The sequence below is a fragment of the Rhineura floridana genome, chromosome 18, assembly GCF_030035675.1.
Source record: "Rhineura floridana isolate rRhiFlo1 chromosome 18, rRhiFlo1.hap2, whole genome shotgun sequence".
Lineage (NCBI taxonomy): Eukaryota > Metazoa > Chordata > Lepidosauria > Squamata > Rhineuridae > Rhineura > Rhineura floridana.
Window position 1 is genome coordinate 13,346,241 of NC_084497.1, and position 139,962 is coordinate 13,486,202.

The 139,962-nt window shown below is 48.2% G+C and overlaps 7 protein-coding genes across 11 annotated transcripts in view; 4 read left to right on the plus strand and 3 right to left on the minus strand.

The window, feature by feature from the left end:
* Positions 1-2,466: 2,466 nt before the first annotated feature.
* DNAJC11 (DnaJ heat shock protein family (Hsp40) member C11) lies at positions 2,467-71,976 on the plus strand. The gene is made up of 16 exons (XM_061601491.1): positions 2,467-2,725; positions 18,460-18,589; positions 20,980-21,053; positions 32,145-32,246; positions 56,762-56,890; positions 57,743-57,865; positions 58,336-58,409; positions 61,379-61,568; positions 64,234-64,319; positions 64,576-64,692; positions 66,061-66,216; positions 66,834-66,903; positions 68,350-68,407; positions 69,277-69,419; positions 69,704-69,833; positions 71,356-71,976. The coding sequence occupies exons 1-16, from the start codon at positions 2,651-2,653 to the stop codon at positions 71,379-71,381; spliced, it is 1,683 nt and encodes a 560-aa protein (XP_061457475.1). The 5' UTR covers positions 2,467-2,650; the 3' UTR covers positions 71,382-71,976.
* A 3,560-nt stretch (positions 71,977-75,536) lies between these two features.
* On the minus strand, positions 75,537-83,475 carry PHF13 (PHD finger protein 13). The gene is made up of 4 exons (XM_061601500.1): positions 83,236-83,475; positions 82,444-82,548; positions 81,204-81,729; positions 75,537-80,284 (listed from the first exon to the last, which is right to left on the minus strand). Exons 1-4 carry the CDS (start codon positions 83,404-83,406, stop codon positions 80,058-80,060), a joined length of 1,029 nt encoding a protein of 342 aa, XP_061457484.1. The 5' UTR covers positions 83,407-83,475; the 3' UTR covers positions 75,537-80,057.
* A 4,790-nt stretch (positions 83,476-88,265) lies between these two features.
* KLHL21 (kelch like family member 21) lies at positions 88,266-100,695 on the plus strand. Its single transcript, XM_061600967.1, has 4 exons — positions 88,266-89,370; positions 91,153-91,558; positions 96,587-96,659; positions 97,996-100,695. Exons 1-4 carry the CDS (start codon positions 88,341-88,343, stop codon positions 98,287-98,289), a joined length of 1,803 nt encoding a protein of 600 aa, XP_061456951.1. The 5' UTR covers positions 88,266-88,340; the 3' UTR covers positions 98,290-100,695.
* Positions 100,696-102,927: 2,232 nt separating this feature from the next.
* ZBTB48 (zinc finger and BTB domain containing 48) lies at positions 102,928-115,327 on the minus strand. The gene is made up of 11 exons (XM_061602114.1): positions 115,194-115,327; positions 112,114-112,791; positions 110,176-110,459; positions 109,493-109,604; positions 108,464-108,556; positions 107,158-107,244; positions 106,794-106,948; positions 106,538-106,674; positions 105,352-105,516; positions 104,181-104,269; positions 102,928-103,266 (listed from the first exon to the last, which is right to left on the minus strand). Exons 2-11 carry the CDS (start codon positions 112,786-112,788, stop codon positions 102,976-102,978), a joined length of 2,088 nt encoding a protein of 695 aa, XP_061458098.1. The 5' UTR covers positions 112,789-112,791; positions 115,194-115,327; the 3' UTR covers positions 102,928-102,975.
* Positions 115,328-115,351: 24 nt separating this feature from the next.
* LOC133372923 (uncharacterized) lies at positions 115,352-119,456 on the plus strand. 3 transcript variants are annotated; one of them, XM_061602115.1, is made up of 2 exons: positions 115,352-115,558; positions 117,170-119,456. In XM_061602115.1, the coding sequence occupies exon 2, from the start codon at positions 118,211-118,213 to the stop codon at positions 119,285-119,287; it is 1,077 nt and encodes a 358-aa protein (XP_061458099.1). In that variant the 5' UTR covers positions 115,352-115,558; positions 117,170-118,210; the 3' UTR covers positions 119,288-119,456. The 3 variants fall into 3 exon arrangements, with proteins under 3 accessions (XP_061458099.1, XP_061458100.1, XP_061458101.1); XM_061602116.1 differs by having other exon boundaries at positions 115,352-115,513; XM_061602117.1 differs by having other exon boundaries at positions 115,468-115,491.
* Positions 119,457-122,202: 2,746 nt separating this feature from the next.
* Positions 122,203-134,734, minus strand: TAS1R1 (taste 1 receptor member 1). The gene is made up of 6 exons (XM_061602109.1): positions 134,656-134,734; positions 133,162-133,483; positions 130,799-131,575; positions 127,792-128,004; positions 127,461-127,581; positions 122,203-123,304 (listed from the first exon to the last, which is right to left on the minus strand). Exons 2-6 carry the CDS (start codon positions 133,480-133,482, stop codon positions 122,379-122,381), a joined length of 2,358 nt encoding a protein of 785 aa, XP_061458093.1. The 5' UTR covers position 133,483; positions 134,656-134,734; the 3' UTR covers positions 122,203-122,378.
* A 3,915-nt stretch (positions 134,735-138,649) lies between these two features.
* The window catches only part of NOL9 (nucleolar protein 9), an 11,887-nt gene continuing 10,574 nt past the window's right edge, over positions 138,650-139,962 (plus strand). Inside the window, exon 1 of one of the 3 annotated variants that reach the window (XM_061602111.1) lies at positions 138,650-139,093. In XM_061602111.1, the coding sequence (XP_061458095.1) occupies positions 138,665-139,093 (429 nt within the window). In that variant the 5' untranslated portion in view covers positions 138,650-138,664. The other 2 variants (XM_061602112.1, XM_061602113.1) reach the window with 2 other exon arrangements.

The following is a 139,962-nucleotide window of genomic DNA, read 5'->3' on the forward strand; positions in this document are numbered from 1 at the left end:
AGTCCAGCACCTTACCCACTACACCACAGAGACAGATTTATACCACTCTTCCTAGACATGTCAAGTGGTGATTGTAGGGTGCATAAATTACTAGAACAGGCACTGGTAGTTTCAATAGATTTATCCAGGGCCAGCGCCAAGCATGCCAGGGCCTTTGGGCACCAGCCTGCCTCAGGCCCCAGCACCCACACGCACGCACGTAGCCAGGCATGAGACAGGAGAGAGGTAGCTGGAGTGAACGAACGGGTGGGCGGCCTGGAAGCTCCCTCCCGGGAAACTCTAGTCCTCCACCCTAACGAGGGGCCCCTGTGGGCCACAGGGCCCAACCTTTGACCCTTTGGTGCCAGCCCTGGATTTATACTTTCAGAACAAAGGGCTGTATTCGACTAACTTTTACTCAGAATACACAGATTGAAATTAATGAACCTAAATTAGTCATGTTCATTAACTTCAATGGGTGTACTCTCAGCAGGACTATCGTTGACTTGTGCACATTTACCTGGGAATAAGTCCCAGTGAACCCAATGGAGCTTACTTCTGAGCACACGTGTTGAATTGCAGCTGAAAACCCTAAGTGTTTGGGTCTTGGTAGGTGTAATGGTTGTATACATTAGGCTATCTTCTTCCTGGGAAGGATCCTGATCACTTTTTATATGTTCATATTGTTCACTGTGGTTTTTCAAAGCTGTCCTTTCACATTTCTTGTAAGCTGCCTTTGAATTTATTATTATTATTATTATTATTATTATTTATTAGACTTATATACCGCCCGACTAGCAACAGCTCTCTGGGCGGTGAACACAGAAAATACAATAAAATCACATAGTATAATACAACAAAAACATATAAAATAAAATAATTTAAAAACAATCACAGCAGATTTTAAATTAAATTAACTTAAATTAGTATGCCTCGGAGAAGAGGAAGGTTTTAACTTGGCGCCGAAAGGATAACAATGTCGGCGCCAAGCACACCTCCTCGGCGAGACCATTCCACAGTTCGGGGGCCACCACTGAGAAGGCCCTAGATCTTGTCACCACCCTCCGGGCCTCCCTATGAGTCGGAACCCGGAGGAGGGCCTTCGTAGAAGAACGTAGAGCATGGGCCGGTTCGTATCGGGAGAGGCGTTCCGACAAGTATCGTGGTCCCGCGCCGTATAAGGCTTTATAGGTTAATACCAACACTTTGAATCTGGCCCGGAAGCATATTGGCAGCCAGTGCCAGTGAAGGATTTGGGAAGGCCAGATATAAATAACTGTAGTAAACAAATGAAGTCTTGTTCTCCTTTCAGATTGGGAGTATCTCAGGGGGGCCAAGGGATGCCAGGCAGAGTCCCACAGCCCCATTCATACTGGTGCTGTCTCTTGTGCAGTGAGTTTTATGGCCCTTCCCTCACTGGGCCCACAAGAGCCAGAGGGCACTTTGCCCTTCAGTGGGTCAGGAGGAAGAGGAGGAGGGCGGGAGGTGGTTGTTGTTGTTATGTGCCATCAAGTTGATTACGACTTATGGTGACCCTATGAATTAGTGACCTCCACGAGCATCTGTCATTGACCACCCTGTTCAGATCTTGTAAGTTCAGGTCTGTGGCTTCCTTTATGGAATCAATCCATCTCTTGTTTGGCCTTCCTCTTTTGCTACTCCCTCCTGTTTTTCCCAGCATTATTGTCTTTTCTAATGAATCATGTCTTCTCATTTTGTGTCCAAAGTATGATAACCTCAGTTTCATCATTTTAGCTTCTGGTGATAGTTCTGGTTTAATTTGTTCTAACAGCCAATTATTTGTCTTGTTCGCAGTCCATGGTATGTGCAAAGCGCTCCTCCAACACTACATTTCAAATGCGTTGACTTTTCTCTTAACCGCTTTTTTCACTGTCCAACTTTCACACCCCTACGTAGAGATCAGGAATACCATGGTCTGAATGATCCTGACTTTGGTGGGAACATCAAGAGCCACAAAGAGCCACACATGCACATCCTTGCTGATTGCACGGCTCCCCAGTGTATATTAATTATTTTGCATCAATGAACAGAGCCAATTAACAAATTATTACACGTATCCTTGTAGGCAGTTCTGCTTCACCCTCTTGCACTCCTAATCTATTTATTATTTAGCATTCAGCTATTATGTTCGTTTATTATTACCAATATTACCATTATGTGTTTATTTATTAATTGCCAAAGAGGAAATCCCGGTTGCTTCAGCCACGCCCCGATTCCCAAATTAATTCATAAGTTATAATATTCTGTTGCTCCACCCTCAAAAAAGTCTTCACCCCGCGAAGCAGTTTAGCTCCGAGGAGGCGGGGCTACAGATATCCCCGCCCACCGGTGGGCAGTACTCCGCCTGCCTTTCCCGCGGGAGGGGGAAGACCGGCGTTGCGCTTGCGTGCCCAGATCTGCGCGGCGCTCTCTTCAAAAGTCTCGTGAGGCGATGCTCCATGTTCGCTAGAAATCCCCTCTCTTCTGCGCATGCGGCTCCCTTCTGTCCTCGTCCTGCGCGCGCCCTCTTCCTCCTCCTCCTTTTTCCTCCCCGGGGAGGCACTGCAGGCGGCGGTCTTCCTGCCCTGCTCCTTCCTAGAGCGGCAACGGCAGCCGGCTCGCTCCGCTGCCATTCCGACGCATGCGCACGCGAGGGTGAGAGGTCAGCAAGATGGCGGCGGCCTCCTCCGGGGATGAGGCGCCGGACAACGAGGACTATTACTCGCTCCTGAACGTGCGGCGGGAGGTGAGGGGCGCCGCGGGCGGCAGCAGCAGCAGTAGGAGGGGCCAGCTGTCCTAAGCCGATCAGCGGGAGGGAAGGGGCCGGCCAGTCCCTTGAGGTGGAATGGGGGAGGGGCGGGCCGCATGATAAGGCCCGTGCAAATGGACATACCCAGTGGATAGTCAGAGTGTGTTAGAATTGCTCTGTAAGACGTTTTGAAAGGTTTTTTAAAAGTAAACTGTTTTTAAACTTTTTTAAAAAGATGTCTTGAAAGCTTTTTAAAAATGTTTTTAAAGATGTTTTATTTCAATGTCTGTTTTATGATGTTTCAAAGTGTTTTTAGTACTTTTGTTTGCCGCCCAGGGCTCCTGCTGGGAGGAAGGGTGGGATATATATATAAATAACCGAACGAACGATCCAAGACAAGCCCTGAAGGAGCTAGGTCAGGCCGGAGAGGGAGGGGGGTCACAGCCCCAGCCCTCTGTCTTTGCAGAAGCTGCCCAGCTGACCCCAAGGAGGAGCTGAGCCCCCCCACCAGTGCTCTCCGCTGCTTGGGAAGGGCAGCATAGCTCAGTGGTGGTGCAACTGCCTTGCACGCAGAAGACTGGGTTCAGCTCACCGGCACCGTCTCCAGGTAGGGCTGGGAATGTCTTCAGCCTGAAATTCCCTGGAGAGCCATTGCCAACCAGTGCGGACAATACTGAGCTTAGAGGGACCAGGAGCCTGATTTGGAATAAGGGAGCTTCCTATGTATGCATTCCGAGGTATGCTGCCTACAGACAAACTGGAACGGGTTCAGAGGAGGACAGCAAGGATCATCGGGACTGGAAACAAAGCCCTGTGAGGAGAGACTGAAAGCTCTGTTTATCCTTGAGAAGAGAAGACTGAGAAGAGATATGATTGCTCTCTAGAAGTACTTGAAAGGTTGTCACACAGAGGAGGGTCAGGATCTCTTCTCAATTATCCCAGAGTGCAGAACACAGAATAATGGACACGAGACATAGGAAGCCTGATTTCAACTGAACATCAGGAAAACCTTCCTAATTGTCAGACAGTGGCACCAATGACCTCAGGAGGTGGTGAGCTCTCCAACACTGGAGGCCTTCAAAGGCAGCTGGACAGCCACCTGCTTGGGTATGCTTTGACTTGGATTCCTGCATTGAGCAGAGGGTTGGACTTGATGGCCTTACAGGCCCCTTCCAACTCTTCTGTTCTATGATTCTGTTCAATGATTAAATAGGCAGGTGACTACCAGGAAGCAGCCAGATATAGCAAGGAAAAGAAGAACAAATGAATAATGGGGTGAAGGGCAACTGCTGCCACCACAGGACACACAGATAATGCTTGGAGTTACTGCTTCCACCGGGGAGCAGGGTTTTGTTTAGGCAAATCAAAACTAGGTTTCCAAGATGAAGCATTTGTAAATATGTGTCAAAGTGCCAAGGATGCTTTGGTAATTTTAAGTATATTTTCTCCTTAACACAAAGATCCAGTATATCACTGGGCTCAACTTGGGAAAATATGGGATTTTAACCCTTTGAGTTCATTTGTATCATTCGTGGACTGTTCATATTCTGGGGGATTAAAATAAGGATTTCTGAGCCATAAAAAGCAGAAAGCCTTAATAGTTTATAAAACTAATAAAAGTCTTTCAGAGGTTGACTGGAAAAAGTGAGGTTATTGTAATCCCCCAGATCTCTTTGGAACATAAAGGACAGTTCTGGTGCGGTACTTGGTTCGCACTGGCCTTGAAATTTGACTGTTAGATGTGGGTGGACGAAGGAGGAATATGCCAGATAAATAGGGACTATTCACAGTGAAAGTGATTTTTCTTCACTTGGATCCAACTAACCTATGTGAGCTTCTTCTCTTGCAGAAGAAATCTGGCTGTGTTTTCAGTACCTGTATTTAGCATCTTTTCAGCTGCTGCACTCGAGGCAGTTTAAAATTAGGCCTTAATAGAGATGAATCACAAGAGGAAAGACACAGGCAATGAAGATGTAAACTTTCAGGCACTATGCCACTGCAGGAGATAGTTCTGGGAATCAAGTTGCAGTTGGTTTCAGCTGAAGCAAAGAAACAAGCCTCACTGTCTTGCCTTTCCCTTTAATGCAGCCAGGTGGAATTACTGATCATGACAGCTCTGGGAGGGGAAAAGCCAAATCACAATTTGATGCAGCAAAGTAGATGAATTCGGTTCTTTCTTTCCCCCTTGGTTGCAGAAGTGAACTTCCTTCTTTCTTTGTATAATTCTGATCAATTGAAAGCTATGTCCCTTATGGTCAACTGTGGTCCAAATCTGCCTCCAGAGTCTCTTCTGGTGACTTTTGGTGACTTTCTTTTAGGCTATAAGTTTGTACAAGGTGAAGCATACATTTCATAGCTGTTGCGTTCTGTTGCTCCATTTCCACCTGCTGGCTTTCTAGACCTTTACGAGGAAGTCAGGGAAGACTGTGGAGTCCACAAATGAATGCATAAGCCCTCCCCACGCCCCTCATATCTACAGATATGATTAACTTGGGAACTGGAGGAAATACATTGGAAACTGGGAGAATTGACAAGGGAGTGGGTGTTGTGGCTACTGTCTTGGGCCCCATGGAGCAGTCCTGCAGTGATGATGAAGATACAGAGTGGGAACCCAAGGTAACTTGCAGTCAGGAAGGGCTGAGACAGTAGGTTTCAGTTCTTTTGACAATGACAGCTCCTCCCCCTGAGCTCCAGTTACAACAGAGGGAACTTATGTGAAGCCCGTCCCTTCTCCCTTCCACCTGTCCTCTCCTTCCAAGGTGCATATCTCTTCTAGTGGAGGAGGATCTCTATGAAGTACCACCACCCCCATCTCTTTGGACGTGCAGACAACTGAGATGGCAGGCACAACTGGCCCTCACTTTTCCATCTCCAAGAAGCACTTGTGTAGATGCTCACTCCCGTTCTGTGACACCTTCCTCATGCAAGTAGGAAGAGACCACCTGAAGGTTGTAAGGTGGTGTATCTAATTGCTGCAACAACATATTTGAGTAGTCATGCCTAGTTAAGCTGTGTACAGTTGCAGAATCTTGCTTGACCTGTAATCTAATCCACGAAGCACACTAAACTGATGTTTTTCATTAAACAAAGTGGAGAAAGACACTAGTGGATCTGAGTCCGATTCCAATGGCTTGAGCCAGAAAACCTACATTTGTCTAGGCCAACCTTCCCCAACCTGGTACCCTCATGTATCTTGGACTACAGCTTTCATCAGTCCTGGTCAGGGCTGGCCCAAGACATTTTGCTCTTGGAAGCAAAGGGCAAAATGGTGCTCTTTGTTCCATGTACAGAAGATGACCAGACTGTTCAATTGTTCAAGACGTGATGGGATAGCGTTCTAGATTGCACCTGAGGGCAGCAGGCCAATTGAAGGGGTACAAGGCAGGCCATGTGGCATACACAGCTTTGTCTTCCAACCAAGGGGAATGACCAGGAGGGCTTAGGAAGAACAGCTGGTGGGCTACTGCCATCATCCCATAGAATCTGCTGCCTGGGGCGATAGCAACCCTGTGCTTAGTGGTAGAGCTGGCCCTAACTCCAGCCAGCACAGTCTTGGGGACTGATGGTGGGTGTAGTCCAGACCATCTGGAGGGAAGCAGATGGAGGGAGAATGGCCTAGGCAAATTGGATTGTCACCCTGGCCTGCTTTTTAGTTGCGTCTTTGTTTTTGCCATTGTGTTTTAAAATTTGGTTGTATGTGTTTTTAGTATGTAAACTGAAAAAACTGTTCTCTTTCACAGTTTCTACAAAGATGTTTGCATTTTGGGAACTAGAGGAAATAACAGTTCTGGAACTTAGGGTTGCATCCAGTGTTAGTCCTACACAGAGTGAACACTCTGAAGTTAATTTACATGACTAATTTAGGTCCATTAACTTCAGTGAGTCTATTCTGAGTAAGAGTTAAATATAACTTTTAGATTTGTTTGTCTTATGATGCAGCTGTTAATGTGCTATATATTAGACCTGTTTTCATGATTTTGTGATTTTAGTATATTTTTCTGTATATCTTTATTATTTTTTTGCTGTTCCCTGCCCCGGGATTGAAAATACTGAAAAAGATTTGCAGAATTAAATGAGGATGGTGATGAGAGAGGGATGGGGGTGGCATTCTCCCTCAGCTGTCTGTGTTTCCTTGTCATTCTGGCCTTTAATGTCTGTGGTGTGCAGTGACATCTGGGTGATATACTTCGCCAGTGTAGTGTCCTTTGTTGGCACCTTGTATTTGTTCCTCTGTGTCCTTTATGAGATCTCTCCAGGCAAGGAAATTGCTGAGGAACAACAGCTGTTTATGCTGAGCACATGAAGCAGGAGCGGAGAGAGGGAATAGGTGACACAACAGTGCTGTGGAGAAAACAAAGTTGTGTATGTGTATAAGCTTGTTATGCTGGTTTCCATTATTATTATTATTATTATTATTATTATTATTATTATTATTATTATTTAGTAGTTGTCATCGTTGTCGTAAGATGGCTTTCTCTATCACAAGCTGTTTTGATAGCATCATCTAATATTGGTCTCAGATCCGGCTTGTTGCTAATGGTGTTCTTATGTATTGGAATTCTCTTCAGTGGAGCAATGGGAAGTTGTTTGTTTCTTAAGCAGCTAGCTCCCTTGGAACATGCCTGTTAATTCCAAAGCAGCAGCCAGTTTGCAAGGAAAATTACAGTCGTGGCACCTTAAAGACTGATGGAGTATAATAATGTAGTTTGTTGGTAAGATCCAGCTTCGTCAGGTCCTTGATAAAGATGCACTAGAAGCTTGTTTTTTATTAAAAAACACAAAAAGTTAACATTGCTGCCAGCTCTGAGTTAATGGTTTTGCTCTTGTCCCACTCTTATGCCATGGTGCCTATTAGCCCACAGTTCTTTTCTCTAGTATGTCTTGGTAACTTTTGGTGGCAATAGACCCCACCCCCCAACATCTGGCGGTTTTGATATTTACTTGCATTGATGCTAAAACAGTGCTTGGCGCAGATGATGCCTCTTCTAATGTTTCCTACTTTGTAAAATGCTTAAACCATTTTCTAGTTTAAAATGGTTTCACATTTTAAGAGGTTCCAGCTGCTCAATCATATATGAGTAAAACACTAGTTCTGAAACAAAAAGCACATTTGTTTTTTTACATGAGGCATGATATGCTCTGCAAGGGCTCAGTAATGTCTCTGAGGAAAAACTCTGGTGCATCAGACCGAAGGCCTATCCAGTCCAGCATCCTGTCCTCCAAGTGGCCAATCAGATGCTTGTGGGAAGCTCACCTGCAGGACCGTAGCACAAAAGCGTTCTTCCTGCTTGTGCTCCTAAGCAACTGCTATTCAGAGGCATAGCAACCACTCCTGAGTTAGTACATGGTCATCATGACTACTAGCCATTGATAGTCTTGTCCTCTATGAATTTCTGAGGTCCTCTTTTAAAGCCGTCCAAGTTAGCTGCCCCACACTACATTGCGTGATGAAAAAGTTGATCCCGACTTACGGCTACCCTATGAATAGGGTTTTCATGGTAAGTGGTATTCAGAGGGGGTTTACCATTGCCTCCCTCTGAGGCTAGTCCTCCCCAGCTGGCTAGGGCCTGCTCAGCTTGCCACAGCTGCACAAGCCAGCCCCTGCCTTGTCCGCAGCTGCCAGCTGGGGGGCAACTGGCTCCTTGGGACTCTGCCGCTTGCCCACGGCTGCACAGGTGGCAGGGCACGTAACCCCTGAGCCACTCCCTGTGGGGTGATCTTTAGCTGGCCCTTGACACCCAGGAGACAGGAGTGGGGATTTGAACTCACAGACTCTGGACTCCCAGCCAGGGTCTCCTCCCCACTGTGCTATACCAGCTGTCACTCATTGCGTGATAGCAAATTGCAAAGTTTAACTCTGCACCGTGTGAACTTAGGAACCTGCCTTATACCGAGTCAATCCATTGGTCCATTTAGCTAACAGTGACAGGTTTTCCAGGGTTTCAGGCTCCCTTCCATACCTGGAGATGTCATTGGGGATTGAAACAGGCACCTTCTGCCTGCAAGACGGATGCTCTGCCATGGAGCTGCAGCCCTTCCCTGTGAAGAAATGCTTCCTTTTGTCTGTCCTGATTCTTACCACATTCAGCTTCACTGAACGGGCCCCACTGGGTGCTGCTGTTATGAGAGAGGGAGGAAAAACTTCTGTCCATCCATTTTCTTCGCACCTTGCATACTTTTATACATCTCTATCATGTCCTCTGCGCTCACCTTTTTTTCTAAACTAAAAAGACCCAAATGTTGTCATGTTTCCTCATAGGAGAGTTACTCCATCCCTTGATCATTTGGGTTGCAGACTTGTTCTCTATTTCTCCGGAGGACTGGGCTAGATCTTTCTTGAACTTTATTTGTTTCTGCTCATTAATTAAAGGGTAGCTTGCTTTTTTTAAAAAAAGCTCTGATTTTTATAAACAAATGTTTGTGATTCACTTAGGAAGGACTATACCCGAAAATGCAGACTAGAAATCCTTTCTACAAAGAATGGGAGGGGGGAATGCCCATTCCCATGTGTATTATGATGATTTATAGGCAAAATGTTTTGTCAGCATGATGTTTCTTATAGTTGTTAATTTTGGTTCCATTTAGAACATGAGAAACACAAACCCATGTTTATTAAATGGAAAAGGCAGCGTTGATGGTGGTGAAGTGGGGAGAATTCATTTCCATGATTCCCAGGTGATTTGCCGCCAGTGATGAAAATGTGAAATATATGTGAACTGAGAAATGGGACTTGTCATTGTCCGTTAAAATGTAAGAGTGCTATGACAGATCATTTAATTGGGTTGCTCATAAATCAAGACTGAACCAAGGTAGAGCTTCCAGGCGGTTCCAGCTCAGAATGCTGACTTTGGGGAAGGAATTTAAGAATATAATTGCTTCTCCTTCCCTGAAATACTTGGAAAGAAAAAGAAAACAACCCAAACTCCAAGTAATTGTTTTATTAATCTGCAGCATTTTGCAAACCAGTCGTTTCACATCAGTCTTCCAAATATCCTCTGTAGCCTTAATAGGCCTCCATTTAGTAGCTTTCCTGCTCATTTGTAGCCTAGAGACTGCGGGTGGGGTGGGGTTGTAAAGTTTCCTTGCCTGGAGCTTAATTGCCACAGGTAACCAGGCAAAAGGCAATTGACAAGCCTGAAGTTAAGTGGCCACACTGAGGAATGAATGGGGTGTGCTATTAGTTACTCCTATTCAAAAAGAGAGATATCAGTGCCAAGGTGGAAAGTATCTTACAGCCCCTGATCTTGTCTGCATCCATCTTTTATTAGCATCTTACAGATCTAGCTTGGAAGTCCTTCAGGGTGCCCCACCAGAATTGAGCAGAAGCATGCTAGCAAAATGCCCTGCAGGCTGCATGAGATGTGTGGTTCCTTCTGCAAGGAGCAGCTGTGATTTTATTCTGCTTCCCTCCTGCAGCACCGTTGCCAAGTAGGGTACTGTTTTGTTTCCCTCCCAGGATTGAGCAATAGTGTGTGATGCCATTGTGGTTGAAGCTGCATTTGCCCAGTTTCCCACATACCTGATTGCAACCATTTTACTTTCCCTGATAGATCTCAGTGGGAGCCATTAAGCTGATCCTCACCCATATCTGCGTAGCTGCTCTTCTTCCTGCTTCAGGTCCTACCCCGGTTCTTTTGGCTGGAGACACTTAGAGTATGATGGAACCCAAGAACTGGCTGGCTGAACACTTCTAACAATCAGCCTTCCCCAACCTGGTGCCAGCCAGACATTTTGGACTACAACTCTCATGGCCATGGTGATGGGTGTTGTAGTCCAAAAGGCACCAGGCTGAGGAACACTCTTTTGGGGATTATTTGTTGGCTCCTCTCAAGTATTTGAGGGACTTGCAGCAAGGCTGTCTGGAGACCTTTAAAGTGAGTTCTGCTAGATAACTGGATTTATTTTGGAGATGAAGTTGAGAAATTCTCCATTGCCCATAAAGCAGTCTTCATTGGTTTTTATTTCTATATTTTGCTCCCAGCTTCTCATATAATTCAAGAGAGCACTGGCTAATCTGAGAATAATGGGTCACTAAACTATATGGGCCAGGGGAGGAGGAAGAGGAGGATAGCTAAAACCTGTCTCTAACAAATTGCTAGTATATGGCCCTTTAATCTGTAATAGATTTACATGCTGCGTGGATGCAACTGGGTGATTGAGATGTGAAATGAATGAGCTTAGTCCCCCAAATAGCATGATGGTGTGCCTCTTAATTTTGCCCTGAGTTTGAGTAATAAGAATGTAACTTAAAATATCATTATTAGTGACTTATGTATCTCATTACAATTTGAAATGTTATCAGTATTTTCTGCTGTAGTTGGAGAGAGGTTATTACTCTTGAAATATTGAACCAATGACCTTAGTGATTCACTTATGATGAAAGGCCCAATCTAACATTTTATTGAACATGATATTTGTGAGAAATGGAACTGCTCATTTCTATTACTTAATCAATAGCACATTAAGCCATTTATCACTAATTTGATTAAAGAAGGTAATTGCTGAGCTGGAAATTCCACTCCCTTCTCATCTACTTTAATTCTAATAACCAAGGGAGTGGAAAAAGGTAGCATGAGGTAAGAAAGGATGGCTCCCTTTCTGGGCAATGTGTTTGCAGAAGCCAGGCAGGTCTGTCCGATTCCCTTGTCATTGAACCAAGACATATGAATAAGAAACAGAAAAAAATCTCTCAGTTCCAGCTTGTCACCAGAAATGGCTCAAGTCCCACTTTATGTATTTAAAACTGCAGTTTTCTGCTGATAAACTCTGTTTGTTCTTGAGAGAGAGGATTAGCATTATAGACGAAGCACCCTGACCTTCTCTTTTTGAGCTTAACAGCTGGGCAAACCTCTGCATAGATAAAAAAAGAACTAAGGTTCATGACAGATGCTCTTGGAGGTCGCTGATTCATAGGGTTGCCATAAGTCGTAATCAACTTGAAGGCACATAACAACAACAACAACAAGGCCATACCAGTGAAAGACCTTTTAAGGTACAGTAGGGCCCCACTCATACAGCAGAATAGGTTCCAGACCCCTGCCGAAAAGCGAATCAGCTGTAGCGCGTGAGGGTCTGGAACCTAACCTGCTGATCGCGCCGGAGGAAGAGGAGATCCGCTGTAGCGCACTACAGTTGATCTTACCCTCTGGCGTGATCAGATCGCGCGCAGGAGTCTGATTGCGCCAGAAGAGGAGGAGATCAGCTGTAGCGCTCTATAGCTGATCTTCCCCTCTGGCGCGATCAGCTGGAGTGCAGGAGTCTTATTGCCCCGAGGAGGAGAAGATCAACTGATCTTTCCCTCCTCCAGTGTGATCAGATCGAGCATGGGAGTCTGATCGTGCCAGAAGAGATCAGCTGTAGCGCTCTACAGCTGATTTTCTCCTCCTCCGGCGAGATCATCTGGAGAGCAGGGAGCTCCAGCCCTCCTCCAGCTGATGGCTCCGCTGGCGCCGTATTAGCGGGGCGCTGAGAAGCAGGGCCCTACTGTATATTGTTAGAATGCATTTGTGTGTTTAAAAAATATCTGCCCCTATCTTTGCAAGTTAATTTTTCCACCTCTTAAAAATTGAGATAATAGTCAAGAAATTAGAAGAAGGCTACGACTGGGAAGGGCAGCTGTGAGAGAACTAGAAAAGGTCCTCAGATGCAAAGATGTATCACTGAACATTAAAGTCAGGATCATTCAGACCATGGTATTCCCAATCTCTATGTATGGATGTGAAAGTTGGACAGTGAAAAAAGCAGATAAGAGAAATCAACTCATTTGAAATGTGGTGTTGGAGGAGAGCTTTACGCACACCATGGACTTAAAAACAACAACAAATAATTGGGTGTTAGAACAAATTAAACCAGAACTATCACTAGAAGCTAAAATGATGAAACTGAGGTTATCATACTTTGGACACATAACGAGAAGACAGGATTCACTAGAAAAGACAATCATGCTGGGACAAACAGAAGGGAGTAGAAAAAGAGGAAAGCCAAACAAGAGATGGATTGATTCCATAAAGGAAGCCACAGACCTGAACTTACAAGATCTGAACACAGTGGCTTATAATAGATGCCATTGGAGGTCGCTGATTCATGGGATTGCCATAAGTCGTTATTAGCTTGAAGGCACATAACAAAAAGCCCGTCTTTTGCTTCCATCTTCCGCTTGCATGATTGTGGTGAATCTCAAGGAAGGTGGCTCTGGTTCCAGAGTCTCTTGTAACAAACAGGCATTCCTTTTAGTTCAGAAGTTGACATCCTTACCTGCACCTAGTGACTTGCAACCCTGTCTTCTGCAGAGTTCTTCCCACCCATCACCTCCTATATCTAGCAGCAGCAGGCTTTAAAAATGCCAAATAAAATAAGATAAAAACTCTTCTCATACGATCTTAAATAATGTCATCTATTTTCCCTGGCTGCCCCTTAACGTTTTGAACTCTTTCCCAGAATACCTGTTTGAAGCTTTACGTTGAGTCAGGTCGTTGGTCCATCTACTCTGGTTTTCGTGAACCTGGTGTCCTTCAGATGTTTTGGACCGCAACTCTCATTGGCCAACAGATTGGGGAAGGCTGTTCTAGACGCTGTTCACAAAAACCTTTCCTCAGCCCATTGGCAGCAGTTCTGTGCCACGGATGTTTTCCTACTTTGCTTCCCAAGATGCTTTCAATTAGATGTGTTGGGGGTTGAACATACAAAGCATCTGATCACATTGTCATGGCAAATTTGTATTTATCGAGTTCCTGATTTCGAAATGGAAGACTTTCCATTTCTCTTAATATTCTGCTCTTTATATTTTGAACCATGACACAAATATCTTGCTGCTCTTTTAACCCACTTATGGTGGAACTCAGTTTCAGAAAGTTTGAATTATGCCTTGTTTGACACAGATGCTTACATGACCCATTGTCAGGGGCCCCACGGAGAGTTCTTGGTGGAGTGATCAGGAGGAGAAGGAGGGCTGGGATCCTGGGGAAGGGACCCAGTGGGCTGCAGTGGGAGGGGGCTGAAACAGGAGAAGATTTCAGCAGCTTTGACGGCGACAGCTCTGCCTCCTTAATTCCAGTTATGTCTGGCAAAGCGCTGTCCGACAGTGAGCTGTCCCCTCTCCTGTGAACCGTCACTTGCGTCTTCCCCTATGGGGAGGAACTGGAGGCTGAAGCAGAGGCAGTGTCAGAGGAGGAGCTGTGTGAAGTCTGTCCACCCCTGTCGCCAAGGATGCGCCAGGAGATGCAAACAGATAGCACCAGCTTTTCCACCTGTTTGTAGGAGTGTCCGCTTGCTAACCCAGTCCCATTCCAAGAAACCTTCCCCACGCAAATAGAAAGCCCATGCTGAGCCTACCTAGTGTCTCAAGGGGTGTGCCCAATTTATTAATTTTTTTATTTAGGGCATTTATATACTTCTTATATGCAGTTTACATTAGATGATTACAACAATAAGTTTTTTTTTAAAAAAAAGTTAAAATAAATGCAAAATACAGATTGTTTGTTGAAAAGATGGTTCTGCTGCAGATGTCCCTGTGGTGCCACAGCTGGGGAAAGGAGGGAGGGGCCACTGTGGAAGGCTGGATGGTGAGGGTTGCTCAGCTTTTTTCTTCAAGGCCTGAGTTTGAGCAGTCATGCCTAGTTGTGCTGTGTAGAGATGGCAGATGACAGAATCCTGTGTAACCTGTAAGCTGATCTATGAAACGCCCTAAGCTGACATTCCACATTAAACATAACAGAAAAACACACCACTGAGTCAGGAGTCTGAATCCAATGGGGTTGGCCAGGACACCCATAGGGTTTTTGTCTACAGTCTTGACAGCCTCGAAAATCCAAGCAAAACCTATTTGAGACGTAAAATTTTACTGTAGTGGTATTTTGGAACTGAATTTGGATTTCTGAAATTTTATCTTTCAGTGTCTGGAATCTCTTCCTGGGGGCAGACTTCAGTTGGTCCAAATTGCAGCAGCCAGACTTTTGTCTGGCACCTAAAGGTTGGACAATAGATCTCTGAAGTTGGTCCAGTTGCATTGATTAGCTGCAAGTGCTGGTCTTGGTCTTTAAGTGCCTAAATGGTTTGGTTACCTTAAGTACTATTTGCTCCCACATGACCTGCCAAGGCTAAGATCTGTTGCATAGGCCTTCCTTACTGGGTTTTATTTCAGGCTTTTCTGGTGAGTGAGTACAGGACCTTCTCAGTTGGTCTGTGGCTCTGTAATACTCTGCCAGTGGAAAGTCATCGGGCTTCCTCTTTACAGTAGGGCCCTGCTTACCGGCGCTTTGTTTCCCGGCGTTCCACTAATGTGACGGCTTTCATTTTCTATTTTAAAGCCGATGTTCGCTCTTTTGCGACGTTTTCGTGTCATTTTCAGGCGACGGCCCCATTATAGTCTATGGGTTCCGCTTTACGGCAATTTCCGCTTTACAGCAGGGGCCTGGTCCCTAACCCGCCGTATAAGCGGGGCCCTACTGTACTGTCTCTCGGACAGAACCAAAAGCATCATTCTGCTGAAGTTTTCAATTGTTGGTTTGTGTGTGTGTTTTGTACATGGGTATAATTTTGCATAAAGAAACCTTGCATTTCTGTAAGTCAGTCTCAGTGCTCTATGAATAGAAGCGTGGGATGATAATGATGATAATACCTTTCTAAAACTGTTTTAGCCTGTGGCCATCACCACATCTTTTTTTCAGTGAATAAATTAATTGTGCATGGTCTGAATAAATTACTGATTTTTGTCTGTCCAGAATCTGCAGCTGGTCGACTTCACTAATATTACATTGGTGCAATTGTATTGGTGGGCAAGATAGAATCATAGAGTTGGAAGGGGCCTTGTAGGCCATCGAGTCCAACCCCCTGCTCACAGCAGGAAATCCACAGCTAGAACATCTCCCGCAGATAGCTGTCCAGCCTCTGCTTGAAGACATCCAGCGAAGGGGATCCCACCACCTCCCTAGGCAGTCGGTTCCATTGCCGAACTGCCCTTACTGTCAAGAAGTTCCTTCTAATGTCCAATCTGAATCTACGCTCCTGCAACTTAAAACCATTAGACCTAGTCCTACCCTCTGGGGCAGCAGAGAACAAATCTGTACCCTCCTCTATGTGACAGCCCTTCAGGTACTTAAAGAGTGCAATCATGTCACCCCTCAGCCTTCTCTTCACCAGACTGAACATGCCAAGTTCCTTCAACCTTTCCTCATGACTTGTTCTCCATACCGGCTATCATCCTCGTCGCCCTCTTCTGAACCCGCTCCAACTTGTCTATGTCCTTCTTAAAATGAGGCGCCCAGAACTGAACGCAGTATTCCAGATGAGGTCTGACTAATGCAGAATATAGTGGGACTATTACTTCCCTCGACCTGGAAACTATAGCTCTGTTTATGCAGCCCAAAACTGCGTTTGCCTTTTTTGCCGCAGCATCACACTGCTGGGTCATGTTCAACTTGAGATCCACTACAATTCCAAGGTCCTTCTCACATGCACTACTGCTAACCCGGGTATTTTCCATCCTGTACCCCTGCATTTTGTTTTTGTGGCCTAAATGCAGAATCTTGCATTTGTCTTTGTTGAATGTCATTTTATTAATTTCAGCCCAATTTTCTAGTCTATCCAGGTCCCTTTGGATTTTATTCCTGTCTTCCATTGTGTTAGCTATCCCTCCCAGTTTCGTATCATCCACAAACTTCATAAGGCTTCCCTCCACCCCATCATCTAAGTCATTGATAAAAATGTTGAAGAGTATCAGCCCCAGGACAGAACCCTGTGGCACTCCACTCGAAACCTCCTTCCAGTCCGAAGCAGAGCCACCGACGACCACTCTTTGAGTACGGTTTTCCAACCAGTTGTGAATCCACCTGACAGTATTTCCATCTAGTCCACATTTGACCAGTTTGCTAATCAAAAGTTCGTGGGGGACTTTGTCAAACGCTTTGCTGAAATCTAGATAGATGACATCTACAGCATTTCCACCATCTACTAAGCTAGTGACCCGATCAAAAAAAGAGATGAGATTAGTTTGACAGGATTTTTTCTTGACAAACCCATGCTGGCTCCTACTAATCACAGCATTGTCATCTAGATAGTTGCCAATGGACTCTTTTATTATCCATTCTAATATCTTTCCCAGTATTGAAGTCAGACTGACCGGCCTGTAATTCCCCGGATCTTCTTTTTTACCCTTTTTAAAGAGCGGGACGATGTTTGCCCGTCTCCAATCCTCCGGCACCTCTCCCGTTCTCCAGGATTTCTCAAAGATGATGGCAAAAGGTTCCGAGAGTACATCCGCAAGTTCCTTCAATACTTTGGGATGCAGTTCATCAGGCCCTGAAGATTTGAACTCATTTAGGTTAACTAGGTATTTCCTGACTATCTCCTTATCAATCTCGAACTGCAGTCCCGACCCCTTCCTGAGATTGCTACCGATGCAAGGTTGCACACTGTTCCGTTTTTGGGAGAAAACGGAGGCAAAATAGGTGTTGAGCAGTTCTGCCTTTTCCTTGTTATCTTTTCCTTGTTAGGCTGTGGCATTCTTACGTTGGCTCTTTGTCTTGGCAGGTTCAGCCAATGAGCCCCTGAAAAGTAGCTGGTAGAATGGCACGTTCCATCTTGGTGGCCAACCTGGTGCCCTTCTTATGTTTGCACTAAACATTCACCAGCCCCAGTCAGCACGGCTGTATAATCTTGGGCTGATGGGATATAGTCCAAAATACCGGGAGGACATCAGTTGGGGAAGGGTCCATTATGCTGTTCCTAGGAATATGAGAGAGCTGAACTGAGTGGTTTGAATTTCTCCTTCCTGCCTCATCCTTGCAAAGAAGACAGCAGAAGTTGCTGGACCTGCTTGCCCACATGCACCACTCTTAGTTTGTAGTAATCACACGGAACTGATCAGCTTCCCTGGCTGGTCACTTGGAGGTGACTCTTCGTTTCCACAGACAACTAGGCTTGTTCATAAGCCTGTCTTGTGCAAGCCACTAGCCCCTCCATTCCCCTTCTGCAGCATAGGGATCATTGTGGTCAAAAGGCCTGTGAACTGGCATAGGCTGCAATCCAATACACACTTACCTAAATCCCACTGAGCCCAATGAAGCTTACTTCTAAGTAGACATGTATTGGATTGCACTGTTCATCTCCATCTCCTCTTGTAACTAAGCCTAAAAACATATAATTGAAGCAAATGCACATTTCCCTCCTGTTTACTTGTGCCTTCATTGCTGTCTTATTCTTAAATTAGTGACTGTTTCAATAATAAATTATTATTAATTATAGCCTGCTTTTTTTGGGAACAGAGATGTGTGCAAAATGGCTTACAAAAATATAAAACCAATTATAAACTAGAATAAAGCAGCGTAATAGTGGCACATAATATTTTAGATGTTATGTTTCGCAGGGCAGAGCCCTGTCATCTTGCACTTTGTAGAGCACTGTGTACGCTGATGGCATTTTATAAATAATAAATAATGCTGGCTGGCTGAGCTCACAGGAGGCTGTTGTAAGGAATACTGAGATAATTGTAAGTGCTTTGAATGCTCGAACTATGCTACATAAATTATTATTATTAATGTCCCAGACTGGTAGTTTCTTGAGCCATGCCAAGAGAAACGGCCTCAGCAAATCACAGCTTCATTATGCTTCCCAATCTGCAGAGCAAAATGCGCTGGAGTGCGTCTGATGGGTTCCCGTTTCTGGGCAGATTTTTCAGATGATAGCTGCTTAACTGCATTGATTGTGCTATAATTGGATTTCTTTTCTCCTTGCAGGCCTCTCAGGAAGAGCTGAAAGCCGCCTACCGTAGACTGTGTATGTTGTACCATCCCGACAAGCACAGGGACCCAGAGCTCAAGAGGCAGGCCGAACAGCTCTTCAACCTTCTTCATCAGGCTTATGAAGGTCAGCGGGTGCTGTAGATTCCACAGCCATGTTCTGCTCAGCAGCCAACAATGGATTTTGTAGCTTGGAGTCCAGAGAGCAAGTCTTTTTCCCCCTTAAGGGTGATAGCTGGTTTTTACCCTTTTTATTTGAGAGAATTAATACCATCAGTATTTGACAAAGGGGAGGGGGCACCAGGGTTGTATGCTTGAAAGCGAAATAAGGTTCTGATCATGGAGACTCATTTTATGAATATGATGTGAAAGTCTTGAATTGACAATCTTTTAATATCAAGGCAGCCCTCTTTTCTAGTAGCACCCTAGACTAGAAAGCCAGAAGTAAGAGAGAAGAAGCTTGCCTCTCTAGGCAGCTTCCAGTCTAATCTCTCTGTGGCAGCCAGCACCAGATTTTAGATTTCAGCTTGGTGGGGCTGTGCATGTCTTGGCACCTGGTTACTGGCAGCCTGGCATGGACAGGCAGCTAATGACGGGCATCTGCTCAAATGGACTCTAGTCCACAAAAGCGGATGCCTCAGTCGACCTCTTAAGACTCTAAGGAAGATAAGGATCCGACCCACTGGCCAGATCCAGTTCTGCACCTCTGCTGCAGGCAGGTACCTGAGCATGCTCAGCAAAGTCCTCCAGGCCACTTGCAAGGGTTTAACCACAGAAACCTTGGCTAGTTGAACGGTTTCTGTTGAGGCGTGGGGAGTTCTCCAGGGTTACCCGGATTGGCACTTGGCCTAGAACATAGTGTCCCCCCGCACCTATTCCCAGCAGTTGCAACAGCATATCTGTCCCTTATCTAGAGCCTTGTTGTGAACACCAGGCTTTTGTGTGAGCTTTTTTATTAGCAGGTTCACCTATGGTGTGTACTCCTATAATGGGGGGGGATTGTTTTTTGTTTCTTACTCTGCACAAAATACAGGCGGGCCCCGCTTATATGGCAGGTTCCGTTCCGGACCCCCGCTGTGAAACGGAAATCGCCGTAAAGCGAAACCCCATTCACTATAATGGGCTGCGTCACGCAAAAATGATGCGAAAACTGCGCAAAACGTTGCAAAAGAGCAAAAAATACCTTTAAAATTGAAAATGAAAGCCGCTGCATCAGTGGAACACCTTAAAGCGGAACGCCGTAAAGCGGGGCCCTACTGTAGACAAAAGTTCATGATCTGGAAAGGAAGATTTAAAAAATCCAACTGTGTCAGCACTGAAATAGTTACAAATCCGTCGTAACCCTGAGTGTTTCTCATCAGGCTAGTTTTGCTTTCCATGAAGGATTATAGTTGAGATGAGAATTTCTTCCACCAGAGGAAGTATGGGCTATAATTCATCTGAGATGCTGTTTGCTATGCTTGGCATGCAATTCTATAATTAGACTTAACTAAGTATATGTTTCTCTCTGAAATAAAAGACTTTTCCTAATCTGCTATAAAAGCTTGTCCTGTATCTAAGTTTGCTGGGGATAGGGGTTGTTGCCAAAAAATACACGTTAATGGCCATTGGGGAAACTTGGGAGTGTGTTGGGTGATAAATCTACATAGTCAAGATAATGCATTTGCTCCAGATTTTTAGTTCTGCAGTCATAGGCAGATGGGCTGTGTGTGTTTCCTCTTAGTCTTTTATTGAACCTGTTGCCCTTTTGATTATATTCTGTTATCTTGGCTTGGTTGAATGAATCTTGCATGCACCTGAATTATTGATAGTTTGTTTTCAGCGTTTTTGGATATTTGGAGGGAAGTAATTGAAATGTAAGTGAATTAGGAGCTGGCTGGATCTCCCCCCCCCCCGCAGCAAAAACTGCAACACCAGCAGAGTTTGTCGCCCAGCGGTTTAGCCCACAGGGAAGCTAAAGTGAAATGGTGAATAAATGATTTCTTATTAAATCCCAGAGATTAGCTAAAGAAATTTGGTTCTGGTGTTTTCTGCATGGTCAGCATTCCTCTCCTCCCATTAGGCTTGGACGTGGGTGGAATCACTTGCAGCATTCTTAATTAGATACATGGGAACAAGCGGGAGGGGAACCCAGCAGAGACCTTGAAACGGGTGATGCTTGTGAAAGGGGAAATCCTAAACCTTTACTCTCCAAGCACTGCCTTCTGAAAAATCAATTGTAGGATTGCATTTGGCGTTCTCCTGTGAACAGGATCTGTCTTTCATGTTATTTTCAGGCACTGCCATTTCCAGATGTACCTAAGAAGCATGCACTTAAAAATGTAAATCTGGGTTTGCAAACAGTGACTTGGCAGTGAGCTTAGATTGGCCACGTCATCTTCGTTGAATGTGTGCTTCGTGGCCTGGTTTTCACTTTCCTGAATATGTAGTTGGAAGGTGTGCTCAGGGGGTGTGTGTGTGTGTGAACTCTGCTTAGAAAGCTGCAGACTCTGAACATGTTCTGGTTTTAATTTTCAGTGCTCAGTGACCCACAGACGAGAGCCATCTATGACATATATGGAAAGAGAGGTCTCGAAATGGAAGGATGGGAGGTAAGATGATATGTCCAGACTTGCAAGTTGTATTAATCCGATGGTCCTCCCAGCCACTTTTATTAAACTCACTTGGTCACTCCAACACTCAGAGAGCTTCTCAGTCAAAATACTGCATTGCCAGAAACGATAGCTTTTTAGAGTTGGGTTTGTGTTGCAGTCTCCTTCAAGAGGCCATATCTGAGCATGTGCAGAATGATTATATTGGAGTAATGGTCTGGAACTGAGGTGGAGAAACTTCTTGGCTCCTTGGGCCAGATCCTTACCAGAGTTGGTGTGGTGGACCAAATTTGACAGGTGGGCAGGGACCACCCACCTCTCAATCTCATGATGTCACAGTGAAGTCAGGAGACGCAGCATCTTGCAAGGCACTGCTAAATGGGAGGGTTTTCCCCCCTATCGTTTTAGCAGAGGATCCCATGCAGGTCAACCCCAATCCCAACCCCTTCCTAAATCAGAAAGCGGTTTGCGTGTAATCCTGCTGAACTGAGCAGGATTTAACCCCTAGCTGATGAGCGGGGGTTCAGTCCTGTTCAGTTTGGTTGGGGTTAACCCTTCACACATCAGATGACGTAACAAGTGGTGAACATACCTTCATTGGCCAGCTTAGACCCCCCGGCAGGCCAGAGATCCCCTACCCCTGGTCTAGAAGGATCAGGCCAAGATCCACCTAAGAGTGTTTCCCAACAGCAGCCAGACAGATGCCCTAGTGAAGCTCCCAAGCAGGGCATGAGACAACTAGGATTCAGATCATGCGCATTCCAAATAGCTGCTGAGGTGACCAATATCCATTCATAGACCTCTCTTCCATTAATTCTCTGCCTGAAAGATTATAGCTCTCCCTACTGAGAACTGAGCCTTTGCCTCTCTTGTAAGAAGTTGCTGGGGAGAGGGACTGGTGACTGATATCATGGAAGGGTTCTACAGCTACCCCCCACCCCCCCGGGAAGCCTTAATGCTGACTGAAATGACGATGCCAAAGGCCAGCAAACCTTTGGGGAAGCTGAGGCCATGGTGTTTAGCCAAGAATCCGGTGAAATTGACCAATTTGTAGTAGATTTAGAAGCAGAGGCTACAATATGGGACCAAGATGAAACTGTTTATAAACTCCCTTGCTGCTTTGCTACTGCTAGGAGGTGGAATGCTGCTACATTCATTGCACTGAAATACTGTGCTTTGTATCATGTTGCTCTTTTATTATTGCTTTTATTATTGGATGGCTCTTGCAGGTGTTGATTTTTTGAGGTATTGCTATTCTCCTTGTTGTAAGCTCTCTCTCTCTGTTTATACACACACACACACACACAGAGAAAGAGAGACAGAAACAGAGACAGACAGACAGAACTTCACCCAAGCTTCCTCTGGATCCCTATAAGGATTCCATTAATCACCTAAAAATATATGCATGTAATTGTGATTAACAAAACAGAGCACTAGGACAGGCAGGAGATTTGTATGTTAGCAGCTGATGAAGGTGGAAGCCGAAACGTTTTGTTAATCACAGTTACGTGTATATATATATATGTACATACGCATATATTCTGGAAAAGCAGCATAAGTGGTGATGATGTGACAGCTGGAGCTATTTCCTACTCTGTTGACAAGGAAGACCTAAGTGGTCGTTTTTACTGCACAGGTAGGGTTCTCCATTGGCACAGAGAACCTCTTCTCATGTAGGATGAGTGATGGATCTTGGCTAGGAGGACATGTCCATATATGTGACAGTGATTTACCATCTATTGTGCAAGGCTCCTCTTGTCTGTGTGAAGCAGCTGCCCCAGTAGGCCATGCTGAGAGATCACATGCCAGTCAGTTAATATAATGGGGGAAATTAAGTGGGACCAAATGTGGTGCATGAGGAAATGAAAATTCAATGGGAAATGGCTGAAGGCAATGCTGGGGAGGAAGAGGAGGAGAAAAAACTTTCATTTGTTTCCGTTTCCAGCTATGTTTTGGATGTCTATCAATCTTGGAGCAGGAGGTTATAAATAAATTACTACTCATAAATTAGTGTGGGGCTCATGAACTGGTGAGAGATATCTACAGACATAGCCCTGAGCTTCTTGCCTGCACATATCTGGCATTGCTTTGCCTTCCTTTTCCTTGGTTCCTTCTTCTGCCCCTCCTTATCTTGGCCCTCTTCTGTCTCATCTTGCTTCAGGCTTCTGCTTCCTCCTTTCCCTCCCTTTTAGCCTTCCTTTGCTGTAGAGTATTCCTTTGCTCCCTAGCTGGAGTATTTATAATCATGCAGATATGTATTGGTAGAATGAAGGGATTGGATGCCTGCCTTTGATGTCACAGAGCTGCTTAGCTCTACGAGATTGGCTGACCCTTGAACACCTAGATGAATGTGCTGAATTTACGTTCATATCCCTGAAAGGAAGCAGTGTAATCGATTATGCGCTTGTATCGAATGCTCTGCTCCCTTTGATAAGAAAATTTAATATCGGTACTAACCTAAATAGTGATCATCTTCCTGTCTGTCTTTCCTGCTGCATCTCTGAGAGACCTTGTCTGACTGCTAAATATAATGTAACATTAGGACAACACAACTCTATACTTGGACAGTTCCTTTAGCCAAAGAGATAGAAACCTTTTTATTCTCTCCCAATCTTATGGATACTAGGACGCTTCTAATGAACTCAGAGCTTCCCGGAGAACTTCTTAACCTATATATGATGATAATCGACCAATTAGAAAACAAGATGCGTTCTATACATGTAGGTTTTAACGCTCACAAGAACAGAGGCCCCAAATGGTTTGATAATGAATGCTTTATGCTTAAACGACAATTATTGCAAGTTTATTTATACTATCGTCAACAACAATTACTCCACCTCCCGCCAAAGTATTATCAAATAAAACAAAAGTATAAAACAACTTTAGCATTTAAGAAAGATCTAGCCAAGAAAGAGGAATGGAAAAATCTTATCAAAGCGTCGAGGACTAAAAACTCAAGAAAGTTTTGGTCAATAATTACAAAAGCCTTTAATCCCTCGCGTCCTGTGTTTTGCAACATCCCCCCATATGTTTGGGAAGGTCATTTCAGGACATTATATAATAAGGACACTCACTCTGATATTGGCTTATATTCACCCCCAAGCCCTCATTCACTTACGACATGGTTGCCGGTGACCATGGCTGAAATTAAATCTTTAATCGCTGGTCTAAAAACAGGTAAAGCACCTGGGCCTGATAACATCCCCCCGGAACTTCAAAAAAACTTCTCAGATTGGTAAGCACCTTTACTTGCAAAGTTTTTTACCAGACTTAATGACACGGGTAGATTTCCGATTTCCTGGCATGAAGCAATCGTTATCCCTATTTTTAAAAAGGGGGACAGAGAAGATCCATCTAACTATCGTCCAATTAGTCTCCTTTCTGTAATAGCTAAACTATATGCAACCTATCTGAAAGAAAAATTACAGAAATGGATGGAGGAGCAAAATATTCTAGGTAAAGAACAGGCAGGATTTAGAAAAGGTGCATCAACTTTGGATCACTGTCTGATCTTACAACACCTGGCACACAAGTACAGTAAACAGAAGGGAAATGGCCTATATGTCGCCTTTATCGATTTAAAGGCGGCATTTGACTCAATCCCTTGAGATATCTTATGGTCAAAGCTATCTAAATCCACAATAGATAAGAGACTCCTGTTCTTAATATATCAACTGCATCAACAGACTACCTTACGTATACGTTGTGGCAAAGAGGGCGGGTTGACAAACTCTATCCCCACAACTTCAGGGGTGAGGCAGGGTTGCATACTTGCTCCGTTACTTTTTAATCTTTTCTTAAATGATTTAAATGAAAGATGTCTTTCCCATGATTTTCATACACCTAAGATAGCAGATGAGAGATGCCCCTTATTACTTTACGCCGATGATGCTGTAATTCTCTCATTATCGAAGGTGGGACTAAAACATACAATAAGGGCATTCATGTCCTATTGTACAGAAAATCATTTAAGTATTAATTTTGACAAAACCAAGATCATGGTCTTCTCCAAGAGAATAAGCTCCCCTACTTGGAGAGTGAAAGGACACTCTATAGAACAAGTTACTCATTATAACTATCTAGGCCTAAATTTCCATTATTCATTGAACTGGGCATTCCATATTAAAACAATGATTAGACGAATAACATCATCCTTGAATAATTTGATCAGATTCTTCTATTACAAAGGGGGACAATTTGTCCCGGCGATTATACATATATTTAAACACAAAATTATCCCTCAATTATTATACGGAGCTCCAAGATCATTGAGCGAGTGGTGGCTAACCAGTTGTCAGCACACTTGGATGAAACGGATTATTTAGATCCATACCAATCGGGTTTCAGGACTGGGCATGGTACAGAAACAGCCTTGGTCGCTCTGGTAGATGATATGAGGAGGGCACTAGACAGGGGAGAATCCACCTTTCTTGTCCTCCTGGATCTCTCAGCGGCTTTTGATACCGTCGACCACGGTATCCTGTTAGATCGCCTGGAGGGATTAGGAATAGGAGGCACTGTTTTACAGTGGTTCCGTTCCTTTCTCTCTGACAGGCATCAACAGGTAGCATTGGGAGATGAGGTTTCAGACCCTTGGCCCCTCACTTGTGGAGTACCACAGGGTTCTATCCTCTCTCCCATGCTATTTAACATCTATGTAAAACCGCTGGGAGCTATCATCAGGGGTTTTGGGCTGTGATGTCACCAATATGCTGATGACACGCAGCTCTATCTCTCCTTTAAATCTTCACCGGAGTTGGCTGTAGAGACCTTGTCCAAGTGCCTGGAATCCGTGAGTGGGTGGATGGGAAGAAACAGGCTGAAGCTCAATCCTGATAAGACCGAGGTGCTACTTGTGGGTGACGGGAAGGTTGGGTGTTGCTGACCTGAATCTTAATGGGGTAAAATTGCCCCTGAAGGATCAGGTCCGCAGCCTCGGGGTTGTTCTTGATTCCAAGCTGTCCATGGAGGCTCAGATTTCGGCAGTGAGCCGGGCAGCTTGGTATCAACTACACCTCATACGGAGGTTGAAACCCTACCTTCCTATTCATCAGCTCCCACTGGTGGTACGTGCCCTGGTTACCTCTCGTTTAGACTACTGCAATGCGCTCTACGTGGGGTTACCCTTGAAAATGGTCCGGAAACTACAACTGGTGCAGAATGCGGCGGCACGCCTAGTTACAAACAGCTGCCGCCGTGATCACATCACGCCGGTGTTATTTCATCTACATTGGCTTCCAGTTGTTTTCCGGGCCCAATTCAAGGTGTTGGTCTTAACCTTTAAATCCCTATACGGTCTCGGCCCAGTTTACCTGAAGGAGCACCTCCAGTACCACCAACTAAGCCACCCGACCAGATCAGCCACACAGGGCCTTCTCTCCGTCCCACCAACGAAAACAGCTAGGTTGGTGGGGACTAGAGAGAGGGCATTCTCAGTGGCGGCCCCCACTCTCTGGAACTCCCTCCCGTTCGATCTTCGCCATGCCCCTTCCCTAGATACATTTCGCTGAGCCTTGAAAACATGGCTCTTTGGACAGGCCTTTGGGGTCCCCGGGGTGGGCTAATTTCTTTATATTGTTTTAAAATTGTCTATTGATGGCCCTGTACTGCCGCTTTTTAAAATGGTTATTGCTGACTGCACTGTATTTTATTATGTATTGTATTATTATGTATTGTTGAATTTAATGTTGTACGTCGCCTAGAGTGGTTTCGGCCAGATAGGCGACTCAAAAATTAAATTTATTATTATTATTATTATTATTATTATTACATTCCTTGAAACATTCAGTTAACCTAGTTGAATCTATTCTCTCCTCCTTTTTACGTCGACTGATAGGGGTCCCTAGATGTGCCCCTTCGGCGGCACTAAGACTAGAATGTGGATTTTTATCTCTGGAAACCCAGGCTTGGCTTGCTTCTGTAAATTATTGGATAAAAATCTCTACTGTCACTACTTCGGGTTTCATTTCTTTACTATGGACTGATAACTGGCCATCTCAGTGGAATCAAAAATTGGAATTGAAATTATTACATATTGGCCTTGCAAAAGAATACTTAATATCGCTCTCCCCAAAGGATGCCTTGGCGAAAATACGAACACGAATTATAGATATAGATTTTCAAACGGCAATGTCTCAAGTGTCCAAAAGATGTTCACCACTCCATTTGAAATTAAACTTTGTCCCCAGAAAAATTAGTGAGTACTTAGACCTGCTCTTAATTCCTAAGTTTCAAGTAATGTTCTCCAAAGCAAGATTTAATACATTACACTCTGCGGTTCTAGAAGGAAGATATAAGGGGATTCCATATGAGCAACGTGTTTGCCTGTGTGGTAAGGATATCGAAACCCCTTCGCACACACTTCTTTCTTGTTCCCTATACTCTCAGATTCGTTCTAAGTATCTTAAGGAGATTCTTTCAAAAATCTCACATTTGTCTCCAGTAGCCTCTACCGTTCGCTTACTCTCCGGGTCAGACAAACAAATTACTATCCAGGTAGCCAAGTTTATATATGTAGCGCAGCAGAAACTAATGTCGCTTGGATCCGAATAATTTACCCTAACCTCTTGTATATTAATCATGTATTTTTATCATCTCTGAGTCTAACATAGTTATAAACTCTATATATTAATATGTATGCAGCCCAATCTATATGAATCAACCTTGTAAACTGATTGGCTATTGGAAGACTGTGTTTGATGGGTTTTTTTTTTTTAGTAAACCCAGAAGAGCTTTAGTTTTTCTTAATCTGTTGTTATTTTAATCATGTATTCGTTACTTCCTCTTTTGTAATTAATCTTGTTATATGGGTCTTTGACCGCAAATAAATATGATGATGATGAGGCTGACCCTTCCCCTGCTTTTGGAAGGGGCATTTGGAGGGCTACATTCAGAATGTGGTTGAGACAACCCCTGTTCTTTGATCACACTACCTTGGTCCACAGGTCTTGGATACTAAGCCCTCAGACCAGAGAGGCAAGTGCATTGACTTAAATGTCAAACAGTTATCAGGTACAGACATTTTTGGCTAATTTGGTGGAGAAATCATCTAGTACCTTCTCTAAACATTATTGCCTGGATTGAGCAGATGACTGGTTTAACAATGCTTCCACAATGCCTTTATTTATCTCCTTGAAGATGGCCCCTAGCCAATGTTGGGAACAGATTCTAGGCACTGAGACAGACGATGCAGCTTGGGCAAAACTGTGGAACTCCGTGCAAGTGAAGAAAATAATGCTTAAAACCATCTTTTGCTGGCATCTTATGTATTCCAGTCATCTTCACAGAATTACTGGAGATGTGGACAAGAAAAGGGCACATATTTCCAGTGATGGTGGAATTGCACCAAAGTAGCAATTTTCTGTAGTCAGGTATTTGAAGAAATCCAACCCGCAAGACATATTACCACTTCCTACTCTGGTGGTTTTGAACATCTGGGATGGTCAAAATTTGGATAGTAAAAACAAATAACTAATTGGCTACCTGCTAATGGCAGCTAGACTGACCATCACACACTTTTGGAAGTACATGGATAAAGCCATGGTGGAAATTTGGTATGACAAAGTCTGGGCTTTTTTGGCAATGTCAGAAAATCTAATGCAAAACGTTTATTTACACAGAGGGATATCAAAAAAAGACATCTTTTATCCAGTTTGGTTTGACTTTATTAAATATGTAAATAAGGGAGCAGAGGACCCAAACATACCAGCAAGATATACGAGTTGTTGTGGAATTCTTAATAGCTGAAAGATTTGACACAGCAAATTGTTGACTAGTTGCTGCACACTATGGAACTTGTGAAGAGAGATCGAATAATCAGACTAAATGCTGACTTTTGTTTTATATTTTATTTATTTTTGCTTTTGTTGTAACTCTGGGGATTATCTCATTTCGCTGTTATTTTATTGTTTGTAGCCTTGGCTTTTACAAAATTAATGATTTTTTTTTTAAGAGAGAGAGGCTACACCTAACCCAAGAAATAAGATGCATGTCCAAATATGTATGTTCTGCAAAACAGAACAAACATTTTTCAGGACAAGGCATCCACCTAGTATATTAGCCTTTAGGGTAATTCAGACATGTATCTGGGCTGGAATTATGGCATCGGCCAGCTGAAAATATTCAGAAGTCTTTAGGCTATTCTTTCCCAACCTGGTACCTGCAAACATTTTGGACTACAACTCCCAGCAGCCTCAGCCAGTTTAGCTCACAATAGTCTCCCAAAAGCATGGCTTAGCGCGGCACAATCTGCTTTCCTATACACGCCTAACCTGGGAATAAGGCCCATTGATTTCATTTGGGCTGGCATTTGAGTAGACACGTATAGGATCACATTCTCAGCTAGGTAAAATTCTTAATGGCCCACTGGAGCTACCAAATATTTGCTGTCAGCTTTTTTTTTTTACCTGAGAAGGTGAGAAATATTTTAAAATGAATGTAATTAGTGGCTTTTTAAAAATGAAACATTGTTTCACCCCTTATATACCTAATCACTCACTGCATTCTTTTTCCTCGCTCGATTTCAGTAGCATACTAATGATCTAGCCCAGCGTGCTGCTGTTTAGATTGTGAGCCCCTGGACAGGCTTGGATCTGTGCCTAGCCATTGAGGCAGTAGGTGATGATGATGGATGGAGGAAGTAGAACTGGGTTTGTGCAGAAAACCCAGTTTGTGCCTCTGCTTGGCTTGTGGCGCTCCCTGGTTGTCCTTGGCAAATCTCTCTCACAGGCTTACTTGCCTCACATGGTTGCTGACAGGTGAGAAATGCCCCTTTTGGAGAACAGGGCCAGATACAACAAATCAGAATAAATGGCAGGCCTATAAAAAAGCTCCAATAAAAATACCAAGTTGAAGACGAAAGGCAGATCAAGCTCTTTCTGGCCTCATTGGGAGACTCCAGGGAGCAGATGTTCTTAACAGTTAGCCCTGTCAGATGTGCTGGGAATGTGCAACTTGCTTTATAATCTGATGACTAGAAATTGAGCGAATGGAGACCCTTGGAGCCATTTTTGCTTCCTCCTGCCACAAGGAATGTCAGAGATAAAGTAATTTAAAGTCATTAATTCAGGTTTGCAGAGGTTAAGCAGTTCGGTTTCTCCACAACAAATCTCACCTCTTCTGGCCTTGCCAGACTTTGCTGAATTAATCCCCGCGTTTCCATCAAGTAGTTTTAGAGTCTGGTGTTGGGTGGGTGGGAGTGAGTGTGATTTCTTACCCAAACTCGTGTCTTTAAGGTTTCTGCTGCAACTTGTTTTCAGAGCTTGTGAGGCTCTGCAGTTCACCATGCAAAGGACTCTGCAGCCAAAGAAATGTTCCCCTGTTCCAGGGGAAATGATAGTTCTCTGATACCTAGAGTGCAGCACCTTCCATAGAAAAGGCAAACCTTTCCCCATTAAATGGGGCTGTTGTGGCTTGGGCAGCTGCCTAAGATACAGCTAGGCAGTCTTACAGGTACCTGTTTTTGTGTGATGACTAAGGCTGATCCCTGAACTTACTGCTTCAAACTTCACCTTTCTCAGGAACTCACTTGGTGCCTTTAGGCAAGCCCTTCCCCACCCACTGCCTCAACCAGCCCTCAGCCCCCCCCACATCTGCCATACGGGGAAGATATCATTGACCTCCCTTGTGGAGTTGTAAAAATGTTGAGGAAAATGTACGTGAAGCACTTTAAACCTAGAAAACTGCCTCGTACATATTGACTCAGACCATTTGTCTGTCTAGCTCAGTATTTATTTATTTAATTAATTAATTACATTTCTAGACCGCCCTATAGCAGAAAGCTCTCAGGGCGGTGTACAACAAATAAAATCACAATTAAAATATGAGCAAGTGTGAAAAATATAATACAATTACAAAAACATTAAACATGATAAAAATCCGAAATAGAATTGCCATTGAGTTTATAAATTAAAATCCATATTAGGTTTAAAATTAAATTTAAAATGTTTAAAAAGCCTGGGCGAAAAGGTAGGTTTTTACCTGGCGTCGAAAAGATAACAAAGAAGGCGCCGGGCGTATCTCGTCTAGGAGGGCATTCCATAGTTCGGGGGCCATAGTATTGTCCATCCTCACTGATTAGCAGCAGCTCTCCAGGGGTTCAGGCAGGATTTTTACCTCAGGTGTGCCAGGAGCTGCTGGAAATCCAACCTGGGACCTTCTACATGCAAAACAGGTGTTCTGCCACTGAGGAAATAGCACTTCCCTCTTTAGAAGTTCTGAGGATTATCATCACATGTGCAAAAATCCAGGCGCCTGTAAAAGTGACCTTGTACCCTCTTGGTCCTTAATTTGCTTACGTCTCCATTTCACCTTCCTTCCACGCTAGAACTCAAGGTGGCACGTTTGGGGTCCCATGATGTCCCATCCAGGAACTGACCTGACCAGACCTGCTTAGCTCCAGCAAGGCAACCTGACCCTTTAAGTTGCACCCCCACATTGGAAGGGACAGGTCTGCTGCCATCATTGTAGTCTGGGACTCCTTCGCCATTCATGGACTGGAAGAGAAAAGAGACAGTTTTTCTAAAGCAAACCACAAGGAATGATCAGGAAAGTGCCTGTTTCCAAACTTTGAAGTGGGGATGAAGCCCAGTGTATCTACTGCCACATAATCTTAGTTGCAAGATGGATGCCCGTGAATCTGCATAACCCCAACTGATTGCTTGGAGTTCATTTATCTGGGTGCCTGACATCCGGCCCTGAGGTGTCATCTCTTTTAGGAATGGAGCTCAGTGTTTTGCCATATTATGGTAAGATGTCAGTTAAGGAGACATCATATTTTGTGCCATAGTCATCTGTCCCTTTATAATCATATTGTATGTTTGTTTTTACTGAGTGGGGAGCAGTAACTCTTAAGTAAACAATAAAAGCTCTGTGGCTTGATTTAGGAGCAAATGACAGAAAGAGAGAGGAGGAGAGAACGTTGCAACTTGAAGAAAGAAAATCGAAAGCCCTTCCGAGTCTGTCTGTGTGCAGAGAATTAAAAGCCCTCGAGCGTTTCCAGTTGCATCCCTGATTAAATGCCCTGCAGTTGTTTGTTTGCTGGCTGCCCTGCTGCTGGATAACCTCTAAATGCTTGATTTCCTTCTCTCACAGGTGGTGGAAAGGAGGAGGACACCTGCTGAGATCCGGGAGGAATTCGAACGTTTGCAGAGAGAGAGGGAGGAGAGGAGGCTTCAGCAACGGACTAACCCCAAGGTAAAAGCTCAAGGGGCCCGCTTGGCGTGCCTGTGAGATAGTAGGTGCCATGAGCTTGTGTGTGTATGCGTGTGACTAAGTTGATGATGCGGCCACTGTTGTTATGCTTCCTTTATGAAAGGTGAGAGGAGGCTTTCAGAAGGGCACAAGTGGTCCTGGGAAGCTTGGCCGCAGTGATGTGAATGCGACTTCGGTGAGGTGTTTTGCACAAGGCTCTGCAATGTGGCCGATTGCACAAATGGTTGCGGGGGAAAAAACTAAGAGGTTAAGTGGCAGTAAAGGTGGGTTTCAAGCGGGGTTTGAAGCTGGGAGATGGAGGAGATGACCACCCTGTTGAGGGACCGACTGTATGAAGAGTGAGTGGCACAGTTGGAAGCATAAAGGCCCCAGACAGGAATGATTGGGAAATGAGGCCTAAGGATAGAAGGGAGCGCCACTGTGGAGAGCTTTCGAGTGAAACGCCTCCCAGTTCTTGGATCAGCTTTCTCCACCGCCTGCTGCAGCAACAGCACGGCCCGAGACATCCTCCGAGTTGAGCTGGAAGGTGTAGCAGCAGAAGGAACTACCCTGCTGTGCCATGTCACAGGAATCTTCCAGCAACACCTTAGAATTGCAAAATAAGTGCAAAAGCTTTGGAATCATTCCAGAGGCACAGCGAGTGCCCATTTCTGAAAGAACTTCGTAATGCTCTCCGGGCAAGCAGCAGTCATTGATGAGGCTGTTCCCAGCTCAAGAAGCAACAAGCCAGGAACTTTCACATTTGAGGCTTAGGTATTTTAAAGCTGTCAGGATGTCAACCAAAAGCCACAATACAGAGAGGCCCTCTCTCAGGCATGCCGTGGACATGCATACGTGCAGGGTTGGTTTTTAAAGCTTCTGTATTTACTCAACAGCTGCCCTGCAGCTCATGCTACTTTGCAGTTGCATGTCTACCTCCTCCCATCTCCCCCCATGCACACCCTGGTAACGTGCTGGGAAGGTGCATTTGCCATCCCTTGGGCCAGTGCCCTGATCTCTTGGCTTACTGGCTTTGCCAGGACTTGGATGGTGCCTAGCCAAAATGACCAGACCTCTGGAAAGCTGCTGCCAATCAGCGGTGGTGTAGGGTTAGGGTTTGTCTCAATATATAAGATACCTTTGCATATGTGAATAGCTGAGCTCGCATCCCCATCGCCCCAGGACTGCGGGTGGTACCTCAGGGTCTGGCTGGAGCTGTTGAGACCTTCGGGGGCAGGAGTGGTAGAGGGCGATGGCCGTTTGAATTCTGGGTCCCCGAGTCGTGGCATGAGTTGGAATGTGACATGCAGCAGATGAGAAAGAGCTTGTGTGCCGGCCAAGGAAGAGCAGAAGGTCAGGCTCCAAGGCCTGAGCACGTGTGGCCTGCAGTAGCTCACTGGGCTAGATCCAGCCTCAGACCCTGGTGTGCCTTATTCCAGCCCTAGAGTTCTTGAGGTGGCCTCCCAGCTGTGCTTGCGATTGGAAGATTGAGAGTTACAGCATCCAGTTGCGCTAATGAGTCTTGGAGCACTCAAAGGTTAAAGTTTTAGTTGATGGCAAGTATCTTCCAAGCCCCTAGTCTGAGATTGATATTTGAATCTTCCGGGATCAAAGTGGGCTACAGAACAGTAATTGCCTGGCTTTTCAAATGGTTGCCACATGTTTTGGGTACTTTCTTGGGAGTAACTCGGCCTGGCTTGGGGAACACAGTAGTATCTTATTTATTTATTTATTATTTGATTTATATCCTGCCCTTCCTCCCAGCAGGAGCCCTTCTTTGTTTAAAGTGTTCCCTCAAACTCTGGAATGCATTTGTTTTTAAATTCATATTTGTTACTATCTCCAAGTCGGAGCATTGTACAACATCTTAAAAGATAACACTTGCATAAAATACCAAATGTAATACTGATATAAACTTGCAGCTGAAATAACACAACACTAGTGCAGATCCGCAGCAGCAAAAAGCTTCCCAAATAAAAATGCCTTTCAAATGTGACTTTGCTTCTTTTTTCATTACCTGCTCCCCTCCTCCCAAACAGCTGGTATTTTATATCCATCATTGCCGTAAGTGTTCCACTCTTTTACTTACTTTACTCCAGTTGTGGTGTGGTGAATTTGTTATGAACTTCTCACGCATCGTTTCACACACACTAAAATGATGTGTCAGGTTGTTCCCCCTATTGGATACTTCCAAATGAGTCCAAACCTGCTGCATTCTTTCTGTCCAAGAGAAGATTTTGTGCCTTATCTTAGCCCCCAGGCTGTGCATCTGCCTTGATTCTAGGGCTACCTCAAGCTTTTTTCCTTTTGCGCCTCCGGAATCAGATGTCAAGATTGACAGGAGGGAGGTCACATCTGGAAATCCTGAGGCTGCTAAGGTTGTGGTGGCTGATGAAGATGGAACCTTTGCTGAGGCATCCCCCCCCCCCCAATTTAGTGAGAACTTCTCTTCATTCTTGGCTGATCTGGACATGCTCATTCTTTTCTCACTGTTCCCACCTGCCTCCAGTGGTAACTATTGTCAGTCACGTGAACCCTCCTCCTTCTCTATAAACAGGCTCAGAAAGCAAGCACTCCTTGGGTGGGAAGGCTTCCTGGTTCAGTGGTGGGACACATGCTTTGCACATGGAAAGGCTAATTTACCTTGAGCTAAATGGCTCCCGGGGAGCAAGGCTGGTAAAGATTTCTGCTGCCTGAGCCCTAGAAAGAAGCCGCTAGTTGGACCATTGGACTTGGGCTGAGCACTCAGGCAGTGGGCAGGTAGTTGATACCATGCTGCTAGTGGGGTTTCCTTTTTTCTGCGGGGGACCTTCCCAAAGGATTTTAAGTGTATTTATGCTGGTACTCCACGTGTGTCCCTTTTTTCCTAGCCCTCTGAAACACAAAACAGACATGTGCTGGCACTGACCCTCTGGTCTTAGCCTGTGCAACATAACCTGGGGGTTTGCACTCCCTGTACCTTGGGTGTTGAAGATTGGTTAAAAAAATAGATAAGAATAATCTGGTTGATGTTGCCCCCAAACTCTGAATTCTGTGACCCACATAAATCATACAAATTAATTTTGCATGTTGGCTTCTTCTAGTTTGTGTGTAGGAGCCTCACCTGGAGTTCCTGGGGACCCTATTTAGTCCCTGTACTCACTCACTTGTGAGACTTTAGCAGGCAGTGTTCCCTTGTTTGCCAGTCTTTGCAAGTTGCTTTTCTCATGGTAAAAGCTGAGATCCTCAGGTAGATGAAATCTGGACTCCACTTACCATATTGTCAATCTCTGGGGATTTGAAGAATGGGTACAAGCCTGAGGGGACCTCATTTACAAGATGCATTCTGCAAGTGCCTGGTTTTAACACTGCAACTAAACAGAAAGCTCCTCTGGTGCCATGCCTCAGCATTGGTTTGTGCAGAGTCCTGGGTGTGGGGGGAGAGAGCGCAAGGGCCCCTCCTTGTCTTCAAAGAGCCAGGACTGAGAGAATGTGTTTTTTCCCCTTCTTATTGGCTCCAGAAATAAAACATATCTAAAAATACCCTTGTTGTCCAGCACTAACAGTGAGTAGCTACTCTTTTTTTCTCCTTGTCTGAATCATTACACAATTACAAGTGGAAATGAGTTTTCAAGGTGCTATTCCAGAGGCTGCAATAGGAAGTTGCCTCCAGAAAGAAAGAACGTGCCAGCCTCTGCTCGTGTCATGCTGGAGGCAGGAGAAGCAGAGGCAGGGGGGCTCAGGGAGCAGCAAGCGCAGAAGCCTTCACGCCCTTGCTTTGTGGGAGGGTGGGAAGTATCACCTGAACACTGGTCTGACTGGTTTCCCTGTAGCGCTCTCCGTGGCAAGGCCTGCTTTGCTGACGTGGTGGTGCCACAAGGAGCAGGGCGTTCTCCCTGGTGGTAGTGCCCTGTCTGTGAAAGCCCCTTCCTGGAGGAGCCTGCTTGGCACTACCTTAGTGAGGACCTTTACACTGGACATTCAGGGGAGGCGCTGGGCTTCCTAGCTGCCAATTCCACTAGGCTCTTTCATCTGGTCCTTTGCTAGGAGGGCTTTGCCCATTTGGAGAAGGATAATAAGTTAGCTGTTGGCTGGCAAGATAGAACATTCTAAGTAGAATCGATTCCAAGTTTGCAACCTGCCGCAGGTCCAAAGAAAGCCGAACCAAAAGCATTGGTGTGTTCTCACCCATCTCATGGAGCAGAACGCAGTCCCTGTCTGCAGGATGGCAAGTTCCCGTTTGTTGCCCGTCAGCTGACAAATCTAGAGCTCTTTCTCTGTCTTCCATGAGAGAGAGTGAGAGTGTGTGTATGTGTGCACACTAACAACAACAACAATAACACAAAGAGCATGGGCACCTGCTTCATGTGCTCTGCCCTGAATGAGAATTGTATACTGCCCATCTTTCAGAACATTGAGGCTGTTGCTGCTATTCAACATGGTGTCATGACCCTGAAGTCAGACTTCAGGAGATGAGGCTGGGGATTTAGAATGGGAGAGGGAATTGCCCTTGGGGCCAACCCCAAAAGCACTTAGTCTCCTGGAAGCACTGTTGCAATGAGAGCCCAAGGGGCCGGTACCCCTTCAACCCAAGGACATTGCATTGCCCACCTATGACTTGGAGGACTCCATCTCAGAAGCCCCAGTGCAGCTGGGATCTCCCTGCTCCGTTGGAGTAAATGGCTGATGGAGAAGGCTGAGGCCTTCTAAATGAAGAGGCACCTCTCAGTGAAGGCGGAACTAGGTACAGAAAGAGCTGCCTAAGGCTCAGTCTGAGAGCAACTGGTGCAGAAGCTCTGCTGTCACACAGAATTCAGCCTGCACCCTGCATAGAGATGTCCAGGGTACCCTTGTCTTGCCTGTGGTTGGCACTTGCATCAGAACACAAGTGAACTTTTAACTGAAACCGTGGCTCAGTTCAGCCAAACCATGGTGCTTTGGGGTCAAACCCCATGTGCATGTCCTTCCCCTCCCCTGCCCTGCCCTCCTCCCCATGGCCATTCAGTTTCCATTGCTTTCTGGCATGATACTATAGCTGGCCGTTGCATCTGAATCAGCAAACAATAGTTTGTGCTTACACTCCGAAGCAGGATTGCTAACCAGCTTCACCCCATGGTTTGCATTCTGGTTTGGAGGACAGTTTCAAAACATTGTTTGCTGGTTAAGTTGTAGTAAAAAAATTGTGGTTTGGTCAAACCAGGACACAGCTAACTGCAGTGCACATGGGTAGAGTATGTGTGAGCGTGAGGCTCATCCCCTTAGCACCAAGCCATGGTTTGGCTGATGTGGGCACAGCTTCCAGCAGCCTTCATCAGCCTGGTGCCTTCCAGATATTTTGGACTGCAACTCCCATCAGCCATGATGACACTGGCTGGGGATGATGGGAGCTGTAGTCCAAAACATCTAGAGTGGGGGCTCCCAAATTGTGGTCCATGGACCACCAGTGGTCTGTGGCATGTCCATATTAAATATTCCTATTGATTTTTAATTCTATTTTTATTGCATTTCTTGCATTTCTTTTGTTGCAATTTGCATATTATATTGCAATTTGAATTCTATGGGATGCAAATTGTAGTCCTACAAAATACAACATAAGAAATGCAAGAAGCAATAAAAATAGAATCAATAAATCATACAGCATCTAGCATAGTGCCTTGTAATTGCTACAGCAGGCAGAAAAATCATTAAGTGGTCTGCTAAGACGATTAGCAATTTTCAAGAGGTCCGTGAAGGGGGGGGAGTTTGGGAGCTACTGATCTAGAGGGTGCCAGGGTGGCGAAGGCTGGCCTTCATTGTGGCTTCCAGCCCTTCCTCAAAGCCTGGCTTTAAACATTTTTTTGTCTTATGTCCATAGCACAGCGATGGTAGTGAAAGGCTACTCGTTCTAAGAACACAAAGGTTTATCTATTGACATCTCTCCTTCTTCTGAACAACTGTTTCTTCCCCGCTCAGTCCCTGGGGATGCAGAATGTTTTACAGTATATAATTTAATTCTTTTCTTTTATGGCAGCCTTTTCCTCTTCACTCCAACAGTGTTATCGCTGGAAAATTAAATTAAAACTGTTAAGGGAGCAATCCACCGGGCTCTGCTAAGGCACGAGAATCATGGAAAGGAAGGCAGCTGCGAAACTGCCACACTGGGTGGATTCCTCCTGCACGTCTTGCTTTTGCTGGTTGTTTTTGGAAGGCTTGAGGGGGGGTCGGATCCAGCCACTGGCTTGCAATTTCTGTAGCAGTTGATCCCAACTGTGGTTCTTTCTTGAACCCTCACAGATGAGACACAGATAAGAACACATAGGGTCATAGTCAGCTACTTTTTACTCAGAGTAGACCCATTGAAAGTAACGAACCTCAATTAGCCATTTCCATGGGTCTGCTCTGAGTGAAAGCTTAATTGAATACAGCCCACAATGTCTTTTCCAAGTGTACGTGACTTCTGTGTTGGAGATAAGACCCTGGACCACATCTGACCACCCCCAAAGAATCTCTTACCTAATTTTAGCACACTTGACATTTACCTCCTGTTTCATAAGGAGATGGGGAAAGTAATTTCAGGTTTTGTGTGAGAGATTCCACACTCTTCAATAATAATAATAATAATAATAATAATAATAATTTAATTTATGTGTCGCCTATCTGGCCAATGGCCACTCTAGGCGACGTACATCTCTGTTACAATAAAATACATCATAATAATACAATACAACGATAAAACTATAAAACTATAAACAATGACAGTTCAGAGTAATAGGCAATTTGTCATAGAGATTAACCCTCCCCGGAAGTCCCAAAGGCCTGTCTGAAAAGCCAGGTCTTCAAGGCCTGGCGGAATACATTCAGGGAAGGGCATGCTGAAGATCATACGGGAGGGAGTTCCAGAGAGTGGGGGCCGCCACTGAAAATGCCCTCTCTCTCGTCCCCACCAACCCAGCTGTTTTAGTTGGCGGGACTGAGAGAAGGCCCTGTGTGGCTGATCTTGTGGGGCGGCATAATTGGTGGCATTGGAGGCGCTCCATCAGATAAACTGGGCCGAGATCGTGTAGGGATTTAAAGGTTAATACCAACACCTTGAATTGGGCCCGGAAAACTACTGGAAGCCAGTCCTGATCGAACAGCACTGGAGTAATATGCTCCCGGCGGCGACAGTTTGTAAGTAGTCGAGCCGCCGCATTTTGTATAAGTTGTAATTTCCGGACCGTTTTCAAGGGTAGCCCCACGTAGAGCGCATTACAGTAATCCAAACGAGCACATTAAAATATATGTGACTTGTAAATACATATTTTTGCTTGTAGCTTTATGCCTGCCTCCATATGCTCCAAAACTGCATAGTCCCGCACCAAATTTTTAATGGAGGCTAACTACTCATGGAGTAGGAGGGGCAGTTCACCCCAATAAATAGGCTTCTGGAGAAAAATCCCCCCCCCCGGGAGACGAGTGCAAGTCAAGACATTGTGGGAGGGAGGACAAGGCGAAGGAGGCAGGCAGCAGCAAAGAAGTCCTGGCTCACTTGCTTTGGCCAAATCTCCTGCTCTCTTTCCACATTTCTAACCTGCGTATTAAAATTGGCTTGCAGGGGTACCAGAGTTTCCTGACCTTGGTGGTGGGTGTTCTGTCTCTGGTAGCTGGTGTGCTCCACTTTTCCTGATGCCAGATGCCTCTCCTCCACCTGTCTCCTCATACGACAGCATCTTTGAGATATTACATAGAGCTGGGGGAGAAGGATAGAAGGACACGCAGCCTGAATTTGAGGTTTGACATTGAAGAGCTGTCCTTGGCCCTGATGTTCTGTGAATAAAGGCAGAGGTGGTGTTGTGTCCCTGCATCTCCATGGTGTAACCCCATGTGCCTGGAATGGCAACAAGGAGTTCAGTGTAATACCAAGAGGGTCATTCAGACCCCTTTGGCCCATTTAGTTTTCAGCTCAGTAGTCCAGTAGCCTGGCAATAGAGCATGTCAGACCAGCTTCTCCAGGTGGGATTTCTGCTCTGTGTACTTTTAACTGTTCCTGATGTCACTTTGATGCATACGTGCAGCACTGTGGGATCATAGCATATGAAAACCTAGACATTTTGGAACATGTGCAATAGCCCTGAATCTGAGAGTTTCCCTCTCATGATGCTAGGGGGAGGGCAGTTTGCCTTGGGCGTTCAGAGGATGGGTAGGTGAATGAGTGAGCAAGTGGACCCTTGTCATTCTGCACTCCTTCCTCTTGACTTCAGAAGCTTGACATTTTCAGCGAGGCTGCGTTTTGCCGTGGCTGTTGAGCGATAAAGAGGAGAGCCGCATTGCGAGCTGAAGGCTCTGCATCCGGCGATAAAAATCAGCCATCTGGGTGTTTACAGCAATTGCTTATTGGCATTCTATGGAAATGTCTCTCCAGGCAGTGTCCTGTAGAATTAGGTAGTGCAGCTGTGATCGTTTCATACAAGAACGCAAGTTATTTTAAAATTTCCAATGGTTTATTAGTTCGATAAAATGAGCTCCAAATAAGTAAGCATTTCTAACCAGATATAGGGAGTAATAAGCAGTGCCAGCAGCTTGGCAGGTTGTAAGTTGTCTGGTTTTGGGGGTTTTGTAGATGCCTTTTCCTTCTCTGTTTTGAGACACTGCACTGGAAGGTTGGAGGATGTCAGCGACCCACTGTGAGTAGAATGATAATTTCGGGATAGGAGAAAGTACATCTGTTTTGCCTTGCAGTAGCCCAGTCAACATCTGAGACGGCAGAGGGCTTGGAGGACGTCCAGTGGTTTGTGGCTTGGTCAGCTCCAGAAATACTACGCTTTCTCAGGGAAAGGTGGCTGCGTTTCCCTGTTTAGTTGTCTTGGCAGCTGTAGTTGGGGGTTTCCCGGAGATGTTTGCTTGGGCTGTGGGAAGCAGCCGGCTGCCAAAGAGGCCCATCTCCGCCATGGGATGGCTGAGGTGACTGCCTTGGAGAAGCATGCAGAGGGGAGGGAAACAATAAGTTTTTGTAATATTTTATTTTTACTGGGGTGGGGTGGTGGTTCTGTTTCAGCTGGCAAAGAGATATCTTGATGCCACAGTCACACACCCCTCACTACCCTAATGTGTACACACACACACACCACACACACAGAGAGAGACAGAGCTTCGGAGACATTGCCAGTGTGTTTTCAAGCCTATCTCAGTAACCAAAAAATAGTCGAGTTTCTTATTTTTGTTTAATGCAAGGTGGGATTCTCAAGAAGCTGAATCCAGAGTCTGTTATCTCACCCTGTGCTTTTTCTTGTTTTTCTTTGAATGAAGTTGTAAGACTTGACCTCCATTTGTTTTTGTTTGGCCCAGAGCAGCCTCTGCTGAACATCCCCATGAGATTCTGAAAGCCTGTACTACTTCCACACAACCACTTGAGCCATTTCCCCATTTCCCGAGTGTGTCGGTCTGTGTGGCTGGTGGAGCTGCAAACATCTTCAGCCGGCAAAAATCTACCTTTTACAGCCTTGTTTATTTCCACTCCATGCTTTTGTGAGCAGAGCTGTGTTCATTTGTGTGTCATTTGCAGCCCCCTTGGATCTGTTGGATGTTGAAGATGCACCTCTTCACCTGGCCTTTTGTGGCTTGAGATATATATTTAGGGCACACTGTAGTTATGAACGTAATTTGTTTTAAACTGTTGTTAATACTGTATTTTATATTGTTGTGGCACGCCCTGGGACGTTCTGGTGAAGGGCAGGTAATACATTTTGATGACGATGATGAAGATAATAAGCATAGGCTCTCTTCTCTCCCCTCCTGATAAACCAGAACCTGTCTTGGATAACACTGTAGATTCTCATTTTCAGACTGGTGCAAATGAAAGGGGAGTTGTGACAGACAGAGCAATATTTGCTGAAAGAGAGAATTCTAAAACAAGATTGCAGGGTGTATGTGGAAAAGCTGGCCCAGGCATTCTGAAAGCACATCTTAAACTGCCACCTCAAAGCGTCAGAAGATTGCACAGTGACCTTGTTCTATATCTGTGTGAAAAATATGCCTTGACCTGCCTTTCTCATATCACCTTTGCCATGAATGGTGGATTTAGTTTAGCAGAAAGATGTGCTTCTCCTGAATTAAGTTTCTCAGAGGCGCCTCTCTGGTGTTACTTGTTGGCTGTGCTCCATCGGGCTCTGTCCTGTAGAAATTAATTGTGTGTGCCTGCGTGCATGGCAGCCTCTGTCTTTGTTCTGCTCATTGAGGCAGGCGCCTTTGTCAGTGGATGACTCTCCGCTGATGGTGTGAAGAGACTCCCTTCAAAACTGGTGCTCTTGAAATGGTGGGAGGTAATGCAGCAGAGGTGTTTGATCTGTGATGGCCTATTCGCTCATCAGCCATCCCTTAACTTTGCAGTCATTAAGCAATAAGCATGCCTGTGTGAAATTGTCATTTAGCCATGCTAGAATTTCTGTCTAGAGCACAGAGTCCTGTGGGGCATTGGTGGGAATAGTTAATTATTGCAGGGGGTATCCTGTTAGTCCTAGGAGTGGGGGGGGGCGGATGAAGGAGGTTAGAATCCAGCCACCTGAGCTCATTGAAGTGGTGGTTTTCTGCAGGAGGGGAAGGTGATATCAACACAAACATTAGTTATAAGAAAATAACTCCTACCTCTGGCCCCCAATTATATTGCAGACATGACAGAGGAAAATAAAGAATGGTGGGGGGGCAGTTGAATGGAAATGGACTGCCTTTAATTCAATCCCAACTTATGGCTACCGTATGAATAGGGTTTTCATGATAAGCGGTATTCAGAGGGGGTTTACATTGCCTCCCCCTGAGGCTAGTCCTCCCCAGCTGGCTAGGGCCTGCTCAGCTTGCCACAGCTGCACAAGCCAGCCCCTTCCTTGTCCGCAACTGCCAGCTGGGGGGCAACTGGGCTCCTTGGGACTCTGCAGCTGGCCCACAGCTGCACAGGTGGCACCCCACCCACTGTGAGGTGATCTTTAGCTGGCCCTTGACACCCAGGAGACACGAGTGGGGATTTGAACTCACAGACTCTGGACTCCCAGCCAGGCTCTCCTCCCCACTGTGCTATACCAGCTGTTGGGGGGCAGTTACCAGGAGGTAATGTTTGCGTGAGCTCCATTCAGTTCTGGACCCAGAACAAATTCCTGGGCTTAGGATCCTTTAATTAGAAGAAGAAGAAGAATTTATTTCGGTTGTAGACCAGCAAGAGCAATACAAAACAATTCACTTGTAAAATAAATATTTACAAAATACAGCCTCAATTTACAAAACTGACGTTAAAACTAGTTGTCAATAAAAACTAGTGGGACGTTTTAAAATCTTTGACTAAAACCCTTCTACGAGCAATAGCATCTGCACAAAATTTCACCACCGTATCGGTGACCCCAGGACAACGATCAGCAAGTATTCCAGGAGAAAAGGTTGAGCTGGGCTTTGGGAGTAGTGCTGGATTTCCTATAGTCCCGAGGGCGAGGGGAAAGGTGGCCTGATGTTGGTCCGATTGAAGGATTGCCTTTTCAGCTTAGTTCTATGATCTGATTGAGCTGTCCAGTCAAATCCACGTAGACAGCACCAGTTTGCACTGGGGTGTGTGTGACAAGCTTTGTTTTTTTGTTGTCCAGCGTGCTCAGGCGATGAAGGTGTAGGGCCCAGGAATCTGGATTGTAGCCAGTCAGATTCAGACAGTAAAGGTCTGGTTGGATGGTTCGGTGGATATTCCTTTAGGGGCCTTGAGCACCCTGTCGCAGTGTTGATCGGCTTTGTTGTTAGTGGTCCTAGGATAGTAGGGGCCTCAGCGCAAAGAGGAATCCCCGTATGCCGTTTAGGCTGGCTGGTCGAAAACTCCGATTTCCTAGGTGCTGCTGTCATTGAAGGGCAAAGTGATTTCAAATCTCGCTCCAGAGGCTTCCTGGCATTGTCCCGCATGGAATGAACAAGCATGTCTCTTAAGAGAGTGAGTCTGGAAGTTATTTCTTCCTGAGACTGTAAAGGTAGTAATAAGAATGGGTCTAGGAGGTCTTTTTCTTCCGGAAGTTGAACTGATTTGAAATTATAGAGAGAATTGGAGAGCATACATTTTGAGCCGAGTCCGAGGTTTGGGTAGCCTGGGGGTTGTCTGGATGAATAGGCGAATTACTCAAAATGTTATTTTCAGAGAAATGCATGTTGTTGTGGAACAGGTCGAATCGATTATGATTCTCGAATAATCTAGATATTAAAATTCTGGCGTGGAGAAATTTGTCTTTTTCTTTGTAGAGGAGTTGTACAGACGCCCAGTTCCAAAAGGTTATCACGGCTCGGGAGTACCGGTGATTGTTAAACTGATATTCGATATCAATGATTTTGGCAATAGTGCGACACCGGGGGAGGGGGGCGGGCGATCTTTTTTGCCAGGTGAAGGAAATGCGCTTTACGGTGATCAAAGGACCAGACACCTGGAAGCGTCAGAAAATTAGAAAGGATTAGGCTTTGGCGGCTGAGAGTCAATTTCCAAGCCTGGCTGGTTATGGGGTTTGGAGTAAATGTGGGGTTAATTTGGTCCTTAAGCTGGAAGGCAGAGCCCGAATCAATAGCGTGTTGCCTTTGGTCCTGAGGTCCGACTGGTGAGTGTATGGTGGCTGCTTTTTGTTCTGGAAGGGCTGGGGGGGGGGGCTGGCAGGTATTTGTTTTGTCAGCTGAGGGATAGGATGAGGGGGGATCCGGCTCTGCCGTGTGTTTGTAGACATGCTCCACGTTAAGAAGTTGCGTGGTTTTTCCCTTCTGGGAAGTTTTGAATGGAACCTGTTTTGATTTTTCGAGGAGGTCGAAGACCCTATTGAAATTCAATCCCTTGATGTTTGCAGCTGCTTTCAGTCTTTTCCCCTTTGGTTTGATGTTTTTGCTCTTTTTCTGGGTAATGGGTTCGTGTTTTCCTTTTCCACAATGTGGCTTTGGTGGATTCGTTGGCGCTCTTTCTGCCACTGGTGCAATGGATGTTGCTTGAGGGGGCCAAAAAGAGGAGATGCCTTCATTGCTGGATCTTTCGCTTTGTTTGTGGAATTCGGCTATGACCACCAGCAGATTGTAGCATTCTGGGATAATTTTTTTTTATTTTGGCAAGTTCAGTTACGAGTAGCGCCGACTCGTTCTCCGTTTTGGGAGGGGTTGGTTTGTCCTGGAGTGATGGCCAGGAATATTTGTCATAGGGAGGGGAAGAAAGGGAATTGGAGATCTGGTTGTTGTTAATATATCCAGGCATTATAGGACTTGAGGCATTTCTGGAGTGCTGAGGGGTTTACGTGCGATTCAAGATAGGTGGCGTGGTTACTTATGGGTTGTTTTGAGGCATTTTTTTCTGGATCAGTCTGGTTCTCAGGGAGATTTGATGCCAGGAGGACTGCTTGCGCGAGTCCTGTTGCATGGTCTAACGCGAGGGGGCACCTTTCTTGTGGGTGAAGAGCAAGGCTTGGGGGGGGCTTCGATTTCTACATCGTTGGCCTTGCCTTCAGCGTTCGAGATAGGGAGAGAGAGTTGACCACCACCTCCCCCAGGCATCTCTTTCGGTGAGAAGTAGGAATAGGTTTTTGTTTGTTTTCCCTTGTTTTTCTTAGGTGAAGCAGTGGGGGGGGAGAATAGAAACCCCCAGCGTCTTACTTGCGAAGCGGGTAAGGACCATATTGTATCCAAGGGTTTGTTGGGGGAGAGACCTAGACTCGTTTGTTGTAACGACTGGGTGTAGAAAAAAGCCTCCAAGTTAGTTCTGAGGCATGAGTTCTGAGGCGAGGTCGTTGTTACACCCGAATGGGCGATTTATGTTTCTTTCTCTGAGGCGGTTATCTCACCGTGGGGGGGGGGGGAGGAGCTCAGCGGTTCTCTTGGCGTTTTCCTGATTTTCTCCTCACTAGTTGATTCACTGTCCGCCTTTGTTGTTCCAGTAAACAGACATGCAATTGGGGCTGTTTCAGATAATTTACAGGCTCATAACAAGGCCAGGGCTCACCTTAGTTAGAAAGGAGAACGCAGCAGCACTCGGGAGCCGTTTCAGTTGCAGCCAGCTGCGCCGCCACCATCTTCCACCTCCCCCCGATCCTTTAATTGTAAATGTGAATCTTTTGCACCAGGCTGCACATGGTGGATCTCAGGGTTTTAGTAACATACAAAGATCTTGCAAGCTTGACATCTACCCATTTCTGGTGTCGGTGGCGGCTGATGGCTGCTTGAAAGTTCGGACTAAAACCTGGAGTGGATTCCACTGCCCCACTACCGTGGAGCCACCAGCCGCCACTGCCTGGTATAGACAGTACTGAGCTAGGCTGACTAGCAGTCTGACTCTGTGCAGGGCATCTTCCGGTGTTGTTATTATTATTTATTTATTTATTTGATTTGTATCCCGCCCTTCCTCCCAGCAGGAGCCCAGGGCGGCAAACAAGGCACTAAAAACACTTTAAAACATCATAAAAACAAATCTTGAAATACATTAAGACAAAACAGCATTAAAAACATTTTAAAAACTTTTTAAAAAGGTTAAAAACATTATTAAAAAAAACATATTAAGCAATTCCAACACAGACGCAGACTGGGCTAGCTCTCAACTTAAAAGGCTTGTTGAAAAAGAAAAGTCTTCAAAAGGCGCCGAAAAGATAGCAGAGATGGCGCCTGCCTAATATTCAAAGGGAGGGAGTTCTACAGGGTAGGTGCCGCCACACTAAAGGTCCGTTTCCTATATTGTGCAGAACAAACCTCCTGATAAGATGGTATCTGCAGGAGGCCCTCACCTGCAGACCGCAGTGATCAACTGGATATATATGGGATAAGACGGTCTTTCAGGTATCCTGGTCCTGAGCTGTATAGGGCTTTGCACACCAAAACTAGAACCTTGAACTTGGCCCAGTAGCAAGTGGGCAGCCAGTGCAATTCTTTCCTGTGCATAGTGTTGCCCCAAGATCTGCAGACTTGTCATTCTGAAGGGTGGTGCTTCCTGTGTTCCTGCATTTGACTTACGATACTGGGTTGGATGTGGCTAAGTCCGTTGCAGTTAAGCCCCGGTGGAATCAGTGGTACAAGTTAGTCATTGGGGCTTCAGCGCAACTAACTTGCCCCCTCTGCTCCTGTGGGTGGTCTATTCCACTGATACTTTACCTAACAATATTCTTAATGTTGCTTGTAATCTGTCCCATGTGGCTGAACCTGGCATGGAGTCGCTACATCCTAAGCACCGTGCATAATTTTCTTGCTCTGAGCCCTTGTGGAATAGTGTGCTTAATTTAGGGCTGCTTGTTTTCTGCTTTGATTTCTCCTGCTGCCACCTCCCTCCAGCACGTCTCCATTATACGTCTGTGACCTTGGAACAAGGGCTGTCATTTTGCCTGTGTTTCAGCCCTAGCACTTTGAGTCTTACTCAACCTGTGTCCCCAGTTAGGCCTTCTTCTTCATCCGTATCCAGTGCTGGCCTACCTCATTTGAGTGTCAGGGCTTCCAGTATCTTCTTGTATTCTACAAAGGGAGATAGAAAGCCTGATTTGGAAATGTGTGTCCTAAAAAAAAAGAGAGACAGAGAGAGAATTTCACACTACAGCAAGACTTTTTAAAACAACTGGTTAATTGCAACAAGCGGTCTTACTCAAAGACATTTCTTGTTTGGGGCAAGGATGGATAGGGAGATGGCAATCGCAGTGCAGACATTATATTTGGATTATGATCTCAAAGCTTGTGTGCCTTGAAGTTGAATTGATGTTGTGAAATACCCTTTGTGGCTTTCTTGAGGCCAAGGGAGTGTAGAACCAGAACCTGCCAGGGCACCTAAAGAGATAATGCACCAAGCCAAATAGCGAAATGCCCACCTGTCTCCGTACTCCCCCAGCAAGCTGTGCAGGACTGCTTTGGGCCTTTATGTGCTGAACGTTTGCTGTAGTGCAGAAGTATAAATCCAAATCGAAAGGTCATTGAGGTTGAGGGATGTTCCCTGATCCAGGTCACAAGAGAGACTACATTTACTTTATATGTTATGCTCCTTGAAAATATCAAGCTGTCTTCCTATTTTAGCACAGAGGATGCCTCACCACTAGGGATGGGATCCGTTAGCTGGAACCACTTCAAAAGCATTCTGTAACCCTAATAGGCAGTATTGACTTGAGTTCGTTCTTTGTGCTTTCTGCTGCTTTTACGATCCAGTTTTCCTCCTCTCCAAGAATATTGATGTAAATATTGATGTTTTCTTCCAAAAAGATTGATATTAATATTGATATTTTCTTTTGAAATATTGATGTTTTGAAAGGAAATACTGATAAATGAAAGAAAATACCAGCATTTTGAAAGAAAGAAAATATTAGGAAAGGAAAGCAATATTCCCACTGCCTCCTTCTCTGCTGTGACTGAGGCTGGTCAGTTTTCACATTAGCAAGCAAAGACTGGCCGAGGAGGAAAGCAGCTTTCAGTGCCCCCCGCCCCCCTGCTTCTAGGATCTTCTGAGTCTTGGCTTTTTTCCTCCTGTTTGGAGTTTGGATTATTGGAGTGGTGGCGGGTGGCAGAGCGAGCGAGAGCTATAATGCTGTGCTATGCTGTGCGGTGCATAAAAACAGTGGAAGAACAATATATTCAAGGGAATATTCGAGGGAGGGGAAAAAACAGTGTCGGGAAAGCCACTGAAGTTCGGAGCAAACCGGATCACTCCGGAGATGGAGAATAGGTGGACCACTGAAAAATCCAGTGCTAAATCCAATTCAGCAGAATTCTCACCCGTCCCTACTCACTACTTACCACCCTGGAATGATCTTCGCCTTTGGTGTTTTGCCCTGGTTTGATAAATAGCTCTGCTTGCTTATGAAGGTTGTGTTTGTTGTGCTGGTGTGTTTCAGCCTCCAGAAGTTGGAGAAGCAGCATGCCAATTCCAAGTCTTTGCGTTTTTTAAAGTTCTGAACCAGAAGAATCGAGAACGCCACATGCACTTCCTTGGCGGAAGAGAGAGCTTAAAGAAAATGTCCCTCAAAACAGTGGTGTGAGCCTCTCAATTGGCCTGTGTCCTTGAAACTTTCATTTTAGGACCAGCCCTATCTTGTGATTCTGGTTATTTTTAATTGTTCTTAGCGCTGTATTTTAAGGTTGTTGTAATGCATCCTGGGACCTCTGGGTGAAGGGTGTGCAATGAATGCTGCAGTTGCCACCGCTGCTGCTGCTGCTGCTAATAGTAATAATGATGATGATGTCTTTAAAAAGAGCTCCAAGTGGGAGTTCCTGGACTTGTCTTGCTTCAGGGTGGCACCTCGCCCTTTCCATGTACTCTGCAGGAGCCATGCCAGTTTCCTATTGTATTTTTCATTGCAGTTGCACAGCCCCCTTCACCTCCCGCCCCGTCTTCCCCATCCCCCAGTTTGGGGCTTCTGTTTGCTCTGCGGCAGTTAGCCTAGAGGGAGTGGCTGGCAAGAGCAAGGCCCTCCTCTTCTCTCATACAGTTACAGAAGGTGTGTTCTCCTTCTCTGGGACTATATTTAACCATACGCCATCTGTCATTCCACCTGCCTGACACATTCCCTTGCCAGTGCCCACACAGGTGACCTCACTGGATTGCTCAGTTCCTCACCTCTCTCAGGTTAGACCAGCATGCCTGGCCCGTAGCAGGCAAAATGCATCCTTGCGGTGGAAGACAAGGAAATGGAGAAGTGCTTTAAAAACTAGCCTTGCCCCCAGGTTGTTTCCTTCTTGTCCTGGAGGAGCTGGTAAAATGAGGTCCGTGGGACTCTGCTCTTGTTGAGATGTTGAGGCTGTTGGTTGCTGAGCCCTGGGGGATTTGTGCTCTCTGTTTTAGGAGCACCAAGCAATGATGTGGTGTGCTGCATACATGGCTGGCACTGGGGAGAAGCAGGTGCCCTCCTTGGTGGTCTTTGTGCAAGGTCAAACAGGTCTAGCTCTGTTAAAATCAATCTGCAAAGTCAGAGCCAGTTTGGAAAATTGTTTGGAGTGCCTATTACCGTCAAGGAGAGAATAGCGGGATTATCAAACTATATCACTGAATATGTGGATGTGCATGAAAACTGCTGCTTTTAAAAATAATAATAGTAATAGTAATAAAAAATAGCCTCCAAATCAAACCAACACAGCAGAAGAGAAACATTGAAACAAAAACTTACTGCATTTTTCAAAAACCTCCATAATATTTGGTGATAAGAATTCTGGCTTCTGTGGATTTAAAGGAGCTCTTCCTAGCTACTGGCTCAGCTGCTGGAGGTGTTGCGGAATATTCATACAAATTCCAGCAGCTCAGACGCTTAACCTGTGTCAGCATCCAAGGGTTTGGGAAGGCTTGGTAATAGCCAATTTGCCTGGAAACCTGTAGTGAGTGAGAGTCAAGCGTGGCAATTTTTATTGTTTGGGAGAGAGTTGGCTCTTTTTCATTCCAGACCAACTTGTGGGCCTAGTTATGGGCCTTTACCTTTTTAGACCTGTTTGCTAGGCCGACCTGGTGACAGATGGGTCTGTGTGCTGTTGGGAGGGAAGGAACGGTTGTCATTGCTATCCGAGTATTACGAGTGCACAAAAGGTAAGTGAGCGAGTGGCGTCTGAATGGCGTGTGCATCATGAGTGAGGGAGAGAGAAAGAAAGAAAGAAATGTCACAGAACGTTTAATATTGTCAAGCACCTAGAAGTTGAGTGGCTGTACAAAGATAATTCTGGTGACAGTAGTCCTTGCCCACAACCCTAAATCTGGCAAGGAGGGGGGGACTTAGCGGGCTACAGACACTTACAAATGCAGCTCTGCAAGGTTGGTCCAACCTTGTGATTTGCAAAAGTTTGATGTTTTGGACTGCAACTCCCATCAGCCCCAGCCTGGTTGGGGGAAAGCTACTTTTTCTTCTCTCCCTGGCCAGAGAGGAAGTCATAGCAGGTCCTCCATGCCCTGCTTGGGGCTCCTCCTGAAGGCATCTCATTGACCGCTGTGGGAAACAGAATACTAGATTAGACATTTGGCCAAGCTGCTTTTCTCCTCTCTTGTCCGTGTTGGAGAAAGAGCTCTGGGAATTGCTGGAGCAGACTCTACTCTATGTTGTCCTCTGAGAAAGGAGCCTGTATGTTGTTCCTGCATCCTGTTACCCCCCCCAAAAAAAACCTTTTGTCTCACTAAGAAAAAAGACTTTTCTAAATGAACTTTAATGAACTTAAAGTTGAGTTTATTTATTACATTTCTATTTTGCCTTTCCTCCAGGGGAGGTCAAGGTGAACCCCTTTTTACCCTCACAACAATCCTGTTAGGTCGGTTACACTAAGAGACAGTGACTGGCCCAAGGTCACCTGGTGAGTTTCACAGCTGCATGGGGATTTGAACCCAGGATGTCCCACATTTAGTCCCCCAATGTACCACGCCAACTCTTTTTGTATCACCCATCTCTTACTTCGAACAGTTTGTACCACAGGCACCAGATATAAAAGGAGGATCCTATCTAACCAAGTGAGGAGAAGATGAGAGGGGAATTTCTACTGAAGCTCATGAAGAAATTTTTAGTTTTGGGGCTTTTGCAAATCACAAGGTTGGACCAACCTTGCAGAGCTGCATTTGTAAATGTCTGTAGCCCGCTAAGACTCATTAAAATCAGAGAGAGCCATGTAGGTTGCAAATTTTAAAACAAATAACTTTCATCCATGCAGATGAGAGCCAGTAACGGGTGGAGTGCAGCTCCTTATTTATTTACTTTCTTAGAGCATTTTTGCCTTGCTCTTCCGTTCTCCTCCAAAAAAAGGGAGGGGCTTTCAGAGGGGCTGACAAATATCAATAATTAGATGGTCCCTACCCTGAGGCTTCCAAAGTGATGAATCTACGCTGCCACAAGAGAAGTTTGTGAGTTCTCTTTCTCCCCATTTCCTTCCTTCATGGCAAAAAATCATACGTTTTTATAGTGAATTGCTTCTTCAAGGTACAGGTTTTCTTTTCTCAACCCCCCCTCCCCATTTTTCTCCTCCTATGTGCGTATCACTGCCAGCTTGACAAGTGAGCTTTCTTGAAAAAGGTGGGTGGAAGCAAACCAGGATCTCAGTTCCACCGGCCATCTTGAGCAGCCTGAATAGCGGACAGGTCTGAGGCAGCAAAAAACATGTCTTGCTTGGCAAGTGCTGGGGCTTAATTTATGTCACCTCGCTTCATGCTTTCCTTCTGCAGCGGCGAGAGCTTTCAGCCTTGATTCCCAATCAAAAGCCAAGACTGCTTCTGCTTGCTCATTACTGGAGTTGGGTCTGCTTCCCGGTTTGTTTCCTCCCCCCCATTTAACTACTATCAAAGTGTCTTCAGCAGAAAAGGAAAGTGACTGGCATCCCCTTCCAAAGAATTGGCTGGTTTTGCCAGGGGCTGGTGCCTAAGCCAACGACATTCCATGCTAAGAAGAATTCTGTTCCATTCAGTTATTTTTGCATAATCATATCTTATTTTGCATAATTTATCCTGGGCTTGCTAGCTATGAGGCAAAGCCAGGAGTCCATGCAGGCCACAGAAGCCCCAGCAGACACCAGAAGTCTTTTGACCACCCCCATGCTTTTGAGTGTTTCTTTATAACCATATGGGAGGGAAAGACACTCACGTTAAAAGAAACAGTGAAGCCAAAGCTGAGATTCTCGAGAAGCTGAATCTTGCACCTCCCTGCAAGATTCTGTGCCCCCTCTGGATCGCCATGTGCAGTCAAGAGATCACCGGCATCTTTCTCCTCTCCATATGGGGGCAGTGGTGAACCCCTGAAAACCTGCTAAAAAGAACTGTCCCTGTTAGCATTTGATGGGCTGCTCTCCCGAGTATCTTTGGCACCTAAGCACAGATTTCAAGTTCAGCTGCCTTCTGGCTCTTCCCTACCTTTGTGGTTGCTTCTCAAAGGCCTGGAACTGGTGGTGCCACACCCTGGAAGGTGGCACAGGGGTTTGTGTCCAAAATGATGAGTGCTCTGGCACACTTTCAGGGAGCAACATAGTGGGTAAAGTGCTGGTACTACCTTTGGTTTTAGAGCACTAATGGGCACTCTGTTGGAGGGGACATTCATAAGTGGTAAAAAAAAATATAGTACCTTTTAATTGCTTGGTCAGGTTTGGATTTTGAAACGGTTGGAGTTGCTTTGATAGGATCCCCCCCCCTTTCTGTTCGGATGGAGGCACACACGCATGCACAAGCTCGCCTCCCCTCCCTCTAGTTTCTCCTTCCCAAATGTCAGTCAGAGCAGACCCATTGAATTAATGGACCTAAATTGGTTGTGTCCACTGTTTTCAGTGGGTTTACTCTGAGTAGGACAAGACATGCTGTGTACAACGCTTAGTTTTTAAGCGCTATGTAAATCAGAAATACAACTGAGGACCTGCAACGAAAGGTCACCATGCAGGGTACTCCTGTTCAGGGCGCCAGCCAACCATGCCCTCCTCCAGGATACTCCATTCCATTCCCCATCAAGTTTTCTGTTTTGCCTGGCATTCCTTGCACACGGCACCTGTCCTTTTCTATTTTATTTGTAATAAATTGTATTGTAATAAAATCTCAAAGCAGTTTATTTTTAATTTTTTAAAAAATATATTTTTAGGCTGTTCTAAGTGAACATCTGTCTAAAGCAGCTTACAATCAAAAACAAGAGAAGATTTAATAACAAAAACAATAATTCAATTTTTTTTAAACGTTAAATCTATACTCAACAATGCTCCACATAAAAACTTTTTTTAGCAGAGCTGGAAAGAACATACTTCAGTCAGGCTGTTACCCAGCTAATAAATGCCTCGAAGGCCAATTAGAAAGAAAGAGGAAAGATTTTCAGGGACTTCCAAAAAGCCTACCACATCCAACGAAAGGGAATTCCACAGCTGTGGGAACACCATGGGGAAGAACCTCTCCCTCCCTTTTTGACTTAGGGGGTAAGCACACCATGAAAGCATTATTTTTTAAAATAAACTTCTGCAGACTTGGGGGGAACCCTCTTTTCTCTGGGGGGTCCTGCTGGGTTAATTCTGTCTACGAGGTGTCTAATAAAAAATATTCTGTAGGTGACATACAGCAGCGCAATGAACAAGATCAAAAGCGTCGCCTGCAACAATACAGTAATAAAACAATACAACGAAGCAAGCAATATTTCACTGATGAAATTCAGCCTTAAATTTCTATTTGGCAGGGGTATGCATGCTTGAAGAATGAGTTTGCTATTAGTACATAGCAGCCTTCCCCAACCTGATGCCCCCCAGATGTTTTAGACTACAATTTCACTAAGCCCCAGACAGCACGACTTCCCAAATGGAATGGTAGTCCAGAATGTATAGAGGGCACCAGGCTTATATAACCATCCCAAATTTAGTTTTAGCTCAGAGGAGCTTTGGAGGAATTGCCGGCTTACATGGAACATTGCAAGATTATCCATATTTGACACAAGGTAAAAATCAAGATGAAACGTTGGGGATGTGATTCTTACCCAGATGCTCCCCAGATGCTCATACAGAGGGCAGGACACTTGATATGCCCCGCCCGTGTTTAACAATAGGGAAGCGCTGCTAGATCCAGCATCCTGGCTAGGAGGGACACTTCCTGGAAGGTCACATCCCCCTCCTTTTGTTACCCCCAACCAGCTGGAATCCAGAAGCATACATGGCTAAAAGCTGTCTGTGGACCACTCTGTTGGTGCAGTCTTTGTTTAAAGTGCCAACATTGGTTTGATCCCGCAGGCACAAACAAAATTCCTACCTGACACCCTCAAAGGTGCCCTGATGGCCATCTTACCTTCTCTGCTGTTGTGAGCAAAGAGCAGAAATTCCCAGTTCAAACCTCACCGTGAGCTCACTGGACGGTCCTGGGCAACTTGCTTTCTCCCTGCCTTCGCCCTCCATTGGCAAGGCAACATTGATAATAATAATAATGTCCAGCCTTTCAAGGGACATTGTGAGCAAGTGCATTTCCTGCTTCAGAAACATGCTCTATGAATGCCTGCCCTTATTCTTTCTTGGCCTGTCCCTCCCAGAATGGTCTTCATTAGCAACCATTCCCCTTGGCTGCATCGGAGTGAGAGCTGAGATGGCCTAAGAACATAAGGAGAGCCCGGCTGCGCCTGGATCAGGCCAGGTGACCATCTCATCCACATCCGGTTCTCACAGTGGCCAACCAGAGGATGCCCCCAAGAAGGACCTGAGTGCAACACCGCTCTTTCCACTTGTGATTCCCAGCAATGTATTCAGGGACAAACTGCCTCAGACAGTGGAGGAAATTCTTTTCTTCCATTTATTTTGGTACAGTATTTCTGCAGATGATGGCTGGAGGAGTGGGGAGAAGAGACTTGGCGAATTTTATTTATTTTTGTGTCTTGAGGGTCAGCTGTAAATTTGCCTTTCCTCCCACATTCTAATGGCAGTGCCATGCTCAGGGTTTAGTGTTATTCAGGCCGTTGCCTACATCCTGAGATCCCGATTGATGCGTTGATCAGCTAGCATAAGGGCTGCAGCTGTAGAAATCGGCCATCTCTGAGTATTTCTGGAGTCTGGATCCTCCCTAGATATCTGAGTTATCAGGCTGTGGTCTCTTGAGGGTCTTCCATTTCTGATAAGAAATGGGATGGAGGAAGGGGTCTTATTCTGCCCGGGCTGCCCCCTGAAATCAACAGTGGTACAGGAGGCTGCAGCTAATACATCCATAATGGTGAACATCATTTGTGCATTCTTATCTGGTGTAGAGCCGTCAGCTTTAGAGCAACAGACTGTTCCCGCCCTCTAGTAGTTTACGGGCTGGATTAGGCTGCAAGGAGAGCGAAGGGGTGGGCATGAGCAAATGCAGCGATGACCATCTGAAGCTGCCTAAAACTGGCGCATGTTCTTCAGCATTTCTTCCACCTCTCTTACCTTGTCCAAGTAGGTTTTGCAGGTCTTTCAAACCAGAGGTGAAAGTGGGACAAGCAAAGACCCCTCTTTCAAACAGCCTTCAGTTCTGCAGCGGGGGGCAGTTGTCCACCCCTGGCCTCCTTTACCCGAGAGAGCTGCCTCACGCAAGGCCATTTTGACCCAAATAACTCCTGAATTCCGGTTTGTATCTTGCTTAACCCCTCTGGAGCCCATTTACTCCTTACCCTTTCCTAGGTACAGCTTCCAACAGGGCTGCCTTGTGCCCTGTGCTCATGTCACTTGATTTTTTCCCCTCGGCTCTTGGGGCTCCCAGGAGGATGCGAATGTCCGGGGCTGCTCCTTGATGCTGTCATCATCCAGTGATGGGCATACGTGTGGCATTTTTCAAGGTCATAGGATGTGTATTATTGCTGTTATTAATACTAGATAACTTAAGTGTGTGTGTAGGGGGGGGAGATAGGTCCATGCCTTCAGAAACTTGCCCTCTGTGTTCCAACACCAAGGGCGAAGAGAGAACAGAGGCAGAGTAACCAATGGGGAGGGTTGAGTGTGACTTAAATTTGGCTACAGCTGCGGGTGAGCCTGAAGGGGTGAAGCCAAAGATCTTGTGGGGAAAAGTGGGTTTCAAACGCAAGTAGAGGGGGGCAGGGCAAAGGTTTTCTTGGAAGGAATTCCAGGCAAAAAGAGAATGGGTGGAACCATTTAAGAGAGCCAGACACTTTGAAACAACTGAGAGCGATGTTATTTAACACTGGGAACTTGTTTGCTTCTTTGTCCAGGGGACAATTAGCGTTGGAATAGACGCCACTGACCTCTTTGATCGGTATGATGAGGAGTATGAAGATGTGCCCGGGAGCACCTTTCCCCACATCGAAATTAACAAAATGCACATATCCCAGTCCATTGAGGTAACATACGTGTGTGTGTGTGTGTTTGTGTGTAAAATTAAAAAGACTTAACTGTGCTAATGAGGCACAGCGGCACAGAGCAACTGGAAATGAGATCCGGCTCAGGGACATAATTACCCATTTTGAAATGGCAAGCGGGGAAGGAAAGGTTCACTTACAGCTGAGCCACGTGCTGCTGGGATCTGTCTCGCGCTCAGATGCTGCACTCTGGCTCCCAGTTTGTATGCAGTGCAACTTCCATCTCTGGAATTTACAGGCTGTGCCCAGCTAGATGTATTTCTCTGAAGCCCCCACCATTGGCTGAGCGGTGGTGGGAGGAAGCCTTCCAGACCACTCCCAAGTACCAGGGTGTGGGTGGGTGGGCCTCATTCATGAAACAATAGCAAATCACACAGCTTCTGAAAGCAGTCATCGGCCTGGAAGCTGAGGCCTGTGGCGGGCTTGCTCAGTTGATGGATTGAACACATTCTCCCTCCAGCCTAGCCTCAGGGTGTATCTGCAGCAGCTGATTGTCCTCGTAATGCACTGATTCATCTAATTCCATTTCTTTGGTGCTTGGGTGTGTATATGTACCCTTAAGTCTCCAGAGAGCCTCAGTGCACACAGTACATAGAGTTGAGGTGCACTCTCCCTCTGGGATCCTACCAGGGAAGGCTAAACCACCTGGTATCGGGGGCAGAGGGTAGGATTTTACTCCATAGGAAGGATTGGCAATGAAATCAGCATTCATTTATATGGGAGGCCATAAAGGTGGTTCTGCTTTTGGTGACCCTTTCCACTGACAGTCAAGCTTGCTCCAGACTGTATGGGGCTGATATGAACTGCAATGGTCAGTCGGTCTGTCTCTTGCAGGCTCCTCTGACGGCCACAGATACAGCTATCCTTTCAGGAAACCTTTCAACGCAGAACGGGAATGGAGGTGGCTCAGTTAACTTGGCTCTTAGGCGGGTGACATCTGCCAAAGGCTGGGGAGAGGTAAGAGGGCCACTTCTTCCCAGAGTTCACCATGTTTTAAACCATCCGCCCTCTTGGCTGCCATTACGCTTTCCTTGTCGGTAGGCGGTTGGGAGCCCCTGACATTCCTGTTTCTGTCGGTAGGCGGTTGGGAGCCCCTGATATTCCTGTTTCTGGGCATCCAGAGCCCTCTTGTTGCATTGTCTGAAAGCTGGGTGACATGAAGAGATTGGACCAAGCTTCTGTGTGGACTCTGCAGCTCACTGCAATGTTCCAGGGTCCAGGAGGAGATGTTACCCCCCCTTCTTTCCTGTGCCCTCCAGTGCCTATCCAGGCCATAGGCGTAGCTGCCATTGAGGCAGCTGGTACTGGCAGAGGCTGTGGATGGCAGGATAGGGAGTGCTCTGGCCAGCTCCACAACTTAACTGAGAAATGCTGGATTTGTCTGTAGCTGTTGCCTTCTAATGGTTGTCTGTTTTCTCTTTGTGCAGCTAGAGTTTGGAGCTGGAGATCTCCAGGGGCCTTTGTTTGGTCTGAAGGTGTTTCGGAATCTCACACAAAGATGGTGAGACTTAGAAAGGGGCAGAGTGCCCTCCTGGAAAGAACAGGGCTGACTTGCCACGTATTAAATTCTTTCTTACAAAATAGGCCCGTTGTTGGACTTGCAAGAGTTGTCTTGCTGGATGAGATCAAAGGTCCATCTAGCTTCTCCGCACTGAAGCAGTTTTCAACTGCCACCATGAAGCAGCCTTAAAATAGGAGCAGGTGCCTTCAAAGCGCCCCGGTCAGACACCCAGCTGCCTTCCGTGGGCTCTGCAGTCTGGGAAAGGCAGGAAAGAGCAGCCTGTCCCTCCCACTGTCTCTTCCTTCAAACACTCCAGAGGACGTGGGAGAGTGGAGAGGAGCTGGTGACAAGACCAGATCACTATTTGGAGACACCTGCGTATGAACTGTCCCAAAGTGCGGATGGTACTTGGGAAATACAGCAAGACTTCTGGACTTTTGGTAGCCTTACTACCTAGCGCACTTTTTGTCAGTTGCGCCCCTGGCACCATTTCCTCTGCCATGAGTAAGAGATCCCTTATAGGTCGTTAATGCAAGCAATCCAAAGGGAGGGGTCCCTGAATTTCTGTCCCACATTTATTTCTTCATATTTTTGTTCCAGCTGAGTTTTCTTGAGTGCAGCATTTGGAACTGCTGGATTTTGGGGCAGGTCAGGCCTAGCCTGGGGCAGGGGAAGAGACTGAGGCTTGTACTCCACAATTCTTGCAGCTACTTAGAGTAGCCTTCCCCAACCTAGTGCCCCCATTTGTTGTGGACTGCAGCTTCCATCAGCCCTAGCTGGCACTACGATGCTGTAGCCCACAACATCTGGAAGGCACTAGGTTGGGGAAGACGGATTTTCAAGCAAAAGTGCTAATACTTGTTGATCTTGATCTCAGAGGGCATCAAAAACCCCAACTGTAGGGCACCACAAACAAAGGAAGCAGTTTCCGTCCTCCAGTTGTCATTAAATTAGTTGGAGATGATCGGAGCGGGGAAGCAAAGAAGAGGAGAGTGTAGGATGAGAAAGAAACAAAAATGTTGATGTGGTACAAATTTTAAAACAGGGTTTGTAGTTTGAGGCTAAAGTTGCATTCTTAATGTGAAAAAGGGTGTGTGTGCCTGGCAGTAGCGTAGTGGCAAATTCAGGAGTGCAGAGTCCCTTCATGATAGTTACACCATGCCCCCTCACAGTCACGCTCCAGGATTCACTGTCTATTTTGCAATTGGAGAATTACAGAAGCAGAATAAAACTGCTGTGTGCATGGGCTCCCCCTCCTCACCACCACAGTCTCCCTGTCTGGAGGCTAAACATTGCCTGAAACGTTTTGATTTTAGGCATCCTGAAATGAAGCCAAGTGTGGGACTAGGATTTGGGAGACCAAGGTACTTTACCATGAAGCTCAGTTCTCGCTTATCCTAGGAGCCAATCAACATTGAAAGGGAAGGGCATTTTAGCTGCTGAGAAGAGTCTTCTCTAACTGATTGACTCACCTCCTTACACTCTGATTGGTTCCAGTCAGCACAAAAGGACCAGGAAGCATGCTGTTCGGCAAGTGAGAAGACTCTTTTCACTTGGCTAATGCTGATTGGCTCATACATAGGGACCCTGCTCCAACAAAGGAAGGGGTCTGTGACCCCCTGTGATCTCAGATGACTGCACCCCTGGTTCCTGGTTGCCCACCCTTGTGAGCCTCCTAAGTGCAGCCTCTTCTTTACTAGGGTGCAGTATTTCTCTGTGGCCAGAAGATGGCAGGCCTTTTGCCTGAGCAAGGATCTTTCATATGAAGGGTTTCTCTCTCTCTTCTCCCTCCCCCGAGCATCTTTTGCATGATCATCATTTGCTGCTTTTCACTCTAAAACGCTGAAATTGGGGATATTGTAAAAGCTGCACCTTTGGCATGATTTCCAGCTCAGTTCCTGATGGGCAACTAGAATGTGACGCTGAAGGGGCAAGCCCAGCAATCATGCACATAGGAAGCCGCCTTATGCAGAATGTGACCATTGGTCCATCCCACCCAGTGCTGTCCTGTTTGACAGGCAGCAGCGCTCTGGGGTCTCGAGCAGATCTTTGGCCTAGAAATGCCAGAAGCTGAACTGTGATGCCACTGACCAACTGCTAGCAAACCTCTCATTTTACGTATTTTCTACCCTGGATCAAGACCCGTGGCTAGAAATGCTGAGGGCTGATAGAGCCTGCCTGGGCTGGTAGAAGTGAAGGAAGCACTATATAATGAAACACCAGGCTTGGTTCTCCAGTAGCAGCTGCCAGTTCCTTGTGTGCATTTCCTTCACTCTGTGCCTGACTCCATTTCTGGCGTCTGTTGTGTGGGCATGCCAGGGGTTGGCAGAGCTTGGAAAAGTTACTTTTTTTGAACTACAACTCCCATCAGCCTAATCCAGTGGCCATGCTGGCTGGGGCTGATGGGAGTTGTAGTTCAAAAAAAGTAACTTTTCCAAGCTCTGACCTGTGGATAGTGCCCAGGCACGCTTTGGGTTGACAGTATGGAGCACTCTGGATGAGCCTTTAGCCGATCCTTGTGTAAACATGTTCCTGTCATAGCGTTCGGCCGGCTCCACTCTTTGTGCCCAGGACATTTCCTGGAGAGCAGTGGTGGAGAGTGTGATGTTGGCTGGAATTTCACCACTGAATTGAACTGCAGCTGTGGTGGACGTGGTCCTCCATATACGCATCCCAGCCTGACAGAGCTTGTGAACAGCTTCCAGAAGGCCACGTCAAGACCATCCTCCTCTTTGCCACCCCCGCACTCCCTCCACCCCTTAATTAATGGGAGGCACTAATTGGAGCTGGAATAAGTTGCCTGCTAGCACACCTCAAGCTTTCCTGGCTTTAAAGGTGAACGGGTGAGGCTGTAGCTAGAGAGAGGGCGTGACGGGGGAGGAAGGCCCCAAGGCAGCAGGGACCCTCTCTTGGTTGCACGGAGGGGATTTTCCTTCTCAAGATCTTCCCACTTGTCCCCTCGTTTGCAGCTTCGTCACGACAAACTGTGCGTTGCAGTTCTCCTCCCGCGGGATCCGCCCAGGCCTCACGACCGTCCTGGCGCGAAACCTGGACAAGAATACTATGGGGTACTTACAGTGGCGATGGGGCATTCAGTCAGCGATGAATACAAGTATTGTCCGGGATACCAAAACCAGCCATTTTACGATGGCGTTCCAGGTGGGACCCTCCTTCCCTCACCCCAACAGCTCTTTGCAGGGACGGTGTGCTGTGTACTGCTTGTGGCAGACCTGTGGCAGGAACCTAGAGACTCTCTTCAGTTTAATGTGGAATGGATTGAATCAGGAGGTCACCTTTTTGGATCTGGTATCCAGTCTGTGACTCTGTGGGTTAAGATGATTGGGCTTCAGCTGCCAGATATATAGACGTTTATCTATTTTGCATTGTTTCTATACCACAATGTAAAAAAAATCTGTAAGCAGTATGCGGAGAATTAAGACAATGACAAATGCTACAAAAATGCCCAATAAAGCCATTCGTGCAAGTGTACTAATAAATGTATACTGATACCAGTTCCCTCTCCTTCTGGCACACCTCCCCACTGAACTCCTCTCAGCCTCCTGGTTCTCACCCAGGGCTCCACCCATCCACCCTGGCTCTGTAGCTCAGCCCCCAAAATCTCACAGTGAAGAGAGTTCCTGAAACCTCCTGGCATCACCCTAGTCCAGCCTTTCCCAACTAGTGGGCCACCAGATGTTGTTGGACCACAATTCCCATCTTTCCTGACCATTGGCAATGCTGGCTGAGGCTGATGGGAGTTGTGGTCCAGCAACATCTGGTGGCCCACTAGTTGGGAAAGGCTGGACTAGTCCCCCACTCTAGGGTTGCTTTTGTGTTCCAGGCTACAGGTTTGGGAAGAGTCCTGGGAGATCCCAGGGAGGGCAGAGAGGACTCCACTCGCCATTCTTTCTTCTCTCTTCTCCTCTTCCAGCTGCTGGCACGTGGGCATCCAGTGAACAACACCTGTTGCTGCTGTCAAGGGTCACTTTCTTCCTGTAGTTGGCTGACCCTCTTTGCTGCACCAGCACAAATTAATTTTTCTCAGCTATATTTATAAAATGGACAGGTGGTACCTTCACAGCAGACAAGAGAATGTACTTTCACCAGGCTATAGGAGAGGAGGAGAGATGGGGCTGCAGGGCCCTTTGCACAGGCGCTGCTGATAAGACTGGCCATGTTTGCTTCCTCCTCTCCCAGAAGGGCTTCCATTCCTGCTGGTCATTACAAGAACTCTGTAACTGAGCACTAATGGCTGAGCTTGTTCCCTCCTCCACCACCCCTTCCTCCCAATATTTATTCCCTTTACCTTTTGTGTTGTGTCTTTTAGATTGTAAGCTGGGAGGCTGGGACTGCCTTATTGATATAAGTAAGCCACTCCATGAGCCTTTTTTGGCTATAGGGTGGTATGCAGATTCTTTGAAATAGATAAATAGTACTACTTCATACAATGCATAATCAGCGTGCAGAATCTGCTGCTACAACATACAGCAGTTTAAGTGGCTTTAAAAGGGGATTAAACAAAGTTATGGAGGGTGATTGGCTGATCAGTGGCATTTTAGCCTGGATGGGCATATGGAACCTCCATGTTAAACATAAGAACATAAGAAGAGCCTGCTGGATCAGGCCAGTGGCCCATCTAGTCCAGCATCCTGTTCTTACAGTGGCCAACCAGGTGCCTGGGGGAAGCCCGCAAGCAGGACCCGAGTGCAAGAACACTCTCCCCTCCTGAGGCTTCCGGCAACTGGTTTTCAGAAGCATGCTGCCTCTGACTAGGGTGGCAGAGCACAACCATCATGGCTAGTAGCCATTGATAGCCCTGTCCTCCATGAATTGGTCTAATCTTCTTTTAAAGCCGTCCAAGCTGGTGGCCATTACTGCATCTTGTGGGAGCAAATTCCATAGTTTAACTATGCGCTGAGTAAAGAAGTACTTCCTTTTGTCTGTCCTGAATCTTCCAACATTCAGCTTCTTTGAATGTCCACGAGTTCTAGTATTATGAGAGAGGGAGAAGAACTTTTCTCTATCCACTTTCTCAATGCCATGCATAATTTTATACACTTCTATCATGTCTCCTCTGACCCGCCTTTTCTCTAAACTAAAAAGCCCCAAATGCTGCAGCCTTTCCTCGTAAGGGAGTCGCTCCATCCCCTTGATCATTCAGAGACAGGCTACCTTGCAACAGCAAGGAAGGGCCATTCAAGTTCCTGGAGCGACCTAGTTGATCCCTGGGAAGCAGGATATGAGAATAGGCCCATCTCGGCCTGATCCTGCAGGCTTCTCTTGCTTCATCTGCTCCCAAGGAATCTGGTTATACAAATCCGGCCTTCTCTTTCCTGTAGTGCTCATCAGCCGCTTCTGCACAGCCTGGCCTCTGAACACAGAGGTGCCATGTGTAGCTATGGTGGGTAAATAGGTCTGACCCGATGCATTTGTCCAGTCTCCCTGTAAAGCTCAGGGCTGTCGGTCAGTACAGAGCATCTGCTGTTCATGCAGAAGGTCCCAAGTTCAGTCCCAGGCAGCATCTGCAGGTGGGGCTGGGAGTGACCCCGGAGAGCCTCTGCCGGGCAGTGCAGAGCTGGATGGTCTGACTCGGTGTAAGGCTTCCTCTGTTCCTAAAGCTGTCTAAGCGAAGTGACCATGACTGCGTCTTGTGATAGTGAGTTCCCTTGATTAATTAGGCATTGTGTGAAGAAGTGCCCCCTTTTGTCCATCCAGAATCTACTGCTAATCAACTTCTGTTTAAAGAAGGGTGTGGGGAGGTATATGTGTGAATGAGAGAGAGAGGCGAGCAGGGTTGGTTGACTGACCATTTTTATCGCTACAGCTGGGCATCCCTCACTCCTTCATGATGGTCAGCTACCAGCACAAGTTTCAGGACGAGGATCAGACGCGGTTGAAAGGATCTCTCAAGTAAGTCTGAGCTAGTGGAGGATGCAGCTAGCAGGAGGGGAGCCTTGGTGCAGGGTTCTGGGCAAGCAAGCCAAGCTCCTGGAGCGCTGTCCTTTTGCAGGTGCAGGGCTCCCCCGGTGCTCGCCACCTGGACGTCTGGGTGCAGTGGCCATGCCAGGTGCCTCTCCGTGCCTCTTTCCTCCCTGCTGCCCGGATCGAGAGTGCTGAGAAGCCACGCCAGTCCTTGCTTCACTGTTCCTGCATTATTTTGTTCCAGGGTCGGTTTCTTTGGGACCATTGTGGAATACGGTGCAGAGCGGAAGATCTCCAGGCACAGTATCCTCGGAGCCACTGTCAGTGTGGGCGTACCCCAGGGAGTCTCTCTGAAAATCAAGTGAGTTGGCAGACCAGGCACTGCGGCAGCCTTCCCCAACCTGGTGCCCTCCAGCTGTTTCAGACTACAGTTCGCTCAATAGCCCCAGCCAGCGTAGTCAGGCAGCAGACGGGAAAGGAGGCTCTGCAGATGGGTTCCTCCTGCCTCTGTTCTTGCGTTTCTGCTAGTACCTGCCAGGGCACTCGATGGGAGTCCACAGGGCTGAGTTGGATGTAAATTATTATTGTTATTATAAATTTCTTTATACCCTGCCTTTCTGCCAAAGGCCCTCAAGGCGGCTTACAAAGAAAAATAAACACAAGCATAAAAATACATCAGTGAAAGCAATACAATTTACAAAAATTAAACTAAATAACAAATAACATTATTAAGAAAAACGGCAAAGGTACCTCATCTATTAGCAAGTAGCCAGCGTGCGTGTGCGTGCGTGCCATTGAGTCTAACCCTGTGCTCAGTGCAGGAAACCAAGTGAAAGAATTGACTTAGGGAGGTGTTGAGCTCTCAAACACTCTCAAACCAGCTACCCCTTGAATGGCTCCAGTGCTGGAGAGCCCACCACCTCTCAAGGCCATTGGTTCCATGGTCATACCACTAACAGGAAGTTTTTCCTGATGTTCAGTCAAAATCTGGCTTCCTGTAACTTGAGCCCATTATTCTGTGTCCTGCACTTTGGGATGATCGAGAAGAGATCTTGGCCTTCCTCAGTGTGGCAACCTTTCAAGTAAATGCCCGGCAGGGCCTGTACCCCAGGGGTTGATGTGGCTGGTCACCAGCCGAGACCTGCATCTCCACACGAGGCCCCCTGAAGCCCCTGGGCCACACTCCTCTGTGTCACATGTGGTCCAGAATGAATGTTACCTATATGTCTAACAACCAAAGAAGGTGTGGAGACACTGTCACAACTGCTGCTGCTGCTGCAGTTAATCTGGATTGCACCTTTTGGTTTTGCCAGCAGAGGGCTCTAGAACACTGCAGAACTCCTTGAAAAATCACGATGCTCCATGATCAGCATGTAGAACTGTTCCTCTGTCTCCCCACCCCTCGCTGAAATTGCTCAGCAGTCCCGAGTGCTGAGATGCCGAGAGCTGTCTTGCGTTCGTGTGCTCGGGCAGGTGTAGGCGAGCTTGGTGGGTGCTGCCAGGTTAGGCCGCTCTCTTCTTGCTCAGCGAGTTTCTCCAGGCTCCCCTTGCCTCTCCTTCCAGGGCCCCAAACATTCTACCACCCCCAGCAGCAAAAGGGAGTCAAAACGTTGGGCTCCCTCTGTTCCTCTCCTGGCCCTCGTGCACTTGACGCTGGCACCTTCCGTGGGTCCGGTGTGTCTGTGTCTGCCTTGCCAGCTGACTTGCTTTCCTTTCTCCTGGAGCCCAGGCTGAACAGAGCCAGCCAGACCTACTTCTTTCCTATCCACTTGACGGACCAGCTGCTGCCCAGCGCAGTCTTCTATGCCACAGCCGGGCCCCTAGTCATCTACTTCGCCATGCACAGGCTCATCATCAGGCCCTACCTCAGGGCCCAGAAGGAGAAGTGAGTGCACCACATGCATGCCCAGCGGGAGCGGGGGGCGGAAAGGGGACCCTCCTGCAGGGCACACACCACGGAACCCAGTGATGGAAAACAGGGATGCCAGCTGAGGGCGAAGGCTGTTGCTTTCCAGCCCTGCTCGGGGTCCCTCTAGAAGCAGCCGGCAGGCCACTGTGGGAAGCAGGGGGTGGTTTAGGGAGACACCCTTGCTTCCCCCCCCCCTGCTGTGGTCCCCAGGGCTCCCCTTCTGTGGGGGTGGAGGGGTTTGTGGAGAGAGCGGAGGAAGGAGCTAAACTCTAGGCTGCATATTTGCGCCTGGCACAGAAAATAATAATCCAAATGGCAGCTTTTCCTCCTCCACGAATTGACACGGGGCACCACCCACCATTGGGAAGTTCTCCTGCTCGGGGGCCCTTGAAATGAGCAGGAGTCAGATCTGCCGCCTCTCCCCACTCTGCCATCCTCACTGCGTCTACACTGCACTGCCTGGGGAAGCCAGCTTGTGGCTGGGCTGCTTCTGTCGGGGTCTCCACTGGGAAAGTGGGAGGGGAGGTCAGAAGTCCCCGGCAGCTGACCAGACTGCAGTGCCACCCTCTTCCTCTCCCCCTCCCCAATGTTAGAGAGCTGGAGAAGCAACGGGAGAGCTCAGCCAGCGACACTGAGCAGAAGAAGCAGGAGGCAGAAGCCGCAGTAAGTCTCAGCCGGCCTTCCTTCCCCAACCCTGGGTAATGTTTTGTTCTTCCCACACTTTCGCCTTGGTATAACTGGCCTTGAAGGTTTTCCTGTCCTTCCAAACCCAAGCCACCCTAACAGCTGAGAATACAGGGTGTATCTTGAGCAAGGTTAGAGGATTGTTGCTTCCTGCCTCCCTCCCTCCCCTTGTGAGTTGTGTGAGCTCTTTCACAAATTTTCACTATCTTCATTTTTTAAAGCACTGGGTTTATTTTATTTTTAATCAGATTTTTATACAACCGTGACTGTTTTAATTGCCTTGCCTCCTGCCCTTACTGGAGATCTTAAACATCTGTGTGTGTGTGTGTGTGTGTGCGTGTGCATGCGCGCTTTAACAAATAGAACGCATGCAAGAGCATGACTGGCTCATTTTGGGGGATCAGGGTCATACCTCTGTGATGGAGCTTGTGCTTTAGACGTTCCAGGTTTAGTACCTGATGTCTCTTATTATCTGCCACCGTCACGCTTGGCGTGAGCGCTTTCGAAAGACATCTAGTGAGATGCTGGACTTGATGTATCCGCTTTGGTCTGGCAGAGTCCTCCTAAGTTATTATTTGTTTCAGATTTTTAGACCCTGCCTCTTAATTGCAAGCAGTCACAAGACAGCTACAACCCTTGTTAACACATTTCTTGTTGGAACAAATATCCAGTATCAAGGCTGAAAGAGACTCATCTCTGAGCGGTGGCAGCTTTCAGCACAGGAGGACAGGGAAAATAGATCAGAGTGCCTTTGGGCACTTTGCAGAGCATGCTTCCCTCCTGGCTGAGTTACAACAGGGTCTAAGCACATCACAGCTTTAGCGAGTAGGCCTTCCAGATCTGTGAGCCTGGAGAAGAGGGAATGCCACAATTCCATGCAAGTGTAGAAATTCACCTTCCCCTCTCACTCTGAAACATGTTTCCAAGCACAGTTATGCTTGAGAATGTGTTGGCAATGAAACCTTTGCAGTGGCTGAATAAGATTAACCATTGGGCCGCTGCCATGCTCTTGCACGTGCCCGATTCACTTTGTTGCTCCGTGCGCTGGAGAGCATCCAAGCCACGCCCCAAAGCTTTGGACCTCCCTCCAGTCTTGTTTTGTGGAGGTTTCCAGAGAGGAATCAAGTCTTGCTGCCGTTACACCTTTCTTCATTGGCATCTCTGAGCAGCACGGTGTTCCTCTTGCATGTGAAACCAACCCACAAGCTGAGTGCAGTGAGGTCCGCCATCCCTGTTGCGTTCTGTGTGTGGGAGGGTGAATGTCTGAAGCAGGGAGCCTCCTGCAATGGAAGAGGCAGAATTTTGCACACTCAATACCTCCCCCTTTTCCTTGCTCACATGTTGGTTTTATACATCAGTCGAATGCCTGGTTTGAGGGGGTGGAGGCTTCTTTTGATGCTGAATTTGTGCTCTCCCCTTATATAGGTGCGGTTGATGCAGGAGTCTGTCCGTAGAATAATTGATGCTGAAGAAGCCAGGATGGGTAAATGGTGCAGATTTCCCTTTCCTTCCTCTCAGGGCTCTGCCCTTCAGGCATTTGAGGTGGCTGCACATGTCTCTTGGGTTCTACCTGTGGGTGCTACCATGGGTACTCTTTGGGTGCTACCATGATCACCCAATTAATCTCTGGATGGAGATGTGCCTCTCAGAATGCTTGCTGTAGCAATCCTGGGTTGCCCAGGCGCAGTGATGATGCCGTGTCAGTGCAGGGGTACGGGGGATGGGCCATAGCTCTGTGGCTGAGTGCACGCTTTGCTACCAGAGGGTCCCAGGTCCAGTCCTCAGCATCCCCAGGTAGGGCTGGGGAAAAGACCTCTGTCTGAAACCCTGGAGAGCCTCTGCCAGTCAGTGGAAGTGATACTGAGCTAGAGCCCAGTCAGGGTAAGCCAGCTTCTGTGATTGCACAAGGCAAGCTCAGAAACTGGCCATTGCTTGCAGAATTCAGCAACCCAATAGTCTCAGTAGTTCTTTTTTCTTAAATCAAGTTTCCGGCTGTTAAGATGGAGTAATAGATCTTGAAGGGGAGGGAAAAGGCTGTCCAGGATCTCCAGTGGGTGGCAGCCTTTTAGTGCCCTGAATAATTCTTTGCCTTTCCTGACTGACAACGAGCAGAACTAGGCACTGTCAGCAAATAGATGTGTCGCTGAGCAGCCGGGAGTATCCTAGTTCTTTGCAAGTCTGTATACTGGACAGGGATTTGCGGGGACATCCCTTTGATTTTATATAGTGAGAGGCCTGGGCAGACATTTCCTTGCCTGGGGGTGGGGGGGAGGCCTCTTTGTTGCCTGACAGTGTCCTTGGCATCAGCAGCTTATTGGCCACATAACACCCCTCTTCATGTTAACAATGCAGGCCTGATTGTGGTGAACGCCTGGTATGGGAAGTTTGTCAATGACCAGAGCAGGAGGAACGAGAAGGTGAAGGTCATCGATGTGACGGTGCCGTTGCAGTGCCTAGTGAAGGATTCCAAGCTCATCCTCACAGAAGCATCCAAGGTAAGGAGGAGGCCAGGCAGGCAACTTGAGGTGGGGCAGACTGGCCTGCACAAGTCGTCTGTTTTAAGGGTAGCTGCCTTGAGGTGGCTTTGCTGACATCCCAAGCCATGCGGTCATGAGGTGAGATTTGTAAATCCTTGCTTACTTGGCCTTCCACTGGGGAAAAGGAGTGGAGTTTCACAACAGGTGTGTGTGTGTCTGTGCGCACGCGTGCATGCACATGTGCAGTACCCACTTCTGCACAGTCGCCTTTGATTCATCAGGAGGCCCTTTCTATCCTGCAGGCTGGCCTGCCCGGGTTCTACGACCCTTGTGTTGGGGAAGAGAAGAGTCTGAAAGTGCTCTACCAGTTCCGAGGAGTCCTGCATCAAGTTATGTCAGCCGACAACGAGGCCCTTCGGATACCAAAGCAATGTGAGTAGCTCTACAGGCCCTGGTGAGGACATCCCTTGCCCTTCCCTTCCTCCTAGGAGCTACCTCATGGTCAGGGGATCTCGTAGGGGACACCTCTCGGACTCTGTCCCCCTCCAGGCTTCACTTACCCCTGCTTTGGCTTCATGTTCTTCAGCCTGGTCACAGAGGCTGTAAGTGGGGGACAGCTGTGGCTGCTGCACTCTGCTGCATGGAACCTAGGTGAGAAACTCATGGTGTTCCTCAAGCATTTAGCATAAGAACTGGGGATACCTGCAGAATCCCAAAAGCCTGGCTTCATTGCCAAAAGCAGAGATGTCCATGGCTCTGGGAAATGTGATAGTGTCTGCTAAAGTTCCTGACTCAAGTAGGCAGAACTTCTGCACTATGGCATGCCTCCCTGTCTTCAGGATAAGAACAATCCCAAATGCCCTGAAATTGCAGGCCAGCACCAAGCAGTGTGGCACGTGTTGGTTTTGGCTGCAGCCTTGGACTCTGATGCTCACCCCTAAAGAAACAGCAGTATTTCCCTGCTCTGCCTCCTTGCCCCTTTGCACACCACCATGGCAGTCCGTGGCAAATCTAGACCATCAAAATCCCCTACTTTGTACCTAGTGTATATTAGAACTCCTGAGCAGTTGCCTGCATGATTCATTTCCAGGTCTAGGGGGCAGAAACAAAATTCAAAGGGATCTTAATAGGCTGGCGCATTGGGCTGAAAACAACAGAATGAAATTTAACAGGGATAAGTACTAAGTTCTACACCTAGGAAAAAGAAATGAAATGCACAGTTATAAGATACTTGGCTCAGCAATATTACATGTGAGAAGGATCTTGGGATTGCTGCTGATCACAAGCTGAATATGAATGAGCCAACAGTGTGATGCAGCTGCAAAAAAGGTGAATGCTATTTGAGGCTGCATTAACAGAAGTGCAGTTTCCAAATAGTGTGAAGTACTAGTTCCCTTCTATTCGGCATTGGTTAGGCCTCATCTTGAGCACTGCGTCCAGTTCTGGACACCTCACTTAAAGAAGGAGGCAGACAAAATGGAACGAGTTCAACAAGGATGATCAGGGGACTGGAAACAAAGCCCTATGAGGAGAGACTGAGAAGAGAAGAAAGATGGGAGATATGATAGCACTCTTCAAGTACTTGAAAGGTTGCCACACAGAGGAGGGCCAAGATCTCTTCTCGATCATCCCAAAGTGCAGGACACGGAATAATGGGCTCAAGTGACAGGAACCCAGATTTTGACTGAACATCAGAAAAAACTTCCTAACTGTTAGAGTGTTATGACCATGGAACCAATGGCCTTGGGAGGTGGTGGGCTTTCCAGCACTGGAGCCATTCAAGAGGGTAGCCTCCAGTGTTTGAGAGCCCAAAACCTCAAACTGGCCACTTGCTAATAGATGAGGTGCCTTTATCATCTATCTAATTAATAGCTGTTTTGCACATTTGCCTTGATCTCAGCCTCTGTAAAACAAGGTCTGCTTTCTCCCCCCTTTTTTTCCCCTACCCCACCAGCTCACCGGATTGACATGGACAGCTAATCTGTTGGGGAAGAGGACAGGTGCTGAGTTCTGTGCTGAGGGGTCAACAGAAATTGCACCATCTCTCCTCTCTGGGTTTCATACGTCTTCAGACCGGTGGAGATGCTACATATTTTATGATCTGCATAGAAAGTGGTTTTACACTAATTACATTGTGGGACAAAATGAGAGGAAGCTGCTGTGACAAGAGAGTGATACCCAGACCCTGCCACCAACTGGGGATTGTGGCTGGGCCAGCGCAGCTGAAGGCACCAGTATTTCCTGCCTGCCCATACCCATGTGAGGGGGTGGGTTGCAGACTAGAGTTCCCCCTGTTGCTGAAACCACTGTCCTCTTCAGCACGGGGATCTTTGACGGGCAATGGGAGTGAGATGGTGATCTTATTCTGGCTACTTCTGGTGAAGGATTGAGCGGTCACATTTGCAACCTCCTTGGCGCAGTCCCTGTAGCCGCTTGGCAATGCAGAGTGTGGCGCTCACGTTGGTTCCCAAATCAAAATGCAGTTCGGCAACTCATCTGTAAGCATTTCTTTTAACCTGCTTAACTCTTCCTGCCCATACTGTTTCCAGAAGCTGATACAATAAGGCACCAAGAAGAGCAGTGTCCACTTGTCTCTATTCCAAGCAGGGCAAGAATCTTGCCTGGAAAGTCACCACAGACGTTGTGATGTACAGAAGGCCTGGTGATGGGGGGAGGAATTGGGGGGAAATAGAAGTGGGAAGGCCAAATGAGTGCCAAATCAGAGGAAATGGTTCTTTGGATGGAAGGTTAATCCCACCACAGACCAGGGCTACTGTGGCACCATGGGGTAGCAGGAACACCTCTTCTCACCCTCTGTCCTTGTCAGCCGCATGGAGATGCTCTTGCAAACAGAAAGAGAGGCGGCTGGCACTGGCTTTTGGCCAGTCCTCGGAGGGCCTTCCTTTGCTTTTATGCAAAATCCTCAGGGTGTGGGGGTGAGGGTTCATATAGCCAAAACAAGCATTGTACTAACTGCAAATTCTTGAAACATACACACACACACCGGCACATCTCCTGCCACTCTTTGATTCTTTTGTGTAACTGGGTTTTTCCCCCCTTTTTTGGATCCAGATCTTACCCTCCCAGCAGCTTTTACCCTGAGCAAAATTATCACAGATTCCAAGAAGCCTGTTGGCAGCCGTGACCCCTCTTCCCCTTGAAATCAGGTGCTCTTCTCCAGTTGTTCTGCTTCTGGCAAATTTTTTTCTCTCATATTTGCCTAGCTTCCCTTGAACCAAATTCTGATCTAGTAATGTCCATTTTGTTAGTTAAATGTTGGTCTATTCAGTAAAGATGCTTACTCATGTTGGCATCCCCCCCAACAGCCCCAGTTCCTCCTTCTATAAGTCAATTATCCCAACTTCCTTTAGCACTGATGGAATAGAAAAACACTGTATGGTTGTAATAATAATTCTTTTTGGTAAGCAGGCACGTTCCAGTTTTATAAATATGCAACCCATGGCCTTCTCAGGAACCAGAGTCAGGCTGGAATTACACTGGTTACAGGAGCCAAGAGTCAACAGTTAGGTAACAGGCTTGGTTGTTAGGGCCTCTCAACCACTTGAACCTGCTGCTTCTTTGACCCAGCCCAGCCCGAGCAGCGAGTCAGCTGTGGTGTTCTGTCCTTCCCTCTGCACTCCCCAAACAATTAAACCAAATCCCTGTCTTGTGTGACCAGAAACTTTGCAAAGTGCATGAGCCCCCGAGAGGTTGGAGGCGCTGGGTTCTCCTGTAACAAATAAGGACAATAAAAACAACCCATTTTCACCCAGGATGGCAACTGAACCAGTCTCTGCTAGGCCACAGCTCTCCAGGCATGTGCCACTGCTTCTGCTTGTTGCTAAAGTGGGGCAGGTGGGCGGGCGGGTGCAACGGCCTACAAGGAGACAAACATCAAGCCAGAGTTCACTTGCTGTGAACCTTTGGGGAGGTCAAATGCAGGAGCTTCAGGTGACTTCTGTCTTTTTTTCTTTTTTCTTGCAATAGGCTCTATACAAAAGATTACCCTTCCCTAACCTGTGGCCTTCTGGCTACTGTTGGACTCCCAACTTGCATCAGCCCCAGTCAGCACGGCCACTGGTCAGGGGCGATGGAGTCCTATGGCACTTGGAGTGTGCCAGAGTGATGGAGCCACGGTTGGTGGCTGGAAATGTGTGGGTTTTTGATTGCTGTGACTCCTTCCATTGCTGTGAGAAGGGGCTGTTACAGCCACCAAGGCTCCTCTCTCTAACGAGTGGCCCCCACGCTCACAGCGTCACTGGCAGACTGGATCTCTCGATCTCTTGCGCTTTTGGCAACCCTCCTCCTCAACTCAGTTTCAAAAATTACCTAGAACCCCCAGCCATTCTTCCACAAGTGTAATTTGTAAAAGTTTTGGACATGATATATGCACATGCTCATCAGACCTTTGATACGTCTATATGAGCTGCATGTCTACTCTCTACAGTTCATGAAAACAACCCTTTTTCATAGATGCACCGAATTTACACTGTAGGTGAACTAATACATAATTATCAGTTTTGGTTATTGAGGCACGTAATATTGTGCATGGGTCTCTAGGCAAACTAAAATGCATCACACAAAGATACAGGGTGAGACCGTTATATAGCAGAACTCTGAAAGAGTGGGCAGCAAAATCAAGAAAGGGAGTGCGAGTGCCACAGCACGTTGTCAGGCAGAACTCTCGTTATCCCTGGCTGGGGCTGATGGTAGCTGGATCTCCACAAGAGCCTAAGAGCTGGAGATTATCTGCCCCGTGGTACAGGAAACTAAGAGGACTTCTTACAGGTAAACAGTGGAAGATATATCTGATTTTCATGCTTGGTGATTTCCGTCCTGTTCTGGCAGACAATACAAAGTTGGGGAAAAGAGCTGTGTGTCAGGGGTTCCCAAACTGGTCTGCAGACCACTATGGACTGCCTTCAAGTTGATTCTGACTTATGGCGACCCTATGAATATTATTTTCACGGTAAGTGGTATTCAGAGGGGGTTTACCATTGCCTTCCTTTGAGGCTGAGAGGCAGTGACTGGCCCTAGGTCACCCAGTGAGCTTCACAGCTGTGTGGGGATTCGAACCCTGGTCTCCCAGGTCCTAGTCCAACACTCTCACCACTACACCACACCGACTCTGCCTGCAGACCATGAATGGCCCATGAACTTCATTCATGTGGCCCTTGGAGTGTCTGTGGGTCTGTGACTGAAGACAGGAGAGGGCACATCACATTAAATATCCATGTTGATTTTCATTGTATTCTTGTTGCTTTTACTTTTATTGTATTCTGTGGAATTCAGATTGTAATATAATACAATATAAGAAGCAATCAAGATGCAATTAAAAACTCATGGCACCATCCAGCGCAGCGCATTGTGATTGCTACAACAGGGCAGAAAAATGAGTTAAGTGGCCTGCCAAGACCCTCAGCAGTTTTCAAGTGGTCTGTGGGGAAAAACTCTGGGATCTATATCCTCTATACCCTTTTATCTCTTCCCCCCCCTCTACTTTTCTTGTCATGACTTCCAATATTATCAGTTCCTTTGCTTCTTTCTCTCTGTCTCTCTTGGCTGATGTCTCTCAGTGTTTTGGCAGCTGTGAACCACCCATGAAGAGGCCAATATCCATCTGTAGTATATGCCAGAGAATGTGGGCATTGCATGGTACTGTTGACCCGTGGTGGTGGTGGTGTCTGGAATAGTGGCATAAAAAAGCACATGCCCAGTTGAGCTGCAAGGCAAAATGGCGAACTGAGCTGAAAGACAGTTTGGAAGAGGAGAGTTGTTAGCCCAAAGCCTCAATTTCTTGTCTCCCCTCTGAATTGGAATGAGGGCAACTGGAATGAAAACAAAAGATGGTGCAGCAAGGTTTCAATGTTTAAAAATTAGGTTTGTGCCCTGTCCTTTGTCCAAAGACCTCCAGCTTATGTATGTTTGCTTAGCCTATTCATTGTAACTTCCCCATGAGATAGGTCAGGTGGAAAAGGTGGGGGCTAACCTGATAGCCACCTCCTGAGTTTCAGGTTGGGCAGAAATTGAAAGGCAGGTACTGCCCCCCCCAACACTTCTTTTTCACCTTGAAGAAGTTTTTAAAAAACATGCATAACAAATTAGTAGTTTATTAAATTTATGTCCTGCCCTTCCTCCCAGTAGGAGCCCAGGGTGGCAAACAAAAGCACTAAAAACACTTTAAAACATCATAAAAACAGACTTTAAAATATATTAAAACAAACATCTTTAAAAACATCTTAAAACAAAACATCGTTTCTTTAAAAAAGCTTTCAAAAAGCAATTCCAACACAGGCGCAGGCTGGGATAAGGTCTCTACTTGAAAGGCTTGTTGGAAGGAAGTAATAATGACACCCCCTTTCCTCCTGCTAAGCCAGGAAAATTCATCCCACCCAGTTACCTGGTGTTGGGGCAATAACCGTTTCTTGGAGAAGAAGGACCTGAAGCCGTCTGCAGAGAAACTCGGGGGCTACAGTCTCTCAAGAGGTTTTGAGCAGACCCTGGAATAATCCTTTCTCTGGCTATTACTAGAACCTCCCCCAAGGCAGCATGCGTGTGTGTGTGTAGAGGGGGGCTTCTTAATTTTGTCAGAGATGCAACAGTGGGAGTGCTTCCCCCATTATAATCCATCTGCTAGATCTGAAAGGCAAAAGAGGCCACAGTGGTTGTAAAGCATTGTCATCTACCAAGAAAAACAAAACCAGTTAAGAGACCCGAAGTAATGGAGACCCTCCAGATGTCCCTGGACTCCAATTCCCTGGCCAGTGCTGGCTGCATCCAACCCCATTTGAGGCCACCAAATTCCCCTCCCAGCCCTAGTCCAAGTCTCCGTAATGCCAAAATACTTCTAACTGCCATTTTTCACGGTGCCCAACTCCCTTTGCTCACACATGTGCACCTACTTGGCAATAAAAACCCAGCTTGGACTCCTCATCGTTTGGGGCTCAACAGCATTTCCCCTCAGAGGTATTCATAAGTACCAGGCAGTCACAGCCGGGGGGGGGGTCCAGATCCTGGCATCTCCCAGCCCCAGAATGGTGCAAATATATATGAATGCCTCGATCAGGCTCACACTGTGAGCGGTGCTGGCTGGTGGCCGGTGGGCCAGAAGGCAGGCAGCCCCGAAATGGTTGTTGGAGCCAGAGCCAACTCATTCTAGACTTGTTGCCATCCTCCCTGCCCAGTGCAGCCCAGAGTCTGAGGAGGAGGAAACTGGCAGGCAGGTCCACCCCCTGGCGTGGTCCGAGGTATGGTGGGCGAGCCGGCTGAGGGCCATGGGGCAGAGCCCCCTTTGTCCTAATAGCCCAGCCTCCACGGCCTGTGAGCAAAAAGGGCATGCGCTGCAACAGGAGGGAGCTCCCTCCTTGCCTGCATCTGGAGGAGCTGCAGGCAGGAAATAAAGGTGTCCTGGTTGCAACTCTTGCACTGGCATTGAGGTAGGGGGAAAGGTGAGAGTTGCACACAGCCCTCTTCTGGGTTCCGCGTGAATGTTGCCCCTGTAGGATGGGGCAATGCCATACAGGTTTGTTCTTATGGCAGGGATGGCTTCCCAGATCCTGCTGGACGCTTCCAGCTCTCAGCAACATCGTCCCCAAGGCTTGGAGTCCAGCAGCCACAGGAGAGGACGAGGTTGGGGAAGGCTGCTCTGGGCAGCTCTGCCCTATTTCTTTCATGCCCCTTTAGTGTCCTTGATTGCGACCCTTCAGGGGATTTTCCTTTCAGGTCTATTCAGGCTGCTGCCTGTAAATTCTCCCGTTCCCCTTGATTTAGGCATGACCCTCAGAAAAGATGGCAGCCATGGGGCTGTTGCCTTTGCCCTGGGGTGAAGGGGATGAGCTCTCTGCCCCACTGCTCCTCCCAAGCCCCTTCACTGGAGCTTCCTGAGCCAAGGCAAGTCCTGCCCTTCAGAGCGTGGGGTGGTGGTGGTTTTTGCCGCAAATAATTATCTGCAGAAACCCCAAGAGTTTGGATTCCTGCATTGAGCAGGGGGTTGGACTCGATGGCCTTATAGGCCCCTTCCAACTCTACTATTCTATGAGTTGGGGCTTGCCGTGGTGGCCCATGCAAAGCACTCTGTTCATGCAAGCAGATTCAGGGGCCATTCACAATACCATATTCTCGGTTATCTTTACAACAGCCCCCTCAGGTAGGACAGTACTATTGCAGATTGGCAAGGATGTGTGTGTGTGAGAGAGAAATTCTGGGCTGAAAGGAGATTTGATCAGGGGCTACTGCCCCCTTCCTAACACACAGCCTGTTTAATGCCTCTGCCTGTAATCACATTAAAATCAAGCAGGAATATTACATTGTTTGGAAACGGGGGGGGGGGATTTCCCACTGGCTGTTCCTGCCACTCATCCAATATCCCTCTCTCTGGCTTTACAAAGGTACCTTCTATTGTCAGGCAGGTGGGGCACCTTTGGTCAGCATTGGTCGCAGCTCTGGTAGGCAGAAGTCTCTCCCAGCACGTTGCTTTTAGCGGCAGATGCTGAAGAGTCAAAGCTCGGACCTTGAGCACCTCAGAGCCCACCTGCTGGATCAGATCAACAACCCGTTTGCCACTGGTATTCTGCATGCAAAGGTCCACCCAGTCAGCAACGGGGCCTCCCAATAGTAATGCAAAACGGGATCTACTTAATGAAAATGTCATAGTGTTGACACTGATGGAATTGCTCCTCCAAACGCAGAAAGGAACATGGGAAGCTGCCGTCTGTGTCGCACAGACCATCGGTCCATGTAGCTCAGTATTGTCTACACTGACTGGGCTCTCCAGACAGGGTAACTCCCAGCCCCCGCTAAAGATGCTAAGGATTGGGACCTTCTTTCCAAGAAAGAAAAGTGTGTTTTTGGCTGTTAGTTCATAAATCATCCCCCACGTATGCCACTGTTGGGAGGGCCATAATGCATGTCCAGCTTTCACTCCTCACCGCCCCATCCCACTGAATGGCTTTGCCTCAGTTTCTACTGAGCTGGGGAAATAGGTTGGCCATCCACAGATTACAGATTTCTTTTTCTAGATATGAAGCCTCATGCCATAATACAAATAATTTTAATTTAGAAAAAGTAAAGCTCTCAAACTGAGATTGCACATAGATGAGCTCTCATACATGCAGATCTTCTGCTGAAAATCCAATCAAGACACCACCTGGTGTAAAAGAGATAACAACGACTGAATCCCAAAATACATTGGAAACCTGTTGCTTAGCCAGTCTAGATCTGCAGGCATTTTTTTTAAAGACAGGATAGGGGTTCACACTGCCAAGACATTTCCTTTCCAAGGGCTTTAGCCCCAGAGAGTGAACACAGTGTCAGCCGGGGGCCATGATGCAGCAAAACCATCGCTGACAAATGCCTGGGTCCAAAGGGAACCAGACCATCAAGCCAGAATCAGTTTTGCTGCATTGGAGAATCAAGTGTTCCATATAGGCCTTTGGTAAATGGGTGACGACTTAAGGTCATGGCAGAAGAATACAGTACGGTGACCCTACCAAACCTACTGGTGGGTGATTTACAAGGTGTTTACCAAGTCCACTTGACCACAACCTGTGCAGTCCCACAGTGAATGTCCAAAGGGAATACCCAACTATGCTGAGATTCAGGCCAAAAGACAAGAGGCGGCCTGTCTCGGTATGCTCCTCGCTGCGGCTGCACGGAGCCGGTTCCACCCTTTCTTCCCCACCGAAACCACAATTACGCACCTCGCTGTGCTTTCAAACCAATGTGGGAAAATCATCTCAAAAGCAAGGATTCCGATCTGTGCAACATGCCAGAGCCTGGTCACAGCAAAGCAGCATCAGCTCTCCAGTGGCAAGAACCCACTGAGCTGAAGCCCCAGATTACTACCCGTTTCCTGGCTCGCCTGACACTCTCCCCCTTCATTCCAGATGCAGGGAGGAGGCCCAGCTGTGGAGACACATGCCCCACTCCGTCATCGGCTCAAAAGAAGGGTTTTGCAGCTTTCCCGTTCTCCGAATACCTGATAACCAAATCAGCACCAGCCCACCTCAAAGAAAGCCCATTCTGGAACTGAGGGAGGGGGAGGACCCCCCCCCCACCAGAATGGGAGACAAGCGTGACCAGAAATTCACCTGAAGGAAAAGGACACACCAAGGAATGGGACAGGACAGCTGGTCCTCCAATCCCTGCCCATACAAGGGGATGGCTTCATCAGTGAACGTCCCAGCTCCTCAAGAGTGATTCTGGAGGAGCAGCAATGGGCTGCCCCCTTTGGGAGTACAAGGGATTGGCTGTCCTGGTGCCCACATGCCGCTGGATGGGGAAGGTTACCCTTTTCTTGACATCCAGACCTGCAGTTACGCCATAATGGAAAGGCAAGAGCTGCCAACGCCCCCAATTCTCACACTGCTGCAACCCATCCCTGAATGTGGAGTCACTCAGCACCCAGCTAATCCTGCCATACTTTCAAGATGGGACAAGGGAAATGTGCCTTTCCTAGCTCACTTTGGGGCATGGAATCAGGTCTTTCTCCAGCAGTGATTTAGGCTCTTGAGTACAATGGATGCCTCGAGATCACCCCCCCCCAACACAGAGGATGCACTCCCTGGTTGTTGTCCTACTTCTGCCTGCCAGCTGGAGTCTCATGTTTCACATGGCAAATTCATTTGTGTGAGACGCGCTTGGAGAAGATCCCACCCACTACTCCAGGAAGCGCCGATGTGAGCCCATCCGAGAACGGCTGGAGCGCCGGATGTCAAATTTGGAGTCCCGGCACTTCTGGCAGATGTAGATCTCGGGGACGTTGGACTTGCGGATTTTTGCGCAGGAGAGGTGGATCCAGGTGTGGCACTCGTTGCACTGAATCATGGGGCGCCCGGCAAAGGGTTTCATGCAGAAACAGGTCACGAGGTCCCAGGAATCATCATCTGTGGGGTAGGTGGGAGAGGGGAAGAAAGAAACAAGTTCCCATATTAGGATGGACTCAAGACTATATTATTATTTTTAAAAATGATGCCCCACTTTTCACCTCCACAAAGGAATCACTCAAAGCAGCTTACAAATATAAAAGCGGAAATGATCCAACCATTGAAAACACAAATGATCAAACGGACCACAGCAGCAAAAAACGCAAAAATTAAGCAGCAAGAAATCAAAGCTTGTTTAACAAAGAAAGTTTTCAGTTGCCGGCAGAACACAAATAAAGACGGTGATGAACTGACCTCTTGGGGGCAGGGATTATTATTATTACTACTATTAATTATTAAATTTATATCCCACCCTTCCTCCCAAAGGGAGCCCAGGGTGGCAAAAGATGATAAAGCACTAAAAACATCTTAAACACAAAAATCTTACAAACACCGTTAAAAGCATTTGGAGTTGCAATGCAAAACATCTGGAGTGCCACATAAAGGGCAGCAGCAGCAGCACCAAGAGTGCCCACCCACCTCTCTGCAAGGTAGTGCCACCAGAATTGCCCTAGAAAAGCCTTTGCCAGGCTGGTGTCCCTTCAGATGTTCTGGACTATTACGAGTATTACTTATTCAATGTCTATCCTGCCCTTCCTCCCAGAAGGAGCCCAGGGTGGCCAACAAAGAATACTAAAAATATCTCAATAACAAAACATCTTAAAAACATATTTTGAAAAATATTCTTAACTATTTAAATTTTTAAAAACTATTCCAGTTTTGGCCAGAGCTGATGGGAGCTGTAGTCCAAAACATCAGGTTTGGCAAACGGTGCCTTCAAAGCACATGCAGAGTTAAATTTTCCAGCCCCTAACACTTTGTCACCTTTCCCCTGGTGCAGAAGGACAGTCCCTTGCGTGAGTCTTCCCTGCCTGCCTACCTGAATCCACCATGATGTCCTCGTCGTTTCCACTGCCGTCCTCATCACGGAACACCACCTGCTTCCCCTGCCGGATGATGGTGCGCTTGCCCACCGTCCGGACCAGGCCCTGCACCGTAGGTGGGCACGAGGCACTGGAGAGAGAGTCCGAGTCCGACACCGAGCACTGCCCCGTCGAAGACTGTGCGTCCTCTTCCGAAGAGGGGCTCACGGGGGCCTGCGGATAGGATGCCCCACCTCCCCGCAGATCCCTGCTACCATTCTCCTCCTCCTCCAGGGGAGGCGTGGGCCCTTCCCTCCTCCTCAGCTTCCTCTTCTTCCTGTCCATCAGGAAACTGTTGGGCTTTGCCCACGGGTGGAGGGAGGCGTACGGTTCCACATGCTGAATCTGGCTGAAGCTCTTCCGTTCCTTCCCCGGCACGGAGATGGCAGGTGGGCTCTCGCCAAAGCGAGGCTCCCAACTATCACTGTCAATGGTCCCCCCGGTGCTGTTGGGGGGGCTGGGGATGCTCTGCGCGGAAGGGTCCTGGAAAGTTGAGAGAAGAACCGGGGGGAAGAGAAACGGGGGCTGTTTTTACAGAGCTGAGATCCTTTTAAACTGAAGATGCCAAAGAGGCATTCTGGGCCTTTCCAGGGACTTGACAGCAGCCCCAATGATGGTTTTCCCTGCACCAATTCACTTGTCTGCGCGATTTCAAGCTCTTTATTCTCCGCCACTTTGGACATTCAGCGCAGGCAGAACGGATTTGATGCAAACCAGCTTCTCTCAACCTGGTGCCCTCTGGGTGTTTTGGACCACAACTCCCACTAGCGCCAGGCACACCGGCAGGCGTGATGATGGTGATCATCCAGGGGCTGATGGGAGGTGTAGGCCAAAACCTGGGAGGGGAGCAGGAGGGGTAGCCAATTTGCATCACTAAGAATGAAAGTAAGATAAAATTAAAAGTACCCCCCTTTTGCTTCCTGCCTAAGAACACAGCCTAATTGCCAAGTAAGCATTTGAAAAGACATCTTAAAAACACTAAACCCGCCATGACCTTTCCGTGACTCACTCGTCCCCCCCTCCCCGCTGTGTGGCACCGTCGCTTCCCGAGGCAATGCCCCCTCCTGCTGTGGTGGCATAAGTAATGGGTACCCAAATAGGGCGCCACCTGTCAAGGAGGAGCCCCCCCGTCTGTTCTCTCTGCATTACAGGCGCCTCCCCGCCCCATCCGGTGCAGCCCGCCCTCCGCCCCCGTACCTCTTGCGGCGGGTAGGGGATGTAGCCGGCGTAGGCCAAGACGAAGGTGCAAAACTTGTTGAAGTCCTCCACTGTGCGCCGTCCCTTGGAGCCCGGAGAAAAAGCCTGGGAGGGAAGAAAAACGCAGCCGTGACCACTAGGGGCGTCAGCCGCCGATGCGGGAGGGGGTGGGGAAGAAAACTTCTCCACAGGGAGGGGCCACTGTCTGAAGAGGCGGGGGGGAGGGGAGAGCACAGAGGGGGGCAGCCCACTCGGGCAGACAGCATCCCTCGCCCGCCCGCCCGCTCTGCCGCCTTTTGCCCCGAGTCTCCCCCCACCAGCACACACACAGACACTCTTCCTATAGGCAAGGGGGCAGAGGGGGGGTGAATGTTGGAGGTTTCTTCCGGAGCGGGAGAAGGGGGCATGCTCCTTCGCGGGGAGCGGGGCGGGTGTAGTCCCAGCTGGCGCGGGGGGGGAACGGCTCTGGCACCCAGGGGTGCTGGTGGTGAGGGTCCCCGGAAAGGAGCAGCCCTTGAAGCGGGGGGGGGGATCGCGGCCGAGAAAAGGCTTCGGGGCTGGGCTGGGGGGCTCCTGGCACGCCTCCCTCTGGGGCAGAAGCCTCCCACATGTATCAGGGAAAGGCAGCCCCCTCCCCTTGCCCCACCCCTAACCCACTTGGGGGGGTCCTGAGCTGCGCTTTTCCTTCTGCGGTGGCGGGGCAGATGAGGGAGGGAGAGTGGGGCGCCCCAGCAGGGGGAGGGGCTCCTCCTTGCCCCCCCATCCTCTCTGTGGGCGGGGGGGTGGCCTCACCTCGGGGGGCGGGGGGGAGGAGCAGGGGTCCGAGTCCATGGGGCCGGCGGGGGGGGTCCGTCCGTCCGTCCGAGGGGGGGGGCAAGGACGCAGTTCCACCATCCGGCACCGGCGGCGCCTCCTCCCGATGCCGGCAACGGGGATGGGAGCCTGAGGAGGAGCCCCGCCCATCCAGGGGGAGGAGCCTCTGCTTCCCGCTGGCGGAGGGACTGCGCCTGCGTCGCTCGCGGGGCACGCCGGGAGCCGTAGTCCTCGAGCCCTCCTTGGCCTCCCAAGAACGCGGGAAGGGGCGTGGGCTAGCCCTTTCCCCCGCCTGACGGCGCGCACAGGGGATGCTGGGATTTGTAGTCGGCCTGGGACTTGGGCGGCGGGGCAGAGCCCGAGGGCGCCTCCGCGGACGCAGATTCATGCAGACGCAGGCAAAGTCGGCCGCCTTGTGGTTATTCCACACACCCCACTAATATTTCCCGGGGAGGAGGGCGGTTGATCCATCCCCCACAAATTTTCTGTAGGGGGGATTATTTGGGTTGCCTCCTCCTGTGCCCATTTTACAGAATCAGAATAGAAAAAAACAGGGTGAAGAATTAACGAACTATTTTTAATATTTGCCCTGCATCAAAAGTTTCTAGAGTAACATACAAAAGTAACATAATTTTCTTTTTAAAAAGCAACTAATAAACATTGCCGCTTTTCCTGTAGTTTCAATGAGTTATAAAGTTGCCACGCCAGATGCTTTCCTCTCCTTTTTCAAAAGATGGGCTGATGGGAGTTGCAGTACAAAACATCTGGAGGGCACCATGTTGGAGACGGCTGCTCTGGTCACACTACAAGGACTCCTTGCCAAAAACTCCTGCACATGATCAGCCTTTGAAAAAAAGGGCCCTGCAGCAGGATCAGGCGGAAGGCTGGTCTGGTCCAGGGCGTCTTCTTTCTGCAGCCGTCCGCCAGGCCCCCTTGTGGGAAGTCCACCAGCAGGCCCGGGGTGGCCATGCAGCAGCGCCCACCTGCTCCCTGCCTTGCCGGACATGAGGGAACACCCCTTCTGAGGTAACGCCATCCCACCTGCACACACAATTTTAAGGACAGGAAAGAAAGCTTCTTTCTTCAGAACTCTTGCTTTTACTCACAAGCACATTTATGCAGGCGTCATTGACAGATCATCATCTGAAGCTCAAACCCTGGTCCAGCTTATTCTTATTCCTACATTTGCTGGGAGCCACCCGAAAATTAAAAAGAACGTCTTCCTTTGGAACACTGAAGGGTCACATTTGGCACCCATTGGATTCATGTCTTTGACGCCTTGGGACCTCCCTTCCCCAAACTTTATTATTGCACATTTATTAGAAGCCCGGCAATATGTCTGTGTGTTTTAACCTGCTGAGATCCCAGTTCATTCGGTTCCTCAGTAGCTTCCCAGTATATTGTTCTCAGCTTGGGGAGCAAATCAGAACCACTTTTCAGGGTTCCCTGTGATTCTGGATTGTACCAGCCTGGTGTGCCAAATTGGCAGGGCCCAGTAGGGCTGCCAGGGGTTATCTTAATGGCCCTGGCTGGCAGTGTGGTCAAGTGCCTTTTCTTTGTTAAGCAGATTTCTCTAATCCCTGGTCTCTTCAGGGAATTGGGGCTTAAATTCCTCCTCCTTTTCCCAGTGGGGGAACTCATAGATTGGGGACCCAAGATACCTGAAAGATCGTCAAGCCCCTTATATACCCAGTTGGTCACTGCACTCTGCAGGTGAGGGCCTCCTGCAGATACCATCTGATCAGGAGGTCCTTTCAGCACAACATAGGACATCTACCCATTGGAATTCCCTCCCCTTAAATATTAGACAGGCACCATCTCTGTTGTCTTACAGCTGTGCTGTCTACTTCTAAAGACTTTCCTCCTTCATCAAGTCCGCATTTGTATTGCAATTATTTTTACAATGTTTTTATTGTTTCATCACTTCTTGTTTTACTGCCCTGGGCTCCTTTCAGAGGAAGGGAAGGATATAAATTTAATAACTAAATTATAGATGATAGCACTTACTATGTTAATGCATGCTGATTATAGCTACAGCTGGAGACAAATGGGGAACTGGGTCATACAGCAAAAGACTCTGGGATTTCTGTTGGGGTCTGTTAAGCTGTGAGCCCCCACTTATGCCCAAACTGTTTATTTGTAACTAAATGCAAAAATTACAAAATGTCATGAGCCTCGTATGAACTTTCTTCCAAAGAAAATCAAACTGCAGATGTGCACTGGGACCCCTGGAAATTCCACCACTTGATCACGGAGTTGTGCACATGTGCAACTCACTGCAGAAATAGGAAATTCTAAGTAACATTTATAGGTATTTATTTATTTTCATTTATAATCATATCTGTATAGCACTATTTCATTTAAAAAATACAGTATGTGGTATGCAGGGGTACACATGATGACTAGGAACTGAAGGGGGGTCTAAGAAAGCATCATAGGATGACTGTCATATACTGTAAACAATTCCTCCAAAATGGTTTGCTTTTATTATTGCTGCTAGTTTTCCCTCTGAACTTGGAAGATTTGGGCAATGGTTAATTTGTTTATTTTTTTTAACTATATTTTTATTCATTAGTTCCCCATATATTTCATTAAAAAAGACAGGGTCTCTTGATATAGTAGAAAAATGTCAGAATAAATGGCTTGCATGAGACTTTCTCTTTCAACTATTTAAAAAGGAATTTAAATCAAACCCCAGTAACTTCTGCTTTTCAGGGCAGCATTTAACAAATGGAACATCATTAACCTGTAAGATGAGCTGGAGCCAATCCTCAGTTAAGAGCCTGGAGGCGCTAGTCCATTAGAGGCATGGACCCCCACTGCTAATTAGCCCATCAACAGCAAGGTTCATACCTATTGATACCAGCTTATTGAAGACAAGCATTGGGTTCTTCATTGGCAGGATTGTTGTTAATTTCTCAGCAAGCAATAGTGTCATTTTCAAGTTCACCCTGAAAAATGTTTAACAACACAACCTTAAAGTAACACTTACTTTCTTTTTAAAGTGCTAAGATTAACACCAGCTTAGCAGCCCTGGAACCCACTGAGTGTGCCGTTCCAGGCTGTAGCTGCTCAAGTCACTCTGCACATGACCGGAGAGACGTGCATTTATTAACCCACATATTCTAGAGCTCAGCTTTGTTCTTTTGGTGTGGATGCCCAAGCTGAGCCCTGGTGAGGCTGGCATAAATTGAGCCCCCTCAGAGGCAGGTCACCATGTGGTTGCTGTTCATAAGAAAAGCCAGCTGGTTCAGGCCAGTGGCCCATCTAATCAGGCATCCTGTTCTCACAGTGGCCAGCCAGATGCCTCAATGGGAAGCCCACAAGCAGGACTGGAGTGCAACAGCAGCACTCTCCCTCCTGCAGTTTCTAGCAACTGGTATGCAGAAGCCTGACTGTGGAGACAAGAGCATAGCCATCATGGCTAGCAGGCACTGATAGCCTTTTCCTCCATGAGTTTGCCTAATCTTATAAAGCCATCCAAGCTGGTGGCCATCACTGCCTCTCGTGGGAGTGAATTCCATAGTTTAACTCTACACTACGTGAAGAAGTCCTTCCTTTTCCCTCTCCTGAATCTGCAAACATTTAGCTCCATTGGATGTCTGTGAGTTTTAGTGTGTTGAGAGAGGGAGAAAACCTTTTCTCTGTCCACTCTCTCCACACCATGCATAATTTTAGACACTTCTATCATGTCACCTCTGACTTGCCTTTTCTCTAAACTAAAAAGCCCTAAATGCCTTTCCTCATAGGGGAACTTATGTGCTTTCAAGTCGATTTCAACTTATGGCGACCCCATGAATCAGTGACCTCCAAGAGCATCTGTCATGAACCACCCTGTTCAGATCTTGTACATTCAGGTCTGTGGCTTCCTTTGTGGAATCATCCATCTCTTGTTTGGCCTTCCTCTTTTTCTACTCCCTTCTGTTTTTCCCAGCATTAGTTCCATCTTTTCCTTTGATCCCAGCCAACAGGTGCCATTTATTGAGTAGAAACTTCCACTGACGAGTGCATGATGATAGTTTTTATTATGTATCAGAGACATGCATGATAAAATGTGTGAAAAATGACAATGACCCTCGTTTCCACGGAAAATCTGTATCCTCAGAAATCTGGCAAAGTAGCCTAGTAATAAGCATTTTCCTCAGCACTTCAGGACTTAAGAGGAGGTACAGAAGATCATCTAGTCCATCCTCCTCCTTCTCCACCGTTGCCAATCAGGGAATGTTTGTCACCAGCACCTGGGGATACACTGCCTTGAACACAGATGCTTGATGACCAGTTGCTACAGGCATTCCTCCTCAAATTTGTCTAATCCCCTTTTAAAGCTAGCAGGTGGTCATGCCCACAACCTGTGGCATATATGATGCACTGTGTGAAGAACATCAAAACGTCATAGACATACGTGCATGCTGGTGTACGGTAAGCCCACAAGAGCGCGGAGGCAACCCCCTGCCTCGCCTTGGCATTTTCCTCTTTCAAATAGTATTCGGAGGCTGAACTTGCTGGAGGCTCAACCCTACTTGTGGTTTTTCTTCATCGTTCCCCATCAACAGCCATGGGGGCTCGGCGTTCCTTCCAGAGGCACCCCCGACGCCTTCAGGGGATGGAGGCTCCGCTTCACCTCCAGGGCAGCAAGTCTTGTGGCATCTTCATTCTGTTCAGCCTTTCCAGACCTCCCAAGAGCCTGGGCTGTTGCTGCACCGACAGACTTCTGCAGGTGCCCCGCTGGGAAGGTCTTTGCGCCCCGCCTGCTTTGCTTCCGGGGGTCTCCTCTTGAGGATGCCCAAGATTGGCGACTGCCCGCTAACTAACTCCAACAACTGTTTGGGGAGACCACCGCGAGGCGCAGCGTCGGTCTTCCGGCTTTCCAGCGGCTTTGGCGCGCCGTGGCACCTGGCGCTGGCCGCGGAGGCAGCCTGGAGGCTGGGAGCAGCTAGCCCGGCGCGTAGGCGTTTGGCACCGTCTCCAGGAGGAGCGCGCGCACTCGCGAGGGGCCGGAGCGAGGGAGGAGCCGGCCGAGGGGCGGGCGACGGCGCCGGCCAGGCGGGCGCTCGGTGGGTCAGTCGCTGAGCGAGCGGAGGAGGATGGAGGCGAGGGCCGAGGCGGCGGCGGCGGCGGAGGAAGCGGCGCACGCGGCGGCGCTGCTGCGGGGCCTGTCGGCGCTGCGGGCCGAACGGGCGCTGCTGGACGTGACGCTGGTGGCGGGCAGCGGGGAGTTCGGGGCGCACCGGGCGGTACTGGCGGCGGCCTCTGGCTACTTCCGCGCCATGTTCGGCGGCGGGCTGCGGGAGGCGCGAGCGGCGCGGGTGCGGCTGCACGGCGTGGAGCCCGAGTGCCTGGCACTGCTGCTGGACTTCGCCTACACGGGCCGGGTGACGCCGCCGGGAGGGCCGGAGCTGGCCGAGCGCCTCCTGCGCGCCGCCGACCTGCTCCAGTTCCCGGCCGTCAAGGAGGCGTGCGGCGCCTGGCTGGCGGCGCGCCTGGAGCCGACGGCCGCCCTGGACCTGCAGGAGTTCGGCGAGGCCTTCGCCTGCGCGCCGCTGGCCGCCGCCGCCCGCCGCTGCGTCCTGCGCCACGCCGCCGAGCCCGAGGGCGAGCTGGCCGCCCAGTTGGAGCGCCTCCCGCTGCCGCGGCTCCTCTCCTACCTACGCGACGACGCGCTGCGCGTCCCCAAGGAGGAGGCGGCCTTCGCCCTGGCCCTGCGCTGGGTGCGCGCCGAGCCGCCCGCCCGCGCCTCACTCCTGCCCCAGCTGCTGGCCCACGTCCGCCTGCCCTTCGTCCGCCGCTTCGCCCTCCTGGCGCACGTGGAGGGCGAGCCGCTGGTGGCGCGCTCCGAGGCCTGCCTGCGCCTGGTGGCCGAGGCGCGCCTCTTCCAGGCCGGCCGCCTGGACCGCCACGACCGCGGGCCCTGCGCCCGCCTCCGCCCGCGCCCCTCCACCGGCCTGGCCGAGATCCTCGTCCTCCTCGGCGGCTGCGACCGCGACTGCGACGAGCTCGTCACCGTCGACTGCTTCAACCCGCGCACCGGGCACTGGCGGTACCTGGCCGAGTTCCCCGAGCACCTCGGCGGCGGCTACAGCGCCGTCGCTCTCGGCAACGACGTCTATGTCACCGGTGAGAGGCGGCGGCCCTGGCTCTGACTGCTGGCCCTGCTGGCTGCTGCCCTCGCCTGCTGCTTGAGGGACTCCCTGGGTGGAGGGATTCCCGTTGGCTCGCCCTTCCTCCCCTTGGGGGGACAAAAACACACCTGCCTCTGAACAGCCGAGCCAGCATAGCTGCTGCTGGGGCTAAAGAGAACCTGATGGTGCTTGACTGCTCTTGAAGGCGAGGGGGCCACCACAGGAAAGGCAGTGCCCTGGCCAGACTTGGCAGGCTGTGCCACAGCGGGGAGGGACCCGGTCCCCACTGGATGCTGTTGGGACTCTTGCCCTCCCAAAGATGATGTCCCTTTTGCTTTGACCCCCTGCTGGAGGAGGAGGAGGCTGGTGCAAGGGTGTGTGTGTTTGGCCTCCCCAGTGTCCGCTTTGCATTACAGCCAGTTATTTATGGGCCCAGCAATAGCAGCTCGAGAGGGAGACGCCTGGCCGAGCCTCTGCTCATCTGAACCCCAGCAGCACAGCCCAGGGAGTAGGAGGGGGTGCGGGGCTGCCTCGTGGGACTTTTTTGCACAGGGGTCAAAAGGCATTGAGAGCCAGTGTGGTGTAGTGGTTAAGGTGTTGGACTAGGACCTGGGAGACCAAGGTTTGAATCCCCCATAGTCATGAAGCTCACTGGGTGACCTTGGGCCAGTCACTGCCTCTCAGCCTCAGAGGAAGGCAATGGTGAACCACCTCTGAATACCGCTTACCATGAAAACCCTCTTCATAGGGTCACCATAAGTCAGGATTAACTTGAAGGCAGTCCATTTCCATTTTTCAAAAGGCATCAGGCAGCTCTTCAGATGGGGCAGATGTTTTGTTCTTCTGCGATACCCTTTGCCCAGGAATGGACCCTCCCCAGTGAGCATTCTTCTGTGGTGGGCGTGGAGGCCCCCTTACCCCTGCATGCAGGGCCTAGAAAATGACTTTTTAAAGGGTGAATCCGGAGGAGGGGGGGTGCAAACAAGCAGGCTTCCTGTCAGTGGGGAGCAACTGTGAGGTATGGCTACATTGCGATCCTGGTTACTGAGATGTAAACCCCATATCTCAGTGGGACTTCTATGGGCCCAAGAATACAGCCTAAGTCTGTCTGCAGTGTGGTGTGTGTGGGGGGGCTAACATATGACACCCCTCCCTCCCCCACCAGATATTTTGGCCTCCAGCTCCCATCCACCCCAGCCAGAATGGCTAGTGGCCAGGGTGAGGGCAGTTGCAGTCCAACAGCATCCGGAGGCACCGCATTGGCTCTGTCTGGTCTACTGGATGATGGTTCTGGGCAGCCTTCAAGAGCATCAAACACAGACCAGATGATAAAGGCCGCCCCCCTCCCCTTCCCCAAGGAAATAAGGGTGACCCCTTTTGTCCTTGGCCTTGATTGGAGCCTGGCCTTCAGTGAAGTTTGAAGGGTGTTCAAGTGCCTCCACACGGGGTGCTCTGTAAGCAGACATTTGGGTTTCTTTTCAGTCTCCTCCCCTTAGTCAGAAATACATTGAGTAGCGTTCTGAAGGGCTGCGGCTGACAGAGCTCCTGTTCTGCATGCGCGAGGGCCCCAGGGGAAGCCCCTCCAACAGTGGGGCAGGAGGGATCCTTGTCCAGAGATCTTGGGAGATCTGCTGCTGGCAGGGTCTTGATGGTCAAAGTATGAGGGAGCTCGTGAAATGGGGCTGTTTCCCTGAGGCCTGCACAAGTACACCTGCCATAAGCCTCGATGCAGGTGTGAAATTTCTTTATTGGTGGAAGGTGGTGCTCTTTTTCCCAGGAGGCTCCGACGGCTCGCGGCTCTACGACTGTGTGTGGCGCTACAACTCCAGTGTGAATGAGTGGACGGAGGTGTCTCCCATGCCGAAAGCGCGCGAGTACCACAGCTCGGCCGTCTTGGACGGCCTCCTCTACGTGATTGCCTCTGACAGCACCGAGCGCTACGACCACACGCTGGATTCCTGGGAGCCGCTGCAGCCCATGCTCTTCCCCATGGACAACTGTTCCACCACGGCCTGCCGCGGCAAGCTCTATGCAACAGGCTCCTTGGCCGGCAAGGAGTCGATGGTTATGCAGTGTTACGATCCGGCATCGGACCTGTGGGCTCTGGTGAACTGTGGACAGTTGCCCCCCTGGTCGTTTGCACCCAAGACGGTCACTCTCAGCGGGCTGATGTATTTTGTAAGGTAAGTGTTGCCTTTGGTGTTGGGATGGGGGGCGCAAAATCCAGAAGTGTAAATTGCCACCTGCATACGCACACAATATCCACGTTTAGGACCCAAATGGTTGTAGGTCTTGTTAGCAATTTTTACCAGCTGCTTGTGAATGTTGGGGCGTTTGTTTGCCTGGATGTGCCATTTAAGATAGTTCAAGGGGTGGCATCTGACTTGGAAGAGTGATTTGATGTTAACGTTTCTTGCTCTTTCTTCTCCTTGCAAGCTGCTTTGAGATACTTTTGATGTAAAAGGCGACAACAATAATTAATAATAAATTAATTGTGCCACCACGTTCAGAGCTGGCAGGGCCACCCGTTGCCTTCCTGGCCTGCTTGTGGGCTTCCCTGTGGCATCTGGCTGGCTGTGAGGAGAAGCAGGGTTAGGGGATGGGCAGATCTTTTGCGTGACCTAGCGGGGTCTTTCTTAGATTCTTTTTTTTAAAGAATTGTTATTTTTCTGAGTGTTTGTGTGCCAGAGGCATAAGAACATCTGAAGCCATTGGACCATCTGCCTTGGCATTACCTGCACTGACGGGCAGCCCTTCTCCAAAGTTTGAGGCTGGGGTCTTTTCCAGCCTGCCTTGGAGATGCTGCTGGGGATTGAACCTGCACCCCCTGCATGCCAAGCCATTGCGCTGTAGCCCCATCATCCTTCCCAATGGCAAATCGGAGCTTATTTTATTTATTTATTTAGTTTCATTTATAAACCGCCCATAACCAATGGCTCCCTGGGCGGTGTACAACATACAATAGTACAATAATACAATAAATCAGCAAAATCACTCGATATAAAATACAAACCTCTGAGAAGCCTCCATCTTTTCAGCTCTTGTAACCTCCAAGAATGATGGTGGAGCAAGCAACATGCAGCTATGAAACTAGCGTCTGCCTTCCTCGGTGGTTGAGGTTTCACCGGTGCTATGCAGCAGTTCTTAAGAAAATGTGGGGAAGGGGAGAGCCCGGTGGGAGGAAGACAGCCCCTGAGGAAAGCAAAGGCCATTTGCATCATACCTCTACGGATCTTTCCCAAATGAACAGCGCAATCCAACCCAAGACAAGCTGGGATGAGCAAGTTTGGAATAGGCGGATCTTGGGCTGCCCAGCTGAGCCAGCAAACTCCTCGTCCTGGCTCAGCTGGGGCTCAGCCGGCAGAACTTACTGTGGGGCAAGTCCCCAAAAGTGGGCGTTCTGGGGGTGGGATGGGACAAGGAGAGACTTGGACCTATTTCCAGCTTTGCTCAGGGCAGCAACCTGGCAGAGCTACACTGGCACAAATGGTGGTGTAAGTCAGACTCTGTTTTAAAGGTTGGCTTTCCCTCTGCCGGGCTTGGAGCCAGCTCAGCGGGCAGTAGCCGCGCACCTGGACGGAATTGAAGCCAGCGTAAGTTCTGCTGGCTGTCTATACATGGGGTTGTTCTGCCCGTTGGCAAAGCTTAGCTTGTTTAGTTTAGTTTAGTTTATACAGTAGTTTATTGATATACCACTTTTTGGCCAAAAGGCCCCCAAAGTGGTGAACAACATATTAAAACAGATTACAAAAAAAAAAATTACATAAGAAATAACCTGTAAAAAATACACAGTAAAAATACAATGCAGCAAGAACAATGCAAATACAAGGACAATGCAACAAGAACAAAGTAAAACAAACTGCAACAGAAACAATGTTTTCTTTGTTTTCAAATGATGTGCACACTGGGGCATTTGCTTTACTGCTAATACAGCCCCAGGTTTTTTATGTGCTTAACATAAATTATTTTTGTAAACTCATAAAAGGACACTTACTAGCAAATCACACAGACTTGCAGTAATGGGATGAAATCCTCTTGTTCCAAATAGTTACAGTTTGGTTTTGCTAAAAGGCAAATGAATTTGATGCATCGTCATGGCAGTTGTGTAATAGCTTGTGTGGGGAAAGTGCCGCACCTGGCTTCCCATGGAGGCCAGGGCTTGCTGCCCCTCCTCAAGAGAGGCTGTTGTCATTCAGATCCTCATTATCCGAACAGGCGGCTTGGCAGGCGCTCCCTTCCTTTGGCCGGTGATGGGCTGAGCGCGTGATCAAGCAGGGGCTGAAAATAGTCCACATAAGTGTGTTGTTTTTCAGGTTGACAGAGCGAGAATGGGGAAGAGGGTCGTCTGCACCTTTCCTAGCTGGGTGTGGGCTTCTCCCCTGCCAAGGTTGTTACTCTCAGGCTGCAGTGCACACTCTAGAGTTGGGAGTGGGTGCCAGGAACCAGCGTAGAGCCCATTTGTTTGCACAGAGATGAATCTTCACTGAGCCTGGGTGACGCCAGAGGCTCCATATGTTAAGAGTCCTCCATATGACTGTCGCTGCTTCAACCACCTGCAGAGAGTTCCCTTGCAATCTTCAGGCAGCTCCTTCACTCACTCATGGGGAACTGATAGCACCAAGAAGGTCAGAGGGTCGCTCTGCAGGTGACTTCTACAGCTGTAGGAGCCGCCAGTTGCTGCAGTCACCTGGAGGCTTCTTCTGGTCTGGAGGCTCATTTGGGGCTCCTACTGGGGGGAGTTTTCCTCCTGTGGAAGGCTACTGACCAAAAGGCACCAGGCAACGAAAGCTTTGAACGACCCAGCTAATCCTGTGATCTTTAATCTCATTTTCTTAAACTGTCTACCTGGGACAGATGTGGGGAGCCTTTGGTCTTCCAGAGGTTGTTGAATTACAGCTCTCATTATCCCTGGTTATTGGCTGTGCTTGCTAGGGCTGATGGGAGTTGTAGTTCAACCTCTGGAGGGCCAAAGGGTCCCTTCCTCAGATCTACTTGCTAGACAACCTGTTAAATAGCGGACAAACTTGGGGAAATGCAGCATATCCTTCCAAAGAATGGGTTGGTGCTGCTGTCTATTTTAAAACAAGCTTTCCCCACAAATAGTTGCTTGCCATCCTTTCAGAAGTGCGACAAGGGAAGCCAATATTGTTATATTTTTATTATCTGCCCCAGTGGGCTCCTCTGGGAGTAAGAGTGAGATATGATCCGAATGATAATAACAATGATCTTTGTGTTGCCATTGCAGGGGTTGGGGGGGGCCTGGAGCACCCCGTGACTCCTAGATCCAGAGAAGGGGCCTTTGGCCCTCCAGATGTTGCTGAACTACAACTCCCATCAGTTCTGGTGAGCATGGCCAATAGCCAGGGATGATGGGAGCTGTAGTTCTGGGGTCCAAGTTGGCAGTTTCCTGGTTCTCCACTCCATCTCTGGCGGCTGGGGTGAATGGGAGTTGCCATCCCAAACATCTGGAGGACAGCAGGTTGGGGAAAGCTGGATCCAATCCTCCTCTCACAGAGCCACCTTGTGGACTATAAACCGGTTGGCCTCTGCAGGGCTGGTTTGTCTTCTGCAGTGCCAGCTTCCACCCAACTTTGGGTGGAAAACACACCCATTTCCCCAGACGCAAGGAAGTCCTTCTCGACAGTAGGGGTTACACCCTGATCCTGACACAAGAAAAGGCCTCGTTCAGCCGTGCTTCGTGAGCAGCTTGGGCAGGCAAGGAACTGGAAGTCTGGAATTCCTTCTACTGACATTCCTTCTGATATGAGGGTTCCCCCCCCCTCTGCCGGCCCAGTTGCTTGCTGTATCCAGTTTGGCTGCTCTGCCCACCCATCAGCAGTTGCTAGTGCTGGACCCCTCCGGAGGCCGGCTTGAGAAATAGTTCAGATTCCTGCGCAGGCCCCAGGAGACTCTTGCAGCTCCCAAAGCTGACAGGGCAGTGACCCCTCTGGATCTACCCAGGCATTCTCGGCTGGTTTTGCAGCCCCCACCCGTCCTTTTGCCTGCTCTCGTCCTTCTTGTCTCGCCGCTATTGGGCACATTTCTTATACCAACTTTCAAATAAGAGTCATGTTTCATTTGTAGCGGTGTTGCCTGATAAAGTTAACAAACGCACTTCTTCGTTTATGGAGACGGGAGCCAGGAGAAGGTTCTGGTTTCTGCTTCGATTTTGGCTGGGAGTTTTGTGGCAGCTTTGCCGGGCTTCTCAGGGTCAGGAAAGAGTGTTTCTTTGTCACCAACACTCCCACCTGTTGCTGTCATGCTCCCTGTTTTGTGATTGGAGCAAGAAGAGGGGAGGTTAGGCAATCGGAGCACAGCTCAGGAATCTTCCAGAGCTACTCCCCCCCCCCAAAAAAAAACCAGATGAGCAGAAAGTGGAGGCAGTTCCTCCTTTCCCAAAGTCTAGCTGTTGGAAAGAAATTGGGCTCAAATTTAGTAGCCCAGCATAAGGCAGAGCTTGACCTTGGCCGCAGGTTTGCATGTATGCCCCAGGGAAGGGCCTCCGCTCAGGGGCAGAGCATCTTGCACACAGAAGGCCCCAGGTTCATCCCCCAGCGACATCTCCAGGTCGGGCTGAGAGAGAGACTCCCTGCCTGAAATCCTGGAGAGCCACTGCCAGTCAGTGCAGACAGTATTGAGCTAGATAGACAGAGTGCCTGGCTCAGCTCAAGGCGGCTTCCTGTGTTTGGGTCATGGGGGACCGTGCACGCCTTTGAGCTCCCAGGCTTACCCTCTTTGCTGTGCTCCTTGGCTGGCCTCCCTCTGGACCCACACTTGACAATGCTGCCTTTTGGACAGTGCTTGATTCTGGAGTGCTTTATTGTTCTTTTGGCCCTGCCGTCGCCTGGACCCTGCTTTTCAGATCCCCTTTGTTCCTAACTGGGGCTGTTGTGTGTTGGATCCCAGCCTGTTGACCTTGTTGCGGGGAATTGTCCCAACCAACACTCAAGTCACTCTTGTTGGCCAGAATCTTCTCGTCTAGGCTGCTCTGCGCCCTGGATATCTTGAGGTTTGAGTGTGCGCGCGCCCAGCACCATGGGGCACAATCTGCCAGGTGCTATAGGCCCGAGTGGATTGTGCCCCCATGTCAGTGCCCCCACTTAGGCAGTGAAGTAAAGGCCTGGGGACTGCGCCTTCCCTTTGGCCCATATGACAAGATGGAGGCACTCTGGATCTTCTCAGTTGCCTCTCTGTTTCGTTTCCTTCTACAGAGATGACTCTGCTGAAGTGGATGTATACAATCCAGCGAAGAATGAATGGGACAAAATTCCTCCAATGCTCCAGGTAGGAGTCTCCAGTCTTTTAGGAACAGTCACCGAAGTTGAGAGGGAGGCGTCTGAAGTGTCCAGACTGAAGTTGGCCATAGAGAAAGGTCTTATCCAAAAACATCAGGTTGCACAGAAGTATCCTGAGCCAGATATTTTTTCTTAAAACCTTCTGTTATTGGAGCATGGTTCTGCCATTTTAGACAGGTGAAGTCTCAGAGGTGTGGGGTGCTGAGGCCTTTTGAATTCTGACTTGCTGATACACTCTCAGAACTTCTGTCTGGAGAAGGCTTGTCCTCTGCTGCTGCAGGGATGGGGCTAGCTTTAAAGGGCTTGAGTCAGAGGAGGGTAGATTGAGGTTGAACTTTAAGAGGAATGGCTTGACAGTAAGAGCAGTTTGACGATTGAACCAATGGCCTAGAGCAAGGGTGGGGGCACTCTCCCTCGCCGGAGGTCTTGAAGCAAAGGCTGGGCAGCTCTCTCCTGGGGATGCTATTGCTCTGGGTTTCCTGCAGTGGGGGGGGGCAGGGGGATGGACTATACAGCCTTCCCTGCCCTGCCAGACTCGATTAAATTTGCATGTGAGAAAAACAATAGTTCTAAAGAGAGCTTTCCTTCCTTGATTTTATTTGATGCATAGCTGTGTTACAGCAGCCACCATCTGGGGGGTGGGGGATATTCAATCAAATTCCATTGTTTCTTATTCAATCAAAATGTTTCCTAATTGATTGATGTAACTTATTGATTAAACTTTGCAGACATATTGATTTACTGCTTACTCGCAGCCTTGTCCCTGGCGTTGCTGGGAAATTCTAAGAAACCAAAAATATCAGTTCAGAAATCAATGGTTAAGATCAGTGCAGTTTTAAAAGCTTGCCTCCATCCAGATTCAAAATGGTGTCCACGTTTATCCAAACACGGACAAGAACCTGCACCCTAACCTCAGGAATTAGCGTGCAGAATTTGGGTTCACTGGTTTAAGAGGAGTCCAAATGCACAGCAAACAAGTAAATAACTTTCTAAAATACACAGTACATTTATTTGTATTTATTTACTGGATTGGTTTTTCTCTTAAACCAACTGAATTTTTCTGTGTTTGTTATGACACCTTTTCTTGTTAGATATTTTTTCATATGCCTTTGAATGTCATCAGCCGCTTTGGGCTTCCTCTCTTAGGGAAAACAAATGGGTACAAATGTTGGCTGAAACAAAATCATAGGAGGAGCTGTGGGAGTCCTCTGCGATTGTCCACCTGGCCCAGACCGGCCTGCTCCAAGCTAGAGGAATGGCGTGCCACATGCGCCGCCACTAAGCGCAGCCCCAAACACACTTTTGCATTTCTTCTTTTCTTCCAGGTGCACGTTGGGGGAAGCTTGGCTGTACTTGGTGGGAAGCTTTATGTCTCCGGCGGTTACGACAACACCTTTGAACTTTCAGGGATGCTGGAATGCTACAATCCGGAAACACGAACGTGGACCGTAGCCGGCCAGCTGCCGGAGCCAATTTTCTGGCACAGCAGCGTCAGCATTTTCCGCCAGTTTATGCCTGAGTCGTTGGAAGAGGAGGAGGAGTTTCCCCTGGATAACGCCATCACCCTGAACCGGCAGCGCCAGAATCTCCGCCATCAGAATCTGAATGAGTTGCGCTAACGGTCGGACGGCTTGTCTCTTGACGGTTTGGAGTCAATCTGTTGCTGGGAAGCGGCCTCCCTTCCTGGGGAGGCAGGAGGCAAGCCGGGAGATCTGAAGACTGACGAACACGGCAGGTCAGCCGCGAGGACCGTGCGGGTGGAGGAGAGGGCTCTCTAGCCAGGAGAGGGCTCCTTTGAAATCAGCCAGGAGTGAGCATTTCAGGGGATTCCTGAAAAGAGAACTGGGGGAGATAAGAGAGAACTGCTGAAGGACTGGAGGCCAGCTCTGCTAGCATTTGTTTCTGGCGGGTTCCCGATGAGTTTGAAACTTTTCCTTTGTGATGATAGGCTACATGATACAGGGCTCTTTAGCCTGGAGAATAGTTGAGCAAGTGGGGATGTGATAGCGGTTTATGTAAAGCTTTATATGGTGTGGCGAACATGGATAGAGCAAAGGTTTACTTCTGCACGCTCTCTCTCTCTGTCTCTCTCTCCCCCCCCTAGAATTTGGGGTCACCCAATGAAACTGAAAGACAGTGGATTCAGAAGAGACCTCATCACACCATGCAGAATTAACATAGAGTACTCTTTACCTCAAGATGCAGTGGCCCCCTAACTTTCAAAAGGGGCTGCATGTTTCTGGAGGAGAAATCCAGTAGCCACTATTATTCAGCCACTGTGTCCCGGCGACACACTGAGTACTAGTTGCTAGGGTTGCCATTGTGCTTGCCAGAAACCTCTGGCTGATCGCTGTTGGAAACATGGTACTGGGTTAAATAGACCCTTCACTTGACCCAGCAGGGCTCTTCTGAGGTGTGTATGAGCCCTACAGCGAAACAGTGCGTTGTGCCTGCTACCAAATCTTCTATTCCCAGAGAAAGGCAGAACCTCACAGACTGTTAGGCCACCTAGGCAGTGTGGCACATAAGGCCCTCTCTGTCCACAGAAAGCTGGGAAGGACGTCAGTCCTCCTAGTCCACCATTTGGCTGGCAAAACTGGAGCTCTGAGAGCTGCTCTCCTAGTACGTTTTGAGCTCCTCGCTGTCAGTCCCTTATCACAGTTCAGCTTGAAACGAGGCTTAGTTCGCATCAAGGCTCAGTACTCCCAGATGTTGGGATGATGTGAAAACTGTAGCTTGCCCTTGCTGTTCGGTGGTAGTGGCTGCTGTGGCTGTGCTAGTCATGGCAATTTCTGGAGCGCAGAGTGGCTGCAGGTAAATTGTCCTCTTGCAGGATTCGGTCCCGCTCACCGTAATCTGTAGCAGAAGGGGGGGTGGTCCTCTGCAAGGCCTGCTGGACGGAAGTGAGCCTGTGTCGCATCATTACTGTGGGGAGGGAGTGTTGTGTCTGCTCACGTGATGCTGCTTCAGCTTCTGATTTCCTGCCATTTCCCTCATATTGGCAGGCACCGGGAACCTTTGGCCCTCCAGAATTTGCCAAGCTACAACTCCCATCATACCTGGTCACGCTTGCTTGGGCTGATGGGAGTTGCTGTCCAGCAATGTCTGGAGGGCCAAAGGTTCCCACAACTGCCATAAGGGGTCCAGGTCTCCCCTTTTTAGATGAAGGTAAACTGTATAGCACAATGGGGAGGAGAGCCTGGCTGGGAGTCCAGAGTCTGTGAGTTCAAATCCCTGCTCGGGTCTCCTGGGTGTCAAGGGCCAGCTAAAGATCACCCCACAGCGAGTGGCTCAGGGGTTACGTGCCCTGCCACCTGTGCAGCCGTGGGCAAGCTGCAGAGTCCCAAGGAGCCCAGTTGCCCCCCAGCTGGCAGTTGTGGACAAGGAAGGGGCTGGCTTGTGCAGCTGTGGCAAGCTGAGCAGGCCCTGGCCAGCTGGGAGGACTAGCCTCAGGGGGAGGCGATGGGAACCCCCCTTTGAATACCGCTTACCATGAAATCCCTGTTCATAGAGTAGCCATAAGTCGGGATTTTTTGTTCTCTCTCCAAACTCTGTCAAGGAGTCTTGCATCCCCCACTTTCCATAATTAACACTGAAATCCACCCCCACCCCCTTCAAGGAAGGGGCACACAACACCCGGCTCATTTACAACTCTGCTGGCTGTTTACAGATATTGAGCTAATTCTGGTGCTGCTTACAACATCTTGTGTTAGTATCACTTATTGAGCAAGGTTAAGTATTTTATGCTGGGCTGTTTAAAGTCTATTAATAGATAACATGATACTTTGTAATACTCAACAGCCAGATCTGGGCTGTCTTGGAAGTTCTAGAACCAGGTGAATACCTTAATCATATTTATTTAACTTTAATGTAGATGATTGTGTTTAACCTTACATACTGTATGATGGCACTCTTTGAAGCAAAGATATTTCTTATATTTTGTATTGTTTTTCCTTGTAAACTTGAAAGTTGAATGTTTTAAGTAAAGGTGTGCATTAAGAAGACTTTTCTTCTATCAAACGGAATATGCGGGATGCTTAGATGCATTTAAGGATGGCCTTTTGCTATACCATGCGCTGTTCTCCCATTAAATCCAAATGAAGCTGCACTTTTTTTGAGGTCTCGGGCAGCCTGCAGCCCTTCAGAGTTTTTGGACTACTGAGGGGGAGATATAGTCCAAAACAGCTGAAGAGTACCAGGTTGGCAAAGGCTGCTGTGAGGGTTCTGCAGAAATTTTCTTTTTGCTGTACTCTTTGTTTTGTCTTGAGTGACAGAGAAGAGCCCAGAACCTGGTGCTGAATGGCGCCCAACCAACGCCGGTGCCTTCCAACTACTCCCGTCAACCCCAGACAGCTTTGGGGGAGCCTTCCTCCAGCTGCTGTTCATGTAGCAGTGGTATTCTCTTACCCCATTGGCATTTTCATATTAGCAGAGACCTGAGTGTAACAACCTGGACTGGATGTTCAGGAAAGAGACAGCCTGCCTCTCTCTGGGCTCCTTCAGGCAAACACGCCGGACCTCGTGTTCCCAAGGCACTCATTGGCCAATACAGGTGCAAGCTGGCCATTCAGCTCTACACTGTACATGCCATTATAGGATTTTGTGGTGATTATTATTAAATTTATTACCTGCCCTTCCCCAGTAGGCCTGAGGGTGGGCCACAACATGAGATGCATTATTAAAAACAGTTTAAAACAAATTAATTCATAACGAGCGAGGGTCCTAAAATATATCTATCTCAAGTGTCAAAAGCCAGCATGAAGAGGTGTGGCTTCAGCATACAGTGAACGCTGTACGGAGAAGATACCAGATGAACCTCTGTGGGGAGAGAGTTCTATGACTTAGGGGCTGCTACAAAGAATGCCCACTCCTGGGTCATCCTCCCCACTATCACTTCTGAGGGCAGGGGAACTATCAAGAGGCCCCTTCTACAGATCTCAACACCCAAAAGGGTCTGTAGGGAAGGAGGCGATCTTTCAGATATTTGGAGCCTAAGTCATGTAGGACTTTGAACACTAGCCTGAACACCTTAAATTAGGTCCGGTGGTGAACTGGCAGCCAATGCAACTGTTCTAAAACGGGTTCTGAGATCTAAAAATGGTACCCCAGTCAATAATCTGGCTGCTGCATTTTGAACCAGCTGAAGTTTCTAAGTCACATTCAAGCACAGCCCTGCATGGAGGGCATCACAATAATCCAATCTGGAATTTCAGAAGTCACAATTGTATTTTCGCTTCTTGTGACCACAAATCTGTGATTGCAGTTAGAAAATGCGTGAGTGGCTAAGTCATACTTACCGTTTCTATGGGGTTGTATCCAGCTAGGCTTGACTCAGGGAAGACGTACTGAAGGCAATGGCCCAAGTTAGTTGTCTCCATTAATTAGGGAGTAGCGTGGAATGCAGCCCATAATGAGTGTGGGACATCTGTGGCCAATGACATAAGACTATGTGGCTCCTGCTCCAGAAGGGGTGGGGGAACCCTTTCTAGGCCAGGGCAGGTGTTCGCCCATGGGCAACTGCGCAGGGGCTGGGTGGGTAGGGCAACCAGGTGCACAGGAGGCAACAGTACAACCAGGCAAAAGCCAGCAGTTTCCATGCTCTTCTTCTCTACTAGGCAAGCAAGGGGCATTGTCACAGCTTGAGGACACATTTCCACCGGGCAAAAGCACATATGGATGTTGCAGAAGAGGGCTAGGGAGAGGTATGGCTTGGGGATAGTCCCAAAGGCATCTGAAGTTCCCCAGTCCTGTGATGTAGGCTTACTAGTAACATATACCCTCTGCCATGCCCAAGGCAATGAGAACAGACCCAGCAAGTAGAGCCCAACTCCTTTGTCCCTAAACAGGAGCGTCCATACTGACAGTGGCAATTCTGCGGCACAGCAGAGAAGAGTAATTTGCTGCAGAAGCCCTGCAGAAGCAGGAGGTGCCCACCTTTCTCCATTCTTAGAACAACAAAGAAATGGAGGCTGGCTGGCATAACCAAAGTGGCAGGAGGCCTTAGAGGAAAGGGATGAACGAGTCAGGCCGTGGCATCTCCAGGTAGCACTGGGAAGCATACCAGTCCGCATAGGCCAAAGGTCCGAAGGCGGCTTTCATAGAATTATAAATCAGAGAGGGCCAACAAAAGGCTGCGCGCCTTCCTCTGCTCGTGCACTTTGTGAAGGTTTTCAGGAAGAGGCCCGTTCTCTTCCCCAAACACACAAGAACAGTGTGCAAATGTGCATGCCGCTTAATCACAATCAGCCACAGCAAGAGAAAGATCACCCAAGCTTTATTGGAAGGGGCTTTACAGGGACACAACGCTACGTTTCACAGTCATCTGGGATCGTAATAATGAGCGACTGTTCAATGACATCCGTGGGGGCAAAGTTCTCATTTGGAGAGAGTCTCTGTACAGGGAGCTCCTCGCCGTGGGAGCCGTGGGCAAGGGACTCCACAGTGACTTCTGCAGCGCCCACCTCCAGGGCGTGGGGGGGCTGCAGGGCGACCACGACGGCCTTCTCGTCCTCAATGATCAGATTGCGCAGCTTCCTCTGCCGGGGGTTGTAGTTCTCGACCCGGTCGTGGATCTCCATGTGTCGCCTCAAATGGGCCTTCCAAAGAGCAAGAGAAGAGACATGCTGGCACACTTGAACGCACAGCCTACGGACCTGAGCAGAAAAGGGCCACTAAGTGCCCTTCCTTATAATAACGGATGCACTGCCGGGCAATAATGCAGGGTAGAGGCTGAGCTGCGGATCAGGAAGCCCCCAGGCTTCAGTTGCACCTGTGCCACACACCCACTGGGTTGCCTTGGGCAAAAGTGTCCCAGCCATGCATCTGCAATACAGGGACAACTACGCTTGCTCACTTTACGGGGTTGTTGTAAGGATGACCGAGTGTGTGAATTGCTCTGAACAACAGAACGGGTTCAAGCAAGTGCTAATGTTTACCAAGGCTGTCCTTTCTGAAAGCATTTAGTTGTCCTCGGGCAGGGTGGACAATCCTTTTCTCTATCAAGGGTTGCACTGCCTGAAGGATAATCTATTGGGGCCCACATACCAGTGGTAGGCAGGGGCCCAAGTCAAAGGTTGGTGGGGCCATCACCTCGTCTCTCCCACTTCCTGCCACCCCTTTATCTGGCTCAGTTTCCCCTAAGTTTCTTTACTCTCATTGCCACCTGCATAGGCTGAGGGCTGCAGGAAAATAGGCTGAGGGCTGCAGGCTGCACACCCTTTCCTAAGGTGGTGGTGGGGCAATAAATGCAGATACTGTAGGAGAAAAAAGAGAAAGAGGTGCTAGATCAAGAAAGAAAAGGCAATGGGCAGGGATCAGAGAAGCTTGGTGTCAGCCTATATATGCGTAATACACACGTATGTATCTTACTATATAATATTTGTCTTCAGGCTGTCGTCATGTTGCAAACAGCTGCAGCAGACCCTAGTATATCTCTATTAATTGCACACACGCACACACTTTTACTGCACAGATAAGTAACTGGAATGATAAGTCAGAGCACACATTCTACCTGTCGTGTGAATTTGTAGCCACATTCTGTGCATTCAAACTTCCTCACTCCTTTGTGCCGGCGAACGTGGACACGCAGCTGCTCCACAGCTGGAAAGGCAAAATTGGGTGCCTGTTACATGGCTGCCCAAGAGCAACCCTGGCTGGATCAAGGTTGGAGGAGATGGCTCAGCACACGAAGCTGCTTGTCTGACCCAGGACTGTCTACTGCCTGCTCCAGCCTGGCACCTTTCAGATGCTTCAGACAACAACTCCCATAACTGTGCTGCTTGGGGCTGATGGCAGGTGTCAAAAACATCTGGAGGACACCAGCTGGCCTACCCTGCCAGTGACTTTCCAAGGTTGATTCCCAGTTCTCCTACTCTAGCTTATCTCTTTAATTGGAGATGGCAGAGCTTGAGTTTGGGTCCTCCTGAAGACAGAGCTCAATGCTGTACCACTAAGTTATTCAGTCCCTTCAGGAGCTGAGCTGAACTCTGCTCCCCAATGCCTCTTGTGTACTAGAGAGATAAAGGGTTGATCCAGCTCTGTTCTACTCAGAGTAGGCTGACTGAAATTAATGGGCATGACTAACAGGTCCATTAATTTCAATGGTCTAGTTCCACCCAAAATGTCTACATTCATCTTTTTGAGGAACAACAGAGGTTATGGGGAATATCTGCAGTTCTTACTTTCTTAACATAAAATTTTATTTATTTATTTAAAATATTTCTATCCTGCCCTTCTACCCTATAATAGGATGAAGGATTGCAGCCTCAACAGTGTAAATGCCTTTGGGTGCAACCTTACACCCACACTTACATGGGTTGGATCCATTGGGATTTACTTCTGAGTAGACACCTAGGATTTCATTGTTAAGTTTTGTAGCAGGGTGTCTGGATCACAGGAAAAGGTAAAAAAAAATCAGTGGGGCAGGAGGGTTGGGATGAGAAGGACAGCGGATACATTCAGTGTTCCTCAAGTCAGTTTCTTCCCAAATTTTCTGTTCTCCCTCCCCCCACACACTTTGTCCTTTACATCTTCATGCTGTACAGTTCTGCCTGCTACGCTCCAGCCAGAGCCGCTGATGTGCCTCCCACTGCCCCTCAGTTTGGTTCCTGGCGAGTGGACTTTGCCCCGTGCGGGACTCCTGCTTCGGCGGCCCTGCCTTTCAGAGCCTCCCTAGTTATTACCTTTGAAAGTTTTCCCGCAGATCTGGCAGAAGTGGGGCCTTCCTTCCTGGTGCCGGCTGGCGATGTGTCGCAGCAGCGGGCCTCTCTCGGTAAACTTTTGGTCGCAAAACTCACAGCTGAACGGGCGCTCTCCAGTGTGGGTCCGGTTGTGCTTGTCCAGACTCGCTAATATGTGCACAGGGGAAAGGAGAGAAGTCATGACAGGAGGGAGGCCTCTAAGGGGGAGGGCCATAGCTTACAGGGAGAGGGCCGGCCTTGCATGCAGAAGGTCCCAGGTTCAATCCCTGGCATCTGCAGTGGGGCTGGGAATGTCCCCTGCCTGCAACCCTGGGGAGCCACTGCCAATCAGTGCACACAATACTGAGCCAGATCGGCCAACAGTCTGACTCAATGTAAGGCAGCTTCCTGAGGCGAAAAGGTAAGTCCCCAAGTCTCAGCCAGTCACACAAGCAGAAGCAGCTGCTGTCCCAGGGTTAGGCAACGGCAACAGGAAGAGCTTCCTGGAGCAACCACCTTCACGTGGAGACAACACTCAAATCAACACTCACAGAGGAGGGCCGGGATCTCTTCTCGATCGTCCCAGAGTGCAGGACACGGAATAATGGGCTCAAGTGGCAGGAAGCCAGATTTCGGCTGGACATCAGGAAAAACTTCCTAACTGCTAGAGCCATACGACAATGGGACCAATTACATAGGGAGGTAGTGGGCTCTCCGACACTGGAGGCATTCAAGAGGCAGCTGGACAGCCATCTGTCGGGAATGCGTTGATTTGGATGCCTGCACTGAGCAGGGGGTTGGACTGGATGGCCTTGTAGGCCCCTTCCAACTCTACTATTCTGACTCTATGAAATCAGCAGCCAGTCTGCCTCTACACTGTACGATGAAGCTCCTGCCTAACAGCTCTCCTTGGTACCTGGAAACAGATGCAGCCCCCCAAAAGGGCCGACAGGAGGCCTCCCCATCATGTTCTCTTGGCATTTGGCTTCTTCCCAGGTTTGAAAAAGCAGCTGCTATTTCTCCTGGGCTGCTGAACAAGACGTTCTCTGGTTCTTGCCGAAGATGGGGCAGGCCTCCCAGCCACGCCTCTCGGCTCACTTGCTCCTTAAAGCTGGGGGGGGGGCGCACAAGAGCGAGGAGGCTCCCCCGCAGCAGCCTGCGGTGGCAGAGGGCTAGGCAGTGCTTGTACCTTGGGTGCGGAATGTTTTGCCGCAGAGGTGGCACTGGAAGGGCTTCTCTCCGGTGTGGGTCCGAAGGTGCATGTTGAGGTTGGCTTTCTGGGTGAAGGCATGCTGGCAGAACTCGCACACGAAGGGGCGCTCGTTCCTGCAGGGACGGGGAGGAAGAACCGCAGCAACAGTTGCGCATGCTGGGCAAAGCCACCCAAGTGCCGCTGCCTCTGGAAACCCGCTCACCGAGGGACAGAGCAGGCCGTCTCTGCGTACCTGTGCTTGGATTTAATGTGCATCTGCAAACCGTTGCGACTGGAGGCCCTGTGGCCACACTCCTCACAGACAAACAGCTTCTCCCCGCGGTGCTTGAATGCCTCGTGGAGGTGCAGCTCTGTCCGAGACAGGAAGCACTTGGAGCACGCAGGGCACTGGAGGAGGAGAGGGCTGGGGTGAGAGAGGTGCCCCTTGCTGGCCAAGAGGCCTCGCGGGTGGCCGGTGCCTCAGAGCCGTCGCTTCCCCGTAACATCCTTTGCGCTCGGGACTCCCTTTCTCTCCAGCTGTTTCTTTCTTTTGTTCTCACTCACAGGGAAGCCCCACTGTCCAAAGAGACTACTTTCCCTAGCCCCACTGATCTTACCGCATGTGGCTTGGGGGCTCCGTGCATCTTGATCAAGTGGCTCTGCAGGTCTTTCTTCTGCATGAACTGCTGGATGCAGGAAGAACACTGAAACACACACGCAAGAGAGCCACAGGTCAGCCTCAGCACTGGTACGGAGGGCTCACAGCCAACCACGGCGCAGGCCTGGGCACAGAAAGGAAACAAACCAACTCTGGGGCATCGTTGAGCGCCTGGCCAGGCAAGCTCGGGTGCAGTGCCTATCCCTTAGGGCAGCCTTCCCCCAAACCTGGCACCCTCCAGATGTTTGGGACCACCACTCCCATCAGCCTCAGCCAGCACAGCTGCCTTATGGCCTCAGAGGGAAGTCTCAAGAGTCAAAGGAGCCCGTAGGAAAAGCTCTTCTCAGGGAGGCCTGTCTGACACCAACCTTGCCGTCATTTTGGTGCTAGGCAAAAGCACTTCTGTTTTCCCAGGCATTTGGACAGCACCAATGATACTGTACTCTTAAATCCGCTTATGAGATTTGTATTGTATTTGGTTGCAACTAGCTTTGAGACTTTTTTTAGGGCGATGTACAAATTGAATAAATCTAAAGCAAAAGGGACTCTCACTCTCTGGGAAGGGGGCACTGAGTTCTGCACACCTTCTTGACTTCCCACCAGCCCCATATGTAACAGAAGTCAAATAAGGCGATACCACTGAAGGAACTGCACCGAAGCGTGCACAACCTGACTGATTCAAAGCAGTGAAGGTGGCTCTTAATGAAGAAACACCACCGCCGGGGAGAAGCCATGATTGTGCTTGGAAAAAATATACTTTCTTAGTACCTTTTATCTTTTTTTCAATGTGTTATGAACTGTTTTGTTGTTTTTAACAAAATAGCGGTATACAAATATTTTTCTAAATAAATAAGCTTTACAATATTGCTAATACAATAGTTCTAATATTATCTCCATATTACAGGCATGGGGGGGGAGGGAGGTTGAGACAGAAGCAAGAGTGTGGTCTGCCTAAAGCCATCTCTGCGTGAGTTCATGGCAGAGGCAAAATTTGAACCCATGACTTCCCAGGTCATCAATCCATGGCAGCCCAGAGTAGCCGCTTGCTGAGTGGAGCACCTGATCTCTCATGAACTTGCAACCGCTGTGGTAAGAAAAAAAGGGGGGAGTGAAACCAGCAGCTCCAGGCCCTCCAACAGAGGCCCGGCCTGCAGGAATCCCGGCCGTGCTGCCAGGAAGGGGCACAAGCAATTCACACACACGAAAAATGGTCTGCTGTTCCTCCCGGAGGTAGCCAGCAACACTGAAGGGCCAGAGAGGCTGACCTTATAGGGCATCTCTCCCGTGTGGGACACCATGTGCACCCGGAGCTCCATCCGCCTCTTAAACATCTCGTGACAGACAGAACAGGTGAAAACCTGGATGGAAAAGGAAGCAGGACGTTTAGGGACCAGGAAGAGGAAAAAGGGGAGAGCCTTGCACAGAGCTGCCACCTCCGAAGAGAGCGAGAGCAGGTCTACATGTTCAAGAAGCGGCTCTCTGGAGACTCTGCGGCTTCAGAAAGCAGGCGGAGGAATCACAGCTGGATCAAAAAGCACCCCCCCCTACGGAAAGCTAATGCGTCAAGGAGAAAACCTCTAGCCTCGCAATCTTTTGCATATGTTAGGCGAGGGAGCATTGTGACACAATCTCCTGCACCTGCGTTTTGAAGTCATGTTGATCAGCTCTCTGGCTGCTCCTAGGAAGTGACGGTTTTGAACAAGGGCAGAAAAACCCATCTGGCTTGGAGAAGGGGAATTATTTTCATTTCTGTTACAACTATTGAGTGACGCAGAACACTTCATAAATATCTCACTATTTTTACAACAACCTTGCACGTTCTTTAGAATGGGTCAGGATGCCCTGGATTTGAACACCTGGACCTACCGACTAGTGTCTCCATGGCCAGTCACTTGAGACAGCACAGCCAGAGGAAAATAAGGTCACATTGCTCTTCTAGGCATATTGACCTACTCCAAGCAGCCCCATTGGTTTCTCCTGGCTAAGCACAGGCATAAAATCCTTGGACTGGCCCCAGTACCCCCACCCCCAAAATCATCCCTATCCTGATGGGCCTTGCGCCGCCATCGCTGTGACCTTGTGTGCCCACAGCTCAGCGCTGACAAACTGAAGCAGAGACGTGTCCACAGCTCCCCGCTGAGCCCATAAGGGTGAGAGGATTTGAGCCTGGGCCTGAGCCAAGCCCTCTCTCCTAGGCACCACCACCCGTCTCCACCGGCCCAGGGCACCTGGGCTGTTCCTTCAGTAGCTGCGTGTGGTCTTGTTTTGAGCTGTAACCCCTCCGCCCCAAATACCTGCTCAGAGCGGTTCATGCAGTTCCTAGCTTCATGCTCCAGTAGGTTTTCCTTCCGGAAATAGCATTTCCCACATTTGGAACATTCAAAGGGCTTCTCTCCAGTGTGTTTCCTGCAGGGAACAGGGACAGAAAAAAAGCAGCAGACTGACTCACAGCAGTCGGGGAGGGGAGGGGAGGCAGTTGCTGTGCCCTGGTCGCTCAAGGGGGCTCACTCTAAACCAGGGGTTGGCAGAAGGTAGATCAAGATCTGCTGGTAGATTTCTGGGTGATCTGCAGTTGCCTGGCAAGGGTTTGTGACTCCCAATTGTTTCATAGCAGCAGACAGACACCCTCCCTTCAATGCTGCTGAAACAAAGGGAGCTTGGGATACCCAGGCGTGGACTTTTGTCTGAGAGGACTGCGCTCAGTTCAGTTCTGCTACTGAAACAAATCCCTCTACTCAGAATGTGCTCAAAGGCGCCACATTCTTGACTTCTAACTGTGTGTCTTTTGCACCCAGCTCTCAAGGTTCTGGCAATGTAGATCTGACAAATCGGAAGTCTGCCCACCCCTGCTCTAAATGGTAGACATGAAGCCAGCAGTGCCTCAAACAATTCACACGCTAGTTCTCGGGGCAAAACCAAGAGCCTATAGTTTTTGGGAACATGGATGCCCTCCCCAGCAGAAGGCACAAGAACTTGCCTGTTGTGTACTTTGAGATAATATTTGCTGAGAAATGACTTGTGGCAGGTGGGGCATTCGACAGTCTCAGTTGTACCTCTGCGGTTTCCGAGCACCCCAACTCCCAGCAGGCTGCTGCTCCTGGCCACCTTAGAACTGCTGGCCTTCCTGGGCAAATGAGCTCTCCTTTTGGTCCTCAGACTCTTCTCCTTCCCAGGAACATAATCCTCATCTTTTTCCTTGTTTCCTCCTCCATCGTCTTCAGCGGCGAGGTCATTTGACCCCAGAACCTCCTGCATTTCCCACTGCAATAAAATAGGGTGGTAACTTCTACACATCTGCCAAAATGTGGCCTCATTTACTACAATAAACAGAATCCTCCATGAGGGCTGGCCACTTGACTCCCCCCGCCAAAAAAAATACTTGGCCATTTATGATCCCAGAGTATCCTGATATTTAGGCTAAGTTCCACCATCTTCAAGAACACACACAACTGAGCTAATATGAGATGGATGGACTGCCCTGCCTCCCCACAAACCCACCATCACCTGAAGAAATGCTTATTATGTTCAGCAGCCTGACAGGCAGCTCTAAATCTTGCAGAGATAAGGTAGGCTGACAGAACAACCAAACCAATTCCACCACAATGCTATATAGAACTACAATTAAGTTTCATCTTTAGGAATACCATTATGGACTCCACAGAGAAGGTCTATCGCAATGGAAGTGGAGGGTGTGTGATGTGTCTGCCACTGATTGCCAGCTCTTATGGCTGACTTATAGCTGTAGGAAAATTTTCTAGCATTTTGTTAAGGTGACCTGGCCTTTGGGGCAAAAAAAAAAAGCCATCTTGAACTTAAAAGTATTCAGACTTTATTTTTTAACAAAGACGCAAGGTCCTAAGCCCACTCCATGAGAGTGTTTGTTACTGTAGCATGTCTCACTCATGGATCTTGGAGCAGGAACATCACCCAGGCCCTGAAATTAGAGCTGTTAGTGATTTCTGAGTTGCTCTTTATGAGTTTGTGCTACACTGGGACAAAGTGCAGTTTTGTTGACATTTGTGATTTTGCAGCGTTGCCTGGATTTGTTGTGCAAGAAAATGTATTGCTTTGGACACAATGACAGGCCTGTTTAGAACTTCTGTTCAAGCTGCGAGCCTGCACCATGCTTCATTGAATTTACTCAGTGCTTTTTTAAAAAAGTTAAACAAAACTAGGATTTTGCACTCAGGCACTTAAATTCTGCATCACAAAAACTGCAACATGTATGAATTGTTGATGTCAGCATAGCTCAAAGAACAAGATGGGATGAATTTCTGACTCATCTATTTAGCGTGTTTTTGTTCTTGCTAAGTATTATTTAAATTAGCAGCTGGAACGACTGCTTCAGTCATCCCAGACTGCTGGAATACTCAGCAATGGTCTACCAAAGACATCCTGATCTGGGAAACTGCCTACATACAAGCACAATACTTGGATTCACTGCAGCACATTACTCTTTGGAGGTGTGGAAACAGACTGGAACATAATCTGCTAGTCTTTCCCAATCCTCACTTAAAATGTACGGATGCAGGACACACTCTTGCCTTGAATCCCTCTGAAAACTGAACATATTTCCCTGAGCTGTCCCAGAATCCTCTGCAAAGTACACCTGTTCTGCAGATATAGAAAAGATTCCCCCAAGGACCCAGGCAGGATCTCCACAGCTCTAAGTTCCTAAACGCTGGAACATGCAGTAATCCCCGATTCAATTCCCCCTTCCTCCCGCACTCGCGAAGACCCAACCCCTGGGGAGGGTCACCATCCATCCTTCCCTGGTCCCCACATAGACTAGCGGCAAACGTGCTCTGCTGCTTTGTCTTCACCAACACTTCTTGCTGCTTTAAGGTGCCTTTATTCTTCAACAGGGACGGGCTACAAAGGCAACCCCTAGTTAGCACATGACTCAACACGCCACCTCATTACTGGCGCCCGCATCCTCGGTGGCTCCTCTTTTCAGTGGCCTTTTTAGTTCCTTACATTCCGGGGTGCTCTTTACTTCACCTGCATTGCTCAGGGCAATTGTTTTGGGAGCCCTTTTCAACCTTCCCAGAAGGAGACAGGGGCTCTCTCTTTGGCCCTGGGCCACTTTGCTCCCCCAGAGGCAGGGGATCGAGCTGGCTTCTTGGACTGAGTCACCGTGGGACACAGCGCCAAGGGCCGGCTCGCCTTGCATATCTTTGGAGTGATCGTGAAGGTTCTTCTCAGGCAAAAGTGGACCATTCCGATCGCCACTATCCAAGCGCCCAGGCTTGAATTCCTGGCACAGCCGGACTGCCTCTGGGATGCAGAGCTCCTTGGCAGCCTCAAGAAGCTTCTCCCAGTTCTCCGAGGTGACTGCCAAGTGCCCTGTATAGAAGAAGTCGAGAAGGAGTGTGAAGATCTCCACAAAGGTCTCTGGCAGGATGATGCTACTGGAGGCTCCATCATACATGCTCTGGAAGAAGGAGCTGCAGCACGCCAGGACACTCCAATGTGCCTTGAACACCAAGCTGCCCACTGCCAGGGTGGCATCACAGTATTGCCCGCTCTCCCGTTGCTTGTTGAGTTCCTGCAGAACACGCACGCTGTGCTGTACAAAGGAGCCCTCCATGGCCTACCGCAAGGGAAAAAGGGAGAGAAACAAAGCAGGTGAGAGGTGGATGAAGATGTGGGGTGTTGAAAAGGAGAGGGGTTGGGGGACTCATCTTCTTGGTGACCAGGTAGGTGTGGGTGCTGGATGTGCATACACTGCTTAATTCTGTAATCAACCACATTAGCTGCTAAGCCACATCTGAAAGATATGGCTCTTTCATACCCAGAGCCAAACAACAACAACAGAAATAGCCACCAGTGACCATCAGCACTTCTTCTCAAAACTTTCAGGCTAAAACCAAAACAAATTCCGTTAAGTGCATTTTCTATCTCATTTGCAGCTATGAAACAGCATCCCCAATGGCAGATGAGCCACCAGCTTGGATGGCTTTAAAAGAAGATTAGACAAATTCATGGAGGACAGGGCTATCAATGGCTACTAGCCATGATGGCTCTGCTCTGCCACCCTAGTCAGAGGCAGCATGCTTCTGAAAACCAGTTGCCGGAAGCCTCAGGAGGGGAGAGCTTGCACTCGGGTCCTGCTTGCGGGCTTCCCCCAGGCACCTGGTTGGCCACTGTGAGAACAGGATGCTGGACTAGATGGGCCACTGGCCTGATCCAGCAGGCTCTTCTTATGAGGACAGCCAAACAGAAATTCTTAGAGTTACTATGACTATTAAATCTCCCTTCTCTCAGGATAATCAGGGGACTTCCAAAATAAAAGGCCTCTGCAGCCCTACGCTGACCATAAGAAGAAAACAAAAGCAATATCTCTGAGCACACGTACTAGGGAGTAAGCCCACTGCTCTCACTGGGTCTTACTTCAGAGTAAAAACACTTTGGACTGACCTGAAGGAAAAAACTAAGGCAGGGCCAGGGAACCTATGGCATGCCAGCTGCTGTTGGACTACAACTCCCATTATCCCTGACCACTAGCCATGTTGGCTACTGGAGCTGATGGGAGCTGGGAGCCCAACCACGGCTGGATGAACCCCCACACATTCCCCAGCCCAAAGACAGGGGTGGGGTTCTTTTGGGGAGGGGGTTAATGACTGAGACAAAAGTTCATTCATTAGATTTATTACGGTCAATTGACCAGCCAGAGAAATTCAGTACAAAAAATACACTAAAACATATTCAAAAACAGTACAAAATAGTACAGGTAAGTTAATTATTTCATGAGGCAATGGATCAATTAGGTCAAAGGTTCCTTACTCATCAGGTCTCTACATGTATCAATGGCTGCTGCGAAAAAATTCGCGACTTTACGGGTTATGGGGGAATTAATATCCGCTAATAGATATTGTGCAAAAAAATTTTTATCTCTGCCTGGAAATTTCTGGAAGAGAGGAATAATAAAATGGCTGCGAAGGCTGGTATAAAACCTGCACTCCAGTAATATGTGTTCTGCTGTCTCAACGGCACCACTGTTGCAAGGGCAGTAACGTTCGGTCCGAGGGATTCTATTAAACCTTCCCTCTAGTAGAGCTGAGGGCAAAACGTCAAATTTGGCCATCGTAAAGGCCTTCCTTAACCTAGGAATAGATAGGTGATAAAGAAATTGAGCAGAAGTGAATGGTTTTAGGGATGGCGAGCTTGCGAACCTAGGGCCGAGACAGGATAGTACATTTTGGAAATCCACATCCAGAATCCTCTGGGTGATGGCTAACAGCGCTTTCGAGCGCCCCAATGATATAACATAAGGGATAGAAAAGCCAAGAGAAGTAAGCTGCAAGGAAAGGGATTTTTTCCATTTGGATTGAAAGTTGTCAATTAATATAAGGGGGGAAAGACCAACTGGCTCAAAAATCAGTTACTGAGACAAAAGGAAAATCTGGGAGGGGGGCTGCTGTCATTTTTTGACAGCTGCTGAAGACCCATTTTTTTATTCAAGCTTTTGTCTCAATTTCTAACCCTGTGTTCTGATCTTTTAAAGGACTTTTAAGGAGGTTATGGCATTTTTTAGTATGTCTTGTATTTGTAAATTTGTTTGGTTTTTTTAAATGTATATTTTGTATTTTTAACTTGTGTAATCCACCTCGGGACTCGCACACCGGGTGAGAGGCAGACAACAAAAATGAATTCATTAAAGTTCACTATTATTATTCATCAAGGCCAAGGGATGATTAGGGCGCACGTTTGCCTTATTTACTAGTCTCAGTTTAGAATCCGGCTGCAGAATATAAAGTGCAAAGAGACGTTTGAGCTACTAAAGTAAGAGCAAGCAGCCAACAGGGAAGGGGGATTATTATTATTAATTATTATTTCACAGCCCCCTCCCCAATTTCTGATGTCCCCCCCACACCGCAATACTGGGGGGCAGAAACTTGGGCAAAGAAACCAGAGGCTGGAGAAAGCAGCACAGACCCCGCCCCCAGTTTCCCCATACCCCCCTTTGAACCCAGCCGGCGCTTTCCCCTTTACCTCAGCTGCCCCTCCTCCCTCCCCGCTTATAGCGCGCACAACCCAGGCGGAAGGGGAGAGAGGAGCCAAAGCGCCGCCATCTTGGACCGATCAGGGACGTCGTGACGTCAACGCGACGGGACAGCGGGAGGAGGACGACATGGTAATTAAGGGGCGAGGCTACCGAAGACGCCCCGCCCTCTCTCTCCAGGGGCTCAAAGCGGCGCTGGCTAAGCGCGCGGGCCTCCGCGTTCTGCAGGCTCTTCGTCACGCGCAACGTCATGCAAAGCACGCAAACAGGCTGAGAGGAAACAGCGAGGTTCGTTCCAGTGTGCAGTAAGGTACATTTTGGGCAGTGCCCCCCCCCCCAAATAGTGCGATGTGAAGTAAGTTTTTGTGCAGGTGAGCACATGGGACTTAATAAGGGGCACAGTAGTTTCCAAAAAAGGAAAGAGATGAGAAAAGAAAAATCGAGAACGAAGTTAAATACTGGCTGCTTCCAAATCTTCATAGCATTCTGTTAATAGGATATTACGGGACTCGACTAGTTCAGGAGTGGACAATGGGATGGCTGCTTGCACAGTAGGAAAAAGAACAAACTCTGGAAAACAGCAACCCCGAAAGGTGCAAAAATTAGGCTAGACGCGTTGGAGCCTGGAGATCTGCAGAAGAGGGACCGCCCTGCAGAGTGGGGCGCTCCTGGCCTGAGTGCAGTGGTGCACCCTCCCCTCTGGACTCAAACTAGGGACCCCCCATGTAACGCAGGAGCGGTGCCACCCATAGAGTGCTCCTCCTCTGCCCCTCCCTCCATCCCCCAACGGCCTGCCTTGCTGTCTGTGGCTGTTGCCCAACCTGGGTCTGCAGCATGGGGGAGCAAGAACTGGGAGCCCCCTCTCTTTTGTCCCGGGCATGACTGATTTCAGCCAGGCATGCAAAAGCTGAGAGTAGCCATTCCCCCCCCCCTCCCAGACTGGCATCTCCTGCTTGAACTTCCCAGCCCACTGGAGGAGGAGGCGGGCAGTGCCTCTGTGTTTCTCTCCCACACCCCCTTGGATCAGGCCACAGGCCAACCAGGTGCCCATTACGGGAAGCCCCCAAGCAGGGCCTGAGCGCGAGAGCAGCTCTCCCCACTTGTGATTCCCAGCAACTGGGATCCAGAGGAGCACCGCCTCCCTCAGTGGAGGGAGAACGCACCCATCGTGGCCAGTAGTCATGAACCGCCTGATCCAGGATCCAGTTCCCGAGATATACACCAAAACGTCAGCGTCCCCGCCCCCCGCGACTGTTCAATCTGTTTTTTAACCGATCTGTATAGCAGCTTTTAGCCAGAGCTTGGAAAAGTTACTTTTTTTAAACTACAGCTCCCATCAGCCCCAGCCAGCATGGCCACTGGATTGGGCTGATGGGAGTTATAGTTCAAAAAAATAACTTTTCCAAGCTCTGGCCTCTAATCCCGCCCTTTCAGGATTGTAGCCAATAAGGGGAGTCAGGCTTGTGATTTGTTGACCCAGGCAGTGCTTAGGCTTCATTACAACGTCAAAATGGTGGTTTTGAGATCTTCAGTTTAAGTAAGAATATGGGTTAAAGTTTTTTTTCTCTTGTGTGTAGCACGCAGTCAGACCCTGGGCTGTTGGAGAGGTCAGTGCTTTGAAAACCTTTCCAATATGAAAACTTTAATCCAATACTTGCTTTTCTGGGAGTAAAAGAATGCTGATCCCATGTACCTGGAGTAAACCCCATTGAATTCATTAGGACTTACTTTTGAGTAGACATGGTTAGGATTGTGCTGTTAATTAATGGGATTTCTGAGTAAACATAACAAAGAATTGTGTTTGTGTTGTAAATCTTTCCCTCCTCCTCCAATCCTATTTTTAAAACAATTAGGCAGTTCTGCAAGACCAACTGGTTTGACAATAAGCTATTATGTGGGGTGTGTGTGTATGGAGTCTTTCCAACAACCCTGTGAGTCTTTCCAACAACCCTTTTTATTGTGCAAGGATATTCTGTCATGCCACATGGAGTGCATAAATCAACGAGGCCAAGTGGATGCCAGCAAAGGAAAGCAAAAGAGGCAAGAAATAAATCACTCAAAACACTAGCTGGATCCATGCTTCAATATGTCAAAAGACCGGATGATGGCCAGGGTTCATCAAAAGACACTGCTCGTCAGTCTCCAATTGAAAAAGCTGATTCTTCTGATGCTAGCATGCATCATAACCATGAGGCATCCGAAGAGCACCTACGTTGCATTGAAAAGTGGAAAACATTGGCAGCAGGACTTAGGCTGCACAAAACCATTGACGCCGAAACTATTGCTTTGATGGAAATGGAGAAGAAAAAGTGGAGGGACATCTTGCACAGATTGCTTGATATCATATTGTTTCTTGCCAAGTAGAATCTGGCATTCTGTGGCCACAAGGAAGATGAATCTTCATTGAATAAAGGGAACTTTCTTGAGATGGTTGAGATGCTTTCAAAATATGATCCAGTGCTGAAAGAGCACCTAATGAGATTAAAGCGGAGCACATGTAAACTTAAAGTATCAGTCTCTTATCTTGCACCAAAAACTCAGAATGAGTTTATAAGTGCCCTGGCAAATCATGTGAAGGAGATGCTTGTCATGGACATAAAGTCTGCGAAGTACTTTGGGATCATGTTCGACAGCACACCTGACATATCACATACTGACCAGATGTCCGAAGTGATCAGATATGTAAAAATCAACAATAGGAAAGTTGAAGTGAAAGAAGTATTTCTAGGATTTTTCCCTTTAAAGGGGAAAAAAACTGCTGACCTCAGTTCTGACATTCTTAAAAATCTGGAAAGTGATGGACTAGACATAATGATGTGCTGCGCTCAAGGTTACGATAATGCTGCCACTATGGCTGGAATCCATGGAGGTGTACAAGCCATCCTTAAGGGAAAGAACAAGAAAGCTATTTTTAATGGATGTGTGGACCGTTCGCTTAACTTGTGCGGTCAGCACTCTTTTGCTGAAAATGCATCGTGTGTGACATTTTTTTGGAACTCTTGAGAGAATGTTTCCTTTCTTTGCTGCTTCCACCCATCGATGGGATGTGTTAACTGACCATACTGGAGTGTCACTGAAAAGGCTATCAACAACACGCTGGAGTGCTCATCATGCTGCAGTTAAGCCGCTTAAAGAAAAGTTTGATAAGTTTGTGGTGGCGATTGAAGCTCTTTGTGATCCACATGAAAATTTGGACACACGAGGTGCAGCACAAGGTCTTTTGCCTGCTGTCTGTGACTTCACTTTTCTGTGCTACCTGTACTTCTGGTGTGATGTACTTCAGGAAGTTAATCTTACACAGCAGTACCTGCAGACTAAGGGCTTAACTCTCGACAAGGTAGTGACAAAGCTAGAGACGCTAAGACTTTTTCTGCACAAGGAGCGCAGTCACCTAGTGGAGCATGCAATTGAACAGGCGCTTTTAAAATCAGACGAATATGGAATTGCAGTAGAGAGAAGAGCCAGGTTCAAGAAGAGGATGGCAGGGGAGCAAGCAAGCGATGCTGGACTCACTCTGCAAGAAGTAAATAAGAGGATGATGCTTGAGTGCATTGATCGCTTTCATTCTGAACTCCAGATCAGATCAAGAGCCATCAAGGAAGTAGCAGCCATATTTGAGGCTGTTCAAGCAAAGAGTCTCATATCTGCCACTGAAGAAGAGTTAAAGGTGTCCATTCCAAAATTGACCACTTTCTATGATGAGGTATCCGAGAGTGAGCTTTTAATAGAAATACCAAGGCTGAGAAGGCACCTGAAAGCAGCAGAGATTGATCTGGAAGAAGCCAAAGATTGGGCAGTATTAGACGTTTTGACATTCATAGCTGAATGGGACTTTGTAGAATCTCTCCCAACCCTTTCACTAAGCCTAAAATTATTTCTGACGATTTGTGTGTCTGTGGCTTCATGTGAGAGGAGCTTTTCAAAGCTGAAACTTATAAAGAACTATTTGCGATCTACCATGGGACAGTCAAGGCTTTCCGATCTTGTGATATTATCAATTGAACGTGAGTTGGCGAAAGGCATTGATTTCGATGAAGTGATTCACAAGTTCGCAACTTTGAAGGCCAGGAAAGGAAAGTTCTGATTTAGTCGAGTTGTTCACTAAGTGCTGAAATGCTTGTGTATTTGTTCCTGTTTGTTTTTTTTTGGTATTATTTCATTTATGAGTATATTTCCACATGCATTTGTCTACAACTTCTACATTATTTGGGCCGTTATTGATTACGCAAACCTAATCCATTAATGTATCTCATGTAACGGTAAAGTTTAATGTTAAAATGAACATAATTTTGATGTAGTTCTTAAACGTTTTTACTTCAAATTCTATTGTTTTCTTACTGAATTTTCACTTTAACCATATGAAATTATGTATAAATGTAAATACATTTAGGCTGTGCGTATGATATTGTAATTTAAAGGTGTAATTTTAATTTTGCTAGTTGTTTATGTCACTACTATTGCCATTACATTCAGTGATATACGGGAATTACGATTTACGAGTAACATTAGTACAAAAAACATTACTAAGGATTCTGTATGGTCTGGTACGGGAGGAGGTCCATGGGGGTGACACCATGAGTTATCGCACCGGGTGACACCAACCCTAGTGACGCCACTGCTGCTCCTCCATGGATGTCTGCAACAACGGACCTAAGATGAGCCCTGAAGCAGCTGGATCAGGCCACGGGGCCCATCTAGTCCTGCATCCTGTTCTTCTCACAGTGGCCAACCAGGCGCCCGTTATGTATGGGGGGGTGCTGTGAGTGGTTGTGATGGGCAGAAGGAGATTCAAGTCAGGGACGGAGCCAGATTTTTTTTGAGGGAGGCTTAGCATGGTGTTGATGATGGGCCTCCCAACAAGGGCTGGGCCCAGCCCAACTGGGACTATAGAAATAAGAAATCAATACATTTATAAATCTACATGGGCTAGGAAACTACATTCTAAGTAACTTAAAACAGCAGGTGGCCATCTTGGATGGGAACTAAGCTCAGCACTTCCTGCTGCTGAAACGCTTCTGGAGGCCCAGCAGGGAGGGCATTGAATTATGGCACAGCTGGCAATCAGGAGCCCTTCCAAGTCCTTGGGATCATCGGCCAGTGCCCGACCTGGCCAGCCACTGGCGCAAGGCCTGCCTGGGGGCTGGCAGAAGGAGGGTTAAGGCTGATTGGTGCATTGGGGCTGATGGATTCGGGATGTTGTGGCATAGTGGAGGGGCCATAACGTATTGGTAGAACACATGCTTTGCATGCAAAAGGTCCCAAATTTAATGGCTGGCCTCTCCAGACTCCCGTTTCAAACCCTGGAAAGCACCTGGCAGTCAGTGAAGACAATACTGAGCTACATGGATCAAGGGTCTCACCGGGGATAAGAAAAGCCCCTCTATTCCTATTTAAATCAGCCATTTTTTTGGCCCATGAGGACCAGGATCTTGCATTGTATGTAGAAGAAGGACCAGCCCTCAGTAGCAGAGCAGTCCCAGGTTCAGCCCCCAGCATTTCCAGATTGGTCTCAGAGAGAGCCTGCTCTGAAGCCCTGGAGAGCCATGGCCAGTCCAGGAAGGCAATGCTAGTTGAGGTGGACCACTGGCCTGGCTCAGTATAAAGCTGCTTCTGCTGTGGTGGGTGGGTGGTGCCGTGAGTTGATTGACTTGCCACATGTGTGGGCATCATTGATGGCGCTGTAGCTGACTGGAGTCAGTCAGTGGAGGTTTGCTCATTTGGGCAAGGGGTCACTCAGGGCTTGGAAAAGTTACTGTTTTAAACTACAAGTCCCATCAGCCCCAGCCACCATAAGAACCTAAGAAGAGCCTGCTGGATCAGGCCAGTGGCCCATCTAGTCCAGCATCCTGTTCTCACAGCGGCCAACCAGGTGCCTGGGGGAAGCCCGCAAGCAGGACCCGAGTGCAAGAACACTCTCCCCTCCTGAGGCTTTTGGCAACTGGTTTTCAGAAGCACGCTGCCTCTGACTAGGGTGGCAGAGCACAGCCATCATGGCTAGTAGCCATTGATAGCCCTGTCCTTCATGAATTTGTCTAATCTTCTTTTAAAGCCATCCAAGCTGGCCACTGGATTGGGCTGATGGGAGCTGTAGTTCAAAAAAGTAACTTTTCCAAACTCTGGGGTCACTGCCCCATTAACCTCAGCCAGCCCCCACCTGCCTGCCTTACTTCCTTCTCACGGGCTCTGGCCCCACCTGCTGTTGGTGTTCCTGCCTTCCACCCTACCGGTCCCAATGGGCACCAACCACCACTAGTGGTGGCACTGACAGTTTCTAGGAGCACTGTCAGCTGTTTTTAATGCAATTTTTGTACTTCCTGGTTGTTTTTCACCTTCCCTGTTGGGCTGATCCTTCAGTGGATATGGTGACCAACCATTCCACCAGCATAGCAGCAATATATATCTCTGTGGTCCCTGCAGAGTGTGAGTTTAGGATTGCTCTGCCCGGGGCTGGGCCAAGTCATTTTGCTGCTTGAAGTGATGGATAACATGGTGCCCCCTCCATGTTCCACATACAGAAGCCGGCTGGACTGGCAGTTTAATCTTAGTTCAACAATGGTGACAGATTAGCATGATCCTAATGGAGGACAGCAGTGGGGCATATTAGGGACCCCGGGGCAAGCCATGTGGCAACAGAGGGGAATGACTAGGGGGCTCCGGAGGAGCAGCTGGGGGCTACTGCTGCTCCCCAGTGTCTGCCACGTGACATCATTCTGCCTAATGGTAGGGTTGGCCCTTGCCCTGCCCTTCACTCCATGTTGGCTGTTTTCACTCCATGTTGGCCCTGGAGTTCTCTTCCGTTGCAGTGTGAGCCACCTTGTGGACTTAGGTTTCTGGGGCCCTACTCCCATTTAGGGATGGGGGAGAAATCTGATTCAGTTTGCATTTGAAAGTGGGCCTCTGCAATTTGCACCTTCTACAACTATATGCAAATCGAAGCCCAGCCATCTTTTCACATAATAAGCGTCTCTTCAGGTGATGGGTACCTAAATGCACATACTAGTGAAAACAGCATACAACATGCATAGTATTAGGGAAATTGCTTTGCAATAAAAAAGTGTACATTAGGTAAATCTGCATGCAAAAGAAGAAACTGAGAGACACCAGAATTGACAGATTCGCCTGCCTCTTCTCTCCCATATTGGCCTTTCCTGGTGTCAGCCGTCCCCCCCCCCCGCTCAGTCTGCCGCATTTATCTTCTTAGTATAACTCTGGATAGACAGCTGGAAGTGTTGGTTGGTATTCAGCTCAGGTCGGAAGACGACGATGTAGGCCTTCGGGGCGAAGTAGCTTCCGAAGATCCCAAAGAGGGTAGAGAGGAGGGTGGTGATGTGAACCGCTGTGAGGTACTTGCCTCTGTAGAGGCCAAGGGTGGTTGAGTACACGGTGAAGGAGGCAAAATAGATGAGGAGGCTGAAGGTGATGCACTTGGCCTCGTTGTAGCTGTTGGGCAGGTCTTTCCCCATATAGCTGATGGTAAAGCAAGCGATGCCCAACAGGCCGTTGTAGATCATCCAGAAAACGGTGTTGCCCTGACTGCACTCCAGGACAATCAGGCTTTCAAAGGCATTGTAGTTCTTGTGGGGGACCGGCGGGCTAGTGCTCACGGAGATGAGGACCAACGTGCTTAGCAGCCCTGCGATGGCTCCAATGAGCAGGCCGGGCCCGTGATACCTCCGCCAGGCCTCGTATAGGCCTGGAGACCTGGAGGCCATCTTGAAGATAATGACGATCTGGGTGGAGCGGGCGGCCATGCAGGAGAGGCAGACGCAGAAGCTAACAGTGTACACCGGCAATCTCACCAGGCAAGAGAGCCTGCCCGGGACCCCGAAGAAGAAATAGAGGCTGGAGCTGGCACAGGCCAGAGAGCCCAGCATGGTGAAGCACATCCAACCCCCGGCCGACCTCACGACAGGTGTGTGAAGGCTCCTCACAAAGACGGCCGCGGTCCCAGCCACCAGCAACAGCAACAGGGTGGTGGCCACCAGCAGGGCCAAAGAGATGTAGTCGTTCCAAGGCAGGAACACAGTTGTGCGGTCAAAGCAGGTCTCGCTTCTGGCTGGAGCCCACTGGTCTGCCCGGCACTTCTGGCAGGTATACACATCTGTGGGATGGGAGTGGAAGTCAGCAGAGGGGAGAAGCAGCCACGTTCCCCAACATGAAGGGTGGGTCTCTGGGGGCAAGGCTCTGCTCCCAGCCAGAGAGGAAACTTATTTACAGGAGGTCTCTGTGAGGCACTGGAAGTTACTGGAACCGCCAATCTGGAAGAGGTTCAGAGGAGGGCTACAAAGATGATCAGGGGACTGGAAACAAAGCCTTAGAGGAGAGACTGGAAGAACTGGGCATGTTTAGCCTGGAGAAGAGAAGACTGATAGCACTTTGTCCTTGAAAGGTTGCCACACAGAGCAGAGCCAGGATCTCTTCTCGATCATCCCAGGGTGCAGGACATGGAATAATGGGCTCAAGTTACAGGAAGCCAAATTTTGGCTGAACACCAGGGAAAACTTCCTAACTGTTAGAGCGGTACGACAATGGGACCCATGACCTAGGGAGATGGTGGGCTCTCCAACACTGGATGCCTTCAAGAGGCAGCTGGACAGCCACCTGTCGGAAATGCTTTAAGTTGGATTCCTGCATTGAGCAGGGGGTTGGACTCAATGGCCTTATAGGCTCCTTCCGATTCTATGATTCTTTGACAGATTATGCAAAATGTCTGACTTTTATCCCTTACTCAGTCTGAAACTGCATCAAAGGTGTATCCTTACTTTTTAGGCAAAAAGCAGTATATAAGTTCTGTAATTATCATCACTACATATTAATTGCTAGGCATTGCAAACAGTAAAAAACATTAAAATGTTGAAAGCAAAGATAGGTGGACAAATAGATAGGGAGGTGATGGGCTCTCCAACACTGGAGGCCTTCAAGAGGCAGCTGGACAGCCACCTGTCGGGGATGCTTTAAGTTGGATTCCTGCATTCAGCAGGGGGTTGGACTCGATGGCCTTATGGGCCCCTTCCAATTCTATGATTCTACAAATGTGCAAGCAAAGCTGGATATATTTTCCCCTCTTCTGCAAGACTGGTGACACAACTGGGCCTTAGTGCAATCTATATATTGCAATGCCTCACAGTCTGGGATAGGTGAGGGTTGCACTCTGGCAAGTAAGTGGCTGAGCTCTCCTAATACCATACAGGGCAGGGGTATTATTAGGGGTCCACTAATGGTTTGGATTGGAAAGCAAAAGAGGTTTAATAGTTTGAAAGATGTTTACCGCCCTGGGCTCCTGCTGGGAAGAAGGGCGGGATATAAATCAAATAGTAAATAAATAAATAAATAAATAAAGATGTTTTTAAAGTGAATCTTAAAAAATGTAACATGAGCATCGAGAACTGGGAAGTCTTAGCCCATGAGAGTCCCAGTTGGAGGTCGGCTATTATCAAAGGTGCTATGGACTTTGAAGAAGCACGAGTACAGGGCGAAAGGGACAAACAAGCTAAGCGGAAGGCACGTCAAGCAAATCCTCATCATGACCATCTTCCATCTGGAAACCTTTGTCCTCACTGTGGGAGGCTGTGTGGATCCAGAATTGGCCTCCACAGTCACTTACAGACCCACCGTTAAAGACCTTATCTTGGAAGACAATCTTACTCGGCCACGAGTGATCGCCAGTGAATGAAAATGAATGTATTAGGGCAGCCTTTCCCAACTAGTGGGCCTCCAGATGTTGTTGGACCACAACTCCCATCAGCCTCAGCCAGCATTGCCAATGGTCAGGAAAGATGGAAATTGTGGTCCAAGAACATCTGGTGGCCTACTAGTTGGGAAAGGCTGTATTAGGGGGTCTTTTGCACCTATTCCCAGATCTCTCTCTCTCTCTCTCTCTCCCTCTCGCTCTCTTCAAAAATTACTTTTCTTACAGGGTGACTGGGCATGCTGCACAAGGCATCCTCCCACCATCTTAATTTGCATGTATACATATACATTGACTTATGCACGTAGGAGTATAGAAGGAAAGGAGGAGACAGCCTAAGAAAAGAGAAATGCTCAGAGAAGGGGAGAGGATCTCAGAGCCGGGGAAGAGAGCAGAGAGGTGCCTCATGTGGGCTGGAGCTGTGGAGGAATGTTGAACTTCACATCCCAATTTCCATTAATCAGCCAAACATTGCTGGAGCTCTCCCCCCATCCCAGTTTCTTATAATGAGCTTGTGAGTTGCAGGTATTGCCCCTTCCAGATGCCTTGAGATTTTGTCAGCTGAGGACACTAGAATAAGCCAGGCTGAAAGCCAGGCCTGCAATGCACCTGGTTAAAGAAATCTGAGAGCCCAACCCCATGCATGCCTACTCGGAAGTAAGTTCTGTTGAATGCAGTGACGCTTAATCTCAAATAAATGGGTTAGAATTGGAGCCGTAGGCTGTGTACACACTACCAGCTTAAAACACAGCTAAATTGTCAATTTTCCTCAATTTAGATAGATAGATAGACACCTTGGGGAAATTAAAATTGTGGATAGCATCTTATCAACAACGTTTTTTTTAAAAAAACTGGATTTTTTTAAAAGAGGAACAGTTAAGGGGAAGGGTCTGGAGATCTTGGTGTCATTGCAAAAGGGCCCTTGACTGCATCCTTACTACAAGATACAGAGGTGGTGGTGAAAGTGAAGGAGCAGCCTTTGTCTCTGCCACTGTCACCCTCCCAGCTGCTGGGATCAGTGAACCCTCCCTGGCCCCAGGACATTTCCATGCCGCTCTCTGTCCTTCTGAGGCCTTTCCTGTTCCTGGCCAAGCCTTCGGCTCAGAGGGTGCAGGTGTGTGACCACAATCCCCGGGCTGAAACCACAAAGCTCAGGAACACCAACCAAGTGTGGGGGCGAGGGCTCATGATGCAGTGAGATGCTGGCAGGCAGCGAGGCCTGGAGAATTCCAGAAGACCAAGGAAACTGGGGGGGGGATGCCAATGGGGTCTGAGTGGTGGGGGCAACTGCTCCCTCCCAAACCCAACCCCCTTGAACAGAGCAAAAGCTTCCGTTCATGTCTATGGAAAACTTGGGAAGACTTGCGTGGAGAAATCTAGAGTTGTAGCCAACTGAATTTTACTCAGAGTAGACCTATTGAAATTAATGGACCTAAGTGGGTCATGTCTAGTAACTTCAATGGGTCTACTCTGAGTAGGACTAGCACTGGCTACAACCCATAATTTCTCCCTCACCCTCTGTCATTTTATTGCTGGTTCCTCCATGGTTTATCCTTCCTTCCTTGTATGGAGTGACGAAAAAGAGGTACAGTTGATCGTTTTAAAGCATTATTTGACATTTCCATGCCATCCTTCCTCCATAAAATCTCAAGGGAATTATGAGGTTTCCTTCCTCCTCCCCTTTTATCCTCACAACAACCCTGTGTGGTAGGTTAGGCTGAGAGAGAGTGGCTAGCCCCATGTCTTCCAGTTCTTCCGGCTTCATGGCTGGGTTGAGATTTGAACCCAGGTCTCTCCTGTCCTAGTCCAGGATCATAACCACGACTACATCACACTAGATCTCAGGGAAGAAAGACAACACTCCCAACCCTGAGCCCCTCCCTCTAAAGCAAGATACTTGGAGAGGGCAAGCTGTGACAAAATTAAGTTTCACCATGTGCAGTAACGTATCTTGGACTATCCCTGTTTCAACTAGGAATGGGTGGATCGATCTATTTTCAGGTAGTATAAATTTCCTATGTCTTTATTCATGTCTGTTTCTTTCCAATTATGCATTAAGCTGTGATTTTTTTAAAAAAAACTGTACCAAAAAACCATATTTAAATACATATTTTATCTCAATGTGTGCATGTCTAAATATATTTTATTCTAAAATTGTTTTTAAATGCATTTTGGTACCTTTTTTGAAGCAAGAACTGTATTCCAAACTTTGGAAAAGGGCAAACTCTGCAAGATAATTTTGCTCTTATCCATGTACTGGCCCAGAAGGTGCCAATTAGGTCAGTTTGCTTAAAAATTCAGGCAAAACAAAACTGACTTTCCCCAGAGAATACCGGGAATAGTGGTTTTCCCATCACAGAGCTACAAATCCCAGCACCTTTAACAAACTACACTTCCCAGGATTCTTGAAAGCAACCTTGGCATGGAAGAGGATCTGCATCTTCAAATTCAGCCACCATACCCAGGAAGGGAAATGGGTTTGAGGGATGGCAAGCAGAAGAGTGATTGCTTGGCTCCTCTTATGCTAGGGCTGCCTTGGTCCTGCTCTGCCTGCAGATGATTCACTCACCACTTTTGTTCAAGAAGGTTCCTGGAGAACAGCCCACGCAGTGGAAACAGCACCGATGCATCCCCTGCTGCACCTTTTGCTCCCCCACTTCGCATTCCTTGGAACACACGGAGACAGGGACCTGGGGAGGAGGTGTGCGAATGTCAAGCAGCGTGGCTGGATCCAAAATGCCCACGTCCACCACTCCTATGATGATCCAACCCTGGGTTAGAATGGGTTGTGCCAACTCCCTTTTATCTGGTGAGGGAAGTTCCAGACAGGTTGACATCTCAAGTGGCTAGACCTCAAACAATAAGGATTTCCCCTCAGCAGCCCTGACGCGTCTCCTTACCTGGTTAGCCTCTGTGTGCCACAAGAGCTTGTCCTCACTGATGCTCAGGCAGTCTGGATTCCGGTCGAAGGAGCCAACGACTGTGTAGTCCCAGTCCTCCCCTGCCCACTTCCACAGGACCAGGTTGTAGCCTGCCAAGGGGTCCCCGTTGGTGTCAAAATAGACCTGGCTGTGCTTCAGGCTGAAGTTCACTCTTTTCACTTCCTTCAGGAGCTGCAGCACACACACACAGAGAGAGAGCAGTCTGAGACCCAGGTATAGGGACAAGTCCAGCCTGGTGCCCTCCAGATGTTTTGGACTACAACTCCCATCTGCCCTGGTGTAACATCTGGCCAGGTGAGGAATTCTGGAGAAGTCAGAAGGCTGCCACATTTTTGTGATTTTTTGCTGCTGCTGTTGAATAAAACTATGGAATTTGGAATTGTTTCCAGAGTTCCCCTGGGGAATAACTGCTAAACTGATTTTAAGCCTGTGGCATAGATATGCCCCACATGGCCCCCATGTGTTGACTGGGGTGGAGGCTTAAAACCAAATGAATGGGGCCTTGCTTTGCTGTAAGACCTCCCCCACATTAGCTGAACCAAATGGTCCCATTCTTAGGGTGGTCTCTGCCTTTTCTTTGATTCGGAAAACCCCACTCAGATTCTACAAACCCTTGCACAACACCAGTCATGAATTCTTCAATCAGGAAAAAAAAAAAGTGAGCACAGCACAAGGGTGGGGAACATTTGTTGCCCTCTCTCCGATTCCCATCCTCCCAGACCTTTGACTGTCTGTGCTGCTGGAAGCTGCAGTCGAACAGGCTCTCCCATCCCAAGCTTAAAGGCGTCCCCCCCCCCCAGTTAAAATCCGGAGCGCTTCCTTTTTGAACCTGACCTTCTTCCTGCCTGCCCCTGCGTAGACCAGTACAGGCTACTCAGATCACCTGGGGAAATTCTACTTGTGGCATCGCTTCGTACAGAATGTAATAGGATAGTGACCCATCCGTTGCTTCAGATGTCTGGTGAAAGCATATGTTTTCACCCAGGATTCTGTGACCCATAATACTGGAGCCTGATTTATGGGTTTGGATCCCCTGAATCTCTGCTTGATTTGCTTTTATGTGCTATTGCTTTATTTGTGTTAGGTTGTATTTTTGTTTTAATGTGTGTTGTCTTTAGTATACTGCTTAGAGATTTTTGTTACAATATTAAGCGGTTTAGAAATGCCTTTGAATAAATAAACAAAATAAGGTATGATGTGTTGGACTGCCTCATTTCTTCCCTCTTTGCTTTTAACAAAATTAACAAATTGCAAGCCAATGAAAGACTTTTAAATCCCAGCAATGTAGGAGAGAGAGTTGGATACAACTTGATTGGGTAGATCGATAGAGGTAGAGCTAGGGGGGAGCTTTTTTAGTTGACTAATTATCTGCCTTTTGACTGATTAGATAACTAGCCAATTCACAGAATCATAGGCTTCGAAAGGACCTCAAAGGTCATCCCATCCAACCCTCGGCCAATGCAGGGAATCTGCTCCTATCGTAGCCCAGATAGCAGCCCTCCAGCCTCTGTTTAAAAACCTCTAACATTATAATAAATGTGCAAAGATTTAAAACCTTGACATAAGTTCCATTTTGAGTTTATTTCAGGAAAGGAAAGGTGCTGAGCCTGACATAGATTTGATGAATAAGCTCCTGCTCACTGCTAAGCCGTCTTTAATATTTTATTTCATCTTCCTTGCTATTGTAGTAACACAGCAGAACAAACTCCAAAATAAGCAAGTGTGCCCTTAAAACTGGACCCCTATCAATGGATCAACGTTTAAATTGATAGATCTATTGCTACAACTGCTTACAGCTTGCAACCCATTACCCAACTCACCCGACTCCTGCGGGCTAGGAGCTTGTACCTGGGCAATGGCATGTGATCAGGGCCATTCACATCTCCTGTCTATTTCAGCTGCTCATGGTTAAATCAACTGTGTGCCCTTACTTGGTTGAGACTAGAGATGTGAAGGCCCCAGGAAAAAACAGAAAAGTTCAGGGAAAAAGGTGTTTTTTTCATTCCCCCCCCCATTTTTTCTGGGGGGAATAATGAAAAATGGGGGAAATGGAAATAACTTGCTTCCCCCACTTTTTAGCTTTTGAGCCTTCACTTCCCTGTTTGTACTGCCTTCAAGTCAATTCTGACTTATGGCGACCCTGTGAAGAGGGTTTTCATGAGGCTGAGAGGCAGTGACTGGTTCAAGGTCACCCGGTGAGCTTCATGGCTGTGTGGGGATTTGAACCCTGGTCTCCCAGACCTTAACCGCTACACCACACTGGCTCTTCCCTTGTTGGGACTAAATCTTGCTGAGCTCAGCAAGGCTTACATTTGAGTTATAATCAGATGGTGAAAATGCTTGCCTCTTCCAGCAAAGATGGTTACTCTGCCTTCCTGTTTCAGGTTGAATTCTGGCTAACAAGGACATTGCCAGGTACTTAAAGGACTTGGGGTACAGCACAGGACTGTGACACAAATTTGCATAACATTTACATATGCTAATTTATGTGCCGTATGGGGCTGCGGTCAGCTTGCCCTGTGCCCAGCCACCCCATAAGTAGAAAAAAGGGGGGAAAGGGCAAGAGATCCAGGGCAAAAGACTTTGGGGGTGTGGGGTGGCTCAAGTACCCTGGGTCCCACTCTAACAACTCTCCTGCTGGCCATCTTAGCATGCTCAACTAGAGAGATGGTGCAGCATCCTTGTTTAGACTGTGAGTCTTCACCATTCACAAATCGTCACCATTATTCTGATTTTGTTTTGCATCTTGGAATCTCAGGAAAGCTTCCAGCAGGGGGTGGGCAGCGCAGTGGGCTACACCTCTCATCACCCTTGACCACTGGGCCATGCTGGCTGGGGCTGATGGGAATAGTATCTGGAGGGCCACAGCTTGGCCTGGAGCGATCTGTTTTTTCCATGGAGACCCCAGCAGGAACGCCGTTTGGCACCCTCCCTGACAGAAGGGGGGGGAGAGAGAGAGGTCCACCTGCCACGGGTAGACGGTGCCCTTGTGGCACACACCAGTCTGGCAGCCCAGCAGGTGATGCAGGCTGTGCGCCACACTATACACAGCCGAGTACACACTGAAAGCGCCCTGTGTGTCGTATGGTGACGGCTCCTGCCTGTCAAGCGGCCTGCGGAACCCGGAACGTAGCTGGCTGCACGGCTGCCTGCAATCCAGGCAGGAGGTGGAGCCGTCCCGGTGCTCCAGGTGGGCACCTGCTTTCTCTGACCCTGCAAAAGCTGCTTCAAACTCCTTCATTCCCAAGAGGTGTGTCTGCTTGATTGCTATCCCGATGACTGTGCCGATGCCACGAATGCCGTGGATCTGCCAGATTTCTGTGGCCAGCGACCAATCCTCAGTGCCTAGCCACACCTTCCCAGTCACGTTCTGTCGAACAACCTCCTGGAAGAAAGGGAGAGCATTGCGTTTGTTGGCGAAGACGATAACCACTTTGGCAGTAGAGTCAACCACGTCCAGCACAGTTTTTGCCAGCTCGGTGCTGCCAACATTCTTGTTGGTAGGAATGATTCCCTGGTAGGCAAAGCAGATCTCTCTCCTGGTGGCAGCTTCATGCAGCATCTGCAGGCCCTGGCGTCCGTAGTCATTGTCACTGCCCACCACGGCCACCCAGATCCACTTGAAAGTCTCCAGCAAGCGTACCATGGCGTCCACCTGCAGGCAGTCACTGGGGATGGTGCGCAGGAAGGAGGGGAAGATATGCTTATTGCTAAGTGTCGGACTGGAGGCTTCGTAGCTGACCTGGAAGAGAGGCAACAAGGCAGGAAGGAGAAGGCATGGAAGCAGCAGTACTCGATGGAGATCAGCCCCCTCCATTTTGTCAAATTCCAACTCTCAACAGCCCCAGTACCCCCCACCATGGCCATCGGAGATTGTGGGAGGTAGAGTCCAGCGACATCTGGAAGACCACAGGCTCCCCTGCCCCGATGCATGTGGAGGAAGAAATTGGGTGCAGAGATGAAAGCGGAGTATCCTCTAGCAACATCACTGATCATCACAGAGTCACAGGCCGGATGCATCTTCTTGCTAGGAGCACACCAGCCACGTTGAGCTCCTCTTGACATCTTTATCCTCAGACCAAAGACCCTGCTGCCTAGGTGTTCCCTCCCATGCACACACACACTCCCCAGCATTCCACTCTGCTGAAGGCTCTCCTCTGCCTCATCTATGCTTTCATGGACATGATCCACCAGGAAGCTCTTCCAAGTACAACTTCCCGTGGGTTGCCATGCCTTTACTTTGCAATAGCCTCACCTCCACTAACAAAGAGGCTATGTATTTACTTTGGTGAAAGGTATACTAGTTGTGCAACGTGTTGTTGACAGTTTAAAACCAGAACCAACAGGATCCCAAATGGCAGTCTGGTCTGGAGTCAGCCCCTAACATCTTAGGGAAGCTGCTGATGCCAGTTTTGGCCTGCCACCCTGCCGCCACCCTCGTTTTTTCCCCTGGGGCTGCACTCAGCTACCCAGCTGAATGGCAGAACAGGTAAGGCCAGGTGAGGACGTCAGGGCCAGAGGGCAGCAGAGGAGATGGCTCCCACCTGGGGACACTTTGCCCAGGAGCCTCCCAAACCTTGCTTTGGGACTGCAGAAGGGAAGAATGCCCCCCTGGCCCCATCAGCCAGGGGACAAAGGGCTGGTGGGTTAGGAGTTGTCTCTGTTGCATGCTGCCTTAAGGATTATTTGGCCGAAAGGCAGGATAAAAATCTTAAAATCTTTAACAACAATAATAATGCAGTCATGAATGTGCATGTACAACAGGAGTGGTTGACCTGTGGTCCTCCAGACGTCGTTGGCCTAAACTCCCATCATCCCATGCTGGCTGTGGCTGATGGGGAACTAGAATCTAGCAACATCTGGAGGGCGCCCATTTGGGGAAGGCTGCTCAATCCACTCGCTCTTGCTGGCCCCTCTTCTTACTGGTCTCCCATTCTCCAGCCCAGAATGGACTGCCTGGGAGTAACTCTGCCCTGGATATGAAGACTGGGAACTCCCTTCTACCCAAGTCAGACCGTTGATTCACCTAGCGTAGTATGGCCTGGCCTGGCCGGGAGAAATTCTCCAGGGCAGCCTTCCCCATACCCATGGCCCTCTAGATCCCAACTCCCATCATCCCTAGGCCTGGCCATGCTGGCTGGGCAGTGGTGGCTTCATGTCAGCACCTTGGCCAGCTCCTGGAGAGTTCAGACTAAAACCCAGTGGATTCCACTGCCCCACTGACAAGTAGCCACCAGCCTCCAGCGTGGCTGGGGCTGATGGGAGCTGTACTCCACAGCTGGAGAAGGCACCTCTAACCCCTCAAGTCCCACTATTTTGTGGCCTTACCTGTGGCATACGGAAGATGCCCAGCAGACTGGCTGTCATGATAGCGTTCTCACTGGTGTCTGGTCCAATTGCAGCCACGGCCTTGGGCACATAGAAGGTGTAGTTGGCAGCCACCGTCAGGTAGCGATTACTGCAACAGCCATCTCCACCCTGGGACAGGAGGCTCAGCGTGGCGTAGATGGTGGCCGACAGACAGCAGGTGTCGTAGATCTCATACCCCAGTGTGACATTGGGCAAGAGGCTACTAGAGTTACTGATTTCCTCCACCGCAAACCGCATTGCCTGGACGAGGTGGTAGCTGTGGTGACTCGCGTTGTACATACTGCAGAAACGATGAAAAGCCACCGTGGGACGTGGAACTGAAGAATCCCAAGTGGGACACAAAGAAATACTGCATTCTGGAGTGCCCCTGTTCAGTGCCTTCTCCAAGCCTTGGAGATGGTGGGGATTGAACCTGGGACCTTCTGCATGCAAGTCAGATGCTCTGCCACTGAGCTATGGCGTTTCTTGTGGATGGGTGTTGTTGTTTTGATTACAAAATCAATGGCACTCACACCCAAAGATCGGAGCTATAGATTCATTTAGTCAGCTTTGGAGAAAGTGATTTTTCCTCCTCATCCTCTCTCATAATACTATAATTTCAGGTCTCCCAATGAAGCTGGGGGGGGTTAGGAGATTAATCACAGATATGTTGCCACACATTGTATAACTAAGTTATGGTACTCACTGACGCAAAATATGGTGATGGATGATGGCTGGGATTAGACAAATTCATGGAAGGGGCAAGGTCTATCAGTGGCTGTAAGACATGATGGCAGTATGGAACCTTCCATGTTCAGAATGGGCATTGCCCTGGGCACCAGTTGCTATAGGGAAGGAAAGGCAGAGGGCTTGAAGGCTTCCCGGTGGCATTTGGTCGGTCACTGTGCCAAACAGGAAGGTGGACCTTTGATGTGGCACAGCATAGCTCTTCTTATGCCTTTTCAGCTAAATTGCCACTCAAAGTGATGTTCAATTAAAAAAAACCTAATAAAAGTTAGAAATGAGTAAAATATCAAAACTGATTAACCATAGTTTTTAAAAATAACTAGTTGCAAATCAGTAGGATGTCTGTCCATTGCCAGTGAATACCTGGGGCGAGGAAGGAACTGTCTTAAAATGGCCATGAAAAGCACATAGGAAGGGCCCCATCCTTGTCTCCACAGAAAAGGAGGTCCAGAGGATGTGCGCCACCACCACAGACGAGGCCCCGTTGCCCATGATCTTCTCTATGATCACGCAGGATGGTGGGATAGCAGATAGAGCCTCACTTGAAGATGCAAGGGTGTACATTGAAGTTGTTCCTTCAAGCACTTGACACATTAAAGTCACTTTCATATTTCCCATTCTACACCATTATTTGCCCTTTTGCCAGGATAAAATATAGCGCACACAGACCACGTTTCCCAAACAAATATTACACCATCCTCAGCATTACCAGCTCCTGTCACTTACCTCTCACAAATGTCAACCTCTGGCTTAGTTTTCTGGCTTTTGGTAATGTTGCTACGGTGAATTGGGAACAACCCTGCAATAGTATAATCTCCATCCAACCTCAGGGTAGAAGAAAGCTCCTCCGTCCGGCCATAGCAGGGGCAACAACATATGCCCAAGAGCAGCAGGTATGAAGAGGATGGGGAAGAGGGACCCATCCTGAATAGGTCTGGAGAAATCACTGTCACAGCCACAAGGATGCTCTGCTTTTGGGGAGGAGAGATACTGATGTCAGCGTCCCTGAATCATCTGGGATTATTTACATACCCTTGCACACCTGCAAAATGCCTCTGAGACAAGGTGAACACACAGGAAATAGCACATGATGCCTTCCTGGAGAGGAGAGGCACCAGGATGCAAGTAGAAAGCCAAACAAATTGTGGGGTTTAATTTTCCTAACATATTCTCCTGGCTCCTTGTGGATTTCTGGAACAAAATAATATCCTATACAGATTTGCAATATGTCCACCCGTGTGTTGGTGTTGACTGCACCATGCAGGAATGGATGCACTAGGGACCTGTGCAAGTCTCTCTAATCCTCCATTGCAAAAAACCCCAAACACCCACAATTAATATATCACGAGACAGAGAGAGGGAAATGAAAGAGTGGCAGGGAAAAGAGTATTCCCAAGGTAGCGGGGAAAATATGGGACAGTATTTTGATGATGATAGTTTGTTATGTAGAGTTTCAAATGGTACGTTTGGATACAATAATTTTTAAACATTTTATTTTATTCAGGACAAATATTCATGGAAAAGAACAAAATTGGATTAAAAGGACCAAACACTACTAGGGAAAGTGCAATAATTTTCATTCCTCTGCACGTTTCCATTATGTGTAAATGCTGTGACACTTTTCTTCCTTCCTTATAAAAACAGCATTGGGGAAGGAGGCAATGTTCAGCAGGGAAGTTGAATGAACTTGGCTCATCTGACATCGTTTTCCTCTACTTAAGTAAACTTCCTTTCTGCTCACATTCACACACACATGTTGAAGCCCATGGAGTGGAGAAGCCCTGAGTGTGGGATCAGTTTGGAGCAGAGAAACAGTAAGAGGGACAAGGGTTAAGGCTTACCCACCCTTTCTTTCCACAATCTGTGCTCAAAATAATCCTCTCCCCAAAGCTGTTTCTTTCATTTTCTCTGTAAAAGGCACTGTTGCTTTGTCAACAGAATGGGAAATCTAGTTTAACTAATAAGCCCGATCAATGTGTGGCCTTGTCATTTAGCAGGTTAAAGAATGAAGCTCAGAGTCCAGGAAGAGGGTTTAGTGCTTCACTAGGGCAAGGCCATGAAAGGAGACCCACAAACACTTATAATAAATAAATGCATAATCAATAGTTACTTGAAAGAATGTCCAGTCTGAGTCTAGTTTCTTTGGGGGGGATGATGCATGTGGCCACCCCAAAAAGGAAGCTGACCATATCTTCAAATCCTTTGTCATTATTGAGGAGACTCTAAATAATGATTAGGTAGAGGTGTTGCCAGATTTCATTAGCATTTTATTCCTGAGTAATATAATGTAGTTTACAAGCAGGGCTGTTTCCTCCAGGGAGTCCACAGCCCTGGGAAGTCAGTAGAGTGAAAAACGTGAGCTGCACTGGCAATAAAGTTGATGTTGTGTTAGATACAGGCATTCATTTTGACCTAGCCTCAGCTTAATAGCAGCCAGATTTTAAAATAAATAAGTTTTATTTAGACCAGTCTTTGGCCTGTAAGCTGATGTGTAATTATGCTGCAATTGGTTTTAATTGGTGGGTTTGTTTTACTGATTTTAGTGATGTTTTACATTTTTGTTTTTACAGCTGGATCTAGGAAATCAAAAACAGGTCCTCTGAAATTCACAAGACTTTTACATACTGCCAAAACCAGTACTTTGTTTTGTGTGTGACAGTACTCACCAGTATGGAGTACAGTCACCTCTTTTTTTGCTGCCCATGGCAAGCATTTTGTGCTGGTGGTACCCACAGTACTTTTATCAAGATATGAGTACCAGCCAAGAAAAGCATTGGCCGAAACCATCATCAGACCACAGATCACATCTGTCTTGAGGCTGGACAGTAAAAGTCAAGAATCTGGCACTTTGGGGGGCCAGCACGAGGCAAAAATAAAATTGATCTGATGGATTCACATGATTTTGACATGGTATTTTCCTGAAATCACCATCAAAACACAAAAAAATATTTTTGAGCATGGACCGAACCATAAAAATTAAGGATCTCGATTTTGACAGTGATGTCATGGAGCAAAAATGTGGATCTGAGCCATGGATCCTATGTTTTTGAGGAGATCCCTACAAAAACACTTTCAAATCACAGGCTACATCCGTGTATTTTTGTGCATAGTCCAAACCATAAAAACCACAGACCTTGTACTTCCCAGAATGGAGATTTGGGGGAGATCCCCTGCGAAAAGCATGCAAATTCAAGCAGGATCCGTTTTGTATTTCCTGGATCCAACTTTTTACTTTGCATTTGATTTGTTGTTGTTATGCCACCCTTCTATAGCCTGCCACCAACCTTCTTATGAACCACAACGGGACTTAAACTTATATGCAGGGTATAAATGTAAATGTACTGCCTTCAAGTTGATTCCGACTTATGGCAACCCTATGAATAGGGCTTATAGTCAATGGTCCATGAGGCAGTTTTGCCAGCTGGAAGGTACAGTGCCGGAATTCTTACAGAACCTTAAAGGGGCAAGAGCCTCTTATTTTTGACATAAACTTAACCTTTCCCTCACCTGGGGTGCTTGCTCAACACCAGGAACATTATTCTGTACAATGTGTTGTTGTTATGTGCCTTCAAGTTGATTTCGACTTATGGCGACCCTACGAATCAGAGACCTCCAATAGCATCTGTCGTGAACCACCCTGTTCAGATCTTGTAAGTTCAGGTCTGTGGCTTCCTATATGGAATCAATCCATCTCTTGCTTGGCCTTCCTCTTCTTCTCCTTTCTGTTTTTCCCGGCATTATTGTCTTTTCTAATGAATCATGTCTTCTCATGATGTGTCCAAAGTATGATAACCTCAGTTTCATCATTTTAGCTTCTTGTGATAGTTCTGGATTATTTTGTTCTGACAGACACCCAATTATTTGCCTTTTTATTTATTTATTTATTTTATTTCATTTCTAAACCGCCCAGCTCTCTGGGCGGTGTACAAAACAAGATTAAAATACAATATTAGAATAAAATCAGTAACAAATAACAACAAAATTAAACTAAAACATTAAACATAAAACATTGAACATTAAAACATTAAAATGCCTGGGAGTATAGCCAGGTCTTAACCTGGCGCCTAAAAGAAAATACCGTAGGCGCCAGGCGTATCTCCTCAGGTAAGCTGTTCCACAATTCGGGGGCCGCCACAGAAAAGGCCCTAGATCTAGTAACAGTCCTCCGGCCATCCTGGTGAGTTGGTACCCGGAGGAGGGCCTTAGATACTGAACGAAGTGAACGGGTAGGTTCATAGCGGGAGAGGCGTTCCACAAGGTATTGTGGTCCCACACTGTGTAAGGCTTTATAGGTCAAAACCAGCCCCTTGAATCTGGCTCGGAAACAAATAGGTAGCCAGTGCAAGCGAGCCAGGACAGGTGTTATATGCGCGGACCGATTGGTCCTTGTCAACAACCTGGCTGCCGCATTTTGCACCAGCTGAAGTTTCCGAACGGTCTTCAAGGGCAGCCCTACGTAGAGCACATTACAGTAATCCAGTCTAGAAGTTTTTCGCAGTCCATGGTATGAGCTGCATTTGATTATTGTGCTTTAAAAAAAAAAGTTTTTATTGTGTTCTCCTGTTAGCCGCCTTGAGCACCTTTGTAGGAAAGCGGCGTGTACAGTTAACAAACAAAAGCAAGCCACAGTCGTCGTGGCACCTTGGATTCAATCTACCTAGACTAAGGAGGCTTCTCTACTTCTGCTCTAAATGAGATTTTTTAAAAAAGTCTATTGAACCCGGAAATCCAAGCGATGCATCCCTCTACCTTTCTCCCCCCGGAGGATTCTATGCGCCTCCACGGCCTAACGTCGGTCCCGTCTCGCGATGTTTCGGGGCGGGAGTCTCGTGAGAGGCCCGTCAAGGTGCGCATGCGCGTGAGCGAGCGGTCGCTGTGGAGGCGAGGGCCGCCGCTGATGGCGAGCCGCCGCTTTTCCCCGGCTGGCTTCCTCAGGCGGCAGCGGTGCCGGCGCCAACGACGCCAGCGGCGGCGGGCGGCGGCGGCCCTGCGGCTCCAGCCTTTCCCGCTGGCGAAGGAGCCCTCCAAGGCCGGCGCCCCGAGACGCTGCTCCGACGGGCTCTGCCCCGCGCTGCCGGCGCCGCAGGAATCCTCGGCCGGGAGGGCGGTGACGGCAGCGGAGGTCAAGGAAGGCGGCGCCGTGCTGCTTTTGCCTCGGGGCCAGGTGAGCCCGCGGGCGGGCGTGGCCTCCGCCTCACGGGGCGCAGAGGGACGCCTCTTGGGGGTGTGGCCGGCCGTGCAAATGAGGAGCGTGGCTTCTGTACGTCTTGACATTTTCCAGGCACGCGGTACCGGTGAATTTAATACATAATAACTAGAATAATAAGGAGGAGAAAGGGCTGGGCAGAATAGAGAGATAGGCATGGGGGTGTCAGGATCAGATTCTTTTGGGGGGGAGGGATAACAGTGGAAAATCTGCCATTTAGTTGTGGTTTTCAAGCTGTTCTTGGATCCTTATAGAGACCCTGAGTGCTGCTTCTTCTGACAGATGCCATCATAAAAGAGCAGAGAACAGTTTCTGATACCTTCCTTCTACATTTTCCCCACAAGTACTATGATTGGAAGTAGAAAGGAGATCCCTGGTAAAGTGAATCCCTGGTTGGAAGCTAGAGGTGTCAATCACAGAACTACATGTTCTCTGCTTGGCATTTTTCCATTTATGGGGAGCTTGGAGATACTTGGTGAAGGTACAAAAATGTATTAAATTGGCCAGAAAAGTAGAAATGTCCTCCCAAAGAGGTTCAAAACCTTAGAGCCAGCCCACTTTGCCCTGGACCACTTCAAACCCAGTTCACCTTCACTTTTAAGGCACTGCAGTTATCTTGGATGCAGAGGCATTTGCCTCAGACGTGCACCTCATGTGAGGCTTTTGTGCAGCTCCTGTGCACCTGTGAATCTCCCCCTTCCTGGAGAGTGGTTGCTCTATTTTGTTCAGAATTTTGCTGAATGCTTCCAAACAGCCTTCAGTAGCTGCTTCATGTGGAGTGCATTGGGGTCAGTGTAGCTTTGATGTATGAATAATAATACATAATA

Coding starts and splice junctions, on each gene's coding strand:
- DNAJC11 (XM_061601491.1), top strand. CDS start 2,651: ATGGCGGCGGCCTCCTCCGGGGATGAGGCGCCGGACAACGAGGACTAT. Junction 58,410..61,378: donor CGGAATCTCACACAAAGATG/GTGAGACTTAGA, acceptor CCTCGTTTGCAG/CTTCGTCACGACAAACTGTG. Junction 66,904..68,349: donor AGCAGGAGGCAGAAGCCGCA/GTAAGTCTCAGC, acceptor CCCCTTATATAG/GTGCGGTTGATGCAGGAGTC.
- PHF13 (XM_061601500.1), bottom strand. CDS start 83,406: ATGGGCGGGGCTCCTCCTCAGGCTCCCATCCCCGTTGCCGGCATCGGG. Junction 81,730..82,443: donor TCCCCTACCCGCCGCAAGAG/GTACGGGGGCGG, acceptor TCAACTTTCCAG/GACCCTTCCGCGCAGAGCAT. Junction 80,285..81,203: donor GGACATCATGGTGGATTCAG/GTAGGCAGGCAG, acceptor CCTACCCCACAG/ATGATGATTCCTGGGACCTC.
- KLHL21 (XM_061600967.1), top strand. CDS start 88,341: ATGGAGGCGAGGGCCGAGGCGGCGGCGGCGGCGGAGGAAGCGGCGCAC. Junction 89,371..91,152: donor CAACGACGTCTATGTCACCG/GTGAGAGGCGGC, acceptor TCTTTTTCCCAG/GAGGCTCCGACGGCTCGCGG. Junction 96,660..97,995: donor AAATTCCTCCAATGCTCCAG/GTAGGAGTCTCC, acceptor CTTTTCTTCCAG/GTGCACGTTGGGGGAAGCTT.
- ZBTB48 (XM_061602114.1), bottom strand. CDS start 112,788: ATGGAGGGCTCCTTTGTACAGCACAGCGTGCGTGTTCTGCAGGAACTC. Junction 106,675..106,793: donor CACATTAAATCCAAGCACAG/GTACGCAGAGAC, acceptor CCGTCCCTGCAG/GAACGAGCGCCCCTTCGTGT. Junction 104,270..105,351: donor CTGCGGGAAAACTTTCAAAG/GTAATAACTAGG, acceptor TTGCCTTTCCAG/CTGTGGAGCAGCTGCGTGTC.
- LOC133372923 (XM_061602115.1), top strand. CDS start 118,211: ATGTTTCCTTTCTTTGCTGCTTCCACCCATCGATGGGATGTGTTAACT.
- TAS1R1 (XM_061602109.1), bottom strand. CDS start 133,482: ATGTACAACGCGAGTCACCACAGCTACCACCTCGTCCAGGCAATGCGG. Junction 128,005..130,798: donor GCACCGTCTACCCGTGGCAG/GTGGACCTCTCT, acceptor TGTGTGCTGCAG/CTCCTGAAGGAAGTGAAAAG. Junction 123,305..127,460: donor AACCTTCTTGAACAAAAGTG/GTGAGTGAATCA, acceptor CCCATCCCACAG/ATGTGTATACCTGCCAGAAG.